The following is a 109,949-nucleotide window of genomic DNA, read 5'->3' on the forward strand; positions in this document are numbered from 1 at the left end:
AGTTTCCATGGTGTTCTAATTATTCCATAATTTGGACAGAAAGATACCTCTGTTTTTTCCTATCTGTGCGATGAGCCCTTTGATTGAGGGCCCATAATTACTCGGACCCTCATTTGAAAAGTGATTCATATTCAAAACAGCATTTAAATAATTGCCTAATATGATGAATGTACTAAAAGCTCATTGTGATCAGAGGAATGGGAGCAAAAATGTGAAAAGAATTTATTTTCCCACCTTGTCATGAATGAGAATGAACTATAGCACACATTTCAATTCTTTGCTGAACTGTAAATATGGCTTTGGTTTTTTGTTACAAAAAATGAAACAAATAAGAACATTAGGTCAGAAGTGACCCAAAATGGTAGTGACAGGTGTGAGAAGTATCTTCTGAAATGTAGCAGCCCCACCGTGTCTCAAGTCAGATCTGCATTCAGATCAGATTCACAGGCTGGTGGGAAGAAGATTCTCACATCAGGATACATGGAAATTTTCCACGGGTGTTTGCCAAGACAAATATACAAGCCTAAGGTATCACAATGTGTTATGAGCAGCGACTTCCTCCTATTCTAGAGCAACAACCTACCTTTCAGGCTGGCAAAGAGGGAGAGCTAGTCATGGAAGCCAAGCTTGAAAGACATGAAGGCCATTTAGACTCCTACCCTATGACAGACAGCTCATGCTAGGAAAAGCTCAAGGAACTTGTCCTGGACTTTAGTTGTCTTGTAACTGCTAACAAACCATAAACCAATACTAAATTTTCTTTTCAGCTTGAGCCTTTGTATACTTTCCAACATAGTGAATTCAGGCGCAGATATGGCCATTATAGGAGACTGCAGTAATTTGACTTTTGGGGATGTTTTTCAGTAGTATTCAACTTGTGGCTTATAAACCCATAAATATTATTTTAACCTATAAACTGCTACTAAGCTCCATATATCCTCTTCAATCATTTACCTCTACTGTCTATGTAATATAGAGAGCCCAAATTTACTATACTATAAGGTGAAGCAGCTCTGTTTATCCATACAGGCAACAGCATATAGTCCTTCCGTTCTACAACTGGGACTACAAGTGACATAAACATTGCCAGGCCTGTTTTCTGACCCTGAGGTCAAGTCATTGGGCCCAACTACAGCTGCTACACTCCAGACAGTGTGGCTGAATCCTAAACAACTTGTTGTTTTTGCCCTTGGTCCACAGTAACTCCTGAACTTTACCCTGGGATTGTCTAGAGACTGTTGATCAGCCTGAGCTCCATCTGTGGCCTGTGATAACAATTTAAGCAATAGGCTTTGCATCGCAAAGGTACCATGCCCTAGATAATTTATGAGCATAAATATGCAGGCTGACCCATTAGCTGGCAAGCTGTAAAACTCGGAGTTAATGGAAATTATCACAAAACATCCCAGTACCATGGAATTCATGTCTAGATGGGCTGAAAGACTTACTAAGCAGACTTCCCTAGTCAATATCCCACAGATATTTTAACTTTCCTTACAGGAGTGAAATCCGTCAAAATTCAGATTTTCTGTTCAATTCTGATAAGTCATATCCTATCTTTGACTGGAGCATTTCAGAATGAACATTCACAGTCAACACTTACTGCCAGGATTAATGCAATCCTTTCCTATATTTGCGTATGCTTTGTTATTAGTCATTCAATAAAGCGACACTCTTTGATGCATTCATTATATGTCCTTTGTGAGATGGTTTTACAGGAAATCTCCAGGTGGAGCAGTTCAGAGAATTCAAAAACATTTTTTTTCCTTTTCAGAGATGAGTCTACCAACTGTGCTCATCTAGCCAGTTGCTGGATCTGCTCTACCTCAGACAGGTATGAACTTGAAATTTGAGGTACCCCCCATACTGCTGTTGTGTTTCCTTAGAAATCTTTTGAGAAGACTCAACATGTGGTCACCATAAACACTTCTTGCAGCTCTAGAAGACCTCCAGTATCGCTGGCAAACATCCAGTTTAGGCCGGCACCTAAATTAATACAATGGAAAATCTGAAAATGCAAATAAATATCAGTTTAAATAAATGCTTGTCCTTAAATCTTTACTTGCATTTTAGGACTCTGCTGCAGTTTACGCTGCTTTGTGTACGTGCCAGAGACACAAGATGAGGTAACTGGCAAGCACACTGATCTACTTTGACAAATAATTCCAACAGCTATCAACATGCTGATGATGGCATTTGTAGTAAAGATGTCATTCATGTTCCTGGAGCAGTGGGTCTCAAGTGTTTTAAAACCAGAAACCTCATGGACTTAATTTTCATTGTTCTTCTGGTGGACACAAGAAAAAGGTTGCAACCATTTGGTTGAAATATCTCAACACTTCATCCTTGTCACCAAGCACCACAGGAACTGTGACTTGCAGGGTATCTCCCTCCTTGGAGTTATTCAAATTCATCTCGACATGGTCCTGGGAAACAGGCTTTGGGTGGCTCTGCTTGAGTACGATGGTGTCGATGTTATTTTCCCAGACTGTTTCCACTTTTTCAGATGATAAATTGCTGTTACAGTTTCTTGTGCATATCGATGATATCTCAGGATGTCTCTGGCTCCTGGGTACCCCAGCTATACTTCGAAGAGTACAGCTGCACTTTTCAAGGATGTTTCTAGTTTCAAGCCTTAGTTCCCAGGCTCACATCTGCTGGGCTGGCAGGCAATTTCTGTGTCAGTGTTTTTGATCAGACATTTCCTTCTGTTCAGTAATTTTCTCCTTCTAACCAGGGCACCTTTAATGCTGCTCACATTGCAGCCTCTCCAGAGGAAGATCCAGTCTGCTTGTCTGACGTACTTACCTCTCTCAGATGGAACTTCAAACATCCCTGAAAAGGAACCTGTTCTCTTCGTGTATTAATAAATCTCTGTCTCCCACACTGCTGACTACCTTTATTTCTGCCTAAGAAAAGGGAGACTTCATGAAAAAAATTCTAAAATCTATTTTTAATTCAGGTAAGATTTAGGTTAGATAGTACTACATTGTATACATTATGCTGTGGAGCTGAAAGACATTACGAAGCCGGATATTATAAATGGGCATTCATCCTTTTAATCAGAAGAATAAGTAGTACTGATGATGACGATGAGAAATGCAGAAAATCTGGAGGAAAAAAGGAGAATCATAGAATACCACGTTGGAAGGGACCAAAGGGATCATCTGGTCCAACCTTTCTTGGCAAAAACGCAGTCGAAACAAGACGATCCAGCACCCTGTCCAGATGAAACTTAAAAATGTCCAGTGTTGGGGAATTGCCCACTTCCCTGGGAGGAACTGTAGAGAATAAATGCCAAAACTATTGTTAGACACCAAACAAAATGTCGAGTGGCAAAAAAATACCCTGTTTTGGACTCAATAAAAACAAGCTGCTTTCTGAGTGGTCTGAGAAATTCCAAGATTCCTTATGTTTTCAAGACTACTAGTCTTGAAAATATTTTTCTTCAGTATATATTGCACATGTATATAAGTCAAAGGCTCAATTTGTTCTTAGGTGCTCATGTAATGAAAGCAAGAGCTTTGCAAAAAAGTAAGGCTTGGAAAAATCTGTGCATATAAAAGTTTGCAAGGTAAGTTTTATTTTATCCCACTAAATGTTATGCCTCTGCCATGAGCTACCTTGAAGCATTGCCTTCATGATGTTGTACATAGGAAATCTAATCTGAGATTTCTGACCATCTTTGAATTGTCCACAGCGAACTTAACTGGGACCCCATTCTCATATTACCTGAATAAGGGCTAAGGTGAATCACAGTTTCCCTTATACCGTATTAAGCGGAACTCTTTTATCAATAGTAATCAATTGTGAACTGTCTGTCCTTTTCTGAGATTGTCTGTACTTATGGGTGGCAAAAAGAAAAGAAAGGATTTGCAGGAACTGCAAGAAGTCAAAAACAGTGACTTGTGGGATTGCAGCAGATCGATTTATAGTGCTTACAGATTGTGTGCCCAGATAATTTCAAAGCACATGACATGAAGGGGTCAGATCAGCCTCGTGCCAACATTTTTTGCAGCATCAGGCAAGACTGTCACTTAAGACCCAGCCAAAAGATTTACAATGTAAATGGTTAGTGCATATGGGCATGAGATTGCCTAAAGTCCCCAGCTGCCAGTGTAGACAAAGCCTTAATTAGCCAATAATGCTGGAAATTTGTGCTAGTATGGAAGTTTTCTTTATTCAGTAAACAGTTCTGAATTGAAATCAGTTACCAGTTTGACAAGTAACGGAGGAACATGGATTTAGCTTAGTATTTATTAACTAAAAATTCAGTTAGCTAAAGGTAAAAGCTTATCATTGTATCTCATGAGACATTTGGTACACTAAGCAAATGAGAACAAGTTTCTTTTAAAAGATTAGATCTCTATGTTTGGGGATGTAGTTCCTTAGGGAGAAACCTGATTACATCGTCAGTTTTTATAGTCAGAGAAATACACAGTGTCCATGAGAGATGTAGGCAATCTTTAACACTTGTTCTGCAGGCAGTTGAAATACCTGTGCACACTGGGCTGAGAAATTCAACAGGTCCTAAGAGTGTAAACACACAGTTCTCAGCACTTGGTATTGAAAATATCAGCTTATGTATTCAACTTTAGGTAAAGCCACCAAAGCAGGCAAAGCTCCCTCAGCAGTTTGTTTTATGCTTTGAATTAATTGTGTTCCTTATCCTGTATTTTCTTAATCTGTGAAATGATGAAGCTGCAAAGAATGCTAAACCTTAGACAAAAAAGTACACTTTATCTTATAGTTCTAATTATGGATGACAATGCAAAAGATTATTTGTGCGTTTGTTTTACCCAAGTACTCTCTAATTGGTCTAACCTTCTTGGCATTCTTTTGTATATACGGAAAAGAGGAGCAGAAGTATAACAACATTATTTCGAAAAGCACAAGATTTTTGAATCATCTGATGCACTGGAACAGAGAAGCAGCAGATAGCTGACCAGGCTGGTAATATCTACACTAGGAAAGCCGAAATCTGAGTCTGGTGGCACTGACCAGTTATGAAGGCCAATCGGCTGCCAGCAAGAATTTTTACTCTCCTCGGCTAAGATAGAAGCGGGACATTAAGGCAAAGCAAGAATCAGAAAAAGCACTGATAATCGAGGAGAGGGTCAGATTTGACTGTTTCACACTAAAAAATTTACAGCTGAATCAGCTTCAAGTACAGAATCAGATTCTCTACATACACAAATCTTTGTGTATATGTGCGATTTTGGCAACATAAGCAGGTGAGATGCAATAACAGCAATAACTTGCTCACCTTTGAAGTTCCCTTTAGTTTGTCACAGCAGACCAAAGAAACTTTGGTATAAAGAAAGTCATATCAAAGTGTTTAATGTACACATAGGCATGCAAGCATGATGAGCCTAATGTTGATAAAGACATCTGAGAGGTGTCCAAAATTCTGTTTTGAAGTGCTAGCTCTCTCATTTGTATGCCAGTGTCTTTAATTCTGGAGATTCCTGAATAGTTTAATAACTTTTCCTTGACAAAAGCAAGCAAACTCTCATACTGTATATTATCTACATTTTTTCTATGGTTAAAAGTCCCTATTATACAAGTGTGCACATCTCACGATCATCTTCAATCCAGGACTAACTTGATGAAACCCAAACCTTCATGTTTAATGGACCACCAAGATCCGGGACAATGGCAGGAAAACAATCCCAGGTATTACTTGAACTATAAAAATTATGCTGCATTAGGAGAACTAAGCTTTTGCTATGTAGCACTGTTGATAGCAGTTACAATGGCAGCAATATCTCCTAAAATTTTGCCAGGCTTGTACTGCTTTGCAACAACTAGGAATTGCTCAGTAGTGCCATTAGTACATGCATGGAGTTTCAGAATCCATTGAATTATGCTACTGTTATGTTCTCCCTACAACAGCTAAGTCTATGGAAATGAGTGAGACCAGCATTTCCCCACCAGTCCTAGAATTTTAAGTTGGAATTCAGTAGTCAGAAAATCAGATATATACTAGATACTTGTTTCTCCCTTTGGTTAGCAACTGCAACTCTAGGGAGCAGTTTCTTCTCTTCTTTTTGACAGATATAAAAAAAAGATTTTGTTCCATTCTACGTCATTTGAAAATTTCAGAGGAAATCCAGTGAGATCTACTTACACACCTTACACTGAAAGAATCCCTTCATGTTTGCAACAATGGACTGAGGAGTAAGTGAATAGCTGACTAACTCTTGTGAAGATTTGATGTGGCTTTGGTAATGCAGAGTTTGGTTAATCTGTTCCAAGTTCAGTCAAGGGGATTTGACTTGCCTGTTTGCTTCAAACAATACATGTTTTTATTACTGAATGTGTTCATACCCAGTACATAACGGACTACCTGCCATGTCAACCAAGATGGGATTAACTGTTATAGTCTTTTAAATTCAGAACAAATATGAGCAAATCAATGTGTATATTATCCATGACTGCTTTATTGTGGATCAAATAAGTCAAAAGAACATAATATCTATGTTACACACGTAGAAGAATAAAAATTCCTACCTCAGTTTCAGAGTAAAGAAGAACATTGAGTCTTGCAACTTTGTTAATAGTTATTTTCAGTAAATATTACCATGTTCTTAGTCTCTTGAATTTAGATACACTTGTAAGGGTGAGACTGAGGCCATCTAACTTTAAGGGTAGTATTCGTCACTGGTTATTTTAGATTTGAGTATCTCAATGTAGTGTGTACATCTGAGCAAGATGACCAAGTTACTGTTGTTACCATTTGAAAAATATAATGGAATTAAACATATACATGTAATTTTATGTCATTTAATGTCATTCTAAACTCTCAGAGATGTTCTATCTAGCATCCAGCTTCTGCTTCACTTCAGAAGGCTGTGGATCTTCTATATATTTCCCTTCCCTGTCAGACCCATGTAATGAGTGTCTTGGATGCCCTGAAGCATCTCAAGTTGCTCTAGATGCTTATGTATGGGGTAAACTCCTATGTGCACAGTGTTGACTTCTTCACCTGAGATACTCTTGACTGTGGCTAAAGCCATTGAAGAAGAATATGAACATCTCACCTGTTTTAGCTACACCTTGAAATGAGTTCCCTCCCCTCAAGCCCCTATTTTTCTCTGTTATCTGTAAAGGAAGCACGAGGCTAACCAGATGAAACATCCACCCATCTACAAGAAATATATGCAAATGAATCATGCTGTCCTACTTCTGGAGGTGACATCCATGCCAAAGGAGCAACTTCTTCTTATATGCTTAGTATTATCATTGTGGGACTATTCTCACTGATTTCAAAGAGCAGCTGCAGAAGAGGAGTGCAGCCATTCACTCACCCGACCTTGGTGTGGTGGAGGGCTGAGTCAGTGCATCAGTGTCTGTGAATATGACACTATTTTATAGAATCATAGAACCATTTCCGTTGGAAGAGACTCTCAGGATCATTGAGTCCAACCATAACCTAGCCTAACCTAACTCTAGCACTCCTTTAGAGTAATTATGAATAAGATGAAAACCAGAACAAAGGAATGAGATCCAATTTCTCCAACACTTTCTTTTATGTAAGATCCCTTATTTAATTCTGGAAGACCCAACTTAAAGCTTTTTCTTACCATATAGGCAAATCTTATGCAGGAAAACACTCCTAACTTTTGCTCTGACAGAAATTCAAGGATTTGAAGTACAGAAAAAAAGGAAGCCTGACATTTAAGCAAATTGACATCTGTTTCATTAACAGACAACCTGGATAACTTGGCTTTGTGTGTAAGAGGTTTTCATTTGTCATAAGTCTGTAAACTGAAGGAACTGTTTAATCAGCTTCAGCAGAGCATAATCTCTTAAGTTTGATATTTTTTCCTCGTAGCACTTAGCAATGCAAACAATGTTATGAATACCTGGAAGCATTGCAGCAGATTCACAATAGCAACCTGTCATAGTCTGCCCATGTGAAATTGTTTCTGAGACAAGAATAAAAGGGAAATTACTGAGAGAATATGGCTGTCATTTGGGAAATTCATATTAATTGCCTACAGTCATAGTCAATGTCAACTGACTCAGCAAGGAATATTTAACATTAAGGTTTGAGTAGTCCCCAGAAAGTTAACCTCTGTTTTAAGTCAGTAGCAACACTTTAACAACTGGCAGAATAGGATTTTCAGTAAGTCATTTGCTCCATTGATCTGGAAATGACAAGATTTAGGACATACATTTACATAGAACAGAGGTGGAGACAGCTTGGAAAAGTTAGCAGTGTATGGAAATTTTCAAGAGCGTAAACCTGAGATTTCCATCATGGACCATATGTGTGCCACTAGCGGGCATTGCTAAATAGGTTATCCTGTATAACTAAAGGTATTTCACACTGGCAGCAAGCAAGTCAGAAAAAAAGTGAGTAGGGAGTATTGAGGAGAAATACAGCAGTTATTCAAGCAGAAATGATTTCAAAAAAGAAGGCAGAAAAAGCAGTACCTGTCATCCTCCATGTGCATCTCTAGGCTGGTAGACTGCAAGAAAATCCACCCCTTCTCAAGACCTCAAGATAGTCAAGGGAAAGAAGAAGGAAGGAGAAAAGGCAGAAGGACCCAAATAATCCATATTAATCCCTGGGATTGTCATGGTGGTCTGGTTTCCTCAGGACACATGACCAATATCTTTCTGCCATTATTGAACATTTCCCTTCTTATCAGTGTGGGAAACGTCTATCTTCCCCAGCATTAATTAATTAATTAATGTTGATGAAGCTCTCCTTTTCCTTTCTCATAAGTTTCTCACAATATAAGAACCATGAAATGGGACTTTCTCTTGGTCACACCTCTTCATCCTACCTTGGTTTCCAACTCATCCTTGCTCCCTTGTGTATTTTTGTTGCGCATTTCTGAGAAGAATCTGCATCTATCTTCTCTGCAGCCCCTGCTGAAATATAAATTAGATATTCTTTGCTGACCTTCTCCAAGCTGAACAAATGCAACTCCATATCTCCACTTATGTCATTAACTCCATCCCCCAGTCATCTTCATGGTCTTCTGTCGGACCTGCTGCAATTTGCAAATATCTTGCTTATAATATGTGCACCAGGCCAACAACACCCATAGTGAGAAAATCCAACAGATAGACAGAAATCATTAAGTAGTCTAAATACTATTTATATTATTGATCATTAAGTTTACAGTATCCGGATTAGGTACCTGTAGTGTGTAGTCAACATATGGCCTCACATTCATATTGATGTATAGTAGAGTAACACATGGCTGTTATTCTGTGTGTACTAAAATGAACAACAGACTTCACTGGTACAGGATGAGTACCAGAAGGAGTGAAAAGGTAGTGATTTTAAATGTACTGCCTTATTTCTGGGCTTTGGAAGAATCTGCTTCTTTTGTTTTGGAAGTTTCTCTATTTTCCTGTAATATTGTTCCATTGTTAGAGAACATTCAAATGGTACAATAAAGCTTCTATTTTTTAAAAAATACGACACACAATAAAAAGAGTCATTTAGGAAGCTCTTTGCATGACTGTCTGAGCAAATCAACATAGCTGTGAATTTTCGCTTTCAAAGTTGTTTTGAGAGCAATAAGGTGGAATTCAGCTTACCTGCCCTTGAGTATGTAGACAGAGGTGTCTATTTTCTAGTTAGGTACCTAGAGTCCTACTACAGCCAGCAGAGGTTGAGTCAACATCACCAAAATTATTAATAATAACTCTGCAGACTATCGATTCACTCAGCACCACAACAGATAGAATAATACCTATGTATCTAACCCTTTCCCAAATAACATCCAAGCGTTGTTCAAGAATCAGAGACCATCCCCAACAGGTGATTTTCATGCAGTCATCCAGTGTGGAGTCTGAGAGAGTCACCAACTTGTCCCCGAGCTAGAGAACAGTCCCTGACATGGATTTATTTGCTACACTTATATGTGTATATGTATGTGTATACACAGATACATATTTATGCATGTATGTACAGAGAAAGGGACAAGGATAGAGTCTATGTGTATGTGTATATACAAATACATACATATTTTTATAAATATATATAAAAATATATACATATGTAGTAGGTAAAATCTCAGAGCATAGACAGATAAGGCCTTAACTCCAGCACTTCAATTTAAAAATTTGTTTACCTCGTCTTTCTTGCAAACTAAATGTGTGACAGCATAATTAATTTGGCAGCATTTAGGCTTGTATTTGTGTGTTTACTGTTTTTACGTGCTGTGCCTTTCTTCTGGGCTTACTGTGCACATTCAAAATCTGAAAATAACTGTTCATTTTACACACTAGGATAAACTCTATGCTTCTAAACCCAAACTAGCTGTTTGAGAAGAGAAAAATTCTGCAAATAGAGATAACATGTAGCTCACAAGTCTACCAACTGTATTATCGGTTCTTTCTCCAGACTCTTCTTTCCAGGCTCCATTTGGAGTGCCAACAGGATCCTTTATGAGAAATCAGTATACCTGCAAGAATCCCAGGTGCTGTGGGAATCAATACAGAATCAGTGGCAATTCCTGAGATTTGGCTGGATATTTAAGAAATTACTGATCTGGAAGAGGTATGATGCCAAATGAGCTCCCCTTGACATATCAAAGCTCATGGAGATTTATCTTACTGAAACAATAAACTATTTCTGAGCAGAGCTACTGCTTCCTAAGATGAAGCATTGACATCACAGCTAAATGAGACAAAAATGTGCAACTACCAAAGCATAGAAGAAAATTATAAGAACCTCAGAAGAAAGTAATATATTTGTCACTCATGGCAGTTCATGGAGGTAGGTGGAGACAGTGATTAGCCAAAGGGTGAAAGTGTAAAATGCCACCTGTAAATAACTATAAAAATAGTTGGTGTGAATATTTAATATGGGGTTAGGTAGGGGTATCTTTGTTTCCAGATTCTTACATAACCTTGTTTAAAGTTTTATTTAATTACCCAGAAAATTTAAAAAAAAAAACCACTAAAATTATACCTGGCTTTCAAAAGCAAAAGCAAAGTCAAAACAACAAAACCAAATGAACAAACAACAACAAAACCACACAGAAACAAACAAACAAAAAATCTAAGTAGAAAGAAAAATCAAGATATTAATTAAAAAGTCAAAACTTTTTGACTGTCCAGAAGAACTTTTGATCCTTTGCTTTAGTGATCTGTAAGACAGAAATCTGTGTCAAAGCTCTCTGTAATAAAAGGAGCAGTGCAAGCATTTCTAGAATGCAATACGTCTTGTCTTATGTTGCTCAAGTAGGGTAAATCATGCTCCATTGATGTCTTTTTCAGTCTAATCACTATAGGACAACTATATGATTAGCTTAGACCAGACATCGGACTTTAACATATGAAAACTTTGTTAAAAAATAATCTCAACATTTGTACCTAAACATGGTTATGCTGTTCTCTGATATAAAAAAGAAAAATACCGTCTGTTTTGTATCACTCTGATCAATAATGGGCCCTTGTTCTTTTAGAAATGGAGTGAAAACTAATATGAAGAAATGTTTGCAGTGCAACTGTAACTTAGTTCAAGTAAGGTAATTTTGGGCTTCATGTGCAGATCTAGTGAATACAAAGAAGCTATTGAATGGTGAGACAACGGCAACTTCTTGAGATTACAAAAAAAAAATCATAGAGAGTCCACCTTTGTCTATAATTTAATTCCCAGATGTACTGTCATGTAGCAGCGTTAGGGCATAATGAATCTGCTCTGTTATTTGCTCTGCTGTGGGCTATGAGCCAGGGAGGCATTCTGCCCAAGAGACAAAGGCACTCTGTCTGCGCAGAGATCCCTGCATCTTCCCGACACGTTTCCTCGTACATCGTGTGAACCGTCTTTCCCCTCCCCTCTCCCTCTGTTATGTTAGCTGCGAACTGCAGTGAAAAATCTGTCTGCGACAGACACTTGCGGTACTTGGTCAGCTGTCAGACAAGCACGAGGTGAAAGACTTCAAATATGGCATTGGGCTCACACACACACAGAAACAGCCATCGCTGGCTATTGTTCAGGTCCGAGCGGGAAAACAAAACCAAAACACACAAAAAATACCCCAAGGAAGAGAGTGCTCCTATGTAAGATCTTGCAAACAAAGAAAGCATATTTAATGGTTTCATTAAAATCAGACACATAAGATTTAAACTCAAAGTGATGTTTCTCAAACTCTAACTGTAGGGTTAGTAACATCTTCATTCTATAGCCAAAACTCATCTGTGACAGCGTTTACTGGAGGAGATCTCCACTTTGGAAGCTGTTTCCATGAATGTCAATGTCAAGACATACACAAGGGAAAAAGATTCAGTGAGAAACCTGTGAGTGGATGTATGGCTCAGACTGACTCATAGACTGTGAACTATAAATCACCCCATCGCAATCCACCTGCATTTGGGTACATACTTGGCACCTGGCAATGCATTTTCATAAGGCTAACAGGGTTAGGGACATGCTGTTAGGATGCTGTAACCTTAGCACGTCCGTCTAAGGTACATTGCAGTGAGGTCACAGCATTTATCCAACGTGCTGGCGCTCTGAGTGAAACATCCTCTTTGGGTCTTGTATCATAACCAAAAGGTGTTGCCTTCTCTTACAGCACCAGCTGAATCCTGCCTGTAAACAGAATGTAGCATGCAGGGAAATCCAAGGATGCATCTCAGCTGGATCTGGTCTGATATGAGGGCTTGAGAAGCCTTATTGGTTCAAGATCTGACGAAATAAAACGTCTGGGCTGGAGTACACAATCAACACAAGAAACTTCTTGACTTTTTTTGTGACTCTGAGAGGTATATTTGAGATCCATGAGTCTTTTACTGTAATCTCTAAATCTAAACACGAATATCTCTAATATTCCAAGGTATTACTGATGTCTCTGGATGCCTGTGGACAACTGAATCTTACCGTCAGTGATTACAACAAAAGTCAGGACATTCAGGTCAAGTATAGACACCTACAATTATGTGTGAGAACTTGAATCATTCCATAGGCTCATTCTTAGTCACTGGAGAGATATAGGCACCTGTAGAGGGTGTGTAAGATGCCCTGGCAAACCTGAGACAGCCACCCAGGGCTGTCAAATATTACAAAAAAATCAACGAGAAGCTCAAATTTTCTGAACCAGTAGCTAATGTTAAGATAAAATATCTTACAGCTTCTCAAGACAGTGCCAGGCACTGAAGCTGAGGTAGCTGAATTCAGCATCTGAAAGGAAAGCAACTGATGCAGACAGTGGACTATATTCAGCTGCCCAAAATTTGGTATTAATCTTTAGAGTCATTTTAGAAGCCATGCAGGTGTCACAGGTAACTTCTGGAATATCCCCAGAGTGTGGAAGCATAGCTGAGGAAGGCAAGACAACTCAGCGATGCCTGAAACAGTAGAGATGTGATTCATTTGCCTATATATAGAAATTTAAGGTTATTCTAAGCACCGCAGGATGTCCTACCTAACCTCCATCTGGCAATCAAGGAAGATGATCTCCCATAAGTGCTGTGTAATACCTGTCAGTATCATTATCATGTCTCAAGTATACTACAACAAAATTGGAAATGGACATTCATGTTTCAGCAACAAAATCCCCTCTTGTATGTCTGCACTTCAAAATTCCCCAAGCATGTGGAGATCCAGCGCTGCAAGTCATCACATATGTAGCACAGAACTGCAAGTGCCAACCAGTCAAGGTACAGAGCAATACAGTAACATCCTTGCAATATTGTGTGCAATCCAAGGCAAATAACCCTCATCTTCAGGCAGTGCTTGTGTCTCCATGAATGGAGACATTTGTTCCTTCTTGCAAATAATCCAATCTTGCTCACCTTGTCTACACTTGCTACTGAGAACGTATCCAAAGAGGACTCTCGGAACCTTTTGGTGGATGTACAGCATATGGGTGAGAACTACATCATGCAGATCTCTCTTAATGATATCTTTTGTGAGAGAAGGAGAAAGGAAGGGCTGGCTTTGTGTACAGAAATTAAGCTTCATTTGTGACTGAGCCACAAACTTCCTGCATTTGACAAGCAACTGTTTTCCTCTTGTTTCCTCCTATCATACCATGCAAGTAATATTACTTCCCATTTCTGAGGTAACTTGGTTGGACACATTCATTCATGCTTATCAAATATGTCCAGAAATATCTTTACTGCTGAAATTTTTAGAATCCTCAGGGCTTCTTGCCAGAGAGATAACAATCATAGTTACATCCTGAAAATATTGAACTTTTCCACTTCTCTTCAAACTATTTGGTTCTTTTTTTCTTTATGATGAACACCGAAAAATCCCTCTAAACCTTCAGAAATTCAGCCTTAATCTAATGACAAACAATTCACTTTCTCATCCGCATTTTCTCATTTGGCATTCTCTTCCACTTGCCCTGACTCTGACTGGATTCTGCCTTTTCTTCATCTGTCTTCCCCAGCATGAGAAACCATAGAAAATGACACACAAACCAGAGAGAAGCTACAGAAATTCCCTGTAAAGAGAAGAACAGGAAAGAGTAACTCTCCAGAGGTGTGCACCAGCTTTGAATATGCTATTTTTTTCCTTCATGCATTTCCCTCAGCTTCTACCACGCTTGCTTATCCTAACAACGAGACTGACTTTTAGTATCTATTTCATTAATTAGTTCAATAAAAATATTTTTTTAAACAGAAAGAATTAAAAAAAAATGAAATTTTAATATGGCCATCCAATAATCAGAAGATAAACAGGTACTTCTAGGACACAGTATAATTTGGTTCAGATGTTAACTTCAGGATGAAATTAAACATGTCCCAAAGATACATATTAATTTCTAAAGTCTATGAAAGGATCCTTGCTCAAACGTAGAGGCCTGTGTTTAATTAAACTAATTCAATTTCAGGTACATAACTGACTTGGAGAATGTGGTCTTAATGGTCTTTTAAATATTCTTTTCTTCAGAAATGTTCATCATCTTTCCTAGTAAACCTTGGTTTTAAGTGAATTCAAAGGGGATGTGACTAGATAGGCCACTAATGCAGGAGACAGTCACAGCTGTGATGTTGTGTAGACTGTAAATACTTATTTCTTAAAAAGAAGCAAAATATACAACAGAGTAGCATTGTCTATATTTCTTTCTTATATTGCAGTCACACTTGACTTAGTTTTGGCACAGCAGTTCTTTAGATGTACAGGTTGATCGGTAACGTTTCCTGTATGACATATTTCTATTAACGTAGAATACCTTAAAAAAAAAAAATGTCCAGCTTTCATTAACTTTATATGCATAGGATTTAGCAAAATGGTGGAGACAATATTAATACTTCAGAAACCATTTGGAATCATGTACAGGTACTTGAAAGCAAGATGTGTTTTTAACCTGTAGAAGGAAAAGAAAATACTTCTCAAAGTAGGCTGAAGTTACTAAATAAAGGAGTTGTTTAACCTTCTTCTAAGTCATGTTTGTTTTAACTTACTGGCTTTAATACTCTGGGAAGAGCTACGGAAGAGCTACAGAAGAGCCTGGGGTTTGTGCTCTGCGTGCAGAAGTTAGGGATGATGGAGAAAAGAGAAAGAGACGTTAACTCTTCAAGGGACCAGTATTATCTTTAGGATGGAAACACTGTGCCTCAGTAACTAACTTTGCAACCAATCTATTCCCAGATATACTTAGTGGAGTCTTCAGTCTTCCAAAGGTCGTGCTTAATGGCACAAAATTTCCATCAGTTTGCAGGTAAAACTGGGACCTTGGGAAACACAAAAGTGAGGTAGAAATAAAAGCTGAGGCATCAAGTTTCCTTCAGGATTATTAATATAGTTTGGAATCTCAATAATGGACTCAAAATATTTATCAAGCTAGAGATCTGAGTTTACACTGTTCACAAAGGAATTAACTCCCTGAAATAAATACAGATGATACATAGAAGAGAGCATACTTTTGTTCAGGATAATGAAAAAAATGATATGCTCGAATAATTGAGAACATTTTTGTCATATGGAGCATGAGAAAATAATGTGTCCGATTATGTCTAAAATACCAGTAGGAAAGCTGCCAGAAAGCCTCTGGTCTTCAGAAGCAAAGCATTTATTGACTGTTCTGTTTGCGTAACATACATAAAACTCCAGATGAGAATTCGGGCTTTCAGCTTATGTGGGGCAGAAAATGAGACAGATCCACCCATTAATAACACAGGACTGCTGAACAGAAGTGATTGTATGGATGGGAAGGTGAAATTTCTCTCTCAAATGTTTCAACATCTCTTATCCAGGTGTCTGGTTTACAGTGAATAGGAATGTCACCCAAGGTTAGTCTCTAAGTAGAACGAACCTGGGAGTTACCTGCCACTTCAAAGACTAAAAATGAATTTTTAGATTGATAAACTTAGCTGAGATGAATCCTGATCTGTCCTCACAGAAACATAGAATTCTTTAGGTTGGAAAAGACCTTCAAGATCACAGAGTCCAACCATTAATCTAACATTGCCAAGTCCTCCACCAAACAATGTCCCTAAGTGCCACATCTACACATCTTTTAAACATCTCCAGGGATGGTTAGTCAACAATTTCCTTGGGCAGCCTGTTCTGATGCCTGACAACCCTTTCAATGACGAAGCTTTTCCTAATATGCAATCTAAACCTTCAGACAGGTGAGAGGAATCTGAAGTATGGTTCTTTATATAGTTTATTAGTGCTTTTTGTTCTTATTATGATAGCCTCTCAGATCCTGTTCCAGGATATAAAAACATTTTAGAAGATACTGTACAAATGAGAACGAATGCATGCTTTTCCTTGTAGAAGATACGTATCTAGCTGCCAGACAAGACAAAAGAAAGATATGGATAAACAGGGACAATAAGTGGAGATAGTAAGGAAAAAAAAAAAAGGGTTTTGACTTATTTGTAAGACAATATCCACAGACTAGAGCTACCTTACTGCAGTGAAATATTTTTTAAGCATCAAAGTAAAGAAGACATAACACGGAAGATTCAGAGATAGCACTGCAAATATTTGCTGACTGCTCTTCCATAGCAAAACTATAGATGCTGAAAATTTACTACCTAAAAGGTGAAAGTCAGCACTGGGGGCTGTGGAAGTCAAGGTCAGAATCTGAAGAGTGTGTGAGACAAATGGCAGGAGACCAGGAGGGGCTCTACATATCTGAAAAAGAGAAACAAGTAACTTATGGCTGATGAGATGGTGTTGGCATGAAAATTTTAAGACAGATAAGGAACTGTATTTATGTTAGCAATGACAGACATACAGACCCCTTATAAATACCTGAGACTTAATGTGATTTGCAATAGAAGTGAGGTTTAGATAATCATTTTTTCTGTGTGCACGACCACTTTGCTTCCTCAGTGGATATGATTTATTTCATGAACTTTTAGACATCTTCAGTTTGTGAGTCTACAGCTGAGTTAGTTGCTTTAGGCTTTATTTAGAGAAAAAAATGTAAAACAGACATTTGTAGGCTTTTGTGGATATAATCTGTTTTAAATAAGTAATATAGGATGAACTGATTCACATCCTGGAATTGTCCATTTTTCTCCATAGGCTATCAAGACACATGTGCCTGAATAGCTTCAATAACATAAAAGAAGTTAATTTCCCAAGTTTAATGAAAACGACCAGCCAAACATAAAAAGAGCACAATTGGGAGGGGGGAAGGGAGGGAGGGAGACAGGAAGGAAAGGAAGAGGAGAAAGGAGGCCAGCAGATCAACTTTTACTAAACATTCAAGAATTCACATGTCTTTCTTGGATCTTCTTTTAACAGTAACCCTAATACTTAATTTTCTGATTAAGGATAGCAAGGTATTTCAGTTCAGTGTAATACTCAAATGAATTCTGAGAACAAAACCGTGCAGACTAAACTGAGGAGAGCTCACCAAAACCCAATAGATTCCTCTCAATGTTCAATACTGAGGCAAAGAACAGGAAATGTCTTCATCAGTCACCTGGTGGTGGGACAGAGTGCACCCTCAGCAAGTTTGCACGTGCCACAAAGCTAAAAGGAGTGGCTCATACACAAGGTGGTTTTGCTGCCATTCAGAGGGACCTCAACAGGATGGAGAAATGGACCAACAGGAATGTAATGAAGTTAAGCAAGGGGAAACACCAAGTCATACTCCTGAGGAAGAATAGCTCCATGCATTAGAACACAGTGGGGACTGACTGATTAGAAAGGAGCTTTGCAGAGAAAGACCTTGGTGTCCTGCTAGGATGACAAGTTGAATATTAGCCAACAAGTAGCTTTGTGGCAAAGATGGCCATCCTGGGCTGCAGAAGACAGCGTTGCCAGCAGGTTAAAGGAGATGATCCTTCCGCTTTACTCAGCAATATCTAAAGTGCTGTGTCCAGTTCTGGGCTCCCCAGTACAAGACAGAAATGAACATACTGGAGCACATCCAGACAAGAGCCACTAAAATGACTAAGGGATTGGAGCATCTCTCATATGAAGAAGGCTGAGAGAGCTGGGTCTGTTTAGTTTGGAGAAGGCTCAGTGTGGATCTTATCACTACATACAAACACCTGATTGGAGTATGTAAAGAAGATGGAACCAGACACTTCTCAGTGATATCCAGGGAAAGGATGGGAGTCCGTTGGCACAAACCGAAGTACAGGAAATTCCATAAAAAACACGAGAAAAAGCTTTTTTTTATTGTGAGGGTGATCAAACACTTGAACAGCTTACTCAGAAAGATTGTGGAGTTTTCATCTTTGGAGACATTCAAAACCCAGCTGGACACAACCCTGAGCATCTTACTCTAAGTGACCCTGGTCTGAGCAGGAAGCTTGAACTAGGTGATCTGCAAAGGTCCCATTCCAACCTCAATTATTCTGTGACCTTGAAAGCAACATAACTAAGGTCTCCAATAAGAAGAGAATTCTGTGAGAGGTAAAAATGTAATCAAAGATATATAGTCTAGAAATGGAAGGTATGGAAATTCAAACTACAAGTGCTTTATGAAAATAAATGTACACTATCATTGGTATCTAATAGGAGATTGAACTCAAAAGCCAGAGAGGCAATTTCTAAGTCTATTTTTATGCAATACATGTTTGCGACAGTCAATATAAAAATTTCTTTCCACTAGAAAAGCTGTAGTAGAAGTCCTTTGTATACAAGTTAGGGCAAACAAACAGGAGGAACTGGAGCTCCATGCCCAGTCTGAGAGTTATGATGTCGTAACAATCACAGAAACTTGGTGGGAAATCCACGTGAGTGAAGAGTCATCCATGACACGGATGGCTATGAACAGTTTCGAAAAGATAGGAAGGGAAGAAGAGGAGGAGGGCTTGCATTTTATCTAAAAGAGAGTTCATAGTGGCCCTGGGAGTGGCCCAAAAGAGGATCTGAGAAATTATGGATCCATCATTCTTTCTTTGGTTCCTGGGAAAGCAGTGAAACATGTCCTCCTAGAAACTGTTACCAAATGAAGGTGACTGTGGAAAGCCAGCATGGATTTCCTTGAGGCAAATCATGTCAGACTAACCTGATCACCTTCTACAACAAAATAACATCTTCGTCAACAGAGGTAGAGCAGTGGATGGTGTTTACCTGGACTTCAGCAAAACATTTGATACTGTTTCCCACAGCCTTTTCCTACACAAGCTAGCAAGATAGAAATTGTATGGGTGGGCTGCAAGATGAATAGGGAATTGGCTATGTGGTCTCACTCAGAGGTTGGTGATCAATGGCTTTTACTCAGGCTGGCAACCTGTCACAAGTGGAGTTCCCCAGGGATTGATATGGTGCTCTATGCTATTCAACATCTTCATAAATTATCTGGATGATGGGATTGAAAGCACCATCACCAAGTTTGATGTTGACACCAAACTGAGTGGTGAGGTGGACATATCAGGAAGAAGAGTCATCTTACAAAGAGACCTGGAAAGGGTGCAAGAGTAGGCTATGAATGGTATGAAGGTTGACAAAGTGCAAAATCCTGCAGCTGGGATGATATAACCAGTACAGACTAGCTTCTGCATGGGTGGCGAGCAGCTTTGCTGAAAGGAACCTGTTATCCTGGTGGACAACAAGCTGAACATGAGTCAGCAGTGCAACCCTGAAGTAAGAAAGGCAAATCAGATCCTGGTCTGCATCATTAGGGGCTAGCAGAGATAGACATATAATCATCCCACTCTATTCAGTGTTTATTAGGCCATACTTTTAGTACTGTGTCCAGTTCTGGTCTTCAGAATTCAAGACAGACATGGACACACTGGAGATGGACCAAAGGAGGGCCACAAAGACGATCAGTGAGTTGTAGAACCTGCCCTATGGAGAAAGACTGAAGGAGTTAGACCCTTTCTCCCTGGAGAACAGAAGGTTCAGAGAAGACCTCATCACAGCAAACCAGCACTCAAAGGGTGGCCACAGAGGATGGAGGCTGTCTCTTCACAAGGAGCCATGTGCAGAAGAGAGTGGGCAAGCTGCCCTGGGACAGATTTCATCTCAACTTAAGGAATAAGTTTTTCACAGTGAGAACAATCATCCACTGCAACAACCTCCCCAAGGGTATGGTAGACACCATCGTTAGAGGATTTCAGAATACAATTGGACAGGGCGTTAGATAATTACATCTAGGTTTCCTTTCGCATGGAAGGTTGGACCAGATGATCTTTCAAGGTCCCTTCTGACCTGAGCTGTTCCATGATTCTGTGATTCTATATAGTGAACTATAGGAAGAATTTTTGAAGTGTCATGACAAAATGTCTATTCACAGAAATGTTATTAGGGGATAGGATGTCTTCAGTCATTTACTCATGTTTATAGACAGCTCTTAGGCTTGAATGGGAGCTGACTAAAGAGGTCTCAGTGTATATTAGACAGACAGATGAATGACATGAGTATAGTAGAATCTAGTGTTACCTTGGGATCCGTGGTTCACTGATCACCTGAATGCAACCTTTTCAATTAGTAATGGTTATAATGATTATGCTAGTAACACTTGGTTTCTCATATAACAATTAGAGGTTCCCAGTGTAATTAATTAAATTGTCATATTTCTCAACAGGTAAATTAAGACAAGTCTCATTTGGTGCTTTTCCAGTGTAAACAACATAAAAATCACACAACCTTAGAACAATTTTGGTTGTACAGGACCTCTGAATCTCATCTGGTCTAGCACCATGTTCAAAGCATCACCAATTTGAAAATTAGATAAGGTTGTTCAGTGCCTTGTGCATTTTTTAATATCTCCAAGGATGCAAAATCTACCACCTCCCTAGTCAATCTGCTTCAATGTTTCACAAGCCTGAGTGTCAAAATTATTTTTCTTTATATCTAATCAGGCCTGCAATCTGTGGCCCTTACCTCATGTCTATGTTTTAAACGAGTCCACGTCAGCCTTTTCTTTTGCCAAAATAGTCGCCCTTTGCTAGGCTTACTCCAGTTTGTTCATGTCTTTCCTGTACTGGAGACTGCAAAACTGGACACAATAGTCCAGACATGGTGTTGGAAGTGCTGAAACAGTGGACATAATCACTGTTCTGAGTACTCTCACTACATAGTGGCTAATGCAGGGCAGGATGGGGTTAGCTCTCACTGTTGCATGGGAGGACTATTTAGTCCTATGCAACTTGTCCACCTACAATCCTTAAGTGTTTGTTAGAGCTGCTCCCCAGACAATTGGTCTCTCCCAGTTGTTCACTTGCAGATCATTTTTGTCAGGTCACTTCTTCAGCTTTTTGAGACTCATCTGAACTGCAGCCTTATAATCTAGCATATTGACTGCTCCCTGCAATTTGGTGTCAACCCCAAATTTGCTGACAGTGTGTTCTTTTCCATGTAATTACAAACTGACAAATCACACCACTACCATTTTGTCTGGTAAAGCAAATATACTGGTTTCCCAGGTAATGAAAAGCAAAAGATTGTTCTGAAGGCACAAGGGACTAAGGTAGGAGTTGAGTGACTATGAGAAAGGAAGACCGGAATTTAAATAAGAAAATAACAGTATTTTATATAAAAGAAGTCAATGACAGCTGCTCTGGTCAGCAATTACATGCGACTGAATGTGGACAGAAACAGTCAATGTGAACACAAATACCCTTCTGATCTGGCAGTATTTCCACCCATTCTCATCTTACCCCATGTACCCGGCTATGTCGAAACAATTATGTGCTTTAATGGTAATGCATACAATAATCTTTTAATCTTTATCCAATACTGGATAAAAGTATCAATTGCAGAAATATCTTTGTCTCCTTCTTTGACTTTTACACTGTAGGTCTGACGTAAAGAAGCCATAGCATGAAGAGGAGCTTGGCCCAAGACTATTTTTACCCCCATGGAAAAATCAATGGGCAAGATTCCACCTTGGTTACAACAATGTTGGTCTGGAGACACTTCTGTAGCCAGCTGAGTTTATTTGCATTGCTGGAGATTAAGATCAAGTCATACTACAACTGGATGTGTCAATCATTAGCAGAGAGCCTTTGTACGCAGCATTCACATTGACTGCAAATTTCACATATAAGGAGCAGTAGATATAAAACTCATTTCAGAGTATTTCGTCTCTTCCAGTACAAGAAGTAAGAGAGAATAAAAATGAAACACAAGCAAACAGCCTCCTTCTTGGAAGAATCTGGACTTGAGAAATGCACTGTTCTATCTGGTCACTATTTGAATTTTATAATACCTGTGATGCTGAGTCACCTTATCCTATCAGGAAACAGAAGAGCTATAAATCACCCTCCAGTGAAGAACCCTAGTCACTTCCACAACCACCTGAAGAAGAACAGAAGAAACTCCTAATCTTCCTGGAAACAAAAGGTAGGATTTACATTGACTTGTTTACTTAAAGTATTGCATTTTTTAAATGTATTAAAATGCAATCTATTGTCAGAAGACTTCTTGAAAAATTTAGGACAGTCACAGGAAGAGGATTTTATTCAGTGAAAAATAAGGATAATGTAGGTAATAGTGCAAGACAAGCAGAAAAAGGGGAGAGAAAATTGATGAACAATCAAAAACAGAAGAAAAGCTGCCTGTATGCAAGAAAGCGGTGTCTTGGCAGGTTATATGTACACAGAGAAAAAGACAGAGAAAGACAGATCATATTGAATTGGATATATGTTCAGTTCAGTGTATTCTATTGCTATATATGTAGCCATCATCACTTATTTTCAGAGTGGGGAAATTACCACCTTGTGCAATCTGCCACTCTTGTGCAAGGTGGCTGCTAATTAGGACTTTGTGAAACAAAGCTGTACAGGTGAAATCACAGCTAGTGTTATTCCATTTCAGGTGTTTTTCAAGTAGAATATAAATGATGGGAATGTTCTTTTGTGATAGATGTTCACTTGTATGAATAATTTAGGATACTTTTTTGTTGTTTTTGGAAGAGGGATGGGAAAAACATATTCACACAAGTTTGCTAAGCTAGGGATGCTAAAGCACCATCTTTCAGTGGCAGATCCCTGTACACAGATGGAGTTGCACGAAAGTCACTAAAACTTGGCACATGTCCTGATTTGTGTTTGATTGAGGGGGAATAGGGGAGGGGGACAGAGAGACTGATTTTAGGACCAATGCCTAGAAATTAATGCAGAGTAATTAAATTTACATCTCATAAACTATAAGCATTTGGTTGAAATCAGTGGGATTGCCAAAAGTATGTTAATATCTTGGAGCAGGAAACCCACTGAGTCTTAAAAAGCATTCAAATGGCATTTTTGAAACTTACATCATGTATTAAATTACCAATTATATTTAATTGTAAGTTAATTCATAGAAAATATTGCAGTGAATGAATACTTTGCCCATGTCTTTAAGTTAGTTTCTTCAGTTTGGTTTGTAAAACAGAAAGCTTCACAACTTCAATGAAGAGTTATTTTTCCACTGCAACAGAGAATTTGTTTTTACATGTTTTAGGTGCAAAAAAAGGTGGTTTTCTATTTGCATATCATCACATCTTGCACTCAAAAGACGTATTTTTGCTCGTAAATTGAGCACAGCTAAAAACTGCCACCACCTCTATTTAATTTCTGGTCAGAAATGAAGTAGAAAGAATAATTTTTCATGTTATTTGGATTATAATATTTTACTGCTAAACGCCTAGGTCATATACATTGCAAAGTTTTGTAATGGCTCTGAGGAATAAGTGATAGAAAAGTTAGTGAGAAAAATCTTCTGTGATCCTAAAGCACTTCAAGGAGGTCTAGGTGATGTCATAATTAGACATAAGTGAAATATGGCAATACTAAGAACAAGAAATCAATGACTTATACTGTTAATTAGCAGAATAGTTCCTAATGTTTTTTCCCCTCAAAACAACTAGATCTTTTCTAAACTGTAAGTGCTTGCAATAAGCCACCTTATTTTGGAGGCTATGAGAGTTTAATTGTATGGATGTGGCCAGTCTGCCCATTTTTTTTGGCCCCTGAGCTACAGCTGTCCATAGTTCCAAAACATTTCAAAGGGCTTTGCTCTTTGGCAGAGGTGGAACAGCATCTGTGCTGACTGTGGGTCACCTCCAGTGCAATGTCAGTAAGCTGGTGAGGAAAATGGGTCTTGCTGTACCATTTGGAAAAGGATAGTTTTTCTTACCCATATGTTCTCCATTGGCTGGAGCATGTTTTGTTTTATATAAACTGGTTGCCTCAAGGTAAAGGGGCTTTGCTGAATACGGAAAGATCAGCAAATCTTATTGGCCTTTCCTCAAGAATAAATTAAAACTAAAGCCAGCAGCCCCTCAAAACCAAATAGGAATTTAAGCTAACAATACACCTCTTTGGCAACATGCTCATAAATTCCCTTGGAATGGGAGGCTGGGAAAAATGCCAAAATAAGTAAATTCTGCTCTAGTCACCTGCTTGCCTGCCTAAGGTACCTAAGCAGAAATAACCTGAATGTGACTCTTATGACTGATTGCAATCAGACACCTGAACTTTGAAGTGACCTGTTACCTCCTGGATCACTGTAGCGGGACAGTACAGAGTTTCGAGCTCCCTAAGCAAGTAGAGTCTTGGAGTCTGGTGTTTGCTTCTTCAGTTAGGGAAGGCTCTCATTTCTGTTGCTGTTCCATACTACCTGCAATTTAATCAAGAATTGTCTTTAAAAAAATAAAAACAAAAAATGGTTTCTGAAACAAGTCTTTTCCAGGAAGCCAGCGCTGGTCCATTTCTGGTCTAGCCAGTTCTGCCCCAGTTCACGTGCAAGGTTTCACTGTGCTGGTCATTAAGTAAGGAGTTTGAATCTAGACTCGGACACCTAAGCGTAGAGGTCTGCACATGGGCTGAGTGTCTAACACCCCTTTCAACCGATGCAGTTCATTCAAAACAGGTGATAGAGATTACGGAAAGTTTCAGACTAACAAAGACACAGAAACAAGCTAAACACAGCATTCCACCTCAGCTGTTCCGTGGTGTAGCAATGAGCAGAAGGCTTCCTGCAGGAAGGGATGCACAGATGTCCTCCTGTTCTGTGAATTCAGGTGAAGGTATTCAACCAGGATTACAGCAGGAAGTAAGAAACATACAAAGCAGTTGATTCACAGAAATTTGGAAGTGCAAAGACCAGATTTTATTTTTTTACATCTAAAAATAGGAGGAAAGAACACATTACCTTGCTACTTGAGGAAAAGCCAGGAAATACACAGAAGAAAGACGAATTTTGTATTCAGAGAAATTAAAGCTCCTAAAAAATTAATTAAATCCTCATTCTCCCTTTTTCAGAGATGATTCTGCCAGTGGTGTTCCTGTGTCTCACAGCTGTGCTGCCTCTGTCTGCTGGAGAGGTAGGACCTACACTTTGTACTCAGAAAATCTTTGTGGCATCCAAGGCACTCATGCTCTGACTGAATATGGCTTTTCCTGTGCTCACAGATCATATACAGAGAGAGTCTGATTAGACATCTAGGATCCGAAGAGTGCTTATCCTTGAAGTCTCTTTAATGCCAAAGCAATACATTGGTTCCATACTTGCAAACTAAGCTATAGACTCAATGTTACTTATGAGTTGGGTCAGAGATAACTATATTTTCCAGAAGGTCCCATACACATATCCAGTAATCTGGATCTCCCAAAGATCCAGTCCTCTTCCTATTAATTCCCCACATTTTTACAGCCCCATCCTCTCAACATGTATCACTAATTTCCCTCAAAAACTAAATGAACTAACACATTCAACACACACTTTGAGTGGTTCCTTTCAACCCATACTTAGTCTGAAGATTCAAGTTTGCTACTTCTGCTTCAGAAACACTAATGTGACTGAAGGCTCAACTACCTTTCCCCCTAATTTTTCCATTTCTGCTCTCCTTGCTGCAGTCTAGAAGACTAGTGAGAATGGTTGCAAAGGGGAGGCTGAGTTCTGTACATGGCTATTTTTTAATTAGAAAACACATGAAAAGTCTGAGAAATGCTGTCAGTTATGGCAGGAGTGGAAGAAAATCTATGGCATGAAAAACATAGGCACACTTTTTTTTCAGTAGGAAAAATGAAGTACCACAAGGGGTCTGTGACAATCCTGGGATTAAACAACAGGTTCATTCAATAAAAAAAAAAAAAAAAAAAAAAATTGATAAGCATATTTAAAGTACTGAAGAAGGGAAACACATCATAAGCACATTCATGTCTTCAACTGGTTTTTAGATCCTGTTTCCATAAAACCTCATGAAGGAAATTATAATAGTAAATTTGGTCTGATTCTGTTGCCTAAATTTAAGAGTCTACAAGCACATGAGGTGTTCCAGGATATCTCAGCCAACCATAAAGGGTTGGCAGATATGACACAGGAACCAATGTTGTTACTGCTAAGCTCCACACTGTGGAATCACTGGAAGTGCAGTTCCACATGGAAGAACCCCTATAGATACTTTGGAGAAAAACCATATCATAGCACATCCTCCATCACAAAGATAATCTCCTTGGCTGATATTAGTATGTTGTTATTTTAGTACTTCCTAGACAGGATTCAGGATTTAGTTACATTCAAATAAAAATAGAAATATAACATGTTCTTCCAATTTAGGAACCGGAAAGTTTCCATGCTCTGTCAACAAGCAGACCAGATCAGCAAAAGGTGATTGTTGACAAACATAATGCTCTCAGGAGAGAAGTAAGACCAACTGCCAGCAACATGTTGAAGATGGTAAGTTGCATGCTGCAAATCTATTTTTAATGAATAATGGACCCTATGAGAGATACCAGACTGTATTTAAGGTCACATTATTTTATTTAGCCACAAATTCACCATCCAGACCTTTCCTAAAGATCGAGCATGGCCCGCACCAAGAGAAACATAAGGCTGGGCAGGTAGAAAAAAATGTTCTGGAAAATTTGTGGTATATGAGCAATAATGTATCTTTCTTTTGGAGAAAAAAGAAAATGAAAAGGAGGAGCCACAACATTGTTCATTTCTTTCTGATGCATTCTTCATCAGTCTTCACACTTTCTATTCTCCTGGGTGCATAGTAACTTCATTCCTACAGCCCCTACCCCCCAAAAAAGGGGAAGAAAAGGATTTTTTATGATTTTTTCTGATTTGAAGTGTAATTTCTAAATGTTGTTCCTTCATGAGGGGTTATTAATTGCTATGTGTCTGAAAGATTAATATTTTCTTCTTTCATTAAGGAATGGAACCTTCCAGCTGCAGTGAATGCCCAGAAATGGGCCAATCGGTGTACTTTAAGTCACAGTCCTCCTAACTTGCGGAAAACCAGTAAGAGAAGCATGAGTGCTATTTGAATAATGTCATACACGTTATTGGTGTGAATAGTTTGGGTTTTGGATGTTTGTTTGTTAGCTTGTTTTTGAGATGCCATTTATATTCAATGTGATCTTGTTGGTGTACGGGACAAAGGCAAAATTCTGGTATAAATCCATCCAGTGAGAAAAGTTCAATCCCATTGTCATCCCGGTTGTATTAGTCTTACATAGGTATATCCTATTTTCTTCAGTGGGTGAAAAAAAATCATAGTGAGAAAGCTTATTCTCTCCAAATATCTATCAGAAAAAAAATAATTTAGACCCAGTTTACTGCAGAAACCAGCTTGTATGTGCTGGAGAAAGGAAGGGGCAAAGGGTGAAGGTCCAAAACTGGCTGGTGGTGCTAAGCATGATTTCTAAGACAGGACTCATAGTTTAAAAATCTTCTGGCAACTTGCAACCTATAACTATCTTGGAGGTTCATTTAAACACTTCCGTTACTGCTAGTTACAGCCACAATATGTTAACAATAGCCATGATCCATGCCCAGTGTGGTGTTGAGTGACTTGTCTATACCGTATGTAAGATGTGGACTGTCTTTCAGTTCCCATAATTTTTGCCTAAAAACCAAATCCTCTGGTTCTTACTAAGGTGAATTCCAAATGAGAACTAATGACTACACAGTAGGGTTGGACCTGAGTAAAAACAGTGGGTGAAGATGGTGTAGACACCTTTTTGTTTACTAGAAGTAAGCTTTGAATGATTGGGATTTTTCCCAAGCTTACTGAGTTGTTATTTGAATAATGACTAGACTGCTAATTTTCAAATAACAAAATTACAGTCATGAATCTGTGGTGCACATGTGCAGGTGTATCTACAGACATGCAAAAGGTCTGTCAACAACCAAACTACCAGTCAAACAGGTTGGCCATGCTGTTAACTGGTCAAGTGACAACTTCAGAATTGACAAAGGGTGATGTCATGAAACTGGAAAAATATACCACCCTGTTGTCTCATCTGGGATGAGAATTTCTATGCAAATCATACCACTTGTTGCTGGGTTTTACTTGCGCATGTATCTTTTATGCATTTCTCAGTAACTTTCTCTTTTCAGCTGTACAATGTGGTGAAAATATCTTCATGTCCACCGGACCTTTCTCATGGGCAGATGTTATTCAGACCTGGTACGATGAGGTGAAAGACTTCAAATATGGAATTGGAGCAAAAACAGAAGGTGCCGTGATTGGCCATTTCACTCAGGTAGATGCAACTTTTTAATATTTCAGGCTGAATAAAAAAAAAAAAAAAAAATTAAAAAAAAATCTGTCTGTTAGCTAAGCAACTTTTACCCTCTCATTATCTTTAAAGGGAATAAGTGCAATGGAAACATGACAATTATTCTGACAAAACAAGACAAAAACTTTCGAAGTAACAGAATTAAAATGAAAATAATAGGCTAAATGTATTTACAAAGTGTAAAGATACTGGTATTTCAAAGCTTCAGGAAGAAACTTATTTGATTGTTTAACATCTGAAAATTGCTCAGACACTAGCATCTGAGAATTGCTCAGACACTGGAAGAACAGGATTATTAATGTATCAGGAAGGAATTATAAATGGATTTGTTACAGTCTACAGAGTTCCATTGACTCAGAGATTTTCCAGTTGAACGATGGCTTATGACAACCTCTTCTGTTCACCTGAATGAAACACAGGATGCAAAATTTCACATCATGATTCCTACATCTTCTTCAACAGTTTTATATGTGACAAATCATATCGAATTATATCAATTATATCATTTATATGTGACAAATTATTATCATTATATCCTAAATGTTCTTTGGGTCTAGGGGTGAAAGGAAAGAAAAAAAAATATTTTTCCAACAAGGTGGAACATTCAGTTATAAAGAGTAAATAAAATGGTTTAACTTGGATGCAAATGTTTCTGTAATGCACATTGTATTTAAATGATTTTCAAATGTGTATTTTTCATTCTCCTATGATTTTTATTCTTATACTTACAGGTGGTTTGGTGGAGTTCTAAGCAAATTGGATGTGCTGTCGCTTACTGTCCCAGCAGTCAATACAAATACTATTATGTCTGCCAGTACTGCCCCATGTACGTATTGATTTTTATTCTAGAACTTCTTATCACATTATCAAAATTAGTTGGGACACAGTGAAATTTGTAATAGGGCAAATCACCCATAACTGAGGAACAGCTTTGAAGATTATATTAGGAATATGAAAAGACAGAAACATGCTCATCAAAAGAATTGTCAAACAAGAAAAATGCAAAACATAAGAGTGACACTGATTTTCAGATTAAATTTCATTTGCCTAAAACCCTCATTTTCATAATAATAACAAATAAATATTTTGCACATTCTACTTGAAATCTTGGTTCAGAAAGGCATATCAATATGTACAGTAGAGTGAAGACTATAATTAACACCAAAAATTTTAGCGGGAATTTTAAGGCAGAATGATGATTTCATAAACTGCCTGAAATTTATTTTCTCATTAACATTGCCATATATTGTGGTGGGTTGACCTTGGCTGACCACCAGTAGCCCACCAAGTTGCTCTATCACTCCCCCTCCTCAACAGGACAAAAAATATGGAAAAAACCTCACGGGTCATGAGAAGGACAGGGAAATCACTCACCAATTACTGTCACGAGCAAAACAGACTCAACTTGGGGAAATTAATTTCTTGCCAATCAAACAGAGTAGGATAATGAGAAATAGAAGCAAGTCTAAAAACACCTTCTGCCCACCCCTCCCTTCTTCCCAAGCTCAATTTTACTCACAAATTCTCTGTCTCCTCCCCCCGGGCAGCACAGGAGGATGGGGAATGGGGATTGCGGTCAGTTCATCTCATGTTCATCTCATCATCAGTTCATCTCCTGCACCAGTGTGGGGTCCCACCGACAGGAGACAATCGTTAATGAACTTCCATGTGGGTCCTTCCCACAGGCTGCAGTTCTTCACAAACTGCTCCAGGGTGGGTCCTTCCCAGGGGGTCCAGTCTTTCAGGAGCAGACTGCTCCAGCATGGGCCTCCCATAAGGTCACAGGTCCTGCCAAGAGCCTGATCCAGTGCAGGGTCTCCTCAGGGACTCAACCTTCTTTGGGCACATCCAGCTCTCTGGTGTGGAGTCCTCACTGGCTGCAGGTGGATCTCTGCTCCACCATGGATCTCCATGGCTACAGGGGGATGGCTGGCCTCACCATGAGCTGCAGGAGAATCTCTGCTGCAGCACCTAGAGCATCTTCTTCTTCACTGACCTTGGTTTCTGCAGAGGTGTTTCTCTCCCGTATTCTCACTCCTCTCTTCTGGTTGCTGTTCCGCAGCACTTTCTTAAATATGTTATCACAGAGGTGCTACCACCATCGCAGATTTATTGGCTCAGGTTTGGACTGCAGTGGGTCTGACCTGGAGCCAGCTGCCACTGGCTCTGTCTGAAATAGGGGCAGCTTCTGGTGTCTTCTCACAGAAGCCACCCCTGAAAATTCCTGCCCCACTCCACTACCAAAACCTTCCTAGATAAACCCAACACACATATAAAAATTCTTTGATGTATAACCAAAGACTGAGTGTAAATAAATATATGTATGCATCCATATGATTAAGTTTTATTCTCAGATACGTTATAGTGACTTTATAGCTTATGTTGGTAATGTTGATGTTTCAGGGGAAATCTACGAAGTTCAATGAAGACACCCTATAAAAAAGGAGAACCCTGTGGTGATTGTCCTCATGCTTGTGAGAACAGATTATGCAGTAAGTTTTAAACGTTTTGATTGTGAGTTGGGTAAAATTGATACTTTAAAAAAATACCAATTAATTTATGCAAATGGCAAGGCTGTGAAATTATTTGTTCAAATACAGGGCCAAAAGCACTATTACAGGCCCACACTAGGTGCTTTACCTAGGTGGGATGACTTGTGGAGTGAAACCAAAGGAGGAGTCTCTGAGAAAGGTGGGCAAATGTTAGACAGTGGTTGGTGTACAATGGGATGCAGATACTCTCCACTTCATGGATCAAGATATTCATACGGCCTAGATACCTTCATTAAAGATGCAATGTCTGGGTCTCCATATGGAAACTCTCCTTAGTAGCTCCTAGTATAAGAAGATGCATTGACTGCAGGTGAGGTCAGCGATATGTTTATACCAATGGTAGCACAGAAATCTGAGCTCCATTTTTCTAGCTGAAGTTTATATGCTTTTCCATAGCCAGAAGAGGCAAGTCTTGTCCTTGAATCTAGGAAATTACATGGAAGGAAGGAAAATATTTATCTTTTTCTCTTCTTCCTCCTTTGAACAATGGAGGCTGATCCGGTAGCGGTAGCAACACACTTGACAAGAGCAAGGAGAAAATCTGAGTTTTGAGAATTCTAACAAAATAAAAACATATGGGCTGGCTCTCATAATGCCAAACTTAACTTCAAGTCTAACTTCTGTTATGTAATTAACCTAATTCTCAGCATAAGCTGTAGTACAAAGGAAGAAAGCTGCGAAACACCTTGCAATTTCAGTGAGAAACCTCCTCGAAAGAGCTAAGAATTTTGTATGTGTGGTCAAAGGTTTTGGATGCTGCTGTGGAGTAAATGGCAACAAAGAGGAAAAACTTACAGAGAAAAGAAATTTTGATTAAAAATAGTGCCGAAAGGAAATGCTGCAGGTTCTCATTTATGATTAATTTTGTGTTTTGATTCATTTTCAGCCAAGCTTTGAAAGTTTGAAGATGTTTATTCCAACTGCCTTGACAAAGGCTCCTGGATTTACCCATAGCTTCGTCAAGTTCGCTGCCCTGCTTCCTGACAATGCAAAACTGAAATAAAATAACAGGCTCAACTTTTCCCTTCCTGGACATACATCTCCTTAGTGCCTCCTTCCATAAAAATATATTTCACCCTGCCTCTCCCACATATACAGAAGGACTGACTTCAGTTCAGTAATTCACATGAGAAAAAGCTGTAGGAGAGTGTATATATTCTATTCATATAATTGTCTAGAACATAGTGGAGATCTTAACTGAAATTTGTGATTTGGGTACCAGATATAGTTAATGGTTAGCTTCTCACACCTTTCTTTTCCCAAAATGTTATCTAAGGAGCATTGTTTAAAGTTCTGTGGTTCCATATGTTTCATATGTTCTTAGTATAGATGGATGGTCCTTGGTCATAGAATTACTGTTTTCTTGACCAACATTCAAACTATTGTACTGTTAAAAGAATGAGAAGATAAATAAGATTACCTGATATATGTAGGTCTCAAAAGGAATTAGGAGAGCAGCACAGTTTGCAATAGAACTATTCTGGTTTAGAATCTGTATCTTTTGCTGACATACATTCTATTGCAAAGTGCAAATTTGTATTTAAAGGTAAAAAAAAAAAGTTTATTTCATTTAAATTAGTGATTCTGCTTATACTATAAGGTTACACTTAGCATACATACAGGTGACTAAACCTGCCCTTTAATGGAAAAGAACTGTATGAGAAAAGGGCTTAATTCACAAAAATAGATAGCCAAGGGGAATGGTCACTGCATTTGGAAACTTTGCTTTTAATATCAAATCATTTCTTTAATATCTGCTTTTGCTGTATCAATCATTAAATTACTACTTCTTCATGGGCCAATCCATTGTAATTTCTCTTCTTTCTTATTACCATGAAATACAGTTCTCTTACTTAACTTCCACCAACTTTGTGACTTTATCAGCATTTGGTCTTGAAGGAAGCCTGATTCTTTATCAGCATAAGCAGAAACAGTTCATGTGAGAAACTGAAGGTTTCCTAGGCAAAAAAAAAAAATAGTCAGGCAAATACAATTTTCTTCAGACTGTCTTTCAGAAAGCATGACCATTAGCATAAAGAACATGCAATGCTCACTTCTGTGACCTTTGGGAAGCAAATGTTGTTCTGTGCAGTCAACAGTGGGACTAAAAATTATTTTAGTCTCCGCTTACAAAGATTTCACATTCCAGTCCTCGTTTAGCAAGGAAGCTGCTGTCATAATTAAAAATTCCAAGTCCCAGAGTCTTTGGCACAGAATAATTTTAGCACACGCTTCTGAATCCTTCATTTCGGTGGCAATTTCAACATACATTTCTGACTCATTCATTTCAGTGGCCTTTCTTCTAGTATAAAAGATGAGCATTAAGTTAAAAGCCTGGTTTCACAATTCAAAGTGCTTATTATTTGGTTTGGGTTTTTCTTGTTCATCTCCCATTACCTTTTCCCTCTATGGTATACTGCCCTCTCATTTGGGTACATCTCTACCAGTAAATGAAGCAATGCCAGGTCATAGATGTGAGCTCTGGAACATGACTTATCGCATTCTTAAATAGTTAGCACAGATCCAAGTAAGAATGATGATAACGTAATAACTAGTCCAGCGTTGCTATCATTAAGGAAATGGGTAGATTTGTCACACCCCACTCTGAAAAAAAGCCCATTTACTAAGAGTAACGTGTCAAGAAATCTGTTCCCTTTCATCCTAACTCATAACACAGAAACTGATTTCTCAGTCACTCACACGAGGAAAAAAGTTATGTAATGAGGTAAAAATTAGCCCTCATGTATCTCACCTACAAGCACCCAGGGAACTAAAGGTCAATAAGCTTAATTTAGATATCTGGGAAGATAATGGAACAAATTGTTTACCTGTCATTTTGTAATCAGTAGAGTATAAAATACCAGCATGGCTTCTTCATGAACTGATCTTGACAAACCAAACTTTCTTCTTCAGTGAGCAACTCGGATGAGTGGATGTTGTTTTGGCTTGGATAGGTTGTTTGACAAAGCCACAAAAGACATTTGCAAACTAAGGAGATGTGGTACAGATGAAAGTAATAACACATGGCGTATACACACTGTTGAACATACAGATCATAGAGTCGTAGAATGGTTTGGGTTGGAAGGGACCTTCAAATCTCATCTAGTCCAACCCCCCTGCAATGAGAAATGCATCTTCACCCAGATCGGGTTGCTCAGACCCCCATTCAGCCTGGCCTTGGATGTCTCCAGGGATGGGATATCTAGATCTGTGATGCTCCTGAGCAAGGGGCAGAGACAGAGACCTTTGGCAATGTGGTTAGATGTTTGCACAGGCAGTACTCACATCCAGAGCTACTTGCACCATTCTCACATGTAATGTCCAAGACCTTCCCCAGCCACAAGTCACAATCACAGTTAAAGACAGCTTTTGCCAACAATATGGAAAGCCTTCACTGAATGCTTTTCTTGAGTAAAAGGGTCAGATCCACATTCCTGTTTGGCACAAGCACATTTAGGGCACTTTCTTGGACAAAAACATGTTCTGTGTTCCCAGATTACTTCCAATGAACATTAAGAGTCGATTCTGTTCTAAGAAATATGCCAGGATTTTAATTCGTTACAGTTTAGTATAAAATAAATAGCTGGTACTTAGAAGAGGCAAGATCTGGAGAGATAATAACAATTCATAGATTGATGATGTTATAAACAACCTTTGGAGCAGGAAACCCAAGCTGTCCTGCACTGTGCTACGGAGACATTAATCTACTCCTCTTTGCTTCAAGGAATTTTATATTCTTTTTCTCTCCAAAGGGACATGTCTTTGATGGGTGGAGTAAAGAATGTTTTCCGCATATATCCCAAATACCATTTAACTTAGTGTTTACAGTACCTTCTTCATAAATGTTGGCTGTACTGCAGCCTGGTGTTCTATCAGGTCTCCTATTCCCCTGACACATTCTCTCACTACAAAAGAAACTGGTGAAAAGCAAACCTTCACCAACACCTTTTTTTCATTTAAGCATATTTTAGAAAGCAGTTGGCTATGGTCATTGCTTTACGTGAGTTCCAGCTCCTGGCGTTTCTATGGCATGAAAATAATTTAGTGACTGATTTTGGTACCAAATGGTCATGTTGCAACCAGGCAGTGCTGGTAAAAGACTTAAAGACATTCTACAATATACTTCATAAAGTATTGTGAGGCAGTGTGCCTTGTCCCCAATGGATCCTTGTGATAACTGGGGTCCCCACATCAGAGCATGCATTCTTCCTAGAATATTCTCTTCCTAGATCATTTCACCTTTCAAGATGAAACCGTTGAAGCCCTTCCTACCTTTACCAAGGATCCAGAGTTGACAAGGAGCTGCCATGGGAGGACCTGTGGAAAGGGGTCATTTCCCTTTCCACCCCTAAACTGCAATAGTTCACTCATTTGTACAATGGTACAACAGGAAAAATGAAACTTTATCATATGCAGAGTTCATCTAAGGCAGTATCTTGTCTCTCACCACTACAAAAATAATGTCTTTTAATGGCAAGTAGAAAAATCCTGTGGCAGGCAGAACTGCGTGTGGTTTTTCCCCAGATTTGATATCCAACAGTCACGATCTCCTTTTAGCGCTGAAACAGAAACTTGAATGTCATTTTGAAAATGTATCATCATTAGTCATGAAACTTCTGGATATTCCTAGAACTTATGCAGCCTTCTGAAAGCTGTAAGACAGATGTATTTTACACTCCTCACATGCTGTAGGCCTTGATCCACTTATTTCTCAGAATTTGAAGAAATGTTCTCGAAACCTGCAAAGCAAAAATATGCAGTAGACTTTTAAATGTGTGCCTAGAGCCTTGATTGATTTGACACTTTCACGTGTTACAACTGTTTCAAGGGCGAGGGTGGAAAAATGGTGAAGTCTTGTTATGTATGGTGGGTTTGAAAAATCCCTCCTGAAACTGTGGGTTGCCTCTCACTTAGACTTTCTCCTGGCTGCATAATGAAACAGCTATTTCCCAAAATTCAAGAAAAACGTTCTTTGTGAAAGGAAGTTGAAAGAAACAAAGTGTGTGTGCATCTGAACAAAGAAACTGCAAGAAGGATCTCTAATTTTTAAATAACACCCTCATTGCAGAGCTAACTTTCCTTAAAGCAATTAAGGTTTTGCATTTGTTGGCATGTGTCAGGAAAATATTATTTAATGATGCATCTGTACATTGAATAGTTTTATAAGAGAAGTAAATTTTAGGTAAATGGTGATGCATTCCAAAAATTGGTGAGACCTATTATAATTTTCAAATTGTATATCATGTAATTAACAGTAGGAGAAAAATGACCTCATATTGCCTCTTTTCAAGACCACACGAATAGGCTTTTTTTTTTTTTTTTTCACTTTGCTTGCACCTTTTTATTCATTTCTAAATAATATCCAAAGAGCAAACTCCACGATATTCTAAAAGATAGAGCTGGCAATCAGACAATCATGTGGGCTTGATACAAGGATATCTTTGAGAGCAGGCATGACAAACCAACAAATCTCTTAAATTAATCTAAAATGTTGAAATTTGACTTTTGGTAATGTAATGTCTTCGGTGAATTTTTTTCCATACTTTCTTGAGATTTGAAGAGAGAGCTGTATTTTTTTAGTCTGCCCGTCAGTTTTCAGCAAAGCATTGCCTGGCTTGTATCACAAAGGCAAAAGTGTACTTGCTGCAAGAGATGTCAACATTAGATAATACGGTTAACAAATATTAATGTTTTAAAACATGCTAATGAAGTTTAACAACCTGCACAGTATTTTTAATTCATCTAATTTTTTTTTCTTTTTCACATTAAACACAAGTTATTAATGTTTGAGGAAGCTAAGAAATGTATGCTCTGCAATCACTACCAACATCCTGCTATGAAAGCATACATAAATGCATTGATACAAACATGGAAAATTCCATAGTATTCAAATACAGTCTTGAAGAAAGTCCTAAGAAATAAATGGATGGACAGCTCGACTTTTTGAAATGCATGTCACAAGTAGCTGAAATTTCATGGTAGATAAAACTTTCCATTCCTTATCTAAACCTAACTGGATGATAACTAAAAAGATAGAGGCTACAAAGACTGGAAGTGTATTGCCGTAATGAAGTTCCATTTACACTTTTCACACTTCTGATTTTGATTGTTGCATTAGACAAGTGCATTAATTTTTAGTGTATCTTTTCCTGCGTATTTGCAGAACCATGTACCTTTGGCTTAATCTTCTCTCGCATAATTATATAAACTCAGAGAAATTAACTGGAATTGTAAGTTTACACAAGACCAAAAAAATATTTGGTTTGGTTTTCTCATCCAGTTAATTCCTGTCAGTGCTCATTTGTCTTTCTATACTGTTTGTCTAACTTTTAACCTATCATATGTAAGATTGGTTTTATCAAACAGATTTCCTCTGAGTCATCATCTGCTACATACTATGCTATATCTAGTACCAGACTGTTCACGGTGTTCTGCATCAGCCAGGTTTTTACTCTGCTCTGCAAGAGTAAAGACATCACAAAAAATAAATCAGACTTTAAAATAGCTTTAAAAGAATAGTGACTGTTGTCCTTCAAATATTAATCATCTGAGCAGAAAGGTGCATTTTCCAGTTGTATGGAGAGAATCCTCATTAATTTTCTCTGTAACAGCCATAGTTGCTGGATGGGTGAGAGACAAATTTTAAAGGAAACACAGAAAAAAAACAGAAATCATCTACAGAGAGTTTTACATATTTGTAGATTATCATTTTATCATTTTGAGACATAAAAGAAAATAACAGGTATATACTCAGAAGATGCATGTTCCGGTCTTATCAGGGCCAGAGAGCAGCTAACCCAAGAAATGCTCCAGAACCTGATGTTTTACACCCTGAAATCCAGCTGTGGCACACACAATCCTCTTTTTAGCACCCAGGCTGCCCACACAGTGCCTTCCACAAGAGGTAAATGTCTCCAAATGAGATGCAAATTGCAACAAAACACCAAGCAAGGAGTGGCCTGTTTCAATTTAATAGGAAACAAGGTTTTAATCCTCCTGCTCTCTCCATGCTGTGGCATGCATAAGGGTTGCAGATTTCCCTTGGCATGACAGAGAGCTATCAGAGGCTGCTAGGACCACACTTTTGGATTTAAGCAGCTGTATTTCTCCCAGCGCTATCTGTAGGGATTCTTTAATCTGGGTGTGAACCTGTCCACAAACCTACACTTGCTGTAATATGTCAAGAATAAACCTCTTACTTTTTCAGCTTTAAGTGGCAGGGACTGTTCACTGCTGTAAGTATATTTATTACTCTGTCTGTAATGTGTTTTCCTAAGGTTATTATTTAGTAGCAGTATTATATCAAAAAATTTCTGTCGATTTTTCTGTAATTTTTGCTGTTAATCCTGTTCTGGCTGTTTTGCAGGGAGCCGTTTTTCAGGGAGCTGGTCTACGATAAAAAAAATCATTTATCAAAAATCAGTGATTTTTAATCTGAATAAGCTCCTCAGCACAATTCACCATAAGGTCCAACATCAAATCTTTTTGTTACAACTGCGAGACTGCAAATATCTTCTAAAGAATTAAATATAAATGCTTAGATGCATCAGTTCTGGAAGACGGTTGAAAACATTTAATGGAGACAACCTCCTTCCCTAGTCAATCTCTGGTTTTTTGAGACCCGTTTCTCATGACATCCAATACTCACACAAAAAGGTGCTTCTCAGTATGAATAAAGACCTGAGCAAATAAAGGTAGGCGAAACCTATTGCAAAAGTCTTGCAACAGCGAGTATTCTGCAGTAATTGCCATATTTGTGCTCTTATCCTGTAACAAACATGAGGTAACAAAACCCACGATGAAAAAGAGACATATTCTGTTTTTCCACTGGGAATGTGGAGAGAGAGCCAACACTCAAGGAGTCATAGTAGGTAGCTATTCATTGCCAGCTCTAGCTGATCCTGCCATAACTGGGTTCAGATTCCTACACTCTTAGGACCTAGACTTTTTTTGTGTTAATTTTTAGGCCCTCTGCCTTTTTGACTTTTCTATAGTTATGGCTTGTGCTGAAGACGTCTTCGTGTCAACCATGGATCATTCTGGCTATCAATCATTATTTCCATTGATGAGGCCTTCTGTGACTGCTTTACAACATCAAAAATCATGAGCCATAGTTCATAAACCTACAGGTTTACTTTAAAATCATGACTTTGAAAAAGTAATACAGTCAAGTGGGTTTTTTTTCTCTCTGCTCTAGTCTGGTCTTTCTCAAGGTTTTTCAGGATTTCATCAGAACTCCACAGGCTAGAAGTAGAGCAAAAGTTATGTTTCCTTCTTAACCAAGTGACTATGTGGACTGAAGATCAGGAAAAGACGCTAAATGTCTCTTAGTCATATACTAAAGAGCACAAACGTGTAAGTGCAGGAGCTAAAAAAGCGTAATCCCTCACTCCCTGCTGTTGAAATCAAGCAAACATGCACTTTGAAAGGTTTCGTTTCCCAGTGTCATTTTTTTGGTGAGGCTTTTGTCGAAAAAAGGTATGAAATACAAGCTTTTCTGCTAGCTCCCTCCCAGGAGGTTGACTTTGGGAAACATTTTTTCTGAGATTGACTGGCAGAGACTTGAAGCCCTTGCCCAGCTTAGACTGGTAAGGTGTATGGTGTGACTGAAGGTCCTACCCTTCTGACTTGGAAAATTATAGAAAAGAGATAGCACTTTAAGAAAGCTGCATCTTACTCATTTCCACTTCATTAAATCAGTCTTCTTCCCATTTGAGGTCAGCTAAGGTGAGCACATGCAGAAGAATGGACTTGCAGTGCCTGGCAATCTGTAATGTTAAGTATGGCTTGAAACCCAGTTCATCTATCACGTTTTCTTTCAAGTTTTTCATTCTTTATATTTCAGCAAACCATTGCAAGTGTGCAGAGAAGTGTACAAATTGTCCTGATCTAAAAAGGAAGTGAACATATTATTGCAATTAAGTTCAGCACCATTATCAGGCTTCCTGTGCACCACCAAAATAAATAGAGCCATATTCCTCATGATGATATGCCAATGAAAACAGTTTGTGTCCTAGTATTGTGATCTTTAACTGAACTAGTCACCCACTTAGCTTTATGAGTGGGAGCCAGATAAAGCACTGGGCAAAGTGTGTGGAATCCAATGCTCTTGCCTGCAGTGACACCGTGGCTCAGTTCCTTCTCTCTCTGCTTTCCTTTTGCCTCACAGCATCCCCTTTCCAGACATGCTCTCCAGAAAGAAGCTATAATCTCCACAGTATGTTCTTGCTGCTGTTAATGACTGAAGTCTCTGTGGCTCTTAGTATTTGCATAGATGAGGTTCTTAGGGACATGGTTTAGTGCTAGAGTTAGGTTATGGTTGGACTCGATGATCTCAAGAGCCTCTTCCAGGCAAAATGATTCTATGATTTTATGATGGTTTTGGAACTGATTTTATCCTGGCTGTAGCTCAGGTAATACCAGCAGCCTTCACAGCTCTGTGGAGTGTAGCTGCTCTGCTATTTATGCCCTGACCTTCATGGGTTTCATAGCCTTTGCAAGAGCTCTTGGTTGCCCCCAGGACCAGGCATAGTCTCAGGGTGAAGGAGAGACTGTGCAGTTACACGACAGACACCGGTACCACTGGACTGGCCAGGATTAACAAGGAGCTTCATTTCCTTAATCCACCCCTTCTTCTCCTTCCCCACCAAATCCACATCTGGATGCCATAAGCAGTAACTAAGATAGTTATAGCTGCCTTTAGTGAGAGTGTCCCAGTGCCTGATTAACCTCTGCTGAGATAAATGAGCACACTAACCCAGCAGAAAACTACACCTCTAGTTAGTTTTCTCTTAGAGGGCATCACTCCTCTCCTGTAATCACAGCATCAAAGCTAATAAAAAACAGGATCTTAAGTCCTGAGTTGCTAGTATTAAACACCCACATTCACACAAAGACAGAAAATTTCCCGAGGTGTGGGGAATGGCTATACAAGAATTTGTTTCTAGTTTAAATGTGCCTTAAGATCTGCAGCTGCAACACTCTAACGAAATGGAAAACAGGTCAAAAGAAGCACTCGTTAGATGAAACCCCTCTACAGTGTTACTGCTAAAGATTTTAGTGCCCGGGGAATATATTGCAGAGTCTGTCATGTATTTGTCTCTCAGCTTATCAGAGGATTGTGTCAAAGAAAATGATCAGTAAAAGATAAGTTAGTTCAAGACTGACAAGACCATGTTGTTTAGGTTGCTTGAACAGCAACACAGCAACATGTTAACCAGCATTGTTAGCAAAATTGTGAACAGGAATCGCATGCCTGATGGCACTTGTGAGGAGCAGCCGCCATCTAATGAGTGCCACGGGTCTTTGGTTAGTGCCGTGTACTGCCAGCTACATCGGGAAACAAGGTGAAGATAAAAGATAAGGAATAATAAAGCAGGATGTCATTAATCAGTTTCTTCAAAAGTAACATATCAGTAGATAGCATTTAATAATACATCGCCCCAAGCATCTTGATGTCTGAGCCTGATCTCATCTTCTACATAAAGTATCTCCCTTGAGCCCGAGCTGTCTTTGTTCGCTTTATGAACTGCATTATTGGACCTGTTTTGCCGTGAGCGGGTGGTAGGAGGAGGCTCATCCTACCAGGAAGTCATACACGATACATAGTTTAAGTTTTTGCTCCATTTAAGAATCAACAACAAATAACAAGGCCATTAAGGTTAACTCATCACCTAATGAGGCATAATACTGGCAGCCAGTCCACCCATTACTAGTTAATAAGAAACAAGATTGCACAGGTTAGGCACTGAAGACACCTGTCAAGAGGTATCACACAGCTCCTGGGTCAACCAAAGCAAATGAGCTTGCGTGTTAAAACACCAGGAATATCAATATAGGGAGGTGAGATCCATCTTGAATTACTTTAGCCATCTACAGCCAATTTAGTCATGCTGACAGCCTTTAATGTAGAGACGGGAGAGAACTTTGTAATTTTGTGGAACAATTCATAGGAAACTCAAAACTGTTTCTCAAACAGAGGCATTATGTGAGGACTTGTGAGTACTTAAAAGGATCTACAGAAAAATGAAGGAATAGTTTTAGACTGCTAAAAGCAATTGCTATGAGTCTTCATCTTCGTAATCAGTGAAGTTTTTTGCCATTATATTGGTTTTAACTGGGATAGATTTAGTTTTCTTCATGGTAGCTCCTATGATGCTGGTTTGGATTTGTGACCAAAACAGTGTTGATAACACACTGGTGTTTTTGCTGTTGGTGAGCAGTGCTTACACAGGGTCAAGATCTTCTCTGCTTCTCATGCTGTCCCATCCATGAGTAGGCTGGGGTGCACAAGAAGCTCAAAGGGGACACAGCTGGGACAGCTGACCCCAGCAAACCAAAGGAATATCTCACACCACATGACGTTAAGCTCAGCAATAAAAGTTGTGGGAAAGAAGAAGGAATGGAGGAAGGTCTGGAGTGTCTTCCCACGTAACTGTTACGTGTGATGGAGCCCTGCTTTCCTGGAGATGGCTAAACACCTCCCTGCCAATCAAAAGTAGTGAACTAATTCCATGTTTTGCCTTGTTTGCACCTGCAGCTTTTGCTTTACCTGTTCAACTCTCTTTATTTCAACCCCTGAGTTTTCACATTTTTACCTCTCTGAGTCTCTCCCCAATTCCACTGAGGGGGAGTTAGTGAGTGGCTGTGTGGGGCTTAGCTCCCTACTGGCACTAAACCACAACAGCCATAAAAACTTTGCCATCTCTCATTATGATCCTGGCCATGGGAGGAAGGTAAGAACTATATAATCTTTAAAGGTGTATTCCAACCCAAACCATTCAATGACTCTATGACATGTATTGTATCCAGATGAAGAGCAAATTTTTTTCATGCCACTGCTTCCAGCAGGTGTGTCACATAAGTGCACCATGCAGTTGAACAAGTGTATGAGCTCAATTCTGAGGAAGCAAGAGGTATCTTCCAAAAACAGCAGTTGTGCAGCATGACTGGATATTCCACGTGTATGGAGTAAATATAGTATGTGTAGTATTGTCCATCTTCATGAACAGATGTAGTGTGACTCTACAACTGGACAACACGTCAACCACCACTCTTCACACTAAAAATAGCCCTCAGATCTAGGGCAGGAATGGGTGACATGTGTACACACCAGAGCTATGAAGGTAGTTGTGATTAGCTAGGCGGCTGAAGAAGTAGAGATGCAATTTTGCGTTGCTTCTCACAGAGAAAACAGCACATTTTAATCGTTCCTACAGACCACGCAGAGACACTGTCAAGCATGCTCCAGAGGTAACACACTAAGAAGAAGATGAATCAACCGTGAGTAGGTTTTCCTCCTGTTGACTTCGTGTTTCTGCTTCCAATAAACATGAATTATCTCAGATAGCTCTTCCTTATACGCATCTGTTGCTGTCTAACACATTCCCTGTGAATTTTAGAGGATCCACACACACTGTTATTCAGTCACTGATGGCATTCTACAATGGAAAGAGTAAATTCTGTCTCCATTATGTGACCCGGATATAATCTTAACTTTAGATCTTTTCTAGATCTTTCTCCAGACCCTTTCAATCTATTCTTTTTCCCATGTTTATCTATATCGATAAGCTACAGAGAGTAGCATGCAGGCTTGAGCACTGACATGTATTTTTCTGTACCTTTATAATCTTAGTCCTTGACACTATTTTTGCTTAGTCCAACTAGCATTACCCTCCAAATATGCCTTGATATGGCTGAGAGATTAATAAAGCCAAAGCCCCTTCATTACAGTAGTTTGGGAGAGGTCATAGTAGTTCAAGAGACAGAGTCCAGCTGTACTGACCAGAGCCAAACCAGTTGACCTTGAGGCCCAAGAGGTTCTCCTAGACAAATTGTACTGTAGAGATAGCATTTAGATCCTTAGAGCTCCCTCTTACATATCTTTCTGAAACAGTTGGTTTTCTCAACCTTGTCTTCAAAGGGATGTAGAATAGTGGATGACTTGAGCCATATGGTATTTTTTTTAAGGTCTTGGCAGTGACAAGGCAGTCATTTAACTTAGCTACTTACCCAACCTACCTCAGACACCTGCTGTAACCAGGGAAGATGAAGTACAACCCTGAAGTGCCTCCATTACCTCTAAGGGCAGCATAAGGAAAATGGCTCTGAAGAAGAGACCTAGCTCATGGAGCTTGTTAAGACAAATCCCACCCCAGCAGTCCAGATCATACTCTTGCAGGGACAGATCTTCTTCATCATCTGAAAACTCAAGAGACTCTGTGGAAGCTAGTTATAGTGAGCCTAACTTTGATGATAGCAGGCTTGGCTGGGGTAGGGTTGGGAGGCAGGGGGTCTGCAGAGCATAAGGGTTCTGGCTGAAAATCCAGAGACTGAATAGGGGAGATATTGGCAGATGGTTAAACACTGAGAGATTTTCTGCAGTGGGTTCAAAGAAGAAGTTTAAGCAGCACATTAAGATAAGTAGTCATGAAACACTCTAGGGAAGTGACTGGTTCCATTAGATGAACTAGCTAGAGATTCCCCATATTCAAATCCTGAATCTGTCTCCTCCTGAAGCAACGTTACAAATCCATAGGAGACCTCATACTCGGGATGTCCTTTTGATTACATTATGGACTACAGGTTTGGCCCAGAACAGACAGTGGTTGACTCATTAGCTGGAACACAGGGGGTAGCAGGGTGGGGAGACATCATCACAGAATGATGTAGCCAAGGAAGTCATAGTCTAACAAAGTGTATAACTAAAAGCTGCCCAGCTTTTCTTTGTCATTTTCTCTGCTTTTGACGAGACTGACTGATCACAGCCACTGAACATCTGTAGGTCCAGTGAAGACTGGTGATGTTGTAAGCACCTCTTCCAGAGGGAAAAGTTACGACAGAAAAAACATGCCAACGGTGTCCATAGCAAAAACACAACTGAGAGGAAAAGACTGTAAAAAGAAAAAAAAAAAGCGTGCTTACATCTGTAAGCTCAGTCTGGCTCTCCATTGTCGTCTCAACTGAGTTCAGGTTAACATAGATGCTTCCTTGGTGCAGAGATGAGTGTGACAGTCTGATTTCAAGCTGTTCCTTCTCACTGGCTTTACAGGAAGGGAGAAGTATTTACCTGTTTAGGAGTTACTGTCAGAATCTGTAATTTTTAACATGATCCCAGAACATGCAAATCATTTGATGTGTTATACTTCCAATCTCTGCTGACTCTGTTCATATATGTTTTGGTAAAATTACCAGAAGAGTTTATTTCCTCCTTAAACTGCCTTTTCCAATTACTTCAGCAACTAAAGAATGAGTCTGTCTTTAATAAATCCTTAGGAGGTAATTCAGGCTTGACAGAGCCTCTTAAGAATTGTGGTTTAGTCTTGTCTGTATGGGTAGATAAAACAAACTTCTAATTTTCTGTAGCATTTTTCTTCAAAAAGCTTTGGCTAGCTCGTGTGGATGACATAAAAGCTACGCTTTCTCTTCTGTCGTGTAAAACCAAACTACATGGATTTTCTTCATCTAAGGATATTACCTTAACTACCATAAAATCTTTCTTAAAATGGATTAAAAAGATAAAAAGGACTTAAAAAGCTTTGTAATACATGACTCCTGATAGGCAGAGAGTCCAGCTAAATGAAGAGGTCCTTCAGTCTCTACAGATTTGACTGCATATATTTGGGGTTTTATTGTATTTTGATATATATTCTCAAACATCAAAGCTGAAAAATCAACCCAAGCATCATCAACTCTCGAAGTGATTTAATTTTTCTAACAATGTGTATTTCCAAGAACTGAGATAAAATCACTGGGCAGCACAGGGAGTGGAATATTCCATAGAAAATTATGAAATCTGGTACCAACCCTGGATGACACAGGTGGCCTCCTTCCTCCTCAGGAGGAAGACACAGATGACTTCAATCTCAGGTTAAACCGGGTCATATACTTGCCATAGCAGACACTGTGTGTATTAACTGATTATTTATTTTACGTGCATAAGGCTGACACATCTGGCACGCTGAAGCCTTGCTGCGCACGATCGGTTGACAGTGGTGGGTGCCAGATGATGCAAAGTGTTGACAGATGTGAGATGAGGTGAATCCGATCCTGCATTTTTTTGCTTGCCATGTCACAACTAGAATTGTACTGTACACACCACACTATGCAAACCTGCCCAATGTTGTTCAGAAATTTGCCTTCATTAAAGATATAGGAGTGCCCTCTGGTGGAAAAGCGAACATCCGAAGCTGAAATTTCAGTGTCACTAAAAATTACTTTTTTCCTCAGTTGCAGATACATGAAATTTGTGCTGGTAAACCAAAGCAAACTGCAGGTCCCAGATCAGTTCTTAGTTAGGTCACTGTATGTTTTCACCTGGAAATAAGAGTTTACTAAAACATTGTCTGTGGTTAGACAACCTGGAGGTTTTTTTAATTCTAAAAAACAAAACCAGTTGTTTTAGATTTCATCTTCTTTCCTACTTTAAAATAACCTTCAGATACAGCTCGTCTTGGTGTAGTAGAAATTGATGTTTCATCTCCTGAAACTTAAAAAGACTGTCGGCTTAACTGTTACCAAGTCTTAACACATTTTATGTTGAATGTATAATCTTGGTGGGATTGTACCATATGGAGCTATGTTTTAGATGACTAAACTTTCTCAATGGGTATGGGAGAACTGGGCACTGCCAAAGGAGCATCCTTTATTGTCAATATACCACAAAAACTACTCTTGCAGGTAGCAGTGTAAACTCTCCATGTATTGGACTTTGGTGAACATCCTGTGCAAGTACATCTATAATCATAAAGGGAGTCTAGACCTAAATATATAACATACAGACCTCTATGTCAGGATAGAAGAATCTCCCCGATTGGTGATTTTGGAATAGGAGAAACACTGTGTCTGTTTAATGGCTGCAAATTTCTTACACTCAAGGGAGACCCCAGTAAGAACAGAAAACAAACCTCTGCCTACCTCAACACTAGACTAATGGTAGCTTAGCCTTGTGAGAGAGAAATTATTTACATCTAGCGGCATCCTCTTGTGTTAAAATTCTTTATTTAAAGCTAACAGTCACACATGGTTCTCCATGACACTTAGTATTTTAGCCTGAATGTAAAAATCCTGTGCTAAAACTTACATGTATGTTTAAGTACTTGTCTTGATCAGGGCCCAGTTCAGACAACTATTTCCTCTGTCAAAATTGTGTTCAGAAACTAGTTCATATGTGCCAAAGAGTTTTGCACAGTTACGGTCTTTCCTTCAGTCTTAGTCATCATTACCACTGCAAAGTGCTCAAAAGCATCATTTCATAGAGTACAATATCCTTAATAAATATATTGCTAGTGTACACAGAACATGGTCATTCCAGAAAACAAATAACATTCCTGTTTGAATATATTTTAAGCATATGCAACAGGGCTTTATGTATCATAAGAGGCGTAAAATGTATCTTAGGATGTTTGGAAAAATGCAGCATGGAGTAAGTCAAGAACTCAGTTCCAATTTGACAAGTTTATGAAAATACAGTTACTTTTGTAACTGAAAGAGAAGGTAAAGGAAGTTCCACGCAAAAGCACAATGGTTGGTTTCAAAAGTGAGAAGGCTGTAAAACCTGACTCTTGTGTTCAGTAAGGGCTTGGTACCTGCCTTTCTGTAGATGATAGTGACACTTGCAACACTATTTTATAATAGTTCAGTCTTCCCAAGAGTTTGCTTTTGGCCTTTCCTGTAGAAAGACAGCAGGGTTAGGATGATTTTTGACATGATCCACTTCCAATATTTCCATATTCTTATACATTTATCTATTTAAGCTTGGACTCGGGATCTTTCTACAACACTGTAAGACCGGTTGAATGAGCTATGACGAAAGGCAATGTCAGGTCAGCCTTGTCGAGTGAAATTATTGCTTCTGTTTAACTTCAGGGCTCTGAAGACTTCCTTGTGGACTGAAAAGGCTTAAGACCAATTTTCAGTACTAAAAGGGGCCTATAAGAAGGAGGGGGATAGATTTTTAGCAGGGCTTGTTGCAATAGGACAAGGGATGATGGTTTTAAACTAAAGGAGGGGAGATTCAGGCTAGACATGAGGAAGAAATTTTTTACAATGAGGGTGGTGAAACACTGTCCCAGGTTGCCCAGAGAGGTGGTGGATGAACCATCCCTGGAGACATCCCAGGCCAGGCTGGACGGGGCTCTGAGCAACCTGAGCTGGTGTAGATGTCCCTGCTCATGGCAGGGGTTGGACCGGATGAGCTTTGAAGGTCCCTTCAACCCAAACTATTCTATGATGATTCTATGGTTCTGTGACAATTAATAGATTTACTATTACAAATATCAGACAAGAAAGTATAAAAAACAACTGCAGGCAGTACATGTTCAATGCAGATTTAGGTTTACAGAGAATAATATAACAAGAAATTAAAGATAAGAAAATTCAGAAGAAAGAAATGAGTCGAGGTTTTTCATGAGAAACACAACCCAGCTACAAAACAATCACTGTTTGTATAGAATAAGATAACTGTGTATTATCGGCAAACACCAGGTAGTGCTAATGATATCCAGTCAACATCCACACAGGAAAAAAAATAATTAATGATAAAATAATGAAATAAAATACCTTGTGTGAGGACTCTCTTTTCTTTCACTGAGCCTGTCTTCAGGCTGAGATTTCCATTCCCCCACACCCCACAAATTTTTGAAACTTTGTCTCTGAAGGAATAGAATCTTAAAAGTTAATTCTTTCCTCATATGTATTTAAGGTTACATAGATAATGACTGAGAAAGAAAATATCATACAGTTCATTATATTGCAATATATGAATGACTGGATCTGCATTGTTTTTTATTTAAAATATAATACCGTGTTTAAAGTTTGCTTTCGTTATCTTGTTTTTTACTCTGAAAGACCAATTTCTTGGAAAGGGATGGGGGTGCAATTGGCTCCCAGAACCAATTTGTCAGATACTGAATTTAATAGAGGTGAAGTCAATTTAGGCAAACAGTTGTGTGGAGTTCTTTACGTCTGTGGATTCTGCATTTGGAGTTTCAAACTTTTTTCCAAGTCTATTTTTTTTTTTTTTTAATTGTAAGTTACTTTTCATTGTTCAGCAGTGGTTTATAAGCCTTAGAAGAAAAATTAAAAGCATCTTAGTAGGTTGAGAGAGGTTCTCCTCCCCCTCTACTCTGCCCTGGTGAGACCGCATCTGGAATATTGTGTCCAGTTCTGGGCCCCTCAGTTCAGGAAGGACAGGGAACTGCTGGAGAGAGTCCAGCACAGCCACGAAGATGCTGAAGGGAGTGGAGCATCTCCCTTATGAGGAAAGGCTGAGGGAGCTGGGGCTCTTGAGCTTGGAGAAGAGGAGACTGAGGGGTGACCTCATTAATGTTTATAAATATGTAAAGGGTGAGTGTCAGGAGGATGGAGCCAGGCTCTTCTTGGTGACAACCAACGGTAGGACAAGGGGAAATGGGTTCAAACTGGAACACAGGAGGTTCCACTTAAATATGAGAAGAAACTTCTTCATAGTGAGGGTGACAGAGCCTGGAACAGGCTGCCCAGGAAAGTTGTGGAGTCTTCTTCTCTGCAGACATTCAAAACCCACCTGGACGCCTTCCTGTGTAACCTCATCTGGGTGTTCCTGCTCTGGCAGGGGGATTGGACTAGATGATCTTTCGAGGTCCCTTCCAATCCCTGACATTCTGTGATTCTGTGATCTTCTATAAGGAAAAAATACTTTAAAATAAAGTGACCTGTTTCCAGGGACTCCTAGAAATACGGGTATCACCCTGTGAAAAAGTAAAGCAGCACAAGCCAAGACCATTGGTTGAGTTGCACTGACATGAAACTGACCTGCAGTCGTACAGCTGTCCCTAGGGGAAGTGTGTCTGTATTAATACAATATATCTGTGTAGGTATAAAGTCTTTCTGTCTGCATGTCAATGCATGTAGATTTGAAATCGCACCACACCCTGAGCACATTTACTAATCTTATATAAAAATTTGCAGGATTGGGCTTGCAGAGATGTGTGAAAGCCTCTGTCATGACACCCATGCAGTCTTATCCCCAGATTAGCGATCCTAACAGGCACACAGAAAATTGCTGGGTATGTAGAGAGTGTCAATGGCCATCTCACTCTGCCCAGAAAAGGGATCACAGAATCACAGAATCATAGAATAGTTTTGGTTGGAAGAGACCTCCAAACCTCATCTAGTCCAACCCCTGCCATGAGCAGGGACATCTTCACCAGCTCAGGTTGCTCAGAGCCCCGTCCAGCCTGGCCTGGAATGTCTCCAGGGATGGTTCATCCACCACCTCTCTGGGCAACCAGGGACAGTGTTTCACCACCCTCATTGTAAACAATTTCTTCCTCATGTCTAGCCTGAATTTCCCCTCCTTTAGTTTAAAACCATTACCCTTGTCCTATTGTAAGATGCCCTGCTAAAATGTCTGTCCCCATCTTTCTTATAAGCTCTTTTAACTACTGAAAGGCCTCAATAAGGTCTCAACGTTGCCTTGTCTTCGAGATATGGGTGGCTGCTCTCCATTAGAGGGCAACAAGACACCATGTTCATGGGAGAATTACTGTCTGGAACTTCTTATTAGCGTCAATACTCAACAGTGTATTTGGTGGCCTCTGTTTTTTCTGTGGTAAAAGGTCTGACCTGGGTTTCATCCCCCATGTTTGGTCATTCCTGTGGGCTGGAGATGAAGCTGTGTGGGCAAAGTGCTTCTCTGTGCCAGTTGCCCAAAGGTGACATCCCACCTATGCTACAATTAATGGCCAGTGCCAAATCTCCGCCTAGACTGGAAGTGGTCCCCTGAGACACTTTGGAAGATCCACCACATTGAACTGAAGCTTATACCACAGCTGACAGCACTTTGAACAGGGTCCTCCATGGGATGGGTCAGGGAAGGATCTCTGATTTGCTGCCCTCTGGTGCCCTGCAAAGAAGCCTCTCCTTGCAGATGGAGTCTGGGATGGCTCGCTGGGTGTGTCAGGTACACATGATGTGAATACCCTGTGTCATTTTTCCCTTTGATTAGAACAAAGACAAGACAAAATGGACACCTTAAAAAAATATTTGGACTCTACAAGTTCACCAAATTAGCCTCCTCCTCCACTTCACAAGAAACTTCAGCTGGCTTAACTGTCTTTGAGTATCTGACTTGATGCACAGATTTGACAGCTGAGCATCCCCATCCTCAAATAATGAACTGTTCCTGCTGCAAACATGGAGGTGACAACAAGAGGAAACCAGTGTAAAAAGCTTCATTCCCCTGTAAAAATTATCGCCACTGGATGTCACCACCATTGCAGACTTGCAATAGAAAAGCACACATACAAATATATGTGTAAATAGTTTGAGCTTTGAATTTTACACTGAGAATAAGTCTGATCCTGCTCCTCTGCAATCCTGACTGTGAGCTCCCCCTGGGCATGTACCAGGGTTCGGCTGACTGCACTCCTGGTGTCCATGGCCCAAGTACGTACCCTTGAATCCTACCGTTAGGAAAGAGCAGAGGGAAAGTCTGTAGAAAGACAGCAAATTAAAAATAGAGAGGCAGGACGGTTGAGGTAGGGTTGTTAGCAGCTCAGCGGTGCAAGAGGAAAACATCAGCATGGAAATGCATGAAGTCCTAAAAGAAAAACGGAGAAAAAAGCCAGGGAGGCAGGTCAGGAGCTACTTGGGAATCAGTAGGTTTTTGGGCAAGTCATCAGAGCCATAGGTGTCTACAGAGATGGTGGAAATTGATGTCTCAGCAGCACTCCTAGGAGCTGGGGAGGCCAAACAGTCCCCTTGGTGGCTACCCTGCCAGCAAAGATTCTGCACCATCGTGAGCCTATTATCCTCAAAGCTTGTCAGACCGTAGCCACCTTTGCATATGCTAAAAGTCATATAAAGCAATAAATAATTGCTCTATATTTTGTATCTCTTGCTTGAACAGTTTGTGCCTGACTAAAGATGCCAGAGCAAATGTACTCAAGAGAGAGATTGTAACATGAGAGGTAACCGAACGAAGAACTAGGAAGCTGTAGGTATCTACTGAACTTCCCTCCAAACTACATGACCCTCACCCTAGCCCACATATTTGACCAATATTGTTGTCACTATTCATGGTTTTCCATGTGTTTGCTCAGGTCTTTTACATAGAAGTCAGGGACGAAGAAAGAAAACGAAGATTTAGGAAGGAAAATCATGGAAAGGAGTTGTAATTTGCTCTTAAACTCAGACTTTCAGATGACGACATTCTTTTAAAGTAAATATACATTAACTTGTTTATTTGATAAGCTGAACAGAGCTTGTGATTTGTTGCTTAGCGCTAAAAGTATTCTTGGAGCAGATGAAAAATGCCCTGGTTGTACAACAAGAAATATGAAAGAAAAATTACTTTGGCAAGAAAAATTACTTTGGCAAACACAAAGTTTCCTGGTAAACACTCCCTGGTTGTGTAGGAGTGGTACTTCACTGACCCAAAGTGTTTGCTTTCCACAGAGCAAAGGACAAGCAAGACAAAAGTCCAGGAGACTATAATCTGTAGATCTGTCATGTGAGAATGTCACAATGTAAAAGCTTTTTCCTATTTCTCTCCTAAAGCTGCACACATATGGAGATGCCCCAGGCAGTGAAATTTAACCACCTAGTCATGCACAGGGTCAATGCAATAAATCTCCATGCAAATTGTCTTCACTACAATACAAGACAGGATGAATCTATCTGCAAGATTAAAGATAGCAATGAGATGGCAGAGGTGTATTTGAGTCTGATGAAATTCGCCACCGATACTAAAGGAACTAATTGAACAAGTCTTTGAACCATGAACGACCATTTTCATGAAGGCAATCACCTCACAGAAGAAGCAATTTAGAGCTTTGGAAAGATTAATATGGAACTTTTGTCTAAAAAGGGAACAAAAGGATCTTTTCAATCATTATAACTTTGGACCATGTTGAGTTGGTTTGATCCAGGGAAGAATTCTGGATCAAATTATTGAAAAAGCAATGCATGAATCCATAAAGGCTTCATTGAGAACAAAAGACATCTAATATTTCAAATTTCCATCAAGCAAGCCTACAAGATGAAGAGGCCTCACACTAGCTAAGTCCTTATAAGGGAACTTTTACGTTTCGCTTTACGTACACAAGCAGAAATGTGAAGCAAGTTGCTTGCTGCTCTGGTGTGCAAGCTACTGACACAAAAGATAAGAACCTGTTTGTGTTCAACTGGAGCTAGGCAGAAGAATCAACGTTAAAGCAGAATAATTATGTTGAGTGACTGGATATGGTAAAATAAATACAACCAGTAGAACTGGAAAATGACAAGGGTGCTTTGGGTTGCAATGGCACCCACACCTACCATATCAGTAACACCATGTAAGGGCAAGATTGCCTCGGGAGTGTTATCAGAAATATCAGGTTTTGGATACTAGAAGAAAAACAAGGAGCAAAGGGGGAAATGTAATTAAGGAAGGACTCCATATCTGAGAGTTGTTTAAGCAGAGAAGATGCGGTATAAAGGCAGAGAAAAGGTGGACTCAAACTCAGGAAAATGGAAAATAAGGAATAAAGTTAAAGAACAATAGTAAGTGAATCGTCCAGCAGCAAGAGAATGGACACATACAGATATCACTGATGGCAACCTGTGGACCTAAATTCACCAGGACACTTGAGGGTCCCCCATTGGACAACCCACTGTACTTTACATCAGGCCAACATCTGGCAGGGCGGGAGGGGGGATAGTGTTGCGTTGCAGTATTTATAGACTTGTGTCTAGATCTTAACTTAGATTTAAGAGCTAGAAATAACAGTTTCATAGTTGCATATAAACATCTGCATAGCTACATAACAGTCAACTAATATTAGTAGCTTGTTCTCTTGTTACTCGGATTATGGATTATTTGGGTTTTTTTAGATTAGTGACCGAGATTATCGGCCGCTTTGCTTATTACCTCAGAGTGTGCTCATTAATCAATAAACACAATCAGTTTGCCTAAATTATGTCTCAAGTGTCTGATCCAAAGGGACAGCATCATCTCTCAGCTGTAACATGGATAACTGGCAAAATGAGTAAACTGAAAGCAAAAGACAAGATATATTTTGACTTTAATAAGACTTTTGATATTGACTTATATGTCATGACACATAAAGAAAATGTGGCTTAGATTAAATCTCCATGAAGGGAGCACACACTTAGATGAAACTCAGAAAAGTTTCGATTCACATCTCTCTTTCGTAGGAAGAATTGGTATCAGGTAAGGGCTCTGAGGGCTCCCATGCTGTGTGAGGCCATCACTATTTTTTATTATTTACTTGCGCAGTTGAACAAGGAGTTCGATTCTCAAAAATTGTGCTGGCACCAAGCTGGTTGAGGTTCCACATTATGCAGGGTATGAGACTAGAATTCAAAAAAAAGGCCTAATAAATTGGAAATGTTATCTGGGTTAGTAAAAGATAAGACAACAGAATAACAAGGTATATGAATGTGAATTGGAGGGTAGCAAGACAGAACAAAATGTGGCAAAAATTGTGGATGAGACATCAAAAAAGGCAATTTTTTCTCTGACATGTATTAACCACTATCCTATTAATAAGACCTGTAAGTTAATTATTTCATTCATCAGTAAGTCCTAAGTTAATGTGCGGATTTTCCAAATAAATTTATAATATATCATTATGTAAATATTAACGCAGAGATGACTCAGTATATAACAACTGTGCTGCACTTTCTGGAAATTCCTGGCACAGTTTTTTAGAACAGTGACGTGCAATTTCAACTTTTTGTTGGGCTAAGTAATTTACATAAAACTTAAAATATTACATGGCTGCAGGAAGCAAAAAGTGGATTCTTTCTTGCAGACATCTAAAATTTTCAGGGTTTTTTCCAAGTAGAAATTTACAGCTATGATAATCCCAGTAGCATCATTTCTCCATCTAGAGCAGCACTTTACATCAGGCAATGGGAGTTTCAGTGAGAATACATTTGGCCCATACAATATGTCAAGATCTTCCTCGGTTTCTCAAGGTGATTTTGTTCAGGGGAAAAAAAAAAGATAAAAGAAAAGAAAAAAAAAAGCAGGAAGCGTTCTGAGTAACTTGAACTAAGAGATTTATTTTTTCTTTGTTTCTGAGGAGGAAGGAGAAGGAGTAACAAGACCAATATGATTAGGTGGTCAGGCTAAAATGCAACATTCAATATAATAATAATAATAATCAAAGACAGAGTTCTGGGTGGCCCCTACACTGTAGTTCATATTTCAAAATAGAGATGATCAATATTTCTTCTCCATAAAGTAACAACCCTTGAAAAATGACAGGACAAATAAGAAAAAGGTAAAAAAAACAACAAATATCTGTAGCAGAAAGCTACAACCAACTATTTAAGTGTTCACTAAAATGTTTTAAATGGCAGTTTTACAATTTTAATTGCATTTTAAACAACAAGCCTGAAAAGTCCCCATCCTGGGACTTCCATAGCTGCTCTTAAGTGCTCCCAAAAAGCAGTCAAATACATTATCTATATTTTGTACCTAGTACATTTTTTCCCCAAGATTATGAGATGGTTCTTTGTCAAAGTGATTAAATTAATTGTCTGGTAGTTATTTTTCAGATCTGGATACAAACTGTTCCTTTCTCCTACCAGACCTGTACAAATGTTTACATCAATCCTATTCCCAAACCTCTCTCACCACAGATGAATTGAAAACTGTCCAGGGTTGTACTAGAGCAAAGTATTCTCAAAGAGAAATATGAATCTGAAGCATTATTGAAAAAGAGCACAAGGATCTGTTACCAGGCAATACCCATACCTTTTAATTACAGTGTCAAATTGTGACTGTAAAAACTAAATAAAACATGTAAATGTCTATTGAAGAGTCTCTTTAAGAGAGACAAATTTAAAATTAAGGCCCAGACTTTGGAAATGAAGTGTTTGATCCTGTAAAGATGACTAAAATAATTTTAACTTTTCTTCTGCACTTTTCCTGCAGCCCAACCTGGAACCTAGAGGTGGAACTTCATTTGAAATAAATAAATAAATAAAACATTTCTTTCCCGCTTTCTCCAACGCTTCATTCAGTTGGGAGCAAGGTGCTTAATTTGGGTCATTTATGGGAAAATCAGAGACAAAGAAAAGTGCAAGTAGGCCTTGGATCTCCATCTTCTTCGCAGTTAGTAGCTACATGAATGAAATACTTCAGTCATTGTGTAGGAAAACTGGATGGATCCCTGCCCTCTCTGAGCATGCTGAAGAACATATCCCTCCTGAAAGAGTGCCCTAATCCTCATGTCACCAGGGATTTGACACAAGGATTGAACGTATCCTCTTTATCCCCTCTTGGCCCTCTTCCCAATGACTTCTGGAAGTGGTTAAGATGCCCAAACACAAGTGTCTAATGACACATTAGATGACTCAGTACCTATAGTGCCTCTGTATGGGTCTGGCAGATGTTTTGTGAGAGACCCATAACCTTCTGCTCTAGAAGAAAGAGGCCAGGAAAGACCTACATAGCAACCACAGCCACTCTGGGCACCTATATCTGTGCAGGGTTTGCATATTCTAAAGTGACGCTGGAATACATCTATGCTGTTCCTAGAGGAGTGTCTGAACCACAAGGCTACAAACCTGATATCAACAGAGGAGAACAGCCTCCTCAAAATAGTGCACTAACATCTTTTAGGGAGCTCTCTTAAGATCTGCTATGTATTCTCTATTAAAATGGGGGGAATTAAGCCACATTTCATGTAGCCTGCTTGGGTACTTTAGTCCTTTTTCCAGCAGGAGAAAGGAGCAGTGTGTATCTAGTTCTAAAAAATTACTTCCAGACAAAACTTATTGGCTACTGTGACCCAAACTCTCAATAGTTTCACGTAACTAAAACAGTGCTCTTCATATAGCTCTCACTTTCCCAAATGAGAATAGAAAATAAACCCTCTCCTACTTCTAGAGCTGAACATTATGGGCCAGAACCAGTAAAACATTCGTTCATGGTTGTGGACTGACTGGAGTCTTTCTACTCTGAGAAACTGGTTTGTTGCTACATCCTCAGCCAAACTACAGTTCTGCTCTCTCTGAGTGCAAAGTCATCTTGCCCCTTTTTCAGAAATTATTTTCTTGCAATTTTTCACAGAACTAAAAACTGTCAGATTCAAAGCATCCAGTCACATACCAGAGCAGAATTTTCCTTAGGTTACACCACCCAGAGAAGGTATTCCTTTTCCTCAGAAGAGGCTAGTATGTAGTTCATAAGTTTTCTAGGTTGAGGGAGAGCTTGTTATGCCTTGCAAAGATTAAATGTGCATCATGTCAACACCACTGTCTACCCTTTCTCTGTAGGCTCTACTCTCTAAGCATCAGTGAATGTCAGCCTAGCTGACTTTACAATCCAAGCTGACATTAAAAAGTAGCATACTCTCGATATCTCCATCATTGATTCAGAGGCAGGACATGAAAGATCTGCTGCTCCCAACATCAGAGATTTTTTTCCAGCTCTAGGTTGACTCGAGCTGATGTTTCCTCCCTCTCTAGGCCACAATTTTGCTCTTTGTCTGGCAAGAACATTTGACTGCTTGATTTGAGCTGGATGAATAAGAAATGGAACTTGGAAGAGCTTCAACCTGCAATGGATGGCCCTAGGCTGTCACTGCACTGTTCTCATACTGCTGATCATACACTTCTGCACTTAAACTTTGGGTTTTATGAGCTGCTAGCCCTGTTCCTTACCCTACTCATTTCCTTCCTGCACACAGCTGCAGCCTCAGCAAATCCACATCCACAGGTGTTACCACAAAACTGGTCTCTCCTGGTGCTCTGCAGCTGTACTGATACAACGAGGGACAGGATTCCCATCCCCAAAATCCTAAGTGTAAGCAAGATACTAGCCAAGTGTATTAAGCTGTTAAGAGCTGAGGACTGGAAAAGAGAGCTTGTACCTATTTCTTTTGCACCTGCAGGTGGTATATCCAGGAACTTTTTACGGTGACTTATTGCCAGCAGTGGACGTGAGGAGAAAAACGTGTCTGCTGCTTTAGGAGCTGATTGCCAAATTGCATGTTTAGCTGCTGATCGTGTGGCCAATAGATACAATAGAGCAGAATTTAGCTCTAACTAGCTAAGCAGCTCACTGACGTGTTCTCTACAAAGCAGAACTACAGACGGGTGTGAATTCAACAGTCACTGTCCTTCAATGGCCTGTGCTGCCCCATTTCATAGCTGATGTTGCTCAGTGTGTACCTGTATCTTCCTTTTGCATGGTTCTCTTTTTACATCTTATTTCTTTCCCCTTCTCCTCTCCTGCTTATTATGTTTTTTATTAAGGTTCTACCATCTCTCAATATGTACCAGGCAAACTGAATAGACAGGTTGGTCCTTGTTCCATTTTTGATACCAATAGAATACTGAAGAATGTCAGAACAGGGGTCAAAGATGGAAACTTAAATGAGACATGGTCACTAAATGTACCTGAATTTGGAACAGTGGGTGAAACAAAACCATCAGGCCCACATCTCTGAAGACAATTGTTCTGAATAAAATAAATTTATTAGTATAGACATGATTTATGAGACATCAGTCACACAAGGAAAAGAGAAGACTTGGAGTATTTTTTTATTATGCTTCTAAAATAATTTCTGGCTGCTGCAAGTTCAGTCTTGCATCATTTTTTTCTCTCTACAGATTCATTTTGGGATGACTGGTCCAAACTAAACTTGCTCATAGGTAACAGCTACTCACATTTTGTTACCTTCCATTGCTGAAGAGTTGGAGGTGAGATTCAGTTCTCCTGGACTGAAATATCTGTTACGTATGCTAATTGCTCCAAATTACTTTTATTGTTAGTTGACAAAAATAAATGTTTTTAAACCCAAATATGTGTGGTCTGGTTTGGGGTGAGATATTCAAGGCAATGCACATTCCATCTCAGAAGTGACTGTTTTTCTCCAGTGGCTGTAAAGGGAACTAATTTTAGATGAAGGCAGCTACACTATAGATAATACAATTTAGTAAGTTGAAATCTATCCCAGTTATTTAAAAGACTATGGTGGGTACATTGAATCACAACAACATTATTGCAAGCCATGAAATAAAAGGGATAGGCATACATATTTAAAAACCAGGGATGCCTTGAGTGCTACCGATCTCACGTGCTTTTCATTTTGAGATTCTCCTGAATCTACAAAGTTAGCTTTTCTAAAAAACTACTCCGGATTCCTCTCCTTGGTGGAGCTAGGTTAACAAAGACAACAGAACTTGAGACACAATAAACCTGCTGAAATGTAGATGTCTTAACATGAGACAAGTCTCCCCCAAGACACCCCTCATTGTCTCATCTAAGCATTTAATACAGTTGAGTGTCCAGAATCTGCTGAGATGACTCAAAGTGTCCTGTCAGTCCTCCAGCTACAGTTGGGAAGGGTGTGGGTCTTCAGTATGTCCTTTGTAACATCTTTAGCACTGCAGCATTGTCTTGAACATCTTGTTTTACATGAAATGGTGCCAAGTGCTTCCATACAGGCTGCCGCATTTAGACTTAGCTCTCCACTAACCTAATCTCTTTCTCTGTGTTGGGATTACTAGCTCAGATGCAGAAACCTTCATTTTAGATACTCTCTTTTAGTTATACAAAACTGTATCTCATTACTTCTTTCGAAAGAGTCTATACATTGATTTATGGAGAAATGTATGTATTTGCTTTTCCCCGCCTTGACCATAGAAAAGCACTAATGTAAGCACGTGTGCGTAGATATTGTTTATACTAGTGTGAATAACTGGATACTTTCCAATATCAGAAACCCGTAAAAGACGTGTATCGGTTTCAGACAGGAAACATTTTTTTCCGTACCAATTATTTTTCTGCAGTTCATTAAAGAACAGAGTGTTCCAGCTTCTCCTTCCTGGACTGTGTGTACATTTTCTATCAGATCAAGTCTCTCTAAAAGGGAATGACATTACAAGATGCAGAAGCCAGAAATCTACACCTCCCTTTACAGTACTTTTTCCAGAGTCTTTTTCATACAATAAAATACTCCCTCTTGCCTCTTTTTTCCATCTAGCCCTCTGATTCCTGCATGTCAGGCTGTGGAATGGTTCAGCTTCAGCGAGGTATGTGGAGAGCCCTCTCAGTCAAAATATGCCATGAATGGGTATGTAATATGCCCTCTGGTTATGTAGGTTAGATCCATCTTTTATCAAGTAGTTCCCATTTCAGAGTGCCACAACCTCTGTGCTATCCCAAAAAAAGTTGAGAAGCTGCTCCACAAACAAGGTTGGCTGTGGGCAAATGCAGTTAGTTCAGTAATTATTATGAGTCTAACTGCAATTAATCAGCAATATCATTTCCAAACAATTCTTCATGCTGGGATACTGTGATTTTAAACTGAGATTATCTTTATACTTCTTTCACTGCTCCAAGTGTTTCTCTTTTTCTTACTGCAACCAGTCCAACATAATGGTCTGTGCAGCACTCACGGACTTGCAAATCAGATTTTCCCTTTTTCTTCTACATTTTTACACGCTTTTCAGTCTCAGCAAGTTCAGGATATTTTTTACCAGCTGGTCCCTGATACAAGAAGACCAACCTTCTTTCTGTGCCATCTACAATGAGTATTTGGTACACTCCTACTTCAAGTGTATGGGAAGGTTATAATGCTTACATATGGAAAGAATTTAGGGCTGACATTTTTTTAAAGAATCCATCCTACATTGTCGTCACTATAGTTAGTTTAGAGAAACACCTTTTCCCAGCAAATACATGTAGCAAATAAGAAAGGCATGCATGAAAAACTTCAATTGTTTGTATAGCCTGTTTTAGTCAGAGGTAGCTATGGCTGAAGTCATTAACCAATGTAAACTGAAGCTGAGCTTTTAAAACCATTTTTATCCATGAGTTAGAAACAAATGTCTCCAGATCGCCATTATATTTGACATATTTATTATAATTTGGAGTCTGTATTGCTTTGTGTCTTTCACTATTAGTTGAAAGTAAAGGGATGTATTTTCCATTTCCTTTTTTTTTTTTCAAAAATAGTTCATTCAGTAAATCATCTACATCCAAAGTGAATCTGGATTCTGAGAAATATTGTTGTTGTTTCCTTACTTTATTTCCTGTTGGCCAGATTTATTTCAAATAACAGGTTTGTTCTAAAACATCAATTGGGCATAGCTATGTTTTATTTGGTTAGACAAGACTCTCACAAAGGAAGATGTATCTGAAAAAAAGTGTTGTTCCACATGAGGTTTCCATGCAGAAGTCTTCTGTGTCCACTTTCTTTGTATCCTCCCGTATTGTTGTTAACATTCACTTAAAACAGACATTAGTTTGTTTGTTTTCTGGGAGATATATGACTGAAGGGATGTAGTTTATGTGTCTCATTGTCCTGTATCTGATAGTTTCTCTAATCCTAATCTAACACTTTAAATACATTAAAGATATTGTTTCCTAAAGATGAATTGAAAAGCAGTGTTCAAGATATTTATAAGAAAGAGAGATGAAAAAGTCTAGCTCAAATGCAAGTACTTTCATGATTGAGTTGTCCCAGGAGCTGGAATGAATTTTACCCCAGATTTCTTTTCTGAAAGCAGACCCTTGATATCCCACAGTATAGATTTAGAAAGTGTTTCTAATTAGTTACTAGATCTAAACTGTAGCTGAAGTGCCAATCTGTATACAGTTAAAAATGAGCAAGGCTACATTTATACATTGCTCAATTTTGCCACACTTCAATAGAAAAGATTGAAAAGACAATGAATACATGCATATATTGAGCTTTGATATGAAAATTGTATGATTTTAGTAATTAAATAATGTTCTAATCCATTTTAGACTTCATGCAAATGACTTCCTCAAAAAACTTTCTTTAGCAAATTTCATACAATAGATTTTCAAAACGGTTTTCAAATGGTAAGACTAGAAAAGAATGAAGTTTATCACCCAAGGAAACCATGAATTCTCCTTGCTGAAAACTTTTAAGAATCACATAGAAAAACTTGCGTCAGTCCCAGCCTATTTATAACAGACCCTGTTCTAGGGGCAGAAAGGAGGGAATAGGCCTATCAGATTTTCTGGTTGACAATTTCTTAAATTATTCCATTATTCCACACTTGTCAGTATGCTTAGCTCCTACTTCAAATACTCTTAATTCAGCCCATTTGTCTGAGGTCCCTGACTTCCAATGGGAAGAACCACCTTCTGGTTACATCTGCCTTGTCCACTGACAGCTGAGAGTCTGGGCAATGAGTCTCAAGTAGATGCTTCGCTTCTTGTCAGCCAACCCAAGGGAATAGAATCTCACTTCAAATCTGGTGGTCAAGTGTTTATTCAATAAAACTAGCAAATTAACACATGCTCAGTGGGATTTCTTAATGTGGTGATTATAAGAAGTGATAGATTAGCCAAATAAGGTAGAATAATATTTGTCCATTTAAAAAAAGAAATGGTATTTATTAACAATTTTTTTAAGTAACATTATGCTGGGTTTATTATAAGTTTCTGAATTCAGTTGTGAAGCCATAATTCTTTTTAAAAAATATTATTTTAATTAAGGACCAGACTAGTACTTTAGAAAATATGTTCTGTCAAATAAATCAAAATTGTATGGGAAATTAAAGGATTTAACCTGGCTAGTCCTTGAGGGTAGTGGGAGTAACTAAAATGATTATGCTGACAATTTTAAGTCTTATTTTATTGATTTCCAAGATGACCTCTATTCTTGGGGGAAGAAAAAAAACCCACAAAAACAAACCAAACAAACAAACAAACATGCCACTGCTTTCTATGTTTTCCTCTCTTGTGCTCTGCTTCTAGGGTGCTGATCTCTCTAAGGAAGAATGTGAGAGTAATGAACTCCTGTTTACAAGTCCCGAGAAGTTAAAAATTTCTCTTTTCACTTCAAGTCAAGAGATCAGGAAACTCCTTCCTATTTTGTAGGCTATATACAAACATATTTACCTATTAAATCTGTTTATGAGAGGATTTGTCTATGGCAGAAGTGGGTAGTTCATAGAATGTCCTGAGTTGGAAGGGACCCACAAGGATCATCGAGTCCAACTCCCGTCCCTACACAGGACAACCCCAAAATTCACACCATATGTCTGCTCTCAGTTGTTGTCAACTCCCGATGGCTGGTCACTATGCTCCTCATCTTCAAGGCTCTCGTCTCTTTTGTGAAACTTCTTGAACCACCACCGCACTGTACGTTCATTAGCAGTTCCTGGGCCAAATGTGTTGTTAATGTTTCGGGTTGTCTTCACTGCTTTACGACCCATTTTGAACTCGAATAAGAAAATCGCTTGACTTTACTTTTTGTCTAACATTATTTCCATAGTCTAAAATAAATATAAAATAAAGAGCAAGTAATAAGTCAGTAACAAAAAAAACCACACAAAGTGAGAAAAGTGCATTAAAATTATGTATAACACAACCATGTTTATTTAAGAATGTATTCCAATATCAAATGGCAAATTTCAACAATGCAAAAACCGCAATTACTTTTGCACCAACCTAACACAAAGCTCAGTAGCAGCCACTAGAAGGACAGGACCAAAATAATCTCAGGATTGAGAAGAAGTCCCATTCCAAATCTAGCTTGTAGGTGATGGTTTGTGTCTTTCCCAGCTGCTACTCATCTATCAGCACTGCAGATCTGATTAAGCCGTGTTCATCAGAGCCTTAAACTCAGCCAGACAAGTCAATGCAGCCCAGTGAACGAGGAGCAGCCTCATTGCCAACCTGCAGGTCTGCGTCCAACAGTGGAACTGAAAAAACACCTGTAGGCAACAGCGCCTGAAATGTCTCCTTTGTAAAGTGAAAGCAAATTTCAACCCTTAAAGACTGCAGCTGTGCCACAGTGGGCAACAATCTGATTGGTACATCTGCTTGGACTGAAAGACTGTGGAGAAAAGCCATGATGAGGAGCTTTGCTCTCCAGAGACTGAGGACAGACATTGTGTTTCTCTGAGGAGTTTGGATTTGCTCTATCTGCTGGCTCAACACATCCCTCCTACATCTCACAGAATCACAGAATCACAGCGTGGTTAGGGTTGGAAGTGACCTCTGGAGATCATCCAGTCCAACCCACCTGCTAGAGCAGGTTCACCAGAGCAGATCACACAGGAATGTGTCCAGGTGGGTTTGAATGTCTCCAGAGAAGGAGACTCCACAGCCTCTCTGGGCAGCCTGGTCCAGGCTCTGGCACTCTCAGAGTAAGGAAGTTTCTCTTCATATTCAGATGGAACCTCCTGTGTTTCAGTTTGTGCCCGTTTCCCCTCATCCTATCATTGGGCACCACTGAAAATAGTCTACTCCCATCCTCTTGAAACCTACCCTTGAGATATTTATAAGCATAAGTTCAAAAACAATGCTGTGGTATTATTATGGTGCTGTAGACAAAATTTATAATTTGGAAGTCACCTATGCCCAGCATCTCAAACCCTTGGTAATCCAACAGCCTTCAAAGAGACTCGTAGCTTCTGTGTTTGTGTGCCTTGCCTTTGCCTGGGCTAGCTTTTTCTTTTCTGTGTGTCATTTACCCCCATCTGACAGTAACTATTCAAATTATTACCCTGTTGGTTATCTCCCTAATGATAATTTTAACCTGCACCTGGAGTGGAAGGTGAGTTGTGTGCTAGAAATTAATAATGTTCTTTTTTTGCAAGACAAAGTTAGTTAAAAGGATGAGGTCTGCAAGGTGTTTTGTACAGTTAAGAAAAAGACCTATGCAAAGCCTGAAGCACACAGATCAGCATGGATTTTAATTAAAGTCACTAGCGAAGTTGTTAACTGCAGTGTAACTGAAGAATTGAAGAAACTGGAATTTTGCCTTCATTGCTTGACCTCAAATCAGATTTTGTAGTTCAGGTATACTTAAGGATTGGAAGAAGAATTTCCACAGTCAAATCTCAAGAAGATTTTTTTTTTTAAGCACTTTACATAGATTTCTCTTTAAAGAAATACATGCTTTTGCAGAAGCCCATGGGATTTTTTTTTTTAATTTAAATTACTCCACCCCTTCAGGGAATCCACATGAGGAAAAGGGAATTGATATGCTAAATTGCTCTTGTACTGTGGCTCCGGACGTCAGTCTTATTAATCTTTGTTTTCTTCCCAATTATTTTACCCATAGTCCATGAATTGTAGCATATCTGACAGACATTCTTTATAGAACAAATGAATTTCACTGTTTAAACAGGTGTGGCACGCTTTAAATAAATGCTTGCAGTAGTATTATTTCATTTTAACAATACAAATAAAGCTCAGGTGACTGTAGCAAATTAACAAAAATTACTGAGTACAGTGGATTGGGTAAAATGATGGAACTATGTCCCAGGATATTGAGTATCTGGAGGTGCTAAACTGTCTCCCCTCATAGCTAAGAGAGGTGCAGTCCTAATAACTATGGTAGACACTATGGTGATAACCCCGGTCTCATCAAAGTTGTCACAAGTACTTCAGATTAAAAAAAAAAGCATTCTTACCCTTATCTCAGGACATGGAAGGATGTGGAAGACCTTATCACACGCGACTTCCCGTAGTGCTGCCCGCTATACAAATAAAGAAAAAAAAGCAGCTATGTTAGAAAGGAATTATAATACAATATTAAAATGCTGGCAACAGCTTATAGCTACAGAAATACAGCAGAAAATGGGAAAAAAATGAAACAATTTTAAGTTGTATGGACAGTAACTTCAACTCAGCATAATGAAAATGGTGCTCAGTGTGAAAAGCATCACAACGAAGGCAGCAATGAAGAAGGCAACTGCAAGGAAAGAATGAGGAGACGTGCAAATACTTTCTGACTTTTGAAAGACAACAGGTAGCATGGAAGGAAGAAGACAGGTTGTGTTTAAGTAGAGCAGTTGAGCATTGAGGACCTGTGGAAGCTGACTTTGCGATATTACCTTATAAATCATATTACCATATAAATAAATTCCGCAAAAAGGAAAGGTGAGCTGAGTGATGCTGCACTGGAGTAAAAAAGCAAACATGTGCCACAGATCACTTCAGACTGAGAGGGGAAGATGTACATGCCTGTAACCATTCTGCAAGGAGGTTACTCTTCAGTGACACATGGGGTGAATCGTATGTATAATAATGCCTAATGACATAGCCTCTTGGCTTCAGTGAGTTAATACAATATAAATTTTATTTAGCAAATGCAAGTTCAGGAACCACTTGGAAGAAGACACCGCTGTATTGCCCATTGTGCAGGTCATTCTGTGCATGGCTATGAAGTGAGTTGTTGACTTATGTCTCTGCCTCAAAATGTTTATTTCACTCTTTTACCAGAGCCAGAGAAGACAATAGCAAAGCAACCATCTCTAAACCTGATCTTTCCTTTTGTTAACACAACATCAACACTGCAGTGTGCTGATCAGACTACAAGTATTTTGGCAAAGTCTAAGTCCTGCTAAAGGACAGGCTTTTTAGTGTCTCTCCTTGCCCTGGAGATAAGCAAAAAATGCCAGAACAATGTAGATGGATTGGTTCATTTCCAGTCACCTGTTCCTTAAGAAAAGTCCTTTCTTCTAAAATGTGCAGCCCCAAGGCTGATGTCATTTATGAGCAATAAATATTGACAAAGATATAGAGGAGAACACACATATATATGCAAGCCTAGAGTGAGGAGAGCCTCTCATTCCTACCACTGTTCCTAAGATACAGAAGGATTCTGGCTGGACAAAGGTAATGTATGCAGAATTTTATTTCAGTATTAGAGATTTCATCCATAGGATCACTTGATCAGTATTGGTTGGGCACTGTGCTACAAAGGCTAATGTAGTTAATATCTAAGTTGCATCAAGTGTGATAATTAACAGAAAATGTCTGCTTATAATAATCCCAGAGGAAAAAATTTAAAAATAAATAACAAATTCTGCTTAGAAAGCACACTTTCCACCTGTATTGGTGAGAAGTGGCTTCAGTGAAGTCTAATTCCCATATTTCTTTAGATCAAAATGTAACACTGACTCGCTTAATTCTTCAAATGTGAACATAAATGTATCCACTTTGTAGAGGGTGGTCAATCATGGGAAAGGCTTTCTAATGTCATTTTCATTAGTTTCATGTTGAATTGATTTCACTGGAGTATTGGGACATACTAATACAGCTGAACTCATAATTTTGCCATCTAGAAATGTTAACTATCTGTCCAAGCTTTCAGGTATAAATGCTATTAAAATGTCTATTCAATCTTATAGCATGCGGTACACTGATTGTATTTTCTTAATGCAGAATGAAAATTTCTTTACAAAATGAAAGTTAAAGAAAATAACTTAGAGAAGGTAGAACTTATCAAAGGAACTGAAAAGACAAATATTCCCACTTTTATGAACTTTTAAACCTGCTATTACCTGAAAGCTTTATCAGCTGGCAGGAAAAAGGCTTTGCTGAGGAGTGAAGCACCAGGACTAAACACAAAAAGTCTGGACTATATTTTTCAAATTGAACTTTATTTCTAGCTTTTTAGATAAAGATTTTTTTTTTTTAACATTTGATCAAATTTGCATGAAATGTCCAGTTTTCAAGCAGAGCTACCTAAAAGTGCATTGCTAGCATTTGTTTCTTTAGAAGCATAGAAGCGATATCGCGGAATGAGTACTATTGACAGGGAAGGATAATGGTATCTGAGAACTGTATCTTTTGACTTTTAAAGTAAAGCCAAATACATTTATTCCAAGGGACAGATTTATGGTACAATCTGACAATAGAAGATGTGCAGTAGTATTTTAATTAAGTTTAATCCTGGAGCTAGGAATGTTTTATGTTTCCAGTTGCAGCACTTAGCAGAGAAGTTTCAGAAAGATCTTATTTCTGCATGTAAGGGCAAGTCATCAGTGGCCAAAGCTATTCCTTCAATTTAAGAATTTATTCTTCATTAATGTCAGTGAGATCCCTGCCTCTACCTCATGCAAGTGATTTTCTTATGCAATCATGGGAAAACAAGCTGAAGACTGAATATCTGAGTGACATGAAATTGTTGTTGTGATAGAAAATGTCTTGTTGATTTATATCATGCAACAGAATACAGTACTGAAGTAAATGATGAATCTAGCCGCATCCTGTCTAGTACCAGGAGCGTTATAGTCAACAGATCACGTTCTCTTGGTGTTTTCATTGGCTGAATAGACTTCCTAAGAAGTAAGATTTCTTAGCCCAGGCACAATGCTACCATAATGTAACTATGAGTCCCATTGGATTCAAACTCACATCTCTACATGGCAGTGCTGTGCTACCATTTTTGTTAGTACCAGTTTGGTAATGGATACACCAAGCTCACTATTTTGTGAGCTCGTGAAAGAATACAGCACATTGCATATAGTAACTTAATCTTGCATTGCTACCATGCAAGTGTTTTCGGTTTTCTTCTTTGTTTTAATTTCCTTAGAGGCAAGTTGAAACTCTGCATAGCTGGCATTTAAAAAAATAAAGATCTTACCTTGTTCCAACAGTGGCTTGATTACCTTCTTCTGATATATGGACTCATGTCTTACATTTGTTCATGAACACTTTACTGTGAATATTAGCCCTAAGATCTTTTGGCTGTGTGTAAAAGTCACATGGTATATTTATGTTCTCTGATTGATTATCCTCCAGTCTTAGTGGAAAGTTTATCTTGTGTTGTAAAAATGTTGACTATTTCTAGCAATGCCTGTAGTTATTAGCATCTAAATTCAAAGGAAGTCACTCTCAACTTCAAAGCTAAATTTTGGCGAGAGCATCATTACATCAACCCCTTTACCACGATGTTATACCCTCTGACACATATGTTGGAATACTCCTACCACAGACTGGTATGGAATACTCACAAGTTGTGAACATAAAAGGGGTCTCACAAACAAAGATTTTTTTAAAACTTTGTGTTTTCCAGTGTTCAGGCAGGACTTTCCCAGGCCTTCTGTTCAGGGTTGAATTTAGATTGGAAATTTAGCTCCAAACAAGGGTTATAGGTGGACCTTCTTGTACCCAGTGAGAGATCACATTGTATAGAACTTGCTCCTCAGTAAGTATCGGGGCTGCTGCACTATTTGTAGATAGAAGAGTCACACCAAAGCTTCTGAAAAGAAAACTAACACTCTTTCTGGACCTCCCTCATTATTTTTTTTGTTATTATCATTATTTTCCTTATAATAAGCAGCAATTTCTGACACCACAGATGTAGGCTCTCAGTCAGACAGAACTAGATAGCAAGTAAATCCACTGACTTCAGTAACATAAACCCAACATAAATAAAAGGGAGATCAGATGAAAAACAAAAAAGACAATTTCAGGTGTTAAACAATGAACAGGATATAAATAATGCTATAAATGCCTTGTCTTCCAATTCATCATTCCAGGAACAACAAATATTCTACTCAGTGAAAGAAGAATGAAATGTTTTTCCAGGACCCTGGTAACTTGCTGTTAATTCTTAGAGATGTGAATCCCTCCTTCAGTTCCTGCCAGAAGGAAAAACTCTCTGCAGACTTTCTTAACTCATTCTTCTCATTTAACATCAACATGTTTATTTAATCATTTAGCAGAGATGGTGGATTGTTTATATTTTCATTGTATATTTATGGTTTTAACAGGTGTTATCACAATAGTTTCCCTGTCAAGCAGGTTTTCCTAGATCTCTACCACTGACCTGTGTTGCTCATGTTGTGGATTTTTCTCAGGGGCTAGCTCTACGGTTCATTGTGTTTGACAGTTTTTATTACATCAGTTTTCCTTGATTGCTTCAGTCTGTTTTAAGGTAACCTTTTGAGATCAAAGTTACTCTTTCTCGGGATTTTGCCACACCTTTACTCTTACCTACCAAAAAGTCATGATTTCCTATATATCCTCAAAAATACAAAGATATATAAGCTTTGCTTGTTCTGGTGTGTAAAGAAAAATATGCCATGAGTATGAGTAGGCTTAAGACTGTCTGTGTACATACTGTGTTATTTGCTTCTATAAGGTATCTTAGCAGCCAGAGGGCAATAGCCAAAAGTGTTTCCTGAAGGTTTTGTTTGTTAGGTGTCAGATGTAACATGAGGATGAGCTTGAGCCATTATGATGCTGATTTAATGAGGAAACGGGGAGCAAGAAAGAGATGGAGACAACTATTGATGTGCCCATTGTTCCACTCCAGAATACCAATGCCCAGTACAGATGATGCTTGCTTAAGCAGGACACTGATGTGACCCTACTGAACACATTAGTGGGCTTTATTTTTTTTTTATACAAAGAAGCAAAGATGAAGGCAATGCTGCAAATTCAAGATATGTTGAATAAAGAAGTCAAGAGGGGGTTGATCCTTCTGTTACAAAATACATGCAGCTTTTATGTTACTTAATGATCCGTTCTTCAATGCAAGGTGGAGTCTTCTCTCTGCACTACATAGAGGTCGTCATGTATGATCATACACTCATTTGCACAGTTTCAGTACATCCAGCTGTACTAGGTAGCAACTAAAATAATCTTGTGTGTGGCAGGCTTGACTTTGCAACAGTTTTGTATCTTACTCACACACCACATTACACCACAAACTTTATGCAACAGAGATTAAGGGATTTTCTTGTTTGTTTTTTCTCTGTAGAAATGGATCTACTAACTGCAATCATTTTCCTGGCTGCTTTGCTACACCAAATTGATGGACAGGTAGGAGCATTTATCTATTCAAAGAGCCATATCTGAGCACATCGTATAAATATCTGAGGTGGCATAATCTAGTCTAGTGATCTCTAGAGCTTTACAATTCAAGGTTGAAATTATAAACACATTCTTTCCACAATGAAGATGAACTCTTTGTTTTCTCAGATTTTTGTACTAAAATATTTCTTCCACCTATCAAAATATTATTGTCTTCACAAGAATAATTTTTAAAATACATTTTCCTAAAAAATACGAACTGATGCTATTCTAAAATAGTTTAGCTGAGTATTAGAAATCTAGTCTTCACCTCTCTTTAGAAAAGATTAATCTTGTAGATGTAGATATCTACTATGAAGATATTTGAATGTGAGTGATTTATCAATATCTGCTTAATAATGAATGAAAAAAAAAAGAAAAGTACTTGAGGGATGCTAATCATCTATTTCTTCAACAAATCTTCAGAGAACTATGCCCTAAGTTGCTTTTTTTCTTTACCTGAGTATAGCAGCAGCCTGTACTTACCGGCTGAGATGTTATTTCTACCACTGTAAATGTCATTAGTTAAACAAGATGTACAACCTCTTGGGGTAGATTCAGTTGCCCGAAGAGAAATGTCTTAGTGCAGCTTTACTCTCCAGAGTGTCTAAGCTGTCATGGATAGCTGTACAAACAGCTATACGTTTCTGGAGCAACAGTCTGAGATGAGGTAGTGTTCTCTGGACATTTCAAATGGCATCAGGTGCCATTTCAGGCCACTGACTGCAGCCTTTAAAATCCAGAATTGAGCTCTGAAGGCAAAGCAGTGGGATTCATCCATATTACTTGGACATTTCAAAATTTAGTCTCTGTCATTTTATGCTTTTCTTATTGACCATAAAGATAAATTGAGATGACTTTTAGATATTTATATCTATGGTATACGCATCTAAAATTAAATAAGATGAACCAGCGCCTAGAAAAGAGACCATCACACCAATGGCAGAACTCATCAAAACATCAGCTGTCCAGGTCTCTGTCAGGCTCTATCTACAGACAAAGGGAATGAGAGGTACTTGTAGACAACAGTTCTTCCAGTCCTAAAAAGGAGTTTAGACTTTGTGGGATGAGCTACCTCTGCCCGGTAATGACACAGAGGGTGAAGGTCTCTAGCTTAAACTGAGATGTCTCATTTTCAGACACTAAGTGGGAAGAATCCTTTCCTGAGGGATATTTTAGTCTGAAAACTCCAAGATAAGCATCACAACTCTTTCTCTCTGCTGGGATTTGTGACCTGACGTCACTATGTAAGAGACAATCTAAGCCATTCATTGCTTTCTTGACCTTAGGTATTTCAGAACATGGTGTGCAAACAGTACTAAGTTCTGATCCAACTTCACATACTTCCAAAGCTTACAAGTGGTAGGAGCTAGCGACTTTTTTAGTGCACACAAAAGGTCAAAGCCAGTCTTGAAATTTGGTTCCACAGCTAAGCTTTCTCCATGGAGGCATCTGAAGGTAGAATTTCTAGCTACAAATTTCATTTAGGGTCAAAACTGCCATTCAAATCATGGAAGGAAGAAAGGAAAAAAAAAAAAAAAAGGAAAGAAGCTTTACTTTGGCAAGAAGCTCATAATTTATCTTGCTTACTAAACTTCTGTTAACTGGAACATTCACTGTTATTGTTTTCCAGGGTTTTCAGTATAAACAAGTGGACATGTCCTCCTCCTTTCCTTATTCTAAATATCAAAACCAAAAACAGATCCTTGAGCATCACAATGAAATACGGAGATCTGTAATTCCCACAGCCAGGAACATGCTGAAGATGGTAAGATACGCATTCCAACTAGCCTGCTTTCCACATCATTATCAGAAGATTTTTACCTTTCTAAACAACCCACACTCAGTGAACAGAGAGGGGAGGAAATGTGCTCTGGGACTGAGATGGAGAAATCAGAATTTAATCCCTTTGTTTCTGCAGGCTTCATGCTTAATTTTGCACATCATGATGCTGCAAGCACTTGTAAAATCATTGCAAAGGTCTCAGGATGGGCCACAAGTGCTATTTGAAACCTTTCTCCTAACCAACATGTATTAGTTTCTCCACTTAGAAAAACTCAATTAAGCAACACAGGAACTGTTCCATGCTTAGAGTTATTTATCTGCAGGAATCATGAACACAGGTTTGCCCCAATTATATCTGCTTATTGCTGTCAAACCTACATTAACATAGCCCATATAGTGAATCACAAGTTCTTGCCTTATGTTTCCTCATTGCAATAGACAGCAACTGCAAATCATTTCAGGGAAAGCATTTAAACCAGGGATAAGGTAAAAAATGCAGTGGTAGCTCTCAGATTATGGGTAACACTCTTCGGTCTGTGAGATGAGCATCTCTCTTAGAAGAAGAGAAACACACGCCTTGGTTGAAGGAAACAGTTTGTAATGCAAAGGTGGAGGAGGAGCACTAGCAACAATATGCTTCTAAATCTCACACTGTCAGAGGGGCAAAACAGACCTAGATTTGCATAACCATTTTTCTTCAAATGAGCTTGCTTTGCCCATCACTGTGCCCATCCCTCTCACCCCTGATATTCTTTGTTATCCCCATCCCATGGGCAGATGAGTTGGTCAGTGCTTTATGGTTAAGTCTTGCAAACATTCCACATTCTCAAAGTCCAGCTGATGTCTATCACTACATCTCAGCTGCACCTGCGCTTAAAATTAGTTTTATATCATTTAGCACACTGCAGCCTTCAAAGTTAACTCACATAGGCAAAAGAAAGCAACAGTAAGTTATAGAAGTCTTATTAATCAGGACTGTCTGGCGATCAGGATTATGTGATGCTGTGCAGAATAACCTGCTATGCAAGCTTTAAATGCTAAAGAAATGTGATGCACATGCCCCAGTAGTGTAAATTGGCACAACTCCTCTGCTTTCTGTTGAGTGCACAACATCCCAGTCACTCCCCATTTGTTTTCTTCTCCTTCATGGTGTGCACTAACCTACCTGTGACCTGGAAACTTCTTCCTTTGTGTCTTTCAGGTGTGGAGTGAGAAAACTGCCAGAAATGCTCAGAAATGGGCAAATAGGTGTGAGATGAAAGTCAGTCCAAGAGAACAGAGAGTCCTGAATGGTACATGACAAATATCGAGCCTAAGCTGATGGGTTAATGCAAATTGCAGATGACCCCTCTGCATGTGAACTAGAAATAATGATAAGTTTTAATCTATTGCAAAATATCTTTTGAGGATTATTAAACACAAAAACACCATACATTTTGCTTCTCTCCTAAGTAACACAATACACTTACTTCTACTTCAGGTGTCACCTGTGGTGAGAATATATTACTCTCGTCTTACCCAAGAACGTGGGCTGAAGCAATTCGAGTCTGGTACAGTCAGTCCTCCAATTTCAAGTATGGATTTGGAGCAACCGCAAGAAATGTCAATGTCGCAAGCTATACTCAGGTATGGAGAATTGAAACAAACTCCAATGATGTACTGGAATTACACAAGTACACTTCAGTGAGCTGGGAGATATTTATAATCAGAAAAAAAATTATCACTCTCATCAAACCATTATCTATAATTCACACTCTGATCCAGAGATGAATGATAAATTCCAATTGTTTTTCATCTAATTCTGAGGCAATTGAACCAGTATTTTGGAAAAGCTGTCCAGAAGAAAAATATTATTCTGTAGAAAAAAAAATATTCAACGCCTTTAATTTAGAAATAAATATTTTCTATATAGGGATTGGAATATCTGATTAAGAAAAGTCAGAGCAAAATACCCATGATGAAAATATTTGAATTGAAACTTTATTGTCCTGATAGAAACTCTGTTCAAAGCCATTTGGAAACTGGAGGACGTGGTTAACTCATTTTTATATTTATTTTTTCTCACAGCTAAACTGTAAACTTAAAAGCTAAATAGATTAAAAAAAAAAAAATTATATTCTGGTCCTGCAATTTTCTGACCTGCCTAATGAGAATTCAATAAAACATGACTCTGAAATAACGTGATTTGTTTGTTTGTTTTTTCTACAGCTAATATGGTACAGCAGCTACCAGGTTGGATGTGCCGTTGCCTACTGTCCTAAGAACCAGTTCAACTACTTTTATGTTTGCCAATACTGTCCTCCGTACGTACTGCCTTTTCACTCATTTAAGGTGCAATAATTCTAGATACATTTTCAAAAACTCCCGCAGTCTATTTGCCGTGTGTAGGATAAAATGATTATGTTTTATTTTAACCATTTATAGTTTTGAAAATACCAATGTGAATTGTGGCTTTAACATCGGGTTGAGTAGCAAAATTTATTTTGTTTCACATTGAAACAGATATTAGGGAAATTTTAGCCTATGAACAAAGAAAGTTCCACCTCTGTCAGAATCAGGCATCACGCACGAGTCATCCTACAACTTTGACTACAAACAAGGAAGTCAGATGTAAAGTGCAAGCAAACAGCAAATGAATATTCACAGAGGCAAACAGTACATCTGAAACAGTTGAATGTCAGAAGGCATCTGCTGAGGTCATGTGCTTGTAAGCCACCATCACTTGAAAGCCATTGAAAAAGCAGAACTAGGAAGCACATAAGATCTTTTTTTAACTGATAATAGTATATAAGCTTAAATAATTGATTAATTTTATTTCTCCAAGCCTTATCGTCCCTCCTATTTATAATCAAAGGCCTAGTATTCTACAAATATCTGAAACTAAAACACAACTTCTTATGAAAATGATTTTATCCAAAAACTTCTGAATTTCTCTCATTGCGATAAATAGCATAAATTCCTGTCAATGGCTCAGAGCTGCACTTTGATCTTGTTTTGTGTTGTATTTCTTTCGAATTTCAGAGGAAATAATGCAATGCAAATAGCTACACCTTACAGAAATGGACCAAAATGTGCAGACTGTCCTGGCCACTGTGACAGAGGGCTTTGCAGTAAGTGAATGTATTGTCTTCCTTACAGCAAACATTGCACTACCTCAGATAGTAATGTTGTTCCTTTGTAGCGTTTTACTTTTTCATAGCTACTTCTTGCTAATCTGGAGGAAAGATCCTGAAACTGCCTATTTCCATTCCCCCTAGAAATAACAATGGTTAAAAATCCCACCAGAAGAGGCACAATCTTGATTGCGGGGGGTGGACTAGGTGACCTCCAGAGGTCCCTTCCAACCTCAACCATCCTGTGATTATGGGTAAATTATGCTGCTCCTGAGCAATAGGTGCATTATCACACCGTCAATCTTCTGCTGCCCTCTTCTGGAAAGCTCAAAACAAAATGTCTTGATGTACATCTACATCTAAGGGCAGGAAGAGACTGTCAGGCTTCACACATCTGTATGTACATGAAGATCTGCACAGGCCCCTGGGTTCCGCAGACTTCCATGTGGAGCGAGTCAAAGTGTAGAAGTAGGTGGGATGAGCAAGATACTGCTTTTCTGCCTGCATTCCCTTTTCTATAATCAAGCAATTTTAACAGCAGAGCAATCATACCAAGACTATATAGACCTGAAATTGGGAATTTTTGGAAAATGCAGATGTATCAGACCAGGACTTGGTTTTCAACTAAAATTTCATGGGTTTGTTTCTCTCTCTTGTATTTCAGCCAATCCTTGCCGGCATCAAGATTTCTTTGGAAACTGCAGAAATCTGAAAATGTTGTTTAGCTGTAGCCATCCACTGGTGAGAGAGAAGTGTCCCGCCACCTGCAGATGCACCACTCAAATCATATAATGTCCTGGCAGATGTCACTACAGCTGCTGTGACACTGACTTATTAGGAAAGAGTAGAACTCACTGTGAAGTGTATTCACTCTCAGTGCATCAGCTCAGTCTGACCTATAGGTAACATTTTTTTGCTGAAATCTCACCATTATTTCAGTCCTAAATAAGTCTAGTAGCTCGAACAACCTCTGATGTTATTATAGACTTTGTAGAAATCAAGCTTAAGCTACTAATGTCTTACTTCATGGTTTTCCTTTCAGTGGATCATCCACTGATTCATTTCTTTGTAACGGGAAACACACTTTAATATCACTTTACGGTTTTTTGCAAAATATGTTAAATTCCACTTAACTTTCTTCTGTTACCTTTTCTTTGATTAGAAATGGAATGCATTTCTGCTAAATAAATACATGATTTACCACCAGTTCACAAACAGAGCTTTTCATTGAAGTTATTTATAATGTCTTTTTTTTTCATTTGAAAAATTCTTCAGGGATATTTCAAGACTCTGATACTCTATGCGAGTGGGGATGAAACTGGAAAAGAAATACAAAGCAAAAAAGTTATGCATGTTTTTGTACAGCAAAATAAAGAGGTAAACATTGAATCTGCCAAATTTTGCCCTGTGTCCTAAACACATAGTTGCTCGTACATCTGTGTATGCAGGTGATAAACGATTTTTTTTTTTTCATATGGCACCAACAGTCAAGAAATAGGAAGCCTTTTAAAAATATTCATATAAAGAAAGAGGTGGAGATATCCCTTCCCATCTTCTCTATGAGTAAGTCAGTCCCCCCAAAAATCCCCATAAAAATATCTGATTTTCCCCAGAACTTCCCAGGAAGCACCTCAGTGCCACTTCCTAGCAGTGTACACCTCTGTGATCTCCCCAAGAGGATTAAGTTCAGGCGAAGGCCTTAGATGTGTCTTCTTCCACCTCCATTTGCAGGCAGCTCCCTCTAACGGTGCATTTCCTTGAGTGAAGGTTTTAATTTCATATCTCTCCAAGCCCTTTACAATGCAGGGCATGATTTCAAAGGACTGTGTATTTGTATTGAGCCAGAACTGAGGACTTAGATTTGTTACCTGTCAGTGGCATGGGTTACTTGAAGAAACTTTTTGACCCCTTTAGTGAGGGGCATTATCATAATCATGCCTCTGACTGACAATATCATTATACTGATAAAATTGCGTTACAGAATTATCCTACAGCTTTCTATTTACCTATTATAGCTTTTATCTTATCTTTAAATTTATAACTTTAATAAAAAGGTAGATACAGAGGAAACAGAAGCTCTTTATGCTAACAGTTTGTAAACTTTGAGAGATGTTGAAAACCAAGGAGACACATGGAACAGCATCTTCTTGCTGCACAGAGGAGCCCCTTCCCACTGATGTTCCTCGTGACACTCGTCCCAAAACTCTGTGGAGCAATTGATGCATCCTGGTGCCATAAAGGATATACTAGGGTGTCCTACCGGACCATCACCTGCTCCTCAAGATGGGTGCTGGTCTCCCATAGGTTTTGAGTCACATATACCAGCCCTGAGCAGAACTAATCCCACTTAACCACCTTCTTTTGCTATTTTAGACCAGCAAAAATCCATTTTCCATAGGACTGCAATTCTAGTTAAAAACACAAGAGGGTGAACTATACCCAGACATTCAGCTGCACCGTTTTTCATTTTGCTACCTGAATGAAGGGATGCATTTTTTACTAGAAATTGAAGATCTGGACCTGCCCTGACCTGTTTTTAACACTTGCTTGTGCAGAATTTCTTAGCTAATACTGGATAAATAAATGATCATTACATATAGAAACAATTTGGTAGCAGTTTCTTTCCCTCCATTGTTTCATATTCTATTTTCATATTCTATTATAACAGTGGTAATTTCTATAACCTTTATTTTCTACTTGCCTGAAGCTCAGTTTCAGTATCATGACTGTATGCCACTATTTAAGATTCCTACAACCACAGCAATATTCATAGAAAGTGAAATTCAAACAAAAACTGGGTGAAAATTTCCTGAGAAATCTATGTCTTCCCCAGAAAATACTATTCTATAAAACCACAGTTCTCTTACAGGTGTTTTCTGGGATATTTTCCAATATTTTATTTCTGATTCTACAACCAAGGAAACGGGAGTTAAAACTTCCAATCCCTAACATTCTGTGATTCTGTGATTCTTCCACACAGACACTTTCTTTTTCCTCCCTCTCTCACGGGCCCAATTAATATTTAGAGAGGAATTATTTTATTATCAGATATTTCTGAGAGACCTCCCTCCCCAAAGAGCCAGCTATGGTGTTTGAGCATGGCAGCAGCAGAAGCTGGAAGAGATCTTCTGCATCATGAGGTGCCAGTCTGGAACATCATGCAACCTGCTAGGCTACTGAAGTGTATCCAGGCATTAACTTTCTTATTTTCATAGGGAATTTCAAAATATCCTACTTCCCTATTGATGTGGAAGAGAAGAAATAACAGGTGAGATGAAATGCTACCTGGATGATCCTTTTTCTCAGTACAGATTTCAAGGAGAGCTTGGGTCACTCCACTTAGTTGTTCATATCCCTGAAAAGGCTGAGATATTTCTGAATATGAGTTTCCCACACACAGGTGAGGTAAAAGCAATATGTCATTCACTGGGATACAGCATGTCAAATAACATTTTTCACTATTCTCTATATTTTCACAAACTTATTTTTTATACTGATGCACTATGTTTCCTTTGTGGTACGAGTGTGTGCTTTTTGAAATGTGCTGGAGTTACATCTACAGAATTGCGCTACTTTTTAGGTGTAGTTCAGGCAAGAAGCTAGTGACATGGAGAATTTCTTACAACTTCTGTTCTGGTTCCAGATATACTCAGAAGAAGCACATATGCTGAGTAATGATAAGAGCAGCTACTACGGTACATGTCTAAGTCTTATCTGTGGAGAATGATGTAAGAGCTCTTCAGCAGTTAACTTACGTGACAAGGACTTTAAACAGAGTTTTAAACAAATGTTATGAAGCAAATTTAGCAGTCTTATGACTTGTGAGGAAAGAACTTTTTTGATATTTATAATGCACCAACTGCAGTAGTCACATTATTTAATTTGGTTGTCTGAGAATCAGTCTCCAGGTTAAGCAAAATGGAAGGTTTTTCACTTTCAGTATTACAAAGTCTTGCCAAGAGTCATGGGCCTAACTCTTCCCTGTTTTTCTCCATCTATTGGTATGATCGAACAACTCTTCCATAAATCTTGCCTCACTCATGTCCTTAACGTATCACACCTACGAAACAACAAGTTATGCAGCTAAAGCTAAGACTTTATACTAAAGGGAAAGCAAAGGTTGGAAACCTTGACATGTCATTAGAAATTTGTGTTGTCAGAATACCTACTTAATGCCCAAGAAACAAAACTGTAGCAAGATGCTTGAGGAAGGTGAAGCAGCAAAGGGCCACCAGAGCAGGGACAGGACGAGAATGTTCTCCGCCCTTGGGCTGCTCCTGCCTCTTCTTGGCCAAGCTGCCCAAAATTGGGTTCCTCTAAGTGTAAGGGCCACAGTTAAACTGTGAAAAACAGAAAGTACTTGACAGCTACTGTCTCCACTCTGAGCTGCAAACAAGACACTTAACCTCCGTGCTTCAGTCTCACCAACTGCATCACAGAGATAAACTTCCATAGTTGGGGCGAGGAAGACTAATTAGTGAATGCTGAGAAAGGGCCTATGAAGCACTAAGACCTGTTAATTATAGTATCACATTTGGTAGCCGCACCTCCAGTATAATATCTCAATTTAACCACAAGTCAAAGGGACATTGGGCACCAGGAGATACAAGTGAGGAAATGACACTCCTACCCATGCTGACCCACCAGTGATGTCTGTACGTTCATGGGCTGGTCACTGGGCTCAGTCATCTGGTCTTGAGTGTGTGCAATGGGGCCATGGGGCTATTCCCTAGGACTAACAAAGATGTCCTGACACCTGCATTAATAACAAGTCTTGAAGAAAGACAATCTTTAGGAAAAATCAAGGTAACAGATTGACACAGAAATGGCCCATATTAACTTACCATTCTGTTATTGATGGGCAGCCCACTGCTCAACACATGCAAATTAAAATAGCTCTTTAAAATGCTTATCATCATATTTTTAGGAATTTTCCACAGGAACGGAAATGATCATTTCAAATCAAATGACACTTTTCTTTTTCTGTTTTTCTCTTTCTGTTCTGCATTTGTCAGGCATTGGAACAGACTGCTCAGGGAAGCGGTCGTGTCACCATCCCTGAAGGTGTTTACAAGCTTAGTTTATTCCAGTAGACTCATACTAACAGTCATTGCAGATTTAGCTAGACAGATCAGTTGAACAAATCAGTATGAAAGATTTTTATCCAGTCTTATATGAGTTATTTAATGCTGGTAAGCATATGTCTTAGATGTACATGGAAAGTGTCTAAGAATGTGGCATCTAATGAGCTATGGCATAAAAACTTACATCTTTCCCAGGTTTGTATGAACACTTCAGAGACTGGACTTTTCCACTGAAATTATTTTTCCTCACATGACCATATTTATTTGCTCTCAATTCATTGTAGTGCTTCCAGTATTGGCTTGTCCCGGAAGGGGTGTTGCATTTTAGATAGTAAGTTGGGTTGCTGTTGCTCCTTGAATTTGTGCTTGACCCATTGTAAGGAAATAATAAATTCATCCTGTCAGTTCAGTAGCACAGGACTCCTTCTGGGTATTCAGTGATTTAATATCAACTTCCTGGTAACTCAAAAACAGTAATGTAAATTAATTCTGAAGGTCACAAATCATGTCTTACATTTGGTCAGCATTCAAGTTACAAAGAAGTCCCTACTTGCCCAATATTCGGACAATTGAAGGACATGTCAGTTGTTTATAGGAAAAATAATAAATATGGGAATTTCTTGCAGGAATTTTTTTATGTACTGATTGTTCTACCTACATTTGTAAGTTTTGTCAAGGTTGTAACGATTAGAACTTGTGGATCACTGTTAAAGCATGCACAAAATCCACAGTTTATGTTGGTTTTTAACTTGTGGTGTGTCTGAGAGTTTACAGTGCTCATTGAGCCGTCAAAATCAAATATTTACTATCTCTCTGACTTAACAAGTCTTCATGTAGGTCAGACCAATTATTTCACGCAGCGCCACTAAACGGCACCTTGCTGCTATGCCACTAAGAACATTACAGCTCAGCCTCTGAGAGGGTGATGTTTATATAAATGACAAAAGGTCTTCTGGGATCAGCTCCCTGGAACCTGTTTCCAACAGTCTCAGTCTACAGACACCCTCTGATCTGGCTGCAATGGATGGGTTGTTGTACAAATTGAAATCAACACACGTTGTCATTGAGGAATATTCCCTAACCACCCTCTTTGACTCTTCATGCATGCATTGCAATTATTGTGGCAAACCTAGCATTATGTAGCTCAGTTAAGATTTTTGTACCATTTGTGTACTCTGCAATGTTTAGTGCAGAGAGAACCATAGAATCATAGAACAGTTTGGGCTGGAAGGGACCTTCAAAGTCCATCTAGTCCAACCCCCCTGCAATGAGCAGAAACATCTTCACCCAGATCAGGTTACTCAGAGCCCTGTCCAGCCTGACCTTGAAAAATACCAGTAAAAAACTTGATATGAGCAACAGAGGTTCCTGGGCCACAAGGCAGGGATTGTAAGTAACTTGTCACATACGAGGCAAATAGATGAATACACTTCCCATTACAGTTACATCACCTAATGTCGTAGCTCTCTAGATACACTATTTCTCAAAAACACTTTTTTTTTTTCCTTTCTCAAAGGGAAACAGAACCCACTGATGTGCAAACTGAGGCACTTAAGTTGATCATTTAAATTATTAAAGCGGTGTATGTGATCTGTGCATAAGACCATAAAAATATCTTGCATGTCTAGAAAATACTTTCCACAATGTGGCATTTGGTAGCAAGGGAAGCAAGGGAGGAAAAAAACCTGTTAGGGAAGAAAATAATAGATAGAGAAAAATCACATTACTTGCTAGGAAGGGTGAAACTAATAAGTGAAATCAGTATGTTACAGAATCTATGCAGATTCACAGATGATCAGGACTTTTACCTGGAGCTGAAAGTCGACTTAAATTTTATCTCAACAGACAGACGAACATAGAAGGGGTTGCTAGAAACTGTTTGGAAGACTTTGTGCAAAACGTGATCTCCAGGTGAAAGGTGATTCAGAAGAATATGTAACTTCCTTGCCAGTGGAAAACAACCCTCAAAAATCCATGCTGGCAATAACTCTATAGCTAGCACAGCTAAGGAACCCTGTAAGCAACATTGAAAATTTTTTATTTTTAGGTGCATCCTTCCAGTTTTCTTTTTCAACAGCATCCCTCCTACCAATCTTCTACCAAAGCCTTTGATTTGGTAGAATAAAACTTTCTGTTTCCATTTAAGTCTTGTCATATATTTTTGGATATTTTTGGTTTTATTAACATGAATATGAAAATAACACATTGAAGGCAAAAAATATAAATCAAGTGATGTTGTAGAATGTCTGCAATGCAAGAAAACTTGGAGATCGCCCAAATTGATGTGCACTTGCATTTGCTGATACCGGTAAGGAAAGTTGTATCATAAAAGGTCAACGAGGAACAAAAGACTTCCCCTCAGTTTCCCTGAGCAGTGCCCTTTCCTAGTGCTCTTCTGGATAGATATAAAGAAAAGAGTGAACACAAATACAGGTGTATTCACAGCTCCGAACTGGATATTGAAACCTAGACACAGTGCTCAGTAAGGAAGGACAACTGAGATGATACATTGCCCTGTCTGAAATCATCTCCTTGTGCTTTTACAGAAACCTGCTTGCCTTTAGAGCAAGACGTAAGCAAAGGACTTCACACTGGCAGGAACAGCATCTCTATAAGAGCCATCTCAAGTGCACAGACACAATTAAGATCAGAGGACTGATGAGGAGCAAGAGAAACACAAGAAAGGACGATAGAAACACATGATTTACCATTAACATCTTTTGCAAGAAGCATTGGAGACTTAAAACATTCATCTCATTTACACTATTTCTTGTTGCTTTCTCAGGATAATAGGTGTGTGTAAAACATCCATTTTGCCTGGGGTAGTCCCTTTTTTATCACAAGAGCAGTACGAATTGGCCCTTGTGTAAGGGAGAATGAACCCTGTTATCTCTTGTAAACAGCTTTCCTGCAACTTTGGGATACACCTCAACCAAAAGTTTATGCTTCTGTGTTTTATTCCTTCTTTGCAACACTCATGCAATAAAAGCAGAACATGAAACCGTGAAGTCTTCAAGCCCATCATGCTCGTCTTCAACAAGGTATGCTTTGGCCAAACACAGCTTAACTGTATGTAATTCTATGGCCTATTTCATTTATAGGGCAGAACAAAAAGACTGAGTAATTCCTTCTAGTCTTAATCTCTATCAATTGCTAGTGTATTGGAGAGAGGAAAATCATTGTGTAGTAGTCAAGTAAGGTCTTCCATAGAGAAGAAAATTTGTGTGATTTCAAATGGAAAAGCTAAACAGTTACTTCAGCAAGACACCCTGTAATAACAAGGTAAAATAAACTAACATATTTTAAGCTATAATTGCTATTTCTCCGTTGTGTTTCCTCCCTCTTCTGATGGACATCTTAGTGTTCTCTGTAATAAATTTTCGGTGGTGCATTAGTGACCTTATGTTCTCCACATTTGTAAGAAATCAGATAAGAGGTTGTTGAGGTTGCTATGGATCCAGTCAAGACAATTTTATTGTTGTTAACCAAAGAGAAAACACACTTCCTGTCACTTTGCTCTTCAAGATGAAGGACACTATTTAAGGACTGCGTGGACAAACTACATTTACTTGGTTAAGCTTTCAAATTGAGGTGGTGTAGGTGTCTGCTGACTCAAAGCATTAAAGTTAACGTTTAATGAAAAAACTCTCCTAGCATGACACCACAGAAAGAGGATAAATGTCAATGCTGTCAAAAGAACTGACTCAGCTCAAAGTTCAGGAGATATAAGAAATATTTCTGTCACAGTGCACAGGCAAACTGCACCTTATCCTACTTTTCTGGTCTCTGTAGCTATGTCCACAATAACAGCATACACCAAGAAGTAGCTTAGATTGGCACGCTTTCAGGTCCACATTATTCACTGAGAGATACTCATAGCTCAGACTTCAATGAACTGAACTCAGAGTTTTAAATAACATCAGCAGACCGCATTAGTTCTCTTCTAGGAGGCATCATGAAGCTGATTTGAGGCTGGGTCAGCCAACAAAGATGACCGAAAGGTCATTGAGCACCTGGTCCTTGCATTCATTCACCTGGTCTATTTAGTCCATTTTAGTCATCTTCCTTTAGATCAATTGCTCTTGGGAGTTTCTATTTCTCTCTCCTGACTTAAAAGAGAAGCATTACTAATTAGATTAGATAAAGAAATGTATAGTGTTTGTCCTCCTGAATCTCAAAAGTGTCCAATGTTGGGGAATCCACCACTTCCCTGGGTAGATTATTTCTGAGGGCTGACTGTTCTCATAGTGAACCTCTTGAGTCCAATCAGAATCTCACCAGGAGTAACTTAAATCCACTGTCCCTTGTTTTTTCCATGTCACTCCTTGTATAAAGAGAGGCTCCATCTTCTTTGTAGCCACACTTTAAACACTGGAACATGGTGGTGAGGTCCCCTCTAAGCCTTCTCTTCTCAAGGCCAAACAAGCCCTGTTCCCACAGGCTTCCCAGTCTTTGATCATCTTTGTGGCTCTTCTCTGGACCCTCTCCAGCCTGTCCACACTTTTTTGTATAGTGGGGACCAAAACTGAACACAGTATTCCAGGTGTGGCCTGAAAATCACTGAGCAGAGCGGGATAATGACTTCTTTATCTCTGATGATGATGACTTTGCTAATGCAGTAGCCCAGCTCCACCCTCTGGATAAAGCATCTTTTTCCTCTCAGCAGGTAGTGTTGTCAGTCCTTTTTGCTTCAAGTTAGTAATAGCTGAAGTTAAAAGTTGACAGATTAAGCCTCATTAATGGTGAGGTGAAGTGTTTCATTTATTTATAAAACCAAATATTAGAGTACACAAGTATTGGAATATCATTTCTTCAGAGTCCCTAATCACATATAAATGACCTATGCATATATAGGGGTCATTTATCTGTGGCTGATGAACCTCAGTTTGCCTCACCAGGAAAATAGCTGGGTTGCTCTTTCTGGGGAAAAAAAAAAAAAAAAGAGAGGAAAAAAAGGGGGATGAGGTACACTGGTACATCAGCTGTCTGACACACACATGTTGGAGCACAGCTTTTGTTTGTACACTCAGTTAACAGATCCCTGTCTCATCCACTGCACAGGCCACATGAATTACAGCAGAGAAAACAAGAGTACATTTGGCAAATCCTTGAAACTCTTAGGTGAAAAGCCTGATCCTCAGACAAATTTCCTGAGACGAGCCTGCATGCTTAAATCTGAACTACTCACCACAGTCTTGCATTGTAATCAATGTAAGGAAATGAGAATCCCTAAAACATTCAACGTCTTTTCCTAAGACAACTTTTAATACAGTTTAGACTAACCATTTTCTTGAGTTTCATATAATTTCACATTAAATATAAAGGCAGTATAACATGATTGACTTAGATATGCATGAATAGTCTTTCACTATAGATGTTTGTGTCTGTGTCCATCTGTGTGTGTTTATGTACCTGCATGCAATTTAAGATATAAAGACATAAAGTAATAATCTCAGATAAAGTCCTTATTGAATGAACTTGACTTGACCGACTTTAAAATTTAAACATTTATTAAAAGGCACTTTCCCCAATAAGATATCAAAAGGGAGCATTTTCTGCCCCCATCAAAGGGCTTAATATAAGGATTGCACACGTGTCATGTGAGATATTCACTGGGGAAAACATTATGTAACTAATAACACAAGTTGTTCATGGCTGAGCTGTGGGTAAAAAACAATGAACTTTACTCATGATTTTGTTCTTTTTTAGTCACTTCCTGTGCAAATAAAGGAGCTCACAGGTCCTTACAATCAAATGTTGCCATCCGCCTTATCCTGTGGTACAGCAAGGTTGAGCAATAGCTTTTTAACAAAGCTTTGCTTCCTCTCATTGAGCTGTTCAAATGAAATACAATCGCTACAAAAGGAAAAATACGTATATCCTTATTTCATCTTTGCCACTATTAAATTTCATTCTGTGATAGACTGGTATGTTCTTCTTGCTAAATAATTTGACTTCGATTCCACATCCACAAAGCCTTTTTCAAGGAGTAAAAGCTGAGATCATTTTAAACTTTGTTTGGTCAATGGTTTAATTCTACCCTTATACTAGAAAAACTGGGCAGTGCCAGGGTTTTTATCCTCCCTAAGATTACAACGGCAGTGTCAAGTAGACTTAGTCCAGGAGTTACCACGAACAGGGCAGTATTCCTGAAAGGTGTCTGGTGTCAGCCACCCTGCTGGGCAAGCTAAAGATTGCCAAATACCTAAATTGGTCTCAGAACAAGAGAAAAGGCCACAGAGCTAGTATAGATGTAACTAAAAAAAAAAAAAAAGAGTTCTTTAAATCTAATAACATGTGAGCACTTTTCCAACAGTAGTCTCACCAGGACAGCAGCCCAATGTAGCATCACCTCCCAGCATCCATAGATTATGCCAATTTTTATACCCAAAGACTTAAATGGCATTCTATTACTGTATCCTAGCACTACCGCTTCATTACCAATTTGTCTGCTACTGCAATATCATCCCCTTTTTTTTAATAGATACAATTTTTCATTAAATCAAGGCTCCTAGAATACAATTTTGGCCTGTCCTCTGAATACTGAATTAACAGAGACCAAGTTAATCAGTATCACATCAATAAAATACTTTATACACAAAAGTTTTTAGAGTCAAGGAAAATTTTGACAAGCAAAGTGAATCTTAAGAACAAGTGGTCATCCAGTAGTAATCTTAGTAAAATTTAGTTTGCTTCTTTATTAATTAGAAAGTTTACAAATTGAGCCGTTTAAAGTCATTTAAGAGGTTTGGTCTCTGCCTTATTTTCATTGTCTGAGCTAAGGAAAATGCAAAAAGCAATAATTTTTTTTTTTTTAAAAAGTATTTTCAAATTATTTTTAATAATCTATAGCTTTATTTTTTAAAAATTAACAATATTAATTTTTTTCTTATGAAGAACTATAATTATTTCACAAATAAGTTCACAATGAGAACCTGTTCTTTATAAGTATTTCATTCACTGTGAAATAAGAACAAGTACCTCTTTAGCCTGCTGAAAGAGATTCTCTTTGCCTACCATATCCTATATGAACAGACAGGACACTATTCATGTTTCATAGAAGATGAAAAATCATTCACCTTTTAAAAGAAAAGCTATAATTGGAATAAAGAATTGACTACAGGAAACATAACTGACTGTCACTGTGCTCCTTACTATGTGCAGCAAACCAGGCTATGTGAGACTTTTGTTTAGGCTATTGCCTTTATAAAATACATACAAGCATGAGAAGTGCATCTAAAAACAGCTAAATGAGCTGTTTTGCATTACAAACTAAAAAAAAACCTGTAAGCCGGCATTTCATGTGCAGAAATAGCCTGGAAAATAGAAATTGCTATATCGACCCGTATTTTTTCCCTCCCATAGTGGGTGTGACGGTGTGTTCACCACTCTCTTTTTTTTTTTTTTTTTTTGCTATATCACCCAGATCCACTGAGTTAGACAGCTCTGCTGAAAGCAAGTGTCTTTTATCAGGCTCTGACAGCCGCCTCTTCTCCTGCAATGTCTTCAGCCCTTGACACCAACATGAGGTTCAAGTTCTCGATCCTGGCTCTTCTTCTGGAAGTGATCATCATTGTTTTGTTTGGGATATTCGTGGAATACAACAACAGTGATGCCTCTTTACATTTATACCCATGTAAGTGTTGTCTAAGATTTAGTATTTCTTTAAACTAATCCTAAGCAAGATTTCTGAATAACTTACGAGACTTAGTGATATAGCTAGAAAAGAGAGGCATGCTTTGAGGCAAATAAACCTTTTATGAGATATGAAAGCAGCCTCAAAGGCTTCAAAGGCAAATTCAAGTTGAGCATCTAAGATTCTGAAAGTTGTTAACTGCTGAGAAGTTAGCTGTTTGGGGAGAGAAGAGCCCTGAAAATTGTTCTAGTGTTTGCATAGAAGGTTAAAACTTGGAGAAATATTAATTGCCTAGAAGAATTCCAGCATTTTCCAGAGATGGATGGTAAATGGTTCTTGCTGGACCTTCTATCCTGATTACTGTATCAAATAATGAAAACAAACAGAACATTTCATTACTATGATCCAGGTTTCAAAAGGTTGTCTTATGAGAAAACATATTCCTCATCGTCATAAAATGTGTTTGCAGAAACTGGACTCCACGAAGGGCAATAGTTTTTGTCACAAGGTGGATAACCCTCTCCTATTTTTCAAAGCAGTGGCTTAGTTGCAGGCAGTAACGGTTCAGCCTGCAAACATTTCTGTTGATTTGTTGTTCTGCAAATGCTTGATGAAGTTGAGGGAGAAAGTTTTTGGCCTGAGAAGTAGTAGTTGCTGACTTCTCCCACCCTCCTCCTCTTCATACAAAGATCAGACTGTTGTAAATAAACAGCAAAATAAGACTGCAGAGGAGCAGCCTGTGTCTTGATCGCAGTATTGAAGGTCTGTTGTTCATTTTCTTGGCTCTGATATCTTAATGACTTGTAGCCCTGATTGCAATCCTCTTAATGATGATCGTAATGGTACAGAACCACTTGCCTGTGTGTAGTACCTATGTAATTTTAAATGTATCCCTCTTTTTGTCTCATTCCAACTGGCCTTCCAGTGTCTGTCACACAGGAATGTGATCTCAGGGCCATTTCACTCCCTAGTAGTCTCGTGTTGTGTATTCTCACACAGACCACTGTCCACTTGAGAACAGTGAATGCATGGCATTATTCAGCACCAGATGCAAGTCAGCTGAAAAACATCAGGGTCTAATTGCCCACATTTAGGTTAACTCCGCTGAGATGCAGCAGTATCCTAGAGACAGAGGAACTTAGACTGTGCCCGAGCCCATTCTCTTTCTGAGACACAGCTTGGCCATGTCTATGATATTGAACTATCCCAGTTCCTAAATTAGGTGGCCTTACTTAGAGGGTATATTGAAAAGGACCTTTGGTCCACCATCACCCAGGAGGTGATAGTTGGCCCAAGCAAAAACTATGCCAGAGACCACACTAACAATTTGACAGCACGGAAAATTCTACTCTGGCACTGTTATCTTATTAACATAGTTCTTGCCTAAAACACCTGTCCCCCTAACTCTTATCTGGTTCTACCCAAGCCAACATGACAACAACAAATACAGCCACAGAACAACAGTGTTTTGGGCATCTTCATATAATTTGGTAAGCCAAAGGGATGCTATCTAGGACATGGGTTCTTCAGACTTAGATTAAGGTCTATTTGCACCTCGAGAACTGAGAAAACGACCTTTTCCAGTTTGAACATCATGCTTGCTGGCTCCGGTACTAAATTGACCTGCATTTTCTTAGAGTCTCCCTTACCAAGGAAAGTGAAGAAAGGTGCATGGGATCCTCATGCTTATGTCAGTAATTTAATAACGTTCAGTGGCCCTTACAGTACCATGGCACATTTCTTTGTAAACTGTGAGTCTTCTGGATGGAGATTGCTTGTGCCACATGCATCACCACAGGTACAGTGTTTCCTAGGCAGCTCCTGAGACAAGCTGCTCTCACGCTTAACAAAATCCTCTCCCAGCTAGTGCATGGAGTCCCGTTGTGTTTTTTTTTTTTATTTACTATCTCCATTTTTAAAAGGCATCAGAGAGAGGGCAGAAATATCATCAACAAAACAGAGAAAAGCAAGTAGAATAAAAAGCAGGATTTCTTAATACCTGTATTTTCACTTTTAGGCCCTCTTACTCTCAAACTTCCCTGTCTACAAATTGCATACAAGAGCACATTTTGCCCAAGGACCCAGCAGAAAGTTAATACTATGGTATCCTGAGCCAGGACTTCCCCTGAGTTCACAAAACGATGGGCTTAAACCGCTTCCCATGCTGTCCCCAGGCACATTAACCCATCTGTACCTCATGAATTTGGTTGTTTCATCCAGGGATCAATTTATATTCTCAGAACTGTAGTGCAGGCCCTGATTTTTCATGCCTTACATACCTCAGCACCATGAATCCAAGCTGTTTCAGTATTTTTGGGCTGAAGAAAGGTGGAAACAATGATTGAGAATTACCATAGTTTTGCACTCAGGTAAGGGGGCCTAAGCTGAGGTCACTCCCTAAGCACAGCTTTGCAATGTATCTGTTTCTGGTGGATGCAATTACAGGCATGGCAAATTGGATGAACAACTTCAGGTGTGCCATGCCACTAAAATGGGACGACAAGGGTGCCTGATAGTTTTGCAAGTATTCCCGGAGGACTTCTTTACTGCTGGTACCCTGTAGACAAAGTCCTGTTATTGATCCGTGACTCACGGCTTAGGAAAACTTATGTGCCACTCTTGTTCAGGGTTCTGCAGTTTACTCCTTTAGGCAGCACAAAATCATAGTTTTAATATAAACCTAGATGCCAGAAGCATCTTTACACTGAGACTGACCACATTGGGAGACCTTGCAGTGGAATTATTGTGTTGGTCTTGGACAGTCCTTTAGAGTCTTGTGCAGTGGTTTTGTCCAGGATCTGTTGGAGCGTTTTCCCCAGTCTTTATTTTCCTGTCTCACAGAATAGAGGCACTATGTTTTGTTAAACACAGCCAGTTACCAAAACGGTTTATTACAAATTGTACTGTTTTGTCCAGACCTATTCTTTGAAAAGATACATAAGAGGTAGTTAAAGCACAAGGTATAGGCTAGATTAGCTGAGGGTCTTCACTCAGCTTGTGAAATTTGTCCTCAACATCCATGAATCAATCAATTTTAACCAAGACTTTAAATATTTTGTGTAAGTCCAAACGGCTTTAAAACATTTTTTTGTACCCCGGCTAACCCTCAGGTGGACTCACGATTACATGTCAATCACCCGCTTGTTTCAAACAGAATTGCTTCTGATCTTCAGGGCTGGGGTAAGATTTCTATAAATAAAAGCACCTTTCAAAACAGACCTGATCATGCAGAAGCCCTGTTGATGGGCATTAAGAATTAAACTCCTCAGTCATCAAGGTGCTTTTGAAACCTGTTCTTTTGCTCAAGCGTAGAGTCAGGTTACTTCAGCGGTAAAGCCCCTTTTACTAATCTAGACAAAATTTGCTGAGATGTTTTTACACAAGTGGGATTGTTTTGATGAGAATAATCAATTTGCTTTGTCTGCAATGATTGAACCAGAGGATTGCAAACAAGAGCAAGTAATATACTGAATGCTAACAAACCATCCGCTCTTCTAGAAGACTGGGAAAACTTTCTTGCCTGGAGCTGACTACTCTGAACGGACAAAACAAAAACTTTATCAGAAAGTCCATGGCATAGGCTGGTTAAACAATAAAAAGAACAGAAGTGGTTCATTTTCAAATGTACGTCTCATTTTGTGCATGAAACTCAAGTTTGATGTAAACTGAAAACTGTCAAAGTCATGTATCACTTTGATTTGCTGTGCTAAGAGTTTCTTGAATATGTTTCCATTTTCTTCTGCTAAAGTTAAAAAAAGGCTACTTTTTTACATGTTGCTGTGCAGTTTTCATGGATTTGCCCTCTAGTTCTGTATTTTATTGGTAACATTAACAAGCTTTTAATAAAGCAGTTTCACAAGAGTCAGAGAAATAACCTGGGCCACTTCTCAAATGTGAAGATGCTGATCCCACAGGTTACTGGGTGAATGGTTAATCAAAGAAAATTACTTTTAAAAGGGAGGGAAAAGGCTGGTTCAACATTCAGTTTACACTCATCCTCAAAAAGCAGGGCGGGAGATATCAGGTTACTTCTTCCCTTATTTGAGATCTTCCTCATGTGACCTGCCAACATATTTTTGTCCTACTTAAAAAAAAAAAAAAAAAAAAAGGTGTGTGACCATCTGTACCTATAAGGTCACCTGGGAACACTATCTGCTCTCACCAGCATTACCACTGCTATGTTTTCCAAGGCATTTAGAGGAGAGTTGCTTTAGATGTGCAGTTCATCACCACCACCAAGTCAGGCACGAAGCCACGACTCTGCGTTCCTATGGCACAGGAGGGAGGATGGACAAACAGCTGTACCTGTCAAATGATTTCATACTAAATCCTTTTCCTAAACACCCCCAGCTGATTGCCTCTGGCACAGGAATATGGGAAAATTAAGCAATGTTTGGAGTTCTGCATCCACTAAGACAATAAAAACTCCACTGCTGGTGGGGTCAGGAAGGCTGTATTAGCGTAGTTTTTTTACATTTTCCCCAGCCGTACCTTTTTCACCTCTTGCCAAGTCGTCTGGGGCAAGGGCGCATGTTGATCTCTAAGCGAGACAGTTATTTTCGCACAGCATTGCAATATAAAATATGCAAGTATATCAAAAGCGGAAGCTCAAACAGGGAAGTTAAACTGATAGTGTCTTTTAAAATAAGTAGTAAGCACAGCGTGAGAGTTTGGCTAGTAGTTCTGGGAACTGAGTAATACAAAGGAAAATTGGAAGCTTCCAAAGGACTTGCAGGGGCCTCAAAAATCCCATTGCTGGCTGTTGAAGTCAAGAAATAAATGTGAAAATGTCCAGACTAAAGAGGAAGCGAAAGGATTGGGGATTTCTGCAAACCACCTGCATTTCTGCACTATTTTTAGATGTGCGTAGCCCAGTGTAAAGGATCTTACTACATGCATGTTTTTATTTCAGTGCTAGTTTAGGGTTGGAGTATGACAGTGCAAATATAATAGAGTTTATTATGAACCTCCAGTAACAACTTAGATTTTTCGACCCTCTTGTGGCTAAACACGGTAATGCATGTGTCAAAACTAGGAACGCTGAAAGTATGCAACTAGGAAATGTAACTTTAAGCCAAATATTGTACTAACCAGGTCAATGTCTCAAGTTGTTCCCACTTATTTGCATGTAGGAGGCAATGAAATAGAAATGAAAATAAATAGTTTATCTATACCGAGGTTCTTAATAAAATCAAAGAAAAAGCTTTAGATACAGGAATCAAACCTGTTTGGTATAGAGTTCATGAAATCACATAAAATGCTGCAAAGTAACAAAGTATTTTAAAATATAAGATATCCATTTTATGTTGATAAATTCAGTTAGTGTTAAAAAGCCTAAAAAAGGAATTTTTTTTTTTTAAGTAAAAAAAATAACTAGCCATATTTTAACAAAATTCATTTTTGGGAAAAAAAATGGCATATTTGAAGGAGGGCTAAGTATATGCTGATAAGTAATATTAATTCACTAATTTTTGTTTTACCCAGGTAAAGAAATCAATCTCTTGTACATTAATTTATAGAGATCACAAGCAAACCTTTGTGCTGGGCCAACTAGCACTCTACGAAACAAATCCCATGTACAATTTTGGAGTTAGCAAGAACATGCTGGATGTGTCAGCGTTTATTTGAGGGGAAGAGAACTTCTCTGTAAGAAGAATCTGTGATGTACCAGGTAGCTTCACACCCAGAGAATATTTCCAGACAAGTTAAGTTTTCTAGTATAGAGATCTAGTGTTCTTTCCATAATGACACAGAAAGGGATAAAATCAATAAGTGGCTCTTGCATATTCCAGACACTCAATCTTCCACTAGTAAACTGGTCATGAAGTGGTGAAGGATGGATCATACTAATGACATGAGTTTGGAACCCTTTTCTATTAAATCCTCATTTGTTCCCACCTTTCCTCCCTTCATAGTCATTCTTCATAGTCATTACACAGAAATGTTTTCCCCTCAGTCTTTCAGGATGTCCAGGTGATGATATTTGTTGGATTTGGTTTCCTGATGACCTTCCTGAAGAAATATGGATTCAGCAGTGTTGGTATCAACATGCTCATTGCTGCCTTCGGTCTCCAGTGGGGAACTCTGATGCAAGGATTTTGGCACATGGAAAGAGGGAAAATTCATGTTGGTATCAGAAGGTACATGTGAATTTACCAAAACTGACATTTCTATCGCATAAGATATCAGGAGAAGCCATAAACTACAACATCTGTGGGTTCAGACGTCTAAGTTCAGTGAAATTTTATTGAGCCTTACTGTCCGCCTCTCAACGTTCATCTGCCCTTCACCTCTACAGGGACAACACCTGGGGCACTGGGCCAAGGGAACCAAAGTGTGGGATGAAATTTGAGGTGTTACATTACATGTGGGCCGTAGAGACTATTTTTAACCTCTGGAGCTGTGGAAGCTGGAAGATTTACAGCATTAGCACAGCAAGTCCTGCATCCAGCAGGAATGAAAAGATCCGTCCTTCCAGGACACATGGGGTCACAGAAGAAAGGCTGGGACAGTGAGTGTATCCACTCATGAAGCTTTTTCTTCCTTCTTAAGGAATGATTTCCATGAGCACCAAAGTGCAATAGGTTTGGACCCTAATCACAGAATAAGAGACCTCATGAGTTAAGTCTCTAGATGCTTTTAAAAAATTATAGAATTATAGAATCATAGAATCATTTCAGTTCAAAAAGACCCTCAGGTTCATTGAGTCCAACCATAACCTAACCTAACGCTGGCACTAAACCATGTCCCTAAGAACCTCGTCTAGACACCTTTTAAACCCCTCCAGGGATGGTGACTCCACCACTGCCCTGGGCAGCCTGTTCCAATGCCTGACAACCCTTTCCATGAAGAATTTTTTCCTAATATCCAATTTAAACGTCCCCTGGTGCAACTTGAGGCCGTTTCCTCTTGTCCTATCACTTGCTACTTGGGAGAAGAGACCAACCCCTCCATGCTCCAACCTCCTTTCAGGCAGTTTTACACAGCCATAAGGTCTCCCCTCAGCCTCCTTTTCTCCAGGCTGAACAGCCCCAGTTCCCTCAACCACTCCTCATCAGACTTGTGCTCCAATAATACTCCCTCTCTCATTCATCTGTTCTGCTTCTACCAAGGTCTCAGAGCATTTTCCACATCTGCAGCTCTGCTTTCTGAGACAATTTGTAGACAATTTTGAAAGAAACAGCATCCAAACACTACTGAGGGGCAAGTGGAAATAAGTAGTTTCTTAATACTTACAGACAGACATTTTAGAAGTATCCATTAGTTAGTGCCTCTCTGTGCTGGAAACTTTGATAAATTTGTGTTCTTATTTATCTTTGCCATTTGCCATAGCTTGTTAACACTGGTCCTTCCTGACAGCTAGTACAAATATGACACATAGTGACAGAAAGACATTCTAGGCATTTGACATGAGCTAAATCATCTGACCTAAACTAAAAGCTCCCTGTCATCTTTGGAGTCCAAGTGACAGTAAGGGCTGGAAATATCCCTGAACATCTGCAATGCACATTTCATGTTTCACTATAATTTCAACCAGCTAAGCACATATATGGTATAAGCAGGAGGTAACCTTCCCGCACCTTTTCCTCAGTAGCTGGTAAAATCCTCACAAAACACATCCTGAAAGGCTCGATTTAATTTTCATAGGATATTGATGATTTTATGTCTGAAGAGTTAAAGCTGTATCATTTTAATGATATGACAGGCTTTATCCTATAGCTTTATTTCAAGTCCATTTAAACTGATTTTCTTTTTTCTTGTGCTTTTGTTTCGCTTTGTTTGGTTTTATTTGTTTTCTTAACTTCAGCATGATAAATGCAGACGTCAGTACAGCAACTGCTTTGATTTCATTTGGAGCAGTCTTGGGGAAAACAAGTCCTGTTCAGATGCTGATCTTGACAATTCTGGAGATCACAATCTTTGCATGCAACGAATATCTAGTTACAGAAATATTTCAGGTACAACAATTTAGCAATTTGTTTGTTTGTTTTTTTCTAACAAATGCTTTCACTTTGTAATAGTTCCAGTTTACATATTCTCAATTCTGGTTTCTACCATAGAAAATAAACCATTAAAGTCATCCAGACTTCTCCTGCATCAAATCTTCATCTTTATGCTGTATAAAATTAGTGATATTATTTTGGGTCCCTATTACAGGCCACAGATGTTGGAGCCTCAATGACTATCCATGCTTTTGGAGCTTATTTTGGTTTGGCCGTAACCCTCATCTTGTATCGTCCTGGTTTGAAAAATAAACATGAAAACGAAGAATCTACCTACCACTCAGACATATTTGCCATGATTGGTAAGTGAAGTAATAATGAGTGTTGATCAGTTGTTCATCCTTCTTTTATCCCTATGTTTTAATGGTGGCTTATTATTATGCTGCATCCATTTTCTTAAGTATACTCCTAGAGACATATTCTTTTATTTGTCTGATGCATACCCAATATTTTCAGGGACACATATTTTTAAAGTTTTTCCTCGATTAAAAAAAGGAAATATGAAATTAAAGATGTATTTTCACTGTGCATTAGTAGTGATTCCCTTTTTGTTAAATATTCTGTTATGAGCAGCATTTCTATAGAAAATGACCATAAAGAAAAATTAGCTGTGCTAATGGATGTTTTAGAAACCATACATATATCTGTTCAAGAGAGATATTCATAGATCGATTTACCAGCTAAAACTATCAGTTATATCACTAGATGTTAAATTATTTGCATGTAAATTGTCTTGCTAATGCATCTCATCCTGGTATGGTCTTCACAGTGGTGGTGAGCTCTGGCAGTGAATGGGGCATGACAAAGGATCACCATGTGTTAAAATCTTCCAGTAAGATTTGATAGATACCATATGTCGAAATGACAGCTGCCAGTGTCAAAAGCCTCTGCATATTACATTATTTCTTTTAACATTTGCGGTATTACATGCTTCTTATTGATCACCTTCCACATTTCTTGTAGCTAGTTGTGTTGTGTTGGATCTTTCACATTTAAATACTCCTTGTGACTGAACAGTCTTTGTTTCATTTTGTCTTATATTCTTCCAGGTACCCTGTTCCTTTGGCTTTTTTGGCCAAGTGTTAACTCTGCCATTGCACCTGAACAAATTTACCAGATTAGAGCAGTTGTCAACACTTACTATTCCTTGGCTGCATGTACTGTTGTAACATTTGCCGTCTCCAGCCTGCTGGATCAAAGAGGCAAATTCCGCATGGTAAGAATCAAATCACAACCTCTGTTAAATACATTCATCCCTTTATAATAAGGATGCACAAGCAGGTTCCCAGTGTCTGTGAGCTATCTGGAGATTTTGCTCACACTGTGGGCAAAACTAAAGCTATTACACTTCTAAAATTAGAAATGCCAGATTGGGTCCTGAGGCAACCCACCCTGCTTTATATAGGTGATGTGGTTTCTCAATGGGATCCCTGAATCTGGAGAGTAAAGATCTCTCAGACATTACAGTGATGGTCCTGCTCCCTTGTTCTCTTTTTGCCACAGAACCTGCTGGATCATAGAGACATTAGTCCAACATTCAGGTGGGCTTCTGAGTCTTATTCCGAAGAAGATCCTACATAAGTTAACATATTGCAATAGCTAAAATAGTTCTCTCAAGACAACAACCTGTTCCCTGCCAATCTCACAGTGCGGCTACACAACAGGCAAAGCCAATCAAGGTTGAGGTGACCGGCTTTCCAACCTTTCATCTCCTCACCCCCAAGTCCAGCCCCATGTTTTCAACCTCTTCTTTCCAGCAGTGTTTATCTAAGCCCAGTGCGAGTAGGCACAGTTTAATGAGCTTGCAGCATTTGCTGCTGTTGTAGGAGGCAGTTCTCGCTGGCTCAGCCTGGCTTCTCAAGAGGTCAGATGAGCTTTAGTGACTTTGCAAAAGTTGGACTTCATTAAACTGGCCCCAGTTTCCTGCTGCCTTAGAGCAGCTTTGAACAAACACTCTGACAGTGTAGCAGGAAACTCAGTTTAAAATTCCTGATCTTTCTCCATTGGAAAAATCCCACCTGAAGAAAAGGAAAACTTCTGTATGCAAGCAAGTCTTACAAGTCATTCAGCTCTCAAACAGTTCTCTGTTCCACATACATCATCTCCACCTCTTCACAGGCTCTCATTCAAAATGCCACCCTGGCAGGAGGAGTAGCAATTGGAACCTGTGCTGACATGTCAATCCACCCTTTTGTTGCCACGTGCATTGGGAGCATCGCTGGAATCATCTCTGTCCTTGGGTTCCACTTCCTGACTGTAAGTATTGAGGACCTGCCTCTGCTCTCATTGACTTATTGCTTTATTGCCTTTACTGGAGCTCCCTTAGTTTGCTAGACAGGGAGTTTACTGGCTGATACAGTATAGAGCATAAATTCTAGATAACTGTTACTTTGAAATCAGTATGATTTGAATGTATGCTTATGAGCTAATTTCAGTCCATCATCTAGCTAAAAACAGAGAAGGATCATGAAGATAGTAGCATTCATCAAAGTTGGGATTTCTGTTCAAGGAACTGCCAGATTTTTGCTCCAAGCCCATGTTTCATGAACAACCTCCACCATAAGAATTGTCTTTCAGATCAGTGAAATAAGACTAATTAAATGTCAGTCTTTTAATATTCCTAAATAGATCTGTAATTGAAAATACTTTTGAAGTATAAAACAGAAGCATTTTGTGAGCAAAATTTAGAAACAAAATATTGTGATTAAAACTGTCTAAACTGCCATTTCCTCCTGGAGAAACATTCTGGAAGAAAATACCTGTCTACTAGACTCATTACAGGTTTATATGTGTTACTTAGCCACCCCTTTCAACCTTTGCTGCAGCGGCTGAAAATATCAGGAATATCAGTGGAGTGTCACATGTTTTGTACCATTATTTTTCTGATGGTAGCTTGGACATTTGTACCATTATATGTACTTACTTGGTTTTCTCCTCGTAGAGAGCATTTCACAGTGAAAGGGCAGATTTTATAGCTAAACTTTTTGTACATTAAATAAGTTAAATCATTTCTTGAACTTCTGAACTACTTTCTTTTGCATATCATTCTAGAGATAATGGAAGACTATAACTCACTATAAACTTCATATTTCCCCTCATTTCAGCCTTTGTTGGCATCCAAACTGAACATTCAAGACACTTGTGGAGTTCATAATTTACATGGTTTACCTGGAATACTGGGAGGCATCACTGGCATCGTAGTAACTGCAATAAAAGAGGAAATTAGGTGAGTTATAGAGAGAAAACAGAAAGGAAATTTCCACCTTCCTTGGATCTAATTATGATTTTTTTCAGAAAATGCATCTTTGATTTGATGTCAGACACCATATTCTGGTTTAAATGGGACCCTTCTTGATGTTGTGCCTTTAACACACTGTTCATATCCCAAGCTTGTTCCAAATTAAAAGTTCAAATAAAAATAAATAAATTAAAAAACATCATAAAAACCAGCATACAGAACCATTCAAACATAGAAGAATAATTTTTATTATTCTACAATTATACTGCTGGTAACTGTAAGATTTCCAAGAAAGTTGGTAAAATGGTCTATTTCCACTATTTTAAAAGACTAAGATGCAATGGTGGTCTTTTTGAGAAAGGGGAGCAATTTCTAAACACTTACATGATACTAATAAGCTTTTTCAAAGAACATGTTTTCATCTGTAGTCTAAAACAAAACCAAAACAAAATCAATCCCACATGATTTCTGTCTTGCACACAGCAATGGCAGGATATTTTCCTATGAGCCATCTTGTCCAGCAGACAGCAAGTACAATGTTGTTAAGACCAATTATCATTTTCAAAGTGTAACAATTTTTTGGTTGTCAACGGTTTGTTTTTCTGCTCTTTTTAGGCAAGGTCACCACCTTACTCCTGGCATGCAGGCTGCTGCTCTGGGCAGTACACTTGGAATTGCACTGGCGGGTGGCGCATTGACAGGTCAGTACAGCAACAGAAATATATGTGAATTTAGAGGTTCATCCATGGAGAACTTCAATGTATCAACAACTTCATGTGGAAGTAATGGAAATGGAACTAACGTATTATGGCACATTGGCAGAAACTTGAATATGGAAAAGCAGCTCTCTGATAATTTTTTCTTCAAGTGAAGGCCTAGATATCTTACTGAATACACGTTTCAAAGATACTGGGTTGTATATATAGAAATAGAAAGATGTCATTCTGGGTGGAATTCTTCTCTGGATTCTGAACAAAAACTAGTTTGAGATTGAGACATATTCATTTAGGTGTCACATGTTCCATGTGATTGTGGATACTTTCGAAACAAAAAATCAAGCTGGAATAGAAAATTCCAGTCTGAAATCTGGGAAAGGTTTGAGCAATTAAAACCAAGATTTTATACATGTCACATGAAGAAACCTGCATCGCCTCTCATTATAAGTGGTCTGATGTCTCAAGATGGTTGGGCATTTTGACAAACTAGGAAACTAGTCAGAAAACTTAGATGACTCCCTGGGGCATATCTGAGGAAGATTTATTTGGGTATTTTGGGTATTTATTTGTGTATTTTTAACCTCTGATGCTGTTTTTCCTGCAGGTGGTATTCTAAAGTTGCCCTTCTTGGGACAAGTGTCTGACCAGAACTGCTTTGATGACTCTGTTTATTGGGAGGTAAGATACACCCTCCCTTTATTTTCATTGTGTTGGAAGATGTACAGCACATTGCAGTCCTGCTCTCCTGGGGTTTGTGGTTTTCCCTCACAAGTCAGCTTTCAAAAATGTTGCTCAGCCTCAGGCTGTGAATTTATCAAGGGCACCTTCAGGATCTTTTTTGGACTTGCTAGCTAGTCATACCATTTATAATACATTGGACTAACCTTGAACAAAAAGCAGAAATGGAGACAACCAATTGTGACCTCAGTGGAGCTCTTTATCTCTCTTTTAAGTGCTCTCTGTGTTGGGTATCCTCTTCCTTCCTGTAGTTTAGACACATTATATTTGCAGTTTCGGCTAAATGGTGCTGCTTTTCTAGTGTCATCTAGAATTTCATACTAAATGAAATTTCTTCAGTATCTGTAGGGTGAGTCTCCCTCAGGCTGAGCAGAAACACTTCTGCTACCTGGTTCAATGATCTGGCCACAGATGTTATCAGAAGAAGACAGGCCTCTTGCGTGAAGGCACAAACAATAGGGCTAAGAAACAAGTACATCTGAAATAGCCCTGCTAGACTCCTTTTCCGCTCAGTGACGAGATAACTCTAGATACTGACATTCATCTGAATCCTTCCAGATCTATGTTAGGTTACATGAATTAAAACCTTTAAAGTCTCTGTATTCCCCACTGATGATGAAAGACTTTTCATTGCCTACCTCAAATGTAGAGCTCTATACCATAGAGACCTAGTTTTGATCAGCTGAGTCCCACGTACATCTCTGAGTTGGATGCCTGCAATCCGAAGTAGCAAGTTATATGATGAGAGGAAATGGCCTCAAGTTACACCAGAGAAGGTTCTGACTGGATATTAGGAAAAAATTCTTCGTGGAAAGGGTTGTCAGGCATTGGAACAGGCTTCCCGTGGAAGAGGTGGAGTCACTACCCTGGAGATGTTTAAAAGATGTGTAGATGAGGGTATTAGGGACATGGTTTAGTGCCAGTGTTAGGTTGTGGTTGGACTCAATGATCTTAAGGGTCTCTTCCAACCAAAATGGTTCTATGATTCTAAGTGCAGAGCAGAAACTCAGACATACCTTTACTCTTGGCTGACCTAAGAAGCTCCCTGTACTGTTTGTAGGCTTTCTGCTTCTCCCTTCATTAGGGACTAGTGACAGATTCTTAATTTAGGCAATCTGAATTTTAACATTTATGCCAGGACTAATTTGAAAAGGCAAGACAAGAAGAAATATATGATACACATTACTTGTAAATAAAATTTGTGAACTCAAAAGGAGATTTTATTAGGTTTTTAGCAGATTGAACTCTAGTATGAACCACACAATTGGGCTTTCGGTGAGAGAAAGTTTGCAGTCTAAGAGGAAGTTTTGAGCCAAAAGATCAGCTGTAGTAATGACAATCGGAAAAAAAACCCAACTTTTAATGACAGCTCTGCAAGTCATTCACTGTTTGACCTCAGGAAAGTCAAAGCACTGTTTTTCAGCAAGACCTGAAATAGGCTGTCATATGTAAATGATAAAAAATGTCAGGCAAAGGAAAATTTTATAGTGTGGCTGAAGAAGTCACAGCCTGTGTTGATCAGTGATGATAATAAAATCCTGCTCAATTGAATGCCATGTAGTATCAGTAGAACTGCTCAGAAATACTCTGTTCTAAGTGAGCTTTGTCAGGTAATGGGAAGAGACATTGACATGCGGCATACAACACCATTTGTAACTCATTAGAGATGGTCACCTTGTTTCTTTAGAGCCCTTTGAAAATGCCAGGTATTAACTTTGCGCTCTCGTAGCTAACACCAGTGTTAAGGAATTCTTCTATTGAGAAAACCCTGAATTCATCCCTCAGAATTCAGAACTGGTAGTTCATGTCAGGTTGGGTCAACATTAATAAATAAACACATAATATATACAAACAGAATTACATTCTCAGTGCACTTTAGTCTCCTTTCATGGCAAAAAGAATTCTATAGCTTATCAACTGAACTCTTCTCTGATTTTCACGGCAGGTTCCAGAAAAGGAGAAGCCACATGAAATTCACTCCAACGACCATGATGAGCACACCACATTTGAAGCCACTATGTAGAAAAATAATTAATCTGTAATATTCATCCTAATGATTTTCTTTTCAGTTTCTAATGCTAAAAAATGACATCTGAGTATTGCCCTAACTACACTAGGTTTTCAAGAAGGGGCTGTAGATAGCTATATTTTTGTAATATGAAACAGGCAGATCCTTCCAATATATTTGTGCATCAGAAAAACCCACCACAAACTGCTCTACAAACTTGTCTGTATTTTACCTTTCGTCGTCACTGAGTCAATATAGCCATTGAAACAACATTTGTGTTTCAAGCCTATTTTACTGCATACCGTATTTAACTGCAAGATTTCTGAGTTAGAGTCACATTCTTCAACTGCTTAGGGATAATCAAGAAGAGAAAGATTGATATTTTTTGAATATTTGGATTCTAAAAAGCTTTTTACCATAGCATCCCAGATTAACTTACAGAATATAGTGATTGATGAGGTATACTCAGTGGAGGTATACTCAGTGACAATATGAGTATAAAGATTCTTTGTTAATATATTTGTTGAAAGGGAGAAGAAAGCGAGATGGTGAAAAAATTCATTATTGGCATAGATTTATTTAGATTATTTCAAGGACACTGTAAGGGTAGGACCTATGAAAAACAAGTAAATACATAAGATGTCTTATTATGTTCAAGTGTAATAAGTGGATATTAGCGTTGTTAATGTCAATAGATATAAACTGAATTAAATATTAGCTTCAAAAAGAGGCGTGACTTGTTAGGAACTGGTCAGAGAGCAGCTCTGTTCAACCTAGCAGAAGATGCAGTGGAGAACTTCAGTGTGGTGAGTTGCTACATTTAAAGTCACTGCCTCCTAAAACAAGAAAAAGCAGAAAGAAGAAAGTGGAAACTAAATTAGGATAAATTAACTCCACCCAAGAAGTTATTATAATGGCTGCTCAATTAATACAAAAAATTGAGGTATCTGAAGGAATTCTGTGAGATGACAGTAGCTGTGGGAGCAGAGTCACTTCAGTGCCTACCTACATGGGTTCATCCATTGAGAGGCAATGGGTGGGAGACAAAAATCTAACAGAAGGATCACAGTGCTTCTGGGCTACCACTGATGTCTCAAAAGGACACACTCCAGTGGATTAATTTTCAAGACATTTTAATATTAGAATCTTATTTCAAGTCTTATCAGATGTTAGAGGAAAACTCTGCTCATATGAAATAGCACAGATCTCTTCCGTTCTGCTGAAAAACCTTAGAAAGATACTGGGCAGGGCTGTTCCATACATTACATCAGCTGTATACTGCTATATATGTCGGATTTCTGTCTATGAATGAAAATACATCTGCTGTAACATACTTTAGTTCAGATATGCTCTTTTGTAGATGTTCAACAACTGATTCTTTTCTACCTTCTTGGCTAGAAGACATATTTTATCCTTTCAAAGTTGTCACATAATCATTTTTGGAAAAACTGAGAAGGCATTTAACAATGTAAATATTGCATATGTAAAGATTTTAGAAGTATTTTGTACATAATTTACAAACACAAAGTACTGAAGTACTTGAAAAAGATTCCATATGTAGACAGACTGTAAAAATCTTATCATTGATACATGAAGCTTACCACTCAAAATCCTACTTGGGGATTCAGAGGGTCTTTTGTTCACCTACAGCTGTGAGGTAAATTCACTGATCATGAGTGTTGATCTCAAAGGAATACCTGAGTGAAAAAGTACAACTTGCCATGAGTAAATCTTTCAGAATGATGACCTCGATAGTTATCTTTAGTTCTTTAAAACAAAAGCGGGAAAAATAAACTATGCAGTTTTGTTCTCCTGTTCACCTTTAAATCCTTCCATAGTAGTTACATCGATACAGTTCTAAAATTACATTCAGCCCTTTGAAAGCAACCGCAAGGGTGATGTGGCACTCAGTGAAAATGAGTTTGACAACTCTGCTCAAGAAGGACACTGGGGCAAATTTGGGGAAGGCAAAGAAATAAGAAGAGAGACATTGAGGCACGAAAAAAAAATTGCAATGAGGGCTGTTTGGGGTATCAATCAGGCAGTCCTGGGACTGATCACTGCAACCTGGAGCAAGACAATAAATCAAATCTGTGGTTTTGATCATCCATTCATGTTTGCATTCCTCCTCTGGTCTCCATCCTGCTATGGTGGAGGGCTGCTGCTCGTGCACAATCCAAACACCGTTCCCTATGGTCAGAAGCCTCAGGCAAGTGCCTCAGCTCAAGATAGATCAATCCAGACCTTATGGCTTGACCATGTTGTATGAAAAGATTGGACACAGAATTTTCCTAGCATGTTTCAGATTTTTTCCAGCATGTTTCAGACTGCTCTTCACCCCGAATATGCATCAGACAGTACACAGAGATGTCTGTGATGGTGTCATCAGGAAATGAGATATAGCAGTTGTTGGCTTCCTAGATAACCTTTGTTTAATCAGAGCTTTGAACATTACTTTATTTTCAATGTGAAAAAGGATGATGCCTTTGATGTGTATGGTTTGTTTCTCCTAAGTTTCTTCACCCTAATAGCTCACCTCTGTATTTCAGGTGTCAGTAGCATTTGATTCTCTGTCTTAGGGTATTTTCTTTGGCTGGTTATTTCCAGATTAATCACAGCTTTCAGTCGGTAGAGCTTCTTTTGTACATAGTGTGTACATAGTGATAACTTCTGTGTAATACGCTACTGGACACTATGGAGAGGTGTCCAGCCTTACAGAAGCTTAAAATATTTTGCTCATCAATGAGGGAGTCATACGCAGCAGGAACGGAAAACCAGGAGTTTAATGAGACACAAGGCAGAGGATGAGCTTTGAGGATATGAGTGAAATGTAAACCAAAGTATAACTATAAATTCGAGGTTCACGATGACTAGCATTTCTTGTTTTTCTCATAAAAGACAGCCAATGGTTTATCCTCTCTGATAACCACTGGACACTTTTTGTTCTCACTTTGACTTGTTTTCACATAAAAAAGCTTAAATAAAGTTTATTTTTTTTAAAGTGAGTAAAAACTCATTCAGTATCGATATTTATTAAGCTGTGCATAAAAAATATCCAAAAAAAGGTGAGTTAAATAGAAACAATGATAACTTTCAAGTTGAAATTAGATTCCACCATCAGGGTGCTGAAAGTTCTTTCTTAGTCTTAGGAGACTGTTCATATTTTTCAAATTACTAGCCTTTTGGAGGTTAGGTCAGCTGTCCTTTAAAAGATATTTCCTGTACCCATTCCTAATCAGAAAACAGATCTCTTTTTCTGTAAGGGTAAAACTGACAGAAGCTACTGGATTGGTGGTTTTCTAAGCGAAAATTTAAGATTCAATGTTTCTAATGCAGTGTATTTCTTTTATTTTTTTTAAGAGATTAAATACAGATTGATTAAATTTTAGTGAAAAGAGAGGAGCTGGATTTAAAGAAATAATGTTTTTATCTTATTATGTTTTCCTCTTATTAGCAAGTATTTCTTATTTAAGCTAAGCAAAGTTCAGGCGTATTGACATTCTGCCCTCTTCTGAAAAAACAGTGGATGATCAGAACTTTGAAGACTCTTACAGATGTTCAGCACCACATCTTTCAGAGCAATATCTTTGTATTTCATTACTGAAAGGCAAATTTATTTCAAAGACATTTACTGAATGTGTACCTACAAAATTTATTATATCATTTGTATTCAAAGCATGAATTAAATTATCAGATGACCAGTTGTATTTGTTTGCTATATCTTGGGGACATAGAGGCTTCTCTCTTTCCCATTGGAATCAACCTGTTAACAAATTATGTACGGTGAGCATCTTGCCAAAAGAGACTTCTTCCTCTTCACAAGCCTCCTGCAAAAGTTCGCTTTTCACCCTCCCCTAGGCATTTCCATCTCAGACCTGGACCTCTTCCCCTCCATTGGGTTTTCCATCCACCCAAAGCCCAATAAATCTACACTATTTCTAGAGCTTTTCTCAGATGTATTTCTGACTCAGAGAAAAAAAAATGCATACATTCAGTACAAAATATTTTAACAATCCATTGCCACATATGTGTCCCTCCACCTATGCATCTTCTCATCAAGCAAACAATCAGGGATCAAGTCTCTGGTACTGCAGAGATCACATACCCACACAACGACACTTGGTCTTCCTTGACCGCCAAGCCAGACCTTGGTTCTTTACACATTCCTCCAAATACAGACACATGAGAGATGTACACAAATACTAGTGCAACCTACTGCAAAAAAATTATAGACATCCCGATTCACAACTGCCACACAAACATGTTGAAGAGTACCAGAGGAAATCCTATATTTGGAACTAAGAACTAATCTGCTTCAGAATAGTATGCATATTAATGAGATTCACTGAAGTCTTAAAACCAAACAAACACACACACACCAAAAAAAAGGGCAAAAAACCTCACTTTCCCACTTTAGAATCAAACTGTAACCAGCATTGTCTTCAAAGACACTTACTTTATTCTGAGTGATATAGCTAATATGACCAGATCTCCCAATTTTCCAGCAAGTTTAGCAAATGATCCCTGTGTCTGCATCTGTTTTGAATATTTTTTTCTTGAGTTCATGTTAGGTGAGGAGAATTGGGACAATGACAAGAATGACTCTTGCTCTACCAAGTCTTGCTCACTGAAATGACTAAGCACCACAATAATTTTCTCCTGTTCCTAGAAGAACCTGGCCTAGTTCTCCTCATTCATCATGTAAAACACCACGGAGCAGTGAAGTATTTGACTATCATAACCTTAACACTTTAGAAACAACTGATCTGGTTCAAGATATGTGTCCAGAGACACTGCCTGTTGGACCTTGGAGGAGCCACAAATATTGGTCCAAAGCAGGATCTTGAATTTGTGCTTCAAAATTAGGCCAAGGGGAAATGTTCCCAAGCAGGGAAGGCACTCTCACAGCCTATCACTCATGTTTGTGGAAACCTCATCCTGCTCGGCTCACTCACTGCTTGCTGGCATTGCAGGAACTTGCTGGAGAAAATCAACAGGACTGAGCAAACAAGGGCAACGGGGTGAGAGGGTTTGCCTCCTCTCACTGCCTTTCAAGAAATGTCCCTAGATCCCACAGTGTCCTTCCAATAACCCAGAGAGTCTTACACAGACAAATAAATGCTGTTTTTGTTCTTAAGCTCTGCACAGACCTTACCCTGGGCCCATCTTTCAGGAATCAACTCAGAATTGCTGCTTCCTTTCAGATCTCAAGAGTCAGTATCTGACTCATTCTTTGTTAATAGTTAAATCCCAGACATATGTGGAAAGAATGACATTCTCAGTACCTTTCACCTCCTTTGGGGAGGTGGAGTACAAATAAGCCAACTAGCACACAGCTGGACATGAGCCCTGGACTTTCTCCAGGACACCTTCCAAGTAGGTAAACTGTCTTGGTCTTTCCTCCAGAGACCCCGGGCACAGCAGCAGACTTGGGGTAAAACAGTTCTAGCTCCTCTTCCAGGCTCCCAGCCAGGTGCCCATGCTCTTTTCCTTTAGGTCTCCACATCGCAATCCCCTGGGGGCCTGAACCCTCTCATGAGCCTTTGATTGTATCTCTGCAGGGATCCTGATGCTTTAAAGAGTCAAGGACAAGAGGCTCAGCCTGGGCACCTTAACTCACACAGCCTTCATGTTCTTGCCTCAAGGTCACATACCATTTAGTTCTCTACAATGCTACTAGAAAGCTCTTCCAAGCACCGTTCTGGAGGCTGCAGCTCATGTCTGGTCAGTCTTGATGAAAATCCTGGATGGTTTCTTCTCCACGGTTTCTTCTTTTAACACCTCCTTCTCTGCTGCTCACTCTCTTAGACCCTATAATATACAAGTCAGACTGTACTTCAACTCTCTTTCCTGAACCACCAGAGGCCATCTTTTCTCAAGTTTCCCCTCAGTTTGGCTCCCCATTCAGAGACAATCACATAAGATCTTCTCTCCACCTCTCTTTCTGAACTTGTTATTGAGCTGGATGTCACAGGCAAGTGCCACAGCTGAAGATACAGACCCTATTGTGCAACTGGCTCTAGGTTGTCCTCCTTGAGCAGGCGGGTTGGACCAGATGACCTCAACCATTATCTGAAAATCAGGAACATGTAAGGTGTGGATTATCTGACCAGTTCCAACTTCTGGTTTTGGAAAAGAATGTGTCCCTTGCTGTCTATTCACTTTAAAGGAAGATGAGGTTGTCAGATCAACAAAGACCTCACCATTTGGCCAGATCAGTCTGATTCTACATTTCACTGTGTTTGAACTCCTGCCAGATCGAAGACGTGTGCGTCACAGCAAATTAATCAGCTAGCTCAGAGGATTTTGACACTGAGCTCTTCCTCTCAAGCATTTCTGATCAATGCAGCATTCCACTATAGGACACACAATGCATCAAAGCCATAAATCCACATTCAGGTTACTCAAGAGGAATCTTCACAATTGTCCCATATCCCTAGTCATCTAAGCTTGGTATCTCCAACATCTTCCATAAAGAGAGAAGGGAATGCCTAAGCAACCAGTGGAGTCTTTTCCTTCTGCTTCCACCTCAGTTCAAGGCAAATGTTTGTGTTGCTGTTTCTATATTGGACTTATGCCCACAGACATCTCTGCCAAGGCACGAGACTAGTTTAGACATCACCCATT

General features: G+C 38.8%; 2 protein-coding genes across 2 annotated transcripts; both read left to right on the plus strand.

Moving 5' to 3' along the window:
* The first annotated feature begins 22,518 nt into the window (after positions 1-22,518).
* On the plus strand, positions 22,519-76,691 carry LOC135987200 (cysteine-rich venom protein pseudechetoxin-like). Its single transcript, XM_065631951.1, is given in 8 exon segments — positions 22,519-22,693; positions 25,597-25,658; positions 26,894-27,013; positions 27,496-27,583; positions 28,685-28,830; positions 29,598-29,692; positions 31,270-31,358; positions 76,564-76,691. Coding segments are annotated over 8 exon segments (903 nt in total).
* A 7,265-nt stretch (positions 76,692-83,956) lies between these two features.
* Positions 83,957-107,023, plus strand: RHAG (Rh associated glycoprotein). Its single transcript, XM_065631386.1, has 11 exons — positions 83,957-84,024; positions 88,410-88,619; positions 94,576-94,759; positions 96,427-96,577; positions 96,777-96,924; positions 97,672-97,838; positions 98,741-98,878; positions 99,727-99,848; positions 100,476-100,561; positions 101,181-101,254; positions 103,260-107,023. The coding sequence occupies exons 2-11, from the start codon at positions 88,484-88,486 to the stop codon at positions 103,335-103,337; spliced, it is 1,284 nt and encodes a 427-aa protein (XP_065487458.1). The 5' UTR covers positions 83,957-84,024; positions 88,410-88,483; the 3' UTR covers positions 103,338-107,023.
* Positions 107,024-109,949: the final 2,926 nt, after the last annotated feature.

This window comes from Caloenas nicobarica, chromosome 3, assembly GCF_036013445.1.
Source record: "Caloenas nicobarica isolate bCalNic1 chromosome 3, bCalNic1.hap1, whole genome shotgun sequence".
Taxonomy (NCBI): Eukaryota; Metazoa; Chordata; class Aves; order Columbiformes; family Columbidae; genus Caloenas; species Caloenas nicobarica.

Excerpts from the sequence above, each read along its gene's own strand:
- RHAG (XM_065631386.1), top strand. The coding sequence starts at position 88,484 with ATGTCTTCAGCCCTTGACACCAACATGAGGTTCAAGTTCTCGATCCTG. Across the intron at positions 97,839-98,740 it reads AAAGAGGCAAATTCCGCATG|GCTCTCATTCAAAATGCCAC; the intron begins GTAAGAATCAAA and ends ACCTCTTCACAG. Across the intron at positions 100,562-101,180 it reads GGCGGGTGGCGCATTGACAG|GTGGTATTCTAAAGTTGCCC; the intron begins GTCAGTACAGCA and ends TTTTTCCTGCAG.